We start from the raw sequence: 144,179 nt of genomic DNA, 5'->3' as shown, positions 1-144,179 counted from the left end.
CACATGGTCTTTGTTCTTACTTGGCATGATTTACTTAATTACATATATATATTACAAGATTTTATGTTCATGTGAATCTTTTTGAGCGTATACTGCTGTGGTTTTCCTTTTATTATATTGCAGCTGTACACTGGTTCACTGGATAACGTCGCGGTGAAAAAAACCATATGGCGTATTTCGACCGCACCTCAACACAAATGGAAGAGTCGACACATATTCTACGCTCATGACGTCATATTGGACAGTTGATCCTATGCACATGTGAAAATTTGTGTCCATTTACTTGTCATTCAAGGTTGCTTATATCATGTATATGGCTTAAGTAAGGTTAAAATATTTAGTAGAACGTTAATGCACTTGCGTTTACCCAGTGCATGATTACGTCATATTTGCTTATTGATAATTGATAACGTCATATTTGCTTGTTGATGACGTCATTATTACGTCATAGTTGCCTATTGATTACATCATGTTTGCTTAATGCTTGTTGCTTTGCTTTTTGGTTGCTTGCTTGCTTTTGTTGGGGGCGGCCCTGCGGTAGCCCCCATAATTTCACCGCGGCCAGAAGCGCCAAATAAACTATTCTCAGAAAACTTAATTTTCATGTTATTCATTAGGTATCTGGGATAATTGGTATCAAAACAATTTCATAATAGATATGTATACACTGTATTTTGATAGAATACGCAAAGACATGCGCAAGGGAAAAAAAAGTCGGTTTCCTTAAGGGTTAATAATTGGTACCAGGGTAGACAAAGCTGCTGATCTTTTCTCTTTGGAAGGGGTTACATCGACTTAATTTTCTGCAAGTATCCTTTAACTTAAGCATATTCTCCGCATCCGAATAGCTCACAAGTTCCCCACAAGAAGATCAAGTGGTTTGGTATTCGGTGTGTAAAGTATTGATAAATGTAGGTTTTAAAGGGACTTTGACACGATCTGAGCTCAAAATTTTCAACATTTATTTCAATTTTGTTTAAAATTGTTAATATAGATGTTTTAAATGCTTAGACAAAATTTAAATATCGAGTTACAAGCGAGTTACAGAGGTCATAATTTTTTGTTTTGTAAACAAAGCTCGAGTCCTTTTAATGTTTACATATTTGTTATATTGATATAAGCTTCAATCTAATGTTGCTCTTTGTTTTGATGAAATTATTTATGAACCCATTGAATTAGTCTATCTTGTTTCCACAAGTTATTTTTATAAAGAAATGGCATTTCTTTACTTTACAGTATTTGTAAACAAATATAAGACTCGAGCTTTGTTCACATAACAACGACTTCTTTCCTCTCTATCTCGCTTGTAACATGACTTTTAACATTCAAATTTTGGTAAATTAATCATTCAAAATACAAAAGTAAACTATTTTTTCTACATAGAATTCAAAACTAAAATGTTTATTTGAAATCGTGTCCAGGTCCCTTTAAATGTGTTTTTAGTTTTCATTCGCTCAGTCGTTGTGGAATATCTAGGGAGGGAATGATGGTGGCATGATGGTTAGAGGTCGTCGAGTATTAAAATTATTAATGTTTTCTGTTTCAGACATTAGCAAAACTCCATCTTGATCCGAAGTCATCGAATTTTCTTATGCAGAACAAATACATTTGGACTTGGATCACAATTCCACTGACAAAGTCACAGGAGCCTGGTGGCCGACGTTTGTTGTTTATTTTTTTTTTCCACAGGTATATCTGCCATGTTGCAAAGGTGAATATACTCTGTCATAAGTTTCGGCTTCCACAACTTTTTAATTAAAAGTCATCAAAAAGTGATTGAAGCAATAACCTGGGACAGAGTATAGGCGATTCGTCCGTGTATGTTTTGACCCAAGATGTTTCAACACTCATCTTCGCTAGCCAAGGGTTTTCGGTCCACTCTGCTCCCCATAGACCCTTGGCGGATTTCATTGCGAAAACTCGGTGATGTGGTGGCGCTATCTAGCGAGCAACTAGAGTTGCGCCCCTTGCATATTTACATTTTAATCGAATTAAACAACGGGTTACATACTACGGCATTAATACAACTTGAAAACATGTTGACTACCGAATATCGGAACATAATTAACGATGCTATGAAATACAAATTAAGTTATAAACTAAGGAAAGCATTGAATGTTTTATTCATAGTGTTTTGTAAGAACCTGTACCAGGAGTGAAAAAGTCGCCGATTTATATCAAAGCTTTCATGTCATAAAACCATGTATCGTTGTCGTAAATATTGTGAACCAAATAAATTAAATAAAATAAATATCATTGAACCTTTAAAAGCAATAAACATAAGCAGGAACGTATATACTAACGGGATAAGCAGCTTCTACATTCGCCATGTTTACTTCCCATGCTATCATGCGAGCCTTAACAAGTTTGTAGAACTATGTTCAATCCTAGTAAAATATATAGGTTTTTAAAACGATTTGGTTAGACCATCGTTTGGGAGGCACTGTACTCGAAAACTTGTGTCTCAACTCGTTAAAAGCACCGAATGGTTTACCAAAGATCACACATGTGTTTTCTTTTAAAGTATATATTTACAAGCACTGCGATTGGATCAGCTCCTCGTAGCTGCAGCCAATCATAAAACGGAGCTCGTCACCGACTTTTCGCTATGAAATCCGCCAAGGGTTTATGGGGAGCAAAGTGGACCGAAAACCCCAATCGCAACTTCTCGGGCCTTTCCAGCAAGCTCGGAAAAACACCTCGAATGTATTAACATCACCGGATGTTAGAATTTTTTACAAAATGGAGTCGCTTCCCATTAAAATAAATATCGGCTAGACAGTCTTGTATGTCGCTTCTGTGTTATATTTTAGTGTCCATCGTTTACTTTAATGAAGTATAGCTCACATCTCAACAGATCGTAAAATGTGTTCTATTTATACTGGTATATATCAAGTTTTACAAAAAGGGGGGTTGTCATGGACGCCTAGGTAATACATTCGAGGTGTTTTTCCGAGCTTGCCGGAAAGGCCCGAGAAGTTGCGATTGCCGAAAACCCTTGGCTAGCGAAGATGTTCGATACTGTACTTGATTCGTGATGCATTCGTATCGCGATGCATAGTTTCACTCCTAGCCATGAATGATGGAAGTTCATTCATTCTTTGATAGATTTATGAATACAAGACTTGTCCTAGCGGAAAATCTTAAAATAAAGATAGGCACAATTGATATTTTAAAACGTGCGGTATATGCGTATAAATAGGTGAAACTATACAACATTAAACTGAACAAGATGCTTTACTCATTGGCAAAAGTGCGCAAGTTAAAAGAATACACAACAAGAATACAGGTTTACCATTTATTGATTCATATAGCCAAAAACATATTTATTGACATATCAAATGAAATATTCAGGCGAATGGGACTTAAAGGCCCCAATGAAAGATGTACATAATACAATAGAGTCCAAGGAGGACCTGGTATACCAACTTCAAGAGTATCCGGGCAAAACCAGTGGTTCAGCGTTATGCGCAGGTGTAGACGGCCCCAAATTTGTGTATGAGACATTTTGGAACTCAGGGAGGTAGGAGGTGCACCTGTTTACCCTGTTTCCTGATTGCCTGCTGGTTAGTGGCACTACCATGTACCCCAGCCCAGGGCCTCCCCTCCTTTTGTAAGAGGTGGAGGGGGTCCCAAACTCATCCGTCTTGACTATGGCCCTATTAAGAATGATATTTGAATTACATGTTTAATTTTGTTTATTATTTCGTCCTTATAGATTTGTAGACATTGCGTCTAACTAAAACACATTCCCACCGCTTTGTGTGACGGCTGGACAGGGAACACCGATGCCACCCCCTCCCCCCCCCCCCTGTCTCCTTGGACCCATCCTCTTTAATCAATGCGACATGATCAAAATTATTGGACTTTCAGTGTTTTACAGTCCTCCAAAACAAAAATTATGTTCAAGTCATTGATTTTTGTTGGTTTGATTTTTTTTTGGTCGGGTGTCTGCACTCTTGTGTTATATCCTTCAGCTTCGTATTGGTCGTGATTGTTTTTACACCTCACTATTGCCTGTTCAACGATGTTTATCTGGAAAATTAAACTTCAGCAGCAGATAACTAGAACCAGAAATGGTTAAACAATGCGATTGGTTTCCCGGTTTCCGTGGCCTACCAATAATGCTCCGCTACTGTTGAGGAGCATTATGGGTAGGCCAGGGAACAGGCGTTGCGATTGTTGAACATTTAGGGGTCATTGACCTTAAAGGAGTGGCTGAGGTAGTCTAAGATGCCCCCTAATGTTAATCTTGGGAGGGCGGGAGGGGAAATCTTTGGGCTGATTACTGTATGGCGGTCTGGATAGATGCTTTTTCTTACCGAAGTAGTTTGTTCGTGGGTGTTACTAAATAACTTAGACCATATATATTCCTATATTACCGCAATATACAACACCGTTACAAGGCTTCCGTCAATTTAATGGGAATAACACTACAGGAAGTTAATTAATCCGTCTTATTATAAATGAACTGATTCTGTTGATAATCAAACTTTTCTTTTCAACTAAATTACACGTATCTTTATCTTCTTTTACGATACTAGTATATTTCATTAATTAAGTTAATTTTACTAATTTTTACCGAAATTTCACACTTTCATTTGCTTAACATCTTGCATTTGCCTCTTGAGAAAAAAAATGATTAATTTATATTCCTCGTGAAAACAAAACACTAAACATTTAGGTTTGTTAGTGACTGACTACGGAATTTTTTCGGGTTGAATTTAGACAAGAAATTAGATGAAAATACTTTATTTTTACCCTTTATGTAAATGTATAAATCATTCCACTAAAAACATAAGAAACATGTTCTAAACTTAAACATTAAGAACACATATTACGTATTGCAAGTAAAGTCTTTTAAACAAGCAGGGAATATGTTTGGAGGGCAATCGTGTTAAAAAATCCAGAAATGTAAACTTGTAAATCCGAATATGCAATCGTGTTGGTGTGTAAGCTTGAGTATGAATTTGAGTAATTTTGATCGTGTAACATATAAAACTCGGATATATGTGGCGTATTTTTAGTGAATAACAGTAATAAGATCTGATTGTTTGCTTCATTTCTTTCCTAAAAGATAGGACTCGCACACAAATTACGCTTTATAAGGCAGTCGCATAACAAAGATACAAGAAATCAATTTTTTACCGGCACGGTAAACAAGAGGCCCAGGGGCCACATCGCTCACCTGAGCCTTAGCTCTGATCCAATTAGCATTACAGTATCAAAATCAAAATATCTTTACAACTAAATACAGTAGATCTTGCTAAAAAAAATGAAAATTTGCCAATTTTTATGCACATCTTTTTTTGGGTAAATACCAAGCCCCTTTTGCTGTTGTACCTCTAAGAAGATTTTTCTCTAATCCTATATACCCCCCCCCCCCATTCTCTTATTTTGTGGCCCCACTTTTCTCTAGCGAATCATGGTTTCATCAAACTTAAATCTACATAACCTGAGCTTTCACACAAAGTACTGAGTTTTGGACTGAAATCTTTCCAAGAATACTTTGAAGATTTTCTCTATATATTCATATGTAAAAATTCAACCCGCCATTTGGGCCCCGCCCTACCCCCAGGGACTATAATTTTGCAAACTTGAATTTACACAACCCGATGATGCATCTACACAAGTTTAAGCTTTTCTGGCCAAATAGTTTTTAAAAAGAAGATTTTTAAAGATTTTCTTTATATATTCCTATGTAAAAATTAATCCCCCATTGTGGCCTCACCGTACCCCGGGACTATGATTTAAACAAACTTGAATCCATACGATCTGGGGATGCTTCCACTTAAATTTGGGCTTTCCTGGCCTAATGGTTTTCAGAAGAAGATTTTTAACGATTTTCTCTCTATATAAAAAATAATCCACCATTGTGTCCCCGCCCTACCCCCAGGGACCATGATTTGAACAAACTTCAATTTTTATTATCTGAGGATGCTTCCACTCATATTTGAGCTTTCCTGGCCTAATAGTTTTTGAGAGGAGATTTTTAAAGATATTCTCTATATTTTCCTATGTAAAACTTGATCCCCCAATTGTGGCCCCGCCCTACCCCCAGGGACCATGATTTGAACAAACTTGAATCTTACTTATCTAAGGATGCTTACATGCCAATTTAAGCTTTCCTGGCCTAATAGTTAATTTTTTTTTTTTTTTAAAGATTTTCCCTATATATTCCTGTTTAAAAATTCATACCCCAATTGTGGCCCCACCCTACCTCCGGGGACCATGATTTGAACAAACTTGAATATACACTTTCTGAAGATGATTCAAATCAAATTTGAGCTTTTTTGGCCTAATAGTTTTTGAGAAAAGATTTTTGAAGATTTTCTCTATATATTCCTATGTAAAAATTCATTCCCCCATTGTGGCCCCACCATACCCCCGGGGACCATGATTTGAACAAACTTGAATTTTTATTATCTGAGGATGCTTCCACTCATATTTGAGCTTTTCTGGCCTAATAGTTTTTGAGAAGAAGATTTTTAAAGATATTCTCTATATATTCCTATGTAAAAATCCATTCCCCCATTGTGGCCCCGCCATACCCTCAGGGACTATGATTTGAACAAACTTGAATCTACACTACCTCAGGATGCTTTCATTTGAATTTGAGCTTTTCTGGCCAAATAGTTTTTGAGAAGAAGATTTTTGAAAAATACCATTAAATTTTCAATAATTCTCAATTATCTCCCCTTTAAAGAGGGCGTGGCCCTTCATTTGAACAAACTTTAATCCCCTTCACCCAGAGATGCCTTGTGCCAAATTTTGTTGAAATCTGCCCTGTGGTTCTGGAGAAGAAGAAGAAAATGTGAAAAGTTTACAACGACAACGCCGCCAACGCCAACACCAAATTTTGATCAGAAAAGATCACTTGAGCTTTCAGCTCAGGTAAGCTAAAAATACAAAAGATTTTGAAAAACCTCGCCTAAAATGGATCACGTGACATTCATCTCAGTCTATCAACAAAAATGGCTACGACGAGAAAGATAGGTATACCGTTGAGTTGGACAGATTTGACGATGAAAGCAAAAAGATACAGACTGACAAGAACACTAACAAAGTGAAGATTGTCATCGGAGACCATGTAGATTGATGGAATACGAATTAAAGTCAAATTAATCTTAAGTTTCCATCATGAAGTCGTTGGGGTTTTGCTTGTCAGGTTCATCTTCCATGTAATCCATGTCTTTACTTTTTAAGTTATAAACCACAATCATGGATTTTCGTTTAGAGGAAGTTTTTAATAAAGAATAAATAAATAAACACTTTCAGTATATGCATCCCTCAAGGAGATGTGGTATTTAGTACTCAGTTTACAGTGTCGATGATACTAAACTCGTGTTTCATTTTTATTACATGTAATTAACAATTTATATATCAAAATTTGGGTTTGATTTTCAACATTGCAAAAATGAGATATATATACCTTTAATTGACCTGCCGCCCAATTCCGTGTAAATTTTCTTTTTCGACTTTTTCGAAAGGGGGGAGGGGGTTCTTGGAACATATTTTATTGTACTAGATTTTGACCCGTGCACGGGTTGACATTGTATATGATATCGGACATTTACGAAATAGATACATCGTATTGTTTCCATTTACATAATAAAGCTTTAAGCCTACAATAATGATATTAATTTTACTACACTCTGCTTAGTTAGAATAATCTATTTAAAACTGTGCTTCGGGGCAGGCCTATACCACAGTTAAAATGCCTCCCATATACCCGTGATGTAGCAAAAAAATGCAGAAACACACCGAAACGACTTTGGAGAAAATTAATAAAGCTGCATTGAAAATAACAGTCAAATTATTCATAATAAACCATTTTGATACTGTATACGTATATATTTCATTTAAAAATTTAATTCATATTAATGAAGAATTCAACACCTTCTCCAGCAACGTTTTCACTCGTTTCGAGTTGACATTCGAAACTATCGGGATTTTTCAAATTTTAATAATGCACAGAGTTAGAGTTATCTCCCATTTCCTTTGATGAAAACTATATATATATATATATATATATATATATATATATATATATATATATATATATATATATATATATATATATATATATATATATATATATATGAGACAAATTTTCAATGAAAATTTGCACGTATTTGTAATATCGTTTCTGGGTTTATACATGCAAATGTGAAATTGTGGAAACAAAAACTAAAGAGCCTCCCATGATTTAGCGTGAATGTAATGCGCATGCGCAAGATTGTAAAATCCGAAAAATCCATATGATTTCCGAATTTTTAAAAAGAAATTTTCTTTGATTATTATGATTTTGATTTTATTAGTGAAACTTGATTGAGAAAAAATAAAAACAAATTGTTAATCTTCAAGTGCCAATAATGTTTAAAATATATAAAACAAATGACAGTACTCTTCCGATTTCTCGGTATTAAAGCCCAAAAAAAAAGTCCATTATTTTAATATACATGTTTAGTAGTATAGATATATCGTAAACAAAAGGATTAAAAACAAGTTCAAACAACTTACGAGTCCGTCTCATTGAAGCTGTTTTTGTTTAAGTATTGAGCTCGGCTAAAGAAAGAACATATTTTCTTTATTTAGCCGATCTTCAGGCTTAAACAATTTATTGCATGTACATTAGGATAATAAACATTCTCAGGCCTTTCCGGCAGAGTAAAATTCAAACACCTTGAATGTATCACATACTTATTTTAATGGGAGGCCGATCGCAACTTCTCGGGCATTTCCATAAGAGCTCGGAAATACACATCGAATGTATAAACATTCAGATGTTAGAATTTTAATCAAAATGGAGTCGCTTCCCATAATTGGTATAAGCTAGACAGCCTTGTACAGTATGTCGCTTCCGTGGTATGTTTAAAGGTATCATAGACTTTAATAAAGTCTATATGTAGCTCACATTGCATCAGGTCGTACAATGTTTTGTACATGTTTTTATATCAAGTTTATAAAAAGGGGACATATTGACATTCAAGGTAATTTTCCGAAATCTGTCGGAGAGGCCCAACAAGCTGCGATTGATGGGAAGCGGCTCCAATTTGTATAAAATTCTGACATCCTGTAAGTTGTTTCTACATTAAAGGTGTTTTCCGAGCTCTACCGGAAAGGTCCGAGAAGTTGCGATCTTTTTGTATCGATTTTCTTGATACATGTACAGATACTGCACACCGAGCTCATAACTTTTCCCCCCGAAAAAATCACACTTCCTAAGAAATGTTGTTATCCTGAGATAGTATGATGATATCTTATATTTTTTTTATTACGTCCCCGTTCCGGCGATTACGGCATTCCTTTTCCTGCAGCTAGCCTTTTCTGTCGGTGACATCACTGTTTCCATATATGGTCATGTCAAAATTCGACAAAATCTTTAACTTTACATTTGTCGATTGGTAACATGCCAGCTGTGATATTTCAGAAAACGGACAAACAAATGCAGAGAATACAGATGGAAAATGCGTATTATAGTCGTAGCTAGGTTACATGTAAATAACAAACAGCATATTAAAGCTGCAAACGTGCATCTGTATAGAAAATTAGATTGAACGTTGCGAAGTCAACTCTAGAGTGTTTATACCCGAGTTTTATAGGTCACACGATCAGAACTACAATCATACTTAGACACACCCCAACACGATAGCGTATTCGGATTTACAAGACTTAGTTTACATGACTTGATTTTAAACACAATTACCCTCCATAATTTTATGGTGTCTTCCGAAGATGACTAAGTCAGATAAAACAAGCCGAAAGATTTTACTTCCTTCCTAATGATATCCTAAAAATGGCTGACCATATCGGGAACATTTATTTTGTGACGTTTTTTGTGATTCAGTTTTGTTCAGGAAAGCTGTCACTAATTAAGAATATTTCAAAAAGTAATATTAAAATTATATATCGGAGGAATTTTTTGGTTTACAAAATTTATTGCCTAATTATCGTTTAATAAATAGAAAATTGAATTAGGTTTCATTATGTATATACATGTAAGAATTTCAAAAACGTAGTACTCGAAAATAAATGGAAACTCTGAAGAACATGTTTCCGAATTGCTTCGGTCTATTTTATATACAGTGTATATAGGAAGAAGATTGTCAACATACTATTTTTTTTATTGTTTTGTGTAAACAAAATGATACCAACCCAAACTTGAATGCTTGTTCATAATTATCCATCCATGATTTAATTTGTCTTTACTGTTTATTGAAAGTACTTAATATGCTCTATAGGCATAGTATTCTAATACATGTATCATGCGAGTAAATAAACAAGAGCCTAAACGAAACACGAGTATGATAAAAACGTTAAACATTAACATCAAGAAAATGCAAAATAAAATCCTTTGCCAAAATTCGAAACTTCGTACTATCCACCCTTCGCGCCGTCGCATCTTTGCCCTAAAGGCGAAAGTACAAAGGTGCCCCAACGGAACACTATATACTGTGGTTTCATTAATATTCAAGGGTATCAATTTTTGTGGATAAAGTGAAAATCCTAGTTTCAAGGATACGTAAATTCGTGGCCAATGGCCATATCAATACAAAATGTTAATAAAAATTGCACTTCAATGAACATTTTATTTCGTGGATCAACTAAACAACGAAATCCACGAAAATTGGTATTCAACGAATATTGATGAAACCACAGTACATGTAGTTGCGATGGTAAAGGAGCGAGCGTGCGAAGACGCGATGACGAAGCGCAAAGATGCGAAAGTAAGAAAGTACAAAGGTGCGAAGGGGAAGGCGCGATACTACTTTCGCTCCTTCGCCTTAGCAGCTTCGCATTCTCAAGATCTTATTAACGCCTTTGGTCGTTTTATAAAATGGCATCTGCTGAAGAAGACGTACAAAAATATATTTGACAGTTAAGAAATAATGCAATTGAAATGCTGCTGTGCCTAAACAATGGTATTGAATTAAGGTAAGTAGACTGGTGAGTGAAAAAAGCCTGGGAGTGAACTCACATAATTGCAAGTATTATATTTTATACACAGTACATGATAAATAGGCTTAGCCAGCTATGATAAAATGATACCGGTATGTATGATATTAATGAACTTTCATACTTAGCGCGATGACGCCGTCACTTTGTATAGCGCATGCGTACTAATAACTATCGAAAGCATTCGGCAAACCTCAGGCAAGTGCAATACACGGATCAAATTATAAGCAAAGTGACCGACCGAGAGAGATGGCGAAACTAAAAACTTCGCCCTTTGCCTTCGCATCTTCACCCCTCTCCGTTGCTTCCACGCACTCTTTTGGTTTCGCAACATCTTGCTTTCGCATCTTTGCCCTAAAGGTGAAAGTGCGAAGGTGCGAGTGGCCCTAACGGAACACCATACCTCAGATGATATTGAATTAGGCGAGATGTTTCCTTAGCTATTAGCGAGTTAATTTTGTGGTCTTACCTTTTACGTACGTACTTTACAACTAACATGCATATGAATTATTGAAATCCATGATATCGAAAAAATAAATCACATATATTCTAAGTAAAAATTTGAAATTTAGATGATAAATAATTTTATATCACCCCGACGCGATAAAGTGGGACTGTTTGACATGCGCACCTCTGCGTAAATTAAATGGTGCAATTATATATACTGTTAATAATCTTAATGCAAATAGAAAACTTCAAAGTAAACATCAACAAATAAATTAAATCTAAGAAGATTTAATGGTAATAATTCATCAAATGCAAGATTAGGCAGCTTACATGTGTATATAACTTTGCTCTAGTCTCCTCTAGGTCATCACTGGTATTTGAACATTCGTTATCTGTGTTTATGTTTCGCCATGACAAATATGTTACCGTTAGCTTGGGTTAGAATTTAACTTCCCTCTTCAAAAGACCCTTAAAATGGCATGGGTTGGAAGCATTCAACTTAAAACGACTACCCTCATATTGTTGTTGATTCATGTTCACCATTGTTATGGTAAGTTAATAGTTATAATTTATCATGATGAGAAAACGATAGAATTTAGAATTTACTTTGTTCAACCTGTTAATATACAGTACAGGCAACGCGGATCCCGTATTGGCCCGCGTTACCGTCACGGTATTTTTATCGTTCCCGCGATACACCATCGCGGGTTTTGATCGCGGTATGGTTTGCGACCGTGATGACACCGCGACGGTGTGATTAACCGTTATTCCTGCTACTGCTTGTTGTTGTTACTTTACCTGTACTGTACATTACAGGCAATGCGGGTCGCGTAAATCCACGTCAAATATGCGACTTCAGATTTAAGCATTAACAGCTGCATTGTAAAACAATTCTGGTCCATATTATTATAAAATTAATAAATTATAATTATGAAATAGAATTTCATGAAATCGGAAACTACATTCGAATTACAACATAACATGATTATTACGCTGTTTAATTTTGTGATGTGTAAGTAAGAACACATATCTTTGTATTTGACGTGCTTATTTCAGTTATTGTTTCTATTAGTTGAAAATCCTGTTTTTATAACAATCTTAAAATTGAATATTTTCATTAGATGAATTCGTATCAATGCAGAGCATTTTCATCTTCTCATTTTATAAGTTGACACGCATAGCGCCGTAAACTGTCAATACATGTGTATGCTTTAAATTGAGAAAGAAATGGGCAAATGTCAGGAATCAACTAACAAATCTATTTTTTCATTCAATAATAAAATCATCATTCATATATAAAGTTGGTGCTGCGTTAAAGCACATGGAATCATAACGTGTTATGTCAGCATGCGTTTCCTGTGTATACATATAAAGTTTAAGTCACGATCATTTTCTGTGTATACATGTAGTGATTAACAAACTCAGGGTAGAAAACGACATGCCTTGAGGGTTTTCACACCTATTCACGACAAAAGAAAAAGTCTATATCGCGTACGGCTTTGTCTAATCGCACAACACCTTACAGGAGAGAGAGAGAGAGAGAGAGAGAGAGAGAGAGAGAGAGAGAGAGAGAGAGAGAGAGAGAGGGGGGGGGGCGTTTAGGCATAATTTAACGTACACTTATGTGAAATATACTAATATCCAATACTAAATATTCATAAAATTAGTATTCATAAAAGAATATGGTACACTGTGATTGAATCCATCATGCAATTTTAGATTTGAGTCCACGTGCTGCACCTGTCAATCAAATCAGCCCGCTAGCTCTACCACGTGTTCCCTCCATGATAAAGTTTCGTTCTATTAGTTTTATTTTTAATAAAGAAAATAAGAAGTATGTCTATCAGTTAAGTTTTTTTTACAATGTTCGTGATGCATGATATACTGTGTTTGGAAAGTTTAATTCGTTGTGTTTTTTCTCTATCTCTCCTTTAGTTTATAATGGAGGTTTTTTGCGGGAAGGAACATCTTAAACACGTTTAGCGGTTGAAGAACGCAGTAAAATGAATCAATTATTTGATATAACTATTAGTAAAATTGATATGCATGTAGAATTCTTCTTGGTCAATCGTTACACAACTTATCTACCTGCCTCATTCCTGTGTATTCTGTGCGTTCTAGCGTAGAGTGATTTCCTGTCAGTGCGATAGTTTCACACCTTTGTGTAAAACAATTGGGATTAAAGTCAAATAAAGTTAACTTCGACAGTCATAAAGCTTTGTGGAGGGGGGGGGGGGGAGGGGGGGGTTAGGTTACGGAAACGGGTTTACATATTTGTAGTAGCTTTATATTCAATAAGATTACATGTACATGCACACATAAAATGATATCAATACATTTACTGAAATGTTCAAATGTTTTTTTATCGGCATGAAATACTTTCAAAACATGTTCTTAATTTCTTTGAAATGTGTAAGAACATAAGAACGGTTTAACAACATTTCCTCTTAAAAAAAAATTATCGTTATTCTGTTAAGAGAGAGAGAGGGGGGGGGGGGGGGCTCGGTCGCAAGCGAACGCTAACCTCCGTCACGGCGGGTAGCTGGTACACCATCACAACATGACAAGGGATACCCACAGTATCTTTCGATTACATAATTTTATGCAACTCGGGGTATCTCTAAGGCTCCTTACTCTCTATTTGTTATAATTCAGTTCAGAGAGATCCACGTTAATTTGATTTTTCGCATCAAGATGGGGCGTATTCGAAGGTGGCAAAAAAGTTGATGTGGAATGGAGAGGCTGGTAGACACTCGGTATCTTCCATCTCTCGCAGCTTGGCCCTCATGTCCTGCTCACATCCAGCATGCAAGACCACAGCTCGATCGACTTCCTCAGGCCGGCCCCACTGAACGTCATACTCATTTCCACACTGAATATTCAAGTCAGACTGAGTCTTGAAGAACACACGGCTTCGCACTTAAAGATTGTCGTCGCAAACGTAACGCACTAGATAGTGGGAATCCTCGCGCAATGACACTTATAGGAACGCAACACAAATTCACTAAAACGTGAATTCACAAAAAAATGTTCTTTACACTAGAAGACCTTGTAAGAAATGAACGGAACTTGCTAAAAATACCGGGCTGGTAATTTTATAGGAAGCCCTAATTTTTAAACACTTGCTCATCATTAGTTGACACGCATGGACTTCAACAACAAACTTTACAAATGTAGGCGGACAAATTAATTGTTAAGAAAAACACAATCACACTGCGTACACATTTATAATTTTATTGGCAATTAAAATCAGTTCATGATAATTTTTAATTTAACGACCTTCTTAAAATATGATAATGGATTCGAAAATATTTTATTTGCAATTGCTGGACAAGTATTAAATTAAATACTTTAATAATTTATTTAATAGCTATAAAATAAAAAAAAAAGACCACAAGTATTTCGATTATAATCTCTGTCAAAATCTGGTTAAATATCGTCATTAAATATAAAGAAACATGCAATTTATTTTTCATTCGGGGAGATAACTCCCGCTTGTATACGATACTTTTCCAGCGATAATTTTACCGTGGCGGGGACAGGTAGATGATGAGTTTACCGTGATGGGAACGCGGTATACCTGTCTCACCTGGCCGATCACCTCGATGTGTTTATACCGTGACGGGGCGCGGGAAACACGGGATCCGCGTTGCCTGTACTGTACACTTGCTGGGTATCGCGCATTTTGTTATCTTTATACAAATGCAAAGTTATTGTAAATAGAGAATGAATGACTGTGCATTTACAAGGAAATATGTTATTTGTAAACCGGTATATAAGGTTAAAGCAGAAATTTGATTTAAATGTGCAGTATCACTGATTTCTAATGACGCATGGCCGTTCAATTTAGTTTTTTGACATATTTAATAATTGTTTAAAGAAATTTCATTAAATTTCATAACATAACAATCTGGAAATTATATTTAAAAAAGAAGAACTTAATTAATAGAGCATAATTTCCTGAACCATAAGGAATATTTTAAGAGATTTTAGCTTATCACAATGCTTGTGATAAGATAATGGATTTTACTTCCTTGATGTCCGGATAATTGTAGCCAGCCCTGTTACAACGCACTTTGAAAAAATATGGACTTTGAAAAAAAAATTCAAAGTGCGATAATTTTTGGACTAAGTCAACGCACTTTGAGAGGTTTAGCAGACCAACGTGTACGTGTACTTGTACGTGTAGGTTACAAGTTAGAACTACCCGTACCAGCTCAATTACTTTTCTTGTTTAGCAGTTGTAACGTGTACTTGTACGTTTAAATGTTTTAATGTAATTATGGACATCCTCTCCTACTAAGCTGAGAATGTTGCTTATAAATGAAAAGTAGGAATTCTGCATGTGTTAATTTTATTAAACATCATTCATTATATATGCACATTTTTATTTATCGCAAATTAAAAAGATAACGGAGCCGTTGCATGTTTTGGAGGAAGAGATGCGTGAAATAAAACTCCAATAACATATTAAACACTAATGAAGATTTATGTTGGTAGATATCAGTATTCACATTGAATATTCAGGCTTAAGAAAAGTTAACATATTTTTTAAAATTAATAGACAACAGGGAAACAGAGGCTACAAGTTCGACCTAACGGGTACTTTGCAATTTACACGTATGTTCATTCGGGTACATACGTGTAGAAATTCGTCATTACACAAACTGATGACGTAATGCACATATTTTCCGTTCTACACGTACACGTACGCGTACACGTTGGTTTGCTAAACCTCTCTATTAACACACTTTGAAAAAACATTCAGGATTTAGTGAAAATAGTTGATAGTTGATAGTTTTATATACAATAAATGATTGTTTTAACCTTGTTTAGCTTAATGTGATATATTCAAACAGAACTCATTGCATACTCAGCTAACTTGATAAACAGTTACTAGATGAGAATTTACACAGACAATTTACACATTAAAAAAACCAAGAGGCCAATAGGTATTAACGGTTATCTGAGTAGCATATTGTCGAAGCGTCTCATATATTCATTTAGTTGGGTTTCATTCTGGAGTAGAAAACTTTTGAATTTGTAATGACGACCACCTCCCTGCCTGAAATCTTTCAAAAACCTATAATTTTGGCGAAAAACTTAAAGATCTGGTCTACAAAATCATGAATTCAGTTTTACTTTCAGATGTGTGGGAGTAAAGAAGAAAATTTTCAAACATTATATGCATTAACACCTATACATCCATTTTGGCCCTGACCTAGAGTCAAAACCCATACTTCTGGGGACATGAAATTAAAAATTTTAGTAGAGGACATCCTGGTAAACATAATTATGAAGTCAGTTTTTCATACAAATGTGTGAGAATAGACTTGAGAAGAAGATTTTAAAGAATTATATGCATTAACACTATATTGCCATATTGCCCCCCTCCCCACCCCCATGTCCTGAACCCCTGACCCAGGGGCCATGAATTTCACAATTTAGGTAGAGGAGTTAGTGGACATCATAGCCATGTATTCAGTTTTTTGCCCACATGTTTGTGAGTAAAGAAGATGATTTTTTAAAAGAATTAATACTTTTTACTATATGGCCATATTGGTCCCACCCTAGAGCCTAAACCCCTGGCACAGGGGTCATGAATTTCACATGCATTTAGTTTTTAACAAATATATATGGGAGAAGAGAAGAAGATTTTCTACGATTTAATACATTTTTACTATATGGTCATATTGGCCCAACCCTAGAGCCAGAATCCCTGACCCAGGGGCCATGAATTTCACAATTTTTGTAGAGCCTCATGGACATCATAACAATGCAACCAGTTTTTTCCTCACATGTGTGGGAGTAGAGAAATTTGGCTTTTTGCATATTTGGCCTCACCCGTGGTGCCCCGGGGGTGCTAGAGCCACGAATTTCACAATTTAGATTCCTCTTACCATAGAGATGCCTCACACCAAAAATGGTAACAATTAGTCTTGTAGTTTTTAAGAAGAAGTTAAAATGTAAAATTGTTGACGCACGTCGCAGGATGCACGACAACGGACGAAAACGGATAGCAATAGGTCACCCGAGTTTACTCAGGTGACCTTACAATTCCGGAGGTTTGAATTATCCAAATATGACATAAACTTTACCGCTTAGCAACTGCATTTTCCTTTTTTAAGTATGCAGCAAATTTACTTCTTATCTAGCATATTGGGCAATGATGTGAAAAAGGATACCTTAGTTTTGTTTATCAAAAACAATATAATCTTTTAGAAGATCAGTGCGAGAAAATTAACTCACATCCTAATGCTTATTCTTAAGTTGATAATAATTTAGTGTTCGTTGATGTTAATATCATTTTATTGAAGTGATTTGTTTAATTAGAATACGAAAAGACCGTTACTTTTGAAACACATATATTTTTTAACATACCAATGGAGAAATTATTGATCGGCCAGCTCATTTCTTCAACAATACTGCATGTACATGTACGTATACATAGCATATTTCTTTTTCCGATCTTAAATGTTTACCCAAAGTTGCTGAATATCATATGTTTTGGAAGAAAAAATGAGTGACAATGGACATTCATCTTGTAATCAATTAAATGATGCACTGGTATTTGACCTGTATCTTTGGTTAACCCCCCCCCCCCTTCCCCTACTAAATACGGTAAATTAGATTCACGAATGCTAACTAACCATCATACTATCAACAAATTAGAAATTTAGTTCCAGAATTTGTGATATAAAAATATTTTTTCAAAATGCTATAAGAGTGTCGATACTAAAAAATGTTGATGTACCTCAATAACGCACTTTGAAATCTTTTTTCAAAGTGGTATAACTTGGTCCAAAATTTAACGCATTTGAAAAATGTTTTCAAAGTGCGTTGATTTTGCCAAAATTTAACGCACTTTGAAAAAAAAATTCAAAGTGCGTAATTTTTTCAAAGTGCGTTGCCACACAGCCCCCCCCCCCCCCTCCATCAGCGTAAAAAATAACTTCTAATTTTTTTTCAAATGAATAAGAAAACAGAGGTTCAGAGAAACAGATAAAAGATAAAATAATCTCGATATAGTAATTCAACAACTATACCTTATAACCTTACCGCAAACAATAACACAATTACTCTGTATATTGACATTCATTGTATATTTCCAATAGGTTTGCATTGGAAATATGCGACGTTCGTTCAATTTTCTATATTTATATTCTTATATGAATATAAAGATTGGCGAAAAACGTTCAATTCTGTATATTTACATTTGCAAATATGTTTCCTTAATTTGAACCTATAGAATAGCGAAAACTTCAATTCTGTATGAACTTTCTCATGACTTCACAATGATCATAGCACGCACTAACCGTTTGTCGCTTGGATTATTAAGGTCTTCCGTTTCCAACGGAAGACCTTTCTATTATTGTGCGGGAAAGATTATTTTTCTTTTTTTTTTTTTCTTCCTAGACGCGAACTTTGAGGCTTCATATCTTGCTTATTTCTGAACGGTTTTTGCTCAAATTTTCAGGGCTAATGTACTTTACAAAACACTATCTGAAGCAATTCATAAAAGTTAGAATTCCCTTTCCGTTAAAGAGTTATTCCCCTTTTAAAAATTTTTAGGGCCTTTTGTTTCCAGACAAAGGCTCCGAGACTATGATAGCAGGGAATGGGAATCCAACAAATTTGAATAACAGATACATTGTAGTTGTGCACATCTGTTTTTGTTTTTAGATTACGTTTTTTATTTAGGAAAAGGTAGGGGATCAAAAAACAGGATTCAAAAAAGTGCGAAAATTTAGACATATTTTCCTTTATATCTTTTAAACGAAAAATATTTTGTTAAGACATGTAGAATAAAAGTTGTGCAAAATATAGAGGGCTTTCATTTGACACCAATAAAAAAGTACTGGCCCCTTAAATTAAGGGCCAATGGCCCCTAAAAAAATTTGCTTAATAACTCAAAAACGGTTAGGATTTTGATATGGCTGTCGCTGGAAAAGTTGTTTGTTGGGATCTCATAAAGGTCGTTACAATGTTATTTTGTATGTGATTTGTGTTGTATGAGTGTAAAAAGCTTTACATGTTAACATGTACCTGTTTTCATTTGACAAGTTAACGAAAGTCTTTGCGCGTACAACACGCATAAAGTCACCGCAGAAAGTATGCTGGTTTATACAAACGGCATTAATTCATAAGAATTTTTTTTTTTAGAATACGTGCTTTTTTTAGGAGTTTAAGTCATTGTTGTTAACTGGTTAAGTTCTTATAATGCTCAACCCTTAAAAACGGGATTTGGAAAACAATTCATTGTTTTTCTTTTCTAGTAAACCACAAAATATGGAATTAAAAAAAATCTATGCATTACATTTTAGTTATTAATCCATACATTTAAAATCTACCTTGAATCAGAGCTGGTGTGTACCATTACGTAAGCTCTCCCTCGCCCGCGGCCGAGAAAATCGGTCACCATGGTCGCGGCTGGACTACCTAGCGGTCAGGGGTTATCTAATACACGAGAGTTGCGTCTCTCATATATGAGTTTATTTATCCGCAAACCCAAGAATTTTTTTCGTTTTGATTACACATGTTTTTATATGGATTAAACGATTGGGTGTCAATTAAGAAATCGTTCAGTTAATTAATAACAGCAATGTCATTCTCAATCTAAAGCAATAATAGATATAGATAAATTGTGGGTTTTAAGTTTAAAATAAATAACTTCTATTTGATAGAGTAAGGTCATTATACTGCAATTTTCAAGGCTTACTGGGTTCTGAGCTGTGTGGGTCTGTGCGTTGTACCTTTACGTAATCTATCGTTCGCCCACGGCCGAGAATCTCAGCCACGGCTGAGACGCACACTTCCATACATATGAACGTGTTTGAGTTAATATAGTCGTAAATACAAGAACTGTTTTAATTTTATGTTATAAAAGTTTGTCCATTTTGTATTTATTTAATTAAATTTGAGTGTAAATGAATATTAATGAACGATATTACTCCAAATCGGAAACATCGTCAGACATAAATTAATGGTTGGTTTGTTTATATAAAATATTTCATAAACTGTACAAATAATGTTTTAAATCAACAACAACCCCCCCCCCCTAAATATTAAACATTTAAATGATGATCATCCATCGCCCATGGCTGAGGAGATCCGGCACGATTGGACAAGTGATCCGCGGTCGGTTCGTGATCTTGTACCTTATCACGCGTTCATGTTTCATATTTTGGCATTTTGCACGGAACCAACTATATTTTATTTTGTTATATTCAGTAGTATATTCTCACTATATAACTCTATATAGACAAATAGTCAATAACTGTAATATTAGCTAGTCCGAAAAATATTGACCGGTCAATATTTTTTTTATATTGACCGGCTAGGAATAATATCTAGAGATCATTCCCTCTATTTCAAATAATCGCCTCTGATTTGTTGATTCGTAAACGATGACGTAAATAACTCTTCGCGACTCCAAAACAAGGTGACGTCATAATAGACAGTCAGTCAAGGCAAGTAAACAACGGACGCGCAATGCGACGGTTTGCTATCATAACGCGTACGGATATAAGGATTTGCGAATAACTGTGAAGTAAAATCAGGTAGAACATCTGTATTTTAATTCTTACGGTCGGCGGAATATCACCAGTGACCGTTTGATGCTGGGAATATTTTGGAAATGAACTTTGCACAAAATTGAATTCGTGATTTCTTTGATGAGCTGAGAAAATTACGGCGATCTGTTTTCAATTACTTTCTTAAATTTTGGTTTGTTTCTTCATATAACAAAACAAATGTTGACTGTGTTTTCGGGCAACATTGATTATATTAGCCCCCTTGGGACGAAAATATTGCCCTCCGCTTCGCGTCGGGCAATATTTCGTCCCTTAGGGGGCTAATATAATCAATGTTGCCCTCAACCCCAGTCAATATTTGTATAATGTTTTCAACTATTATTTTGGTTTAAGATGAAAAGATAAATTTATTTTACTTGTACAGTTGATTAAGCATTGGTGTATACGATAGCGTACAAGGTAGTTTAAAATCAAATCAAATTATAATCAAAGTTCCATGTTACGTGTTTGCGGTAGGTGCTAGCACGATAAAAGAATGTCCTGAGTTGAGGCATTCGATGATTATTTAAAAGAATATTCACTTAAGAAATGAAGATAATAATTTTTCTATTGATCGACGTATCAAAGAAAAAATTGACCGGAAAACTTCATCAATGCGCGTAGCGCATTGATGAAAAAGTTTTCCGGTCAATTTTTTCTTTGATACGTCGATCAATAGAAAAATTATTATCTTCATTTCTTATCATTTAATAAAACATTTTCAAATAAAAAAATGTGAAGTGTCATTGATCAAAAATGTAAATAATGTAAATGAAGCGGCGCGTATGAATACAAAACAACAACAGCAACGGTATTCAAAATGGATGCGCCTTCAGCTGATGCAGAGCTATTGAGCTGAATTTAATGGATTAAACACAAATAGTGAGTTAAAATCTGAACCGGATGAATTGAAAACGAAAGGAAAATACATGCGATAGCTTGTGATATTATTCACTGTGCAGAAAAACTCGTATTAAAACTAGTTTTCATGTGAGATCGCTGGAATATGCAACTGGACATAACCATCCAAGGAAAGGCGATCGTGGACGAAAATAGCTGATATGTCGACAAAGAATAGTATGTATAAGCGACTTTTGTAAACGTTGTGGTAACTAGATAGCCAGTGATGTACTTAAATGGTATATCTGCCGCTTGGAATGCGCCGAAGGAGTTGATGCATTACTCATAGCTTTTCTTTACGACGCTTATTCTGATGACAGATGGTGTACGTGTGTAAATTCAAAAATCATCGTTACCAAATTTGAACAGAAGTGTTACCGTGAAAGTTTATAGGCCTATATGTTCGTTATAATATTCCTGGAAAAGGAACAGCCAGCCTCGCTGTAAATGTTGATTGATCTCAAGCAGACGAAATCGTGAGAAGACGCTTAATTCTCTATTTCGTGAATCAAATAATGTGTTTTGTTTATTTTTGAAGGTTAAACTTTCATTTTTTTATATTCTCAAGGTTGCATTTTGTTTGCTGACATTAAAACAGACACAACTTTACATTTTGTTGACAGTGTTTATCTTGGAAATTCCCGTTCTATAAATAGTGTTAGATCAGAACAGTTGAGAAAAGTAGATCCGGCTAAAATTTTATTGATGCAGGTATCAAAGAAATTTTTCGACCAATCAGAAGCGCCGATATCTCATCAAACGAATAAATATTAAATGATATGAGTTTTAAACAACTTTAGATTAGATTCTATCGGTCACATAATAATCACTTCTGTAGTTTTTCTACATGTTCGTTTCATTATGGAAGCGAACTCATTGCTGCCCCCCGCCCCGCTGACAGGAGCTCAGAACATATATATCCCCGGGTCATCAATTGTTATGTAATTGAGTAACAGTTGGAATGGTGCTTTTACTACATAAAATATAAATAAAAAATCATCCAGAAAAAATGTTACCGTAACTCAATAGTCAATACTAAAAATAAACATAGGTAATCACAGATTACAAAGCTCACCGAGACGAGACATCACCCTTATGAGACTTCACCTTTATGAGACCACCTTTATCATATTAAATGAAAATCATACTTTATGATCTTGGATATTCATGGATTCTGTTTTGACACAATATCATATATCATCTGTTAAAAAATTGTATGATAATCATATGTTCATATGTTAATCAATACAATAATATAAAATGAAATATTGCATCCTATCATATTTACAACATATATCATACAATACAATAAAATACCATAATAAACAATGATGAGATATGATATTGTAACGTATGATATGACATTGTATTGTGTTATACATTATTGTATTTGATCACATAATACAATATCATAATATATAAAACAATATAGTATTATATTATAATATCATATTACATAATACATCATAACATTGAAACATATGATATTATATTGTATAATATAGTATGATATTGTATGATACTGTATCATTTTTGAAACATAATATGATATTGTATCATATGATACAATATAATTTGGTACAACATTGTATCATATCAAATGATACAATATTATGTGATAAAGTAAAATATATAATACAACATTATATTATACATATTGTATCATGATACAATAATATATTTTACAATATCATACAATACAATTTCATGTGATGTGATAATATATCATATAATTAACCAATATCATATTATACAATATATTGTATGATACGATATTATATAATATTACAGTATCATATTATACAATTTCATGTGATATAATTCTACATTACAGAAACTTATATCATATCATACAATATCATATGATACAATATTATAGAATATACAATATTGTAACATAGGATACAATATTATATTTTGCAATATCTTATGCAATAGTATCATGTGATAAAATAATAAATTAATAATACAATATAATATTATACAATATTGTATCATAATATACAATACTTTACATAATGATATCATGTTACAATATCATAACATTAAATATCAAAAAATTGATACAATATTATATTGTATCATATAACTTTTTATCATATTACATATGATATTATATTGTATCATATTAAACAATATTGTTTCATACCATACAATACTATATCATAGGAATCATGTTATATCATTTAACAACAAACACATCTATCTATCGAGCAGGTTTGAGTGAGGTAGGAGATTTCTTTGGCATCCTTGATAATGGAGATCAGGCTCTGCATCTGAAGTAACCTCTGCGTTTCATTTATAATATAGTAAAATCAACTATGCAAGCTATCATCTATAAAACATGTGACCTGTTCCAAAAAAACTAAACCTCATCCAGCATCCGAAACCTATGGCTCAGATTCAGCATTCAAGCCTGTCAGGTGCATCAGTATACATAAGACGCATCTCCATGCAAGTTTGGTGAAGTTCAGACCAGTAATAACTAAGATATTATCATCAGAGGGCACTAGCAATTAAAACCTTAACCTGCTCCAGCATCCGCAACATATGGCTCAGATTCAACATCCATGCCTGTCAGATGCATCTGTATCATAAGACACACCATCCATTCAAGTTTGGTGAAGTTAGGACCTGTAATAACTAAGATATATTTTTTAGCATCCTTGATAATGGAGATCAAGCTCTGCATCTTAAGCTTCCTCTGTGATTCATTCATATTACAGTTAAATCAACTATGCAAGTTTGAAATAGTACTATTATCTATTAAACATGTGACCTGTTCCAAAAAACTTAACCATATCCAGCATCTGAAACCTATGGCTCAGACTCAGCATTCAAGCCCGTCAGGTGCATCAGTATCATAAGACGCACCATCCATAGAAGTCTGGTGTAGTTAGGACAAATAATAACTAAGATATAATCATCAGAGGGCACCTGTTTCAAAAACTATAACCAGCTCTAAAAACCTTAACCTCCTCCAGCATCCGAAACCTATGGCTCAGATTCATCATTCAAGCCTGTATGGTGCATCAGTATCATAAGACGCACCATTCATGGAAGTCTGGTGAAGTTAGGACAAGTAGTAACTAAGATATAATCATCAGAGGGCACCTGCAACAAAAACTTTAACCAGCTCTAAAAACCTTGACCTCCTTCAGCATCTGTAACCTATAGCTCAGATTCAGCATCCAAGCCTGCCTGGTGCATCAGTATCATAAGACACACCAACAATGCAAGTTTGATGAAGTATGGACCAGCAGTAACTTAGATATTGCTATCAAAGGGCACCTGCAACAAAAACTTTAACCTGCTCCAAAAACCTTAACCTCCTCCAGCATCCGAAACCTATAGCTCAGATTCAGCACTCAAGCCTGTCTGGTGCATCAGTATCATAAGGCACACCATCCATGCAAGTTTGGTGAAGTACGGACAAGCAGTAACTTAGATATTGCTATCAAAGGGCACCTGCAACAAAAACTTTAACCTGGTCTAACAACCTTAACCTCCTCCAGCATCTGAAATGTAGGACTCAGATTCAGCATCCAAGTCTTTCAAGTCCATAAGTAGGTCCAGATGCATCATCCATGCAAGTTTGGTGAAGATAGGACAAGTAATAGCTTAGATACAGGACCTGCAACAAAAACTTTAACCAGGTCCGGACGCCGACGCCGACGCCGACACCGACGCCGACGCCGACGCCGAGGGTATAGCATAAGCTCCCCCTGACTTCGTCTCGGTGAGCTAAAAATCCGTATGATTACAAACTGAAATCGGTTTTTCAGTATTCGTCGGGATTTGATTTTTCTTTTAACATTAGTATTTTTATTGGTTTCAGAGAATACGATGTAAAAATACAAACAGGAAATTAATCTAATATTATTTACATTGATAATGTTGAAAAATATTTAAAATTAAATTAGTCACATTCGTTAGAAAACAATGTTATACAAACATCCGATAATTTTTTTTCCTATGTCGTATCATTCGCGTAAATAAATATGTTCTGTACATATCCATGTACCTCAGAAAAAATTCAAATGATTAAACAAAAAAGAAAGTTGTAATTACTATTTCGGATTTTTTTCAAAGTAATTTAACATTGTATTGAAAGAACAAGAAATAAAAATGATTTAAATTTTTGACTCAATCTTCGTATATATTACCGGCGCTCCTTAAATGTATAACGGCGTACAGTGTATATAGATTATCATGATCTATTTGAATTAAGTTCCATTCGTAAAGATTCCCATAATAATTAATTGCATGAATGTGTACATTGTAGGCAAATCCCTGTGCGTTAATTACGTCTTGTTTTCCGTTAACAGTGGTTTAAGTAATTAAAATAATTACTTGTAAAAATATCTATAATCGGGATTCCAAAGAACTTACTTACCGCAATTCATAGAAATGATCAGTATGTTTTCTTTCTATGTTTACATTTAATTTTGTTCAAATAATTAATAAATTTTCTATCATTTAAATTGTGTGCTTCATCAAATACTGATTCCAATTACCTTGAAGTCATTAATTTTTCCATTGGCTATTGACAAAAAAAGAGACACTTGACCATCCAATGAAAACAAATACACAGAGTTTGATTGACAGGTTCAGCCAGGTGCAGGTCTCACCCGATGTCCGAGGTTATGTGTGCCGCGAGTGGTCTCAATAAGAGTTATCGATGTAAATAAATTAAAAAAGATACATGCTTATCAAAACATGCTCGTGTAAGTTAAAGTTGATTAAGGCTTGTTCCAACAGAAATCATGTTTTGCTAACTGTATTTAATATTTTTTATGTATAGCGAATTTTAATATTGTACAGTCATTTTACCGGTAACGAATCAGTATGCGGTGTCTCGTGTATGCAACTATTATTATCGGAATTCCAAATGTTTTTATTTTTTGTTTAAATCGCGTTTCTTTGTCCTTCTAAACTGTATCAAACTTCCGAAAATATAAAGGATGAATTACGGAGACAGTAATTTCAACACCCCCTCCAGTTTCCTAGTTTTGAATTCGTTTCCCAGTATCGAATTAAGCGCCCTTTATCTCTTCTGACCGAATATTTTGAGGCAAATTAATTTCAAAAATATACTAGAGGTACATGTTAATGGACTTATAAATGAACAAGGAAAAACAATTGTGGGAATATGTCATTTAAACAAATTATATGATCGTTATTTTTATCATACCGTTTTCCGGTCAAATTGAAACTGGACTTGAACATTTTTCATTTCCGTTACTTTATAATATTGAATTTTCATAAAAACACTTTATAGTAGTAATTGATGATAAGTAGTTGCCATTTTCCTTTGTTTTTCCCGTATATCTATCAATTTTTGCAGCCAAATAATACTTCTGTCGCAATGAACCGTAACTAGGAAAACTACTCGTGGTTCTATTTGAAGTCGTAATTTCATTCAAAGCTCCATTATTATTTGATATGATGTATTATCTTTTTAAATGAATTATATTTACTAATTATTAACTAAATAGGGATCAATAACAAACTTATTTTCATAGTTAGGCTTTCGTTTTTTCTGCTTTGAACATCCGGCAGCTCATATCTGGGGCACATTTTTAATTTGTAAACAATTCGGTAAATAATCGTGTAAATGGCAAACAACTTCACGCACTGATATAATATTTATTTCTGTGTTATAATCACCTAGCTAGAATTTTTTTAAACCTCAACTTTGTCTTCCACCAATAATTTTTCTAAAAATTATTCGATACTGGCAAATATTCGTTACCGGTAAAACTGTACCAGTACTGAAACATCGTATAAAAACGTTATATATACATGTACTCTGTAACTAGTCGTCTTTTAATACATATACCTTTCTTTTGTTTGTTAAAAATAAATTCAGTTTTGTAAAAAGATAAGTATATCATTTCTTCTAGATTTTTTTTCTTCATGAAAATACCTACAAGAGAGTTTTGCCAATCACAAACAGTTTAAAGTACATGTAATGTAAAACACGGGCTCCATTTTGAAACAAATTGTCAGAGAGTTCCGAATGAAATCTGATAAACGTTTCACATGGTTCACGCACGCTTTGCTCGAAACGATTCAAACGCATTGTCCGAAATTCTGCACGCTTTGTCCGAAACGCTAAACGGTTTACACGAAACGCTTCACGATTCACACGAAACGCTAAACGGTTAATACGAAACGTTTTTCGCACGTAAGTCGCACGCTTTTTTTGTTGTAGTAGTACGTTTCAGGGTCTGTAAATTTTGTCAGCACGTAACAATTCTAAATTGCACATTGTCTTAAAAAATTTACAAATATTTAAATAAAGAAGTTATCTTAGAGAAAAGGTTACGTGTTTTGTAAACGGGTTCGGTTTAAAAAAAACAACACCACAATTCCTGACATGACACATGAGTACATACTGTTTATTACAATGCTTGCTACCCTCTGAAAATTTAACTCGCCATTAAATATCTCATTTTTTTAAATAATGTTTGTTACGATTACATAAACTGTGTGCGACAAATAGTTTTCCTAAAACATTTTCTTATTATACCCCCCCCCCCCCCAAACAAAGTTTGGGGGGGGGGTATATAGGAATCACCTTGTCCGTCCGTCTGTCTGTCTGTCTGTCTGTCCGTCTTGTCTGTGCAATTGTGTCCGGTCTATATCTTTATTATGGAGATACATTGGAAGTTCTTACTTCACACAAAGATTGCTTATGACATAAGGGTGTGTCATGACCTTGACCCAAGGTCATTCGGGCAAGGTCAAGGTCACTGGCAGAAAAAGTGCAAAATTCGTGTCCGGTCCATATCTTTCTTATGGGGAAACATTGGAAGTTCTTACTTCACACAAAGATTGCTTTTGACCTAAGGGTGTGTCATGACCTTGACACAAGGTCATTCGGGCAAGGTCAAGGTCACTGGCAGAAAAAGTGCAAAATTCGTGTCCGGTCCATATCTTTCTTATAGGGAAACATTGGAAGTTCTTACTTCACACAAAGATTGCTTATGACCTTAGGGTGTGTCATGGCCTTGACCCAAGGTCATTCGGGCAAGGTCAAGGTCACTGGCAGAAAAAATGCAAAATTCGTGTCTGGTCCATATCTTTCTTATGGGGAAACATTGGAAGTTCTTACTTCACACAAAGATTGCTTATGATTAAAGGGTGTGTCATGACCTTGACCCAAGGTCAATTGAGAAAGTTCAAGGTCATTGTTTCAAAAAAGCTAAATTCTGTCTGTGTCATGTCTTATTAATGGAAATATTAGAAGCTAAAAATTAACAGTTTCCAAAAATAAAGCAGTTGTTATTTCTAAAAAATGGACAGTGAAATAGATTCATCCAATATTTTCTATAATAGCAAAAATACACGCGTAATGATTTTTTTCTTAGCGGGGGGTATCAATTGTGAGCTTGCTCACAGTACCTCTAGTTTTCTTTTTCAAAACACGTTTTATATGCAGGCTTTCAATCACAACACGTTTTTATAACAAAAGCAGAACTAAAAGTTAATAATTATAATCGTTTGACACCATATCACATATATTTTCAACTCGCAGCAACAACGGAAGACCTACTCGTGGCTTTGCCACGAGCTCTGCTCTAGTTGTAAACATAATATCTCGGTAATTTTAACAAATTTGAACAATTTACCCTTTTCAAATGTAAATATAGTAATACACAGCAATGTTAAAAAGTACATATATGTACGTATTCAAATCTTCTGGGAAGCCCCTTGGGCTTCATATGATTTGATCACGTGACCAACTTAGTTCATATCCAGGTGAACTTTTTAACTTGATTTTTTTCTTAAGAGCATGTCTACGAGAAAACCATGCAAAAGGTGGTGGGAGCAAGGTTCTCTGATCAACTTCATATGTTGTGTGTAACAGTGTGCATCTATATGAATTAATTTGTCACAATTTTTTTTTTGATGTGGTCAGTCTAAACTTGGTTCTGCAGCACTGTTACTAAAAATAGCATTTTGACCCTTTTAAGAATAACATTTTGCATAATTAACCAAATTATTGTTAAGAATTCTGAGTTTAGTTTAAATATAAATTCAAAAAGTCATTTAGAGTTAACACTAACAAGATACACTTGTGTAAATCATTTTGTGAGAATTCCCAAATATTCTTTCTGTTAAGTGCAGATAGGTCACGAATCTGGCATGTTTCCAACTTTTTGTAAAATTGTAAAAATATACATTTCTTAAATGCTTAAAAGTCAGAAAGTGGCACTTTAAATTCACTAAATCTGTTTCTAATTAAAAAAAAAAGGACATATATCTTTACAATATAAAAAAATTCTGTCTTTGGACTCTAAATAATATTGCAAATATATTGTCCTAAAGTTGCACATTTTTCTACTTTTAAAACTCTCCAGAATCTGTAGTTTAGCCATTTGAATTTGAATATACATGTAAGCTTAAGTGGACTTAACTATTTTTTAAAAATCTTATATATCTCACTATTAATGAAAGAAAAAGTAAGCAAGCTTACACACCCCCAAATATTTGCCAGTGCTACACATTAAGACAGGCAGAGTACCCATTAGATACACGAATGAACAATTACAGGGGCAAAACTACAAAATTTTAAGTACTGAAGTACTTAAAACCGGGCTCTTTTGATGTTTAGTATTGCATATTGTTTACTACAGATTAACGATCTCTCTCTCTCTCTCTCTCTCTCTCTCTCTCTCTCTCTCTCTCTCTCTCTCTGTCTCTCTCTCTCTCTCTCTCTGTGTCTCTCTCTTTCTCTCTCTCTCTCTCTCTCTGCTAATTCGATAGACATAGTGATACATGTATTGATCTTTTCATTTTTTTTATACTTGAACTAGTGACCCCCACCTAAAAAAACAACAAAACAAAACCAAACAAAGTTTCCATGAATATAAATATTATAACTTAGAAAAAAGTCTGATTCATAAAAAAAATATGTTAAAAGAGGGATCGAAGAAATTAACTATAGCTTACATTATGAATTCTTCCATCGGGTGGATCAAAACTTGTATTGATACTGCGTAAAGGTATAGTTATATTTGATAAAAGTGATTTAATTATTATTTTAAAATTTAAAAGCGAATCACATTGAAATGGTGTACAATTACTCACTTTTACAATTATTTGTTTGCTTAAGAAATTAAAACAGTCAAAATTAATGCTTATAGGAGTTAACATCTGCAGGATGGTTTATAGATGGTCAGTGAAATATATACGTACAGGAATGTGATGTCTATTGCAACAGACTCCGATCATAACGATGGAAAATTGCACGAGGCATTCCTAGTGAAATCAGAATTATTTCAACATAGAAAGAATAATCTTACCGTGACCAGGCTACGCTCAGGTCAAACCGGGTCCGTAGGACATCTGTCATATTCAACATACGCAATTATAAATTAAATCTTTGTAAGAAATCAGTTCTCGTTTTGTGGATTTTTTCGAGTAAAATATGATAATCTGTGAATGAGATTATCTTGGAAAATTTCCCCTTCATCTATTTTAATTGCACTTCTATCACAGATTTGTATATTTTGATTAAAAATCCAATAAAAATTCAATATGTGATAAAGTGAATAACACTAACAAGATGGGGCAATTTTTGTGCAATTAAAATTATTTAATATCATAATATATATTAACAACACTCACAGCATTTCTCAATACTTTGCCTGGACTTAAGTCCAATCCACACTTTGTAAAAGTTGTTCCCCTTTGCGAGGTCAGCCCAAAGGTCAAAAGAAAAAAAACAACTTTTCCCTTCTTTATGCAACAAAATATTTGGGCACCCTGTGAAGAAATATCTCAGAATTTAATTTATTCCTTCGATGTGTGGGTTGCCCCAACTTGGGGCAATCCAAATTCACAGCGGAAACGGATTTCTAATGTCCAATGACGAAGTTACAACCCTCTAAAGTACAGAGGCTACAGTGAGAAATATATAGGTTTTTCCCCAAAGATGGCGGCCAAGGAACATAACTTTTGTAAAGTGTGGATTGGTCTATAGCTTTGTCAACATTCTGACTAGTTTACCTTTTCTATAGAAGAGCGCAACAGGGGAGACAATTCTAACAGTAATGAAAAAGAATTATTTGGGAAACAATGATAACAACTAATTTTTTTTTAATTAAAAGCAAAATAAGGTGTTTTTTCATGTTAATTTACAAATATTGACTTGAGTGGATAAAAATCGCTTGTAAAATAAAATTTTAAAAACCAACAAATTTTTATTTTATTTGAAAATGGGATGTTTTTGTTAATTTATTACTTTTGAGTCCTCGAGAGTCCATAATGGAATTTTTATATTTGTAACAATACATCAGACAGTTTCTTATTAACACAAAATTTCAAAAAATAAAGCGCCACTTTCTGAGAAACTTTTCTGAAAAATTGACAAAAAAGTATAATTATCATTTCTTGGCATCCTGCCAACATTTACACCCTTGGGACTTCATGGTGTAAATAGAAATATGAAGAAGAAAAAAATGCAACGATTAAAGGTTTGAACTTCCTCTTAAAGAATATAGTCTTATTTTTTTTCAAACATTGTTTATACTTTTTGTAATTAAATACTGAATTTGACAATTTTTCTCTTAACTTTTCTGGATTTTAGAGGCTAATTAACCAGAATGCAATACTGGCTGTTACTATAAATAGAAACATCCAGTGCAGAAACAAACATCATATATTTGACTCTAGATGGGTATCCTTTAAATCTATGATAACATGATGTTCATTCTTGAAACTTGCTGCCACAGCGCTAGCTTTTTTCCATATTTGCATGGTTTTCTCGTAGACATGCTCTCAAGGGAACACACTGAGCATTTTCGAGGCACTTGAACACAAATTATATGAACATCATAATGCACAACGAATATACATGTATTTAGTATTGGAAGAGTAAATGAAACGTCCATACTTACATAACCAATTTGATATGTACTTATGAAAAATAATCGTTAAATCATATCCTATGCTTAATAAAAAAAAATCGCAAAAGCGAACTAAACAACGTTAATATGACTGTTCTATCCACTATTCATATCCCTGACTAAGAGCATATATTTTGGCTTTAGAGCGACAATACACGATTGTTTCTTACAAATAAACACCAATTGATACTAATATAAACATAAACATTCAATGCTTAAATATCAAACCGTTCTTAACTTACACTTTCCATAATAACACTATTTTTTTTTCTTTGGACGCTTTTGTTTTGGTTTTTTGTTCAAAGTGTAATGAAATATTCAATATTTACTTTTATATGATTGGAGAGTTAATTCTACATGAGCCATTTTACTTTGTACAAGCACCACAAAACAATTATTTCTGCGCTTCAATAAAAGTCACGAGAGAGAGAGAGAGAGAGAGAGAGATGTTGTCATGGTAAAACTTGTTTTTATTTGTTATTGTTTCGAAAAGTGAAATGTTTCGATGAGGGCATATCAGGTTTGTTTTTAATACACGTATCTATTTAAACTTTAACCAATCCACACTTTGTAAAAATTGGAGTTGTTTCCCTTTGCAGAGTTATTCAAATAAATTAACAGTAAAATGTCCAACACTCTTCCCTTCTTTGTGCTACCAAACATTTATTTAGGTGTACTGTAATGAAATTTGTTTGGATTAAAAAAAAGTCCTCCAATGTACGAGTTGCCCCATCGTAGAAGATATATTGTCAAATGACAAAGGCACGAACACCTTACTGTGAGAAATTTAGGGAATGGCGTCAAGGGCCATAACTTTTTAAAGTGTGGATTACTGCACTTACCTATAAACTACCTTTAATTTCGAGACATTTATTTTATGCAACAGAGAGAGAGAGAGAGAGAGAGAGAGAGAGAGAGATATTTATTTTGTTATAGCACATCCATTAATCTCAACTTTTATATTGTGTATACAGGTAAATATTGTTCCTATTTGAATGGCAGGACATCTGATAATAAGGACCCCTGTACAGAATTGGAACACTGTTTCTTTAACATTGACCAGACAGGACAGTGTCCAGGGAATCGGTGTGAACCAGGATGGATGGGACCAGGATGTCAGTACGGTAGGTGAAACATCAAACTTTGTAATACTTATTATTTAGCCAATCTCAACTTCTCAGGCAATTGTGGCAGAACTCGGAAAACACTTCGAATGTATTTGACATAGGCGTACATGACACACCCCCTCCCTCTTTTTCATAAGACAATATAAATACAACACATTTTACGATCTATTGAGATGTGAGCTAGACTTTATTAAATTCAATGATGTACCTTAAAACATAACACAGATGCGACAAATAAGGCTGTGTTGCCGATACTCAAATTAATGTGAAGCATTCTACTACGAAAACGTACTAATATATTACGGATGTAGTTTATAAATGTATTGTATACATAACAAGTAAACAATATTAAATACCTTTTCTTATTTAAATAACATAATTTTTATTTCATAGACATAAACAACATTTGCGATATTTAAAAAAAATTACAAGACACTTACTTTGGTTAAATATGCAATGAACAACTTATTTGATACATTCATTTATGAACAACTGCAACTAATCTTATGTAATACAAATTTTTTTTTGGTATTTATTGCAGTCAATCTGGCATTAAATCCCCTTAACATGGATACTGTGTTTGATGGAGACATGGCGACGCACCGATCAATATCAGCAGCGACAGTTAACTTAAACGGAAAGTTTATTGTCAGCGCTTTCATTATACACACAAGTATGAAAAAAAAATTAAATCACAACTTAAAAAAAAGCATTGTACTCCTGCTTTAATTATCTATAATTATGTTATTTCAGGGTGGTTTAATGGCTTGCTGATAGTAAGAGATGGACATCAAAACGTTCTTTTACGAAAGAGTGTCCAGGAGGTCAGTCCGACCATCGTGCTGCCACACCCTGTTTTGACAGATATATTGAATATGCAGTTTAGAAATTCCATAGATATAAAAGAAATTGAGGTATTTGGAGGTAAGCCTCAATATATTTTGAATATTTGTGTTAATATCTTGTTATAAAACAGAGAGTTTTATACAATAAACCTAGCAATTCAATTTGTTACCTGGAGAAAAAAACATGATAATGACCAAATACATGTACTAGTATAGAAACAGCTTAAAGAACAATCTTTCCAGTCAGAATCAGATCAAGAACTTCATGCTGAACTTCAATCTATCTAGCACGTGGGAATATTTCCACATCCGGGTCAACAACAAATGTATGAATCAATTCAATTATGCATTTATTCAAAATAAAATAGGTACACACAGATTTTACATTTAAGTATCCCAACAACAGCTATGTTTTGACTCGTCCGTCAGTAAGTAAGTGTTTCAATGTGCCAGTCCTGTTTTGTTTTTGTTTGGTTTGTTTTTCGGAGTTTTTGAGGTATTACTTTTTGGCTAGACATGGTTTTATTCGTTTGTGTATATCTAATTAAAGTCTCTTTTGTCCAACGTGAGAGAACCCCTTGAACTAACACAGAATATACAATATATACACAAGAGGTTTGAATTGGCCTAGGTGCACGTCAGAGTTTCTAAAGATGTTGAAATCTTAGTATGTACGTGTATACGATAGGTTCAGTGAATGAAAGTATATTAACATTTGTAATTCATTCTCAAAATATTATCTCCGCACCCTGGGTTTAAAAGATATTAAATCTACAAATTAAAAATACATGTATGTAATAGTAAAATTTAGAGGCTTATTAATTACATTACCGGTAATCATAAATAAATTGGGGTTAATTATTTAAATATATTAATAAGCTTTAGGGTAAATATGTCACATACCTGGCGGATACATCATACAATTGTATGTACATGTGTATGTATTAATACATCACTTACAATTGCTACATGCAGTATATTATGAATATATCAACAGCAATTGGTAGTATTGTTTGTTATAGAATTGATAGTTTAAAAATCATGACATTGTATACAATTAAATATATAACATATATCATTATTATTTGTTATTATATGTATAGCATCAATATTTTATATATGCAAGAGCTTTCAACTGACACCAAACAAATGAGGCTGGCCCCTCAAATAAGGGGCCATGAGGGGTCTAAAGTTTTTTTTAATATTCAAATTTCTTTATCAAGAAATATTTTGTAATGCATTATACCTAGCATTGCTAAGGCTTCCTATGAACATATCAGTTGATTTAAACGTTCATAAAACGATGCATCTATTATAACAAAATATTTATGTAAAGTTATTTTATCATGATATAAATGTGATATAAAATGAAACAGTATAGTGAATGCTACCTTTATGAAACTTAGTGTGGTCCCTTTATTTCATAGTCACGTGACATGTGTTGATAATTCTCCAGAATGGAGGTCATTAACAAATTTCAATATTACAAGGGCATAGTTTTATTTTAATGAAAAATTTAAATGATAATTAACTTTTACTTTTCTGGTAGATTCTTAAAATTGCTGCTGCTTTATATAGAGTTCATCTTTCATTAAAATAAATATGAAAGAAATGAGCTCCGGTTGGAACTTGTATGACCTTCACTTAATATTTTACGTATTTATTATTTCACTCTACAGATTCCATCGAAGCAGCAGCACTTTTTAATAAATAAACGTTTCCTTTATTTATATCCAAAAGATCGTAATGATCTGTTTAGTGGATGCTCTTGTAAAAAGCGGATTTAGATAGGCTTACCGATGTCAAACACATCGAACTTAAACATTTAACACTCTAGAAAAGAAATAATTCAGACTTTAAAAAAAATAACATGCCGAATCAAAACAAGAATAATAGATAGAATTTAATGGTATAATAATTGTTTAAAGATTATGCTCAGTTCATTAATAAAATGCATTTTTCCATGTTAAAAAATTGATAGATCCGCCTCTCTCTACACAAAATATGCGTCAAAATTTACAGTATGGCATCACATCGACAAATGCACCGCGATCAGTCAGTTTAAAAAATGATTTTGTATCCATAACAATCAGAAATTACTTTATTTATAAGCATTTTTGACGAATTGTTGTTTTGTATGATGTCATAGTTAACATTTTCCGTACTTTCTGGTCGGCGCGACCACAAAGTGCTGTGTAGCAACCTCTAATGATACAACGTCCACTAATGATATAATGTTGCATTAGTGGTCAGGATGTTGACCACTAATGATATAATTTTATCATTAACGAACAACCTAACCGTCCGCTAATGATATAATTTTAGATTTATATCATTAGCGGTCAAAAACCGTAACCTCTAATGATATGGAAAAAAAATGAGAAATAAGGACTACCTTGACCACTAATGATACACATTTGCACACATTTTTAATTGCATTAGTGGATGGATTTGCAACCTTTAATGATATAATATGATATAATTTAATTTAAAATTATATATATATATATATATATATATATATATATATATATATATATATATATATATATATTTGATTTGATTTTCATACGATACTGCATAAGAATTGGTTAATTGTTTTTTTTTTTGGTGGGGGGGGGGGGCGTTATTTGATCATATACATGTATTTTGTCCTTTATTGTAAAATACACCATTCTGACATTACCCTGATATTTTGCCTTTTTACTTGAACTGAAATAGTAGCATACAGACAAAATACATACCATTTATGACTTCGTCTGTTTACTTGAAGATCCAAATTGATTATCATTAATCAAAAAGGAGTTGTGCTAAATATTTTTAGTTGAAGAAAGTTTGAAGAAAAGCAATTTTACGATATTAAAACATTATTGATAAACTTTTAGCGGGATTTTATTAACATGAAAAAGGTCCAATTCATAAGACTTATTCTGCCTGGTGCAGGCAGATAGCTAACCTTGCACAACGCAAACAAAAGTCACACGGGTTTCATATTTTATTTTGTGTGGAAACGTTGCCGTCATGAATAATATTGGTAAAAAACTACAACAAATAGAAATAACAAATTACTAAATAGGAAAATATAGAATTTAACTTTATACCTTTAACTGTAAATTACTTTAAAGACCATAATGGTGTGCCATACTTTTAAGAATGTTTTATCTGTGAAATAAATTTCCATCTGTAACTATACTTCAAAAATACAATTTAATACTAACAAATTTGAGCAATTACTTCGATAAAAAAGACTTACTTAGTGGTTCGAGGCACGCATCTAACAAGATTGAAGACGATTGACAATGTGAGACCGGACTGGTCAGTAAGGCTGACAGGAAGTGAGTGATTGACCAGATATAGTTAACTTGTACCAAAAATGATTACCGGGTATATTAAACTCAAAGTGGTTAGCTTGTAAAAAAAAATATTTCTGAAGAATTTTAAAATTAAACCATAAACAACACAAGACTATTTGCTATTATGGTCTGTAGCACAATTGAATCACTAATTTATTGTTAAGTTGAATATGTGGGTTTGTTAATTATACCTTAGAACAACAAAGAATATGAAATAATGTTGGTTGAATTAAAACTACTTCAACAATGGTGATTATGTCGGTGTAACAAAAAATGTTAACCCGGGTTGAAAATTGACCCGGGTTTGATAAAATTATATCATTAGTGGTCAACATTCTGTCCACTAATGCAACATTATATCGTTAGTGGACAGTGTATCATTATATAAATAGTGCCTGTTTGAGAGGGTAACAGTTGAAATTGACACCCCGAGAGAACCATTGTCAACCGACGCGAAGCGGAGGTTGACAATGGTTTTCGAGGGGTGTCAATTTCAATTGTTATCCTCCCAAATAGGCACTATTTATTTTATTATACTGAATGTCTTAATTTTAAAGAAATTTTTCTGCTTTTGTATAGAAATGACGTGAATTCTACGGCGAACTGTACGCGCATAATTTACGCGCATGTAACAATTCGTTGTGTTACCCGTTGCCAAGTGTGTTGCTAACGCTGAGGGTAATAGAACAAATTATCAACTGCGTCTAAACCAATCAGATTTCAGTATTTAACATGAAAGTATAATAAAAGAGGTTGCTACATACCACGTTTTCAGTCAAATGAAATATTAAATGATTGAAGTCAGAAAAATCAACCTTTGAAATGTCAAATTACCCAAGACGGCAAATATAGCGGATAGTATGAAAGAGTTAAAGTTTTGAAACCGAAACTTTTAAGTACACACATGTACAATTAAACTGTGAAGAGCAAGTTACTCTTCTGTTCAAAGACAGTTCAAAACTCTGAAGTCGGAGTCAATTTTCAACAGGGTCAGTTTTCAACGTGTCGATGTCCTTAGAAGTTTGAAAAATATTTTTCAAGCTGTTGAAAACTGACCCCAGGTATAATTTCACGACTTTTGGTATCAATTTTTCAACGTTGAAAAATGATATCCGGGTCAAATCTCAACCCGGGTCAAGATTCCTCGTTACGCCGGCGAATGCGTCATAAATGTCCAATACTCCCTAAACACACCCATCATAATTTTGTTAATCTTGCAAGTTTAAGAAAAGTTATTGTTAAGTTGAATTAATTAAATAATCACTGATCGCGACTTGTCTGATAAAAATATGAAAACTGCTCATTATTGTGCTGTCAGTTAATTATCATGACTTCTCAAAATAAATTAAAGTTGAAGCGATTTACCGGAAATATAACATAAACGGCCGGTATTGGTTTGACAATCTTAGCAAACCACGGTCAACATGAACGATCATGGTGGAGAGAGATATATATATAAACGGACACCGGACCATGGCTTGAGACGATGTTGTTTGACATATATTCCTTTTAGCTCTATCTACACAGTTTAACAACAAGAGACAGAGTTCTTAGTCTTAATAACAAACTGTTGCTATCGGGGAAAAAACCCCAAACAAAAACAAACAAAAACAAAAATCCATATCGGCATGAATATCGGACAATATTAGGAATTAAAACATGGAGCTGAAATTTTTTATCAGATTCAAAATAATTAGGTAGAGCAAGTTCCATATCAGAGACAGTTCAAAAACCTGTAGTTGGTCAATTTTCAACGTGTGAGGTCATCAGAGATTAGAAAAAAAACCTTTTTTGAGCTGTTGAAAAATGACGTTTGGTCGCAGTTTTAACGTTAGAAAAGCCCCCGCCCCTCCCCCCCCCCGCCCCCCATTATCCCAAATCAATAATCAATGTTGAAAAATGAAATCCGGGTATACATTTCACGACTTTTGGTCTCAGTTTTCAACGTTAAAAAAGCCCCCCACCCCCACCCCCACCCCCTCCCCGAATCAATAATCAATGTTGAAAAATGAAACGCGGGCCAATTTTTAACTTGGGCTAATATTCTTTGTTACAACGACATGATCCCTATTGTTTAAGTAGTTTTAATTCAACCAACTTTAATTGATATTCCTTGTTGTTCTAATCTATAATTAACAAACCCATATATATATATATATATATATATATATATATATATATATATATATATATATATATATATATATATAATCTTTTATCATGTTATATCATTAAAGGTTGCAAATCCATCCACTGATGCAATTGAAAATGTGTGCAAATGTATATCATTAGTGGTCAAGGTAGTACTTATTTCTCAGTTTTTTTCCATATCATTAGAGGTTACGGTTTTTGACCGCTAATGATACAAATCTGAAATTATATCATTAGCGGACGGTTAGGTTGTTCGTTAATGATAAAATTATATCATTAGTGGTCAACATCCTGACCACTAATGAAACATTATATCATTAGTGGACGTTGTATCATTAGAGGTTGCTACAGTGCTGCGTAGAGGCAAAAGTGTTAACCTTCCAGTTATTTATCTATAGATAATAAAAGTTTACTGTTGTGGTACATAAAAAAGGATTGTAAGGGGCTTAAAGTCCAATGTTTTGATCATTTATATCTTAAAAAGGAAAACTATTTTGAAAAGCATTATAGAAGAGAAGATGCTCAGAATAAAGTTCGTAATAATATTAAATCCCAAAATTTTCGTTAAATGGACCCTAAAAGAATCAAGGTGCTTATAGTTTAAGAACCTTGGTGTACATGTATTTCAAACAAAACAAGGACAAGTCCCATAAATTTATATTTTTTTAAAAGATGAAAAAGGATATAGAAAAAAAAGTAAAGAGTCAATTTAAAATCAACGGGTCTTTTCTTCTATTTCCATATCTGTTTAGCTGGTAAATAGCAAAATAAAGGTCATACATATATCTCAAATTCTTAAATTGGACGGAAGACCTCCTCGTTGCGCGCAATGAGATCGTATTTAGTTACTTTTTTCTCTTCGGATTTTTCAGAAATGGTTCAGACGATCTCCATTAAATTTTAGATGTGATTCATATTGGTTACCTGATAGCAAATGTCTTGCATTGATGACGTCACATCTCTTTTCGAAATTATGTTTTTTGCTTTTTATATGGTTTTTTTTTTTGGTCAGCAAACGTTCTCCAAAAATATAAGAGATATTGAGCTCAAATGTCTTTGTAGAGAAAATATTGAAGTTTTGCATGGTTGGTGTTTGTTATGTCTAGCACTAAATGCGCCAAAGCTCGGTAGGTCTCGAAATTGAGATATCAAGAGTGTCGTGTTATTTCTTTGTTTATCTCTTTTCTGGAAACCATTTTGTTAACCGGGTTTTCCAACGGAAAAATCCGGTTATTAAAATGGTGAAAATGGCGGGCGGGCGGGCGGGCGGGCGGGCGGCTGCCAAAAGGGTACCCTCATTGTACGGATAACTCCTCCTACAGTTTTCAAGATAGGAAGTTGTTCTTTTGCAGATCAATTGTACATATATCAGAGGTGTGCATATTACTAGGATTTTGATTTCCGATAATTTATCGAAAAAATACCAGCTTTTGAACTTAGTCATTTTTTGGCAAAATGTTGCATATAGGGCACCCTCATTGTACGGATAACTCCTCCTACAGTTCTCAAGATAGGAAGTTGTTCTTTTGCAGATCAATTGTACATATATCAGAGGTGTGCATATTGCTAGGATTTTGATTTCCGATAATTTATCGAAAAAATACCAGCTTTTGAACTTAGTCATTTTTTGGCAAAATGTTGCATATAGGGCACCCTCATTGTACGGATAACTCCTCTTACAGTTCTCAAGATAGGAAGTTGTTCTTTTGCAGATCAATTGTACATATATCAGAGGTGTGCATATTACTAGGATTTTGATTTCTGATAATTTATCGAAAAAATACCAGCTTTTGAACTTAGTCATTTTTTGGCAAAATATTGCATATAGGGTACCCTCATTGTACGGATAACTCCTCCTACAGTTCTCAAGATAGGAAGTTGTTCTTTTGCAGATCAATTGTACATATATCAGAGGTGTGCATATTGCTAGGATTTTGATATCCGATAATTTATGAAAAAAATACCAGCTTTTGAACTTAGTCATTTTTTGGCAAAATGTTGCATATAGGGTACCCTCATTGTACGGATAACTCCTCCTACAGTTCTCAAGATAGGAAGTTGTTCTTTTGCAGATCAATTGTACATATATCAGAGGTGTGCATATTGCTAGGATTTTGATTTCTGATAATTTATAAAAAAAATACTAGCTTTTGAACTTAGTCATTTTTTGGCAAAATGTTGCATATACATGTAAGGTACTCCATTTCACTGGATAAGGGTTGACATGGATTATGGATACAGTTTACATAAAAGAAAACCCGGTTTGCTGTCACATTGACAGCTTTTCACTTGTTAAAACATGTAATGCAAAAAAGTTTAAAATTTACGAAAACGTCTATTTAATACCAAGAAAAAGAGATGGCCCCTCAAAAAAGGGGACCTAGAGGTCCTTAAAGTTTTTTATCCACAACCCTTAAACGAGGGATATTTTGTAATAGATTATAGAAGCAAGTATATTTATATTAAATTTCACATATGTAGCCCAACAGAATAATGCTTTTCTTGTCCAAAACGTTAATCACCTATATCTCAAAAAGGAATAATATTCTAAAAAGCAGTATAGAAGAAAAATATGCACCCTTCAAAATTTTGTTAAGTAACCCCAAAAAGAAGCTGAGGGACTGGCCCCTAAAACGTTCTTCCTCAGATATCTTAAGAACGGTAACGAATTTCTAAACACTTGTTGAACAAAATGTCTTAACAATTAAAAGACCTTTATATTTAATGTAAAAAAGGGGGGCTGGCCCCTTAAATTAAAAACCCAAAGGACTCTAAAGTCTTTTATCTATAACCCTATACAGATGAATATTTTGTAATAGATTATAGAAGCAAATATGTTTATCTTACATGTAGCCTAACAATATAATGATTCTCTCACGTCTTAGGTAATCCGGGGTTTTTAAGGATCAAAAGTCCAACCGTTTGATTACGTTTAACACTAGAAGGAAACATATTTTAATTGCACTATAGAAAAAAAGTTACTCATTATGATTTTTAAACAATCAAATTTTGTTAAACAGATTAGGAGATAAGGTATCTGCCCCTAAACTTTCTTTTCCAGATAGTTCAAGAACAGTTCCGAATTTCTAAACTGTCTTTTAAAGTAAATTAACTTTTATTTGATGTTAAGAAAATCCGGATGGTCCGTCAAATTAGAGATCAATAGGGTTTAAAAGTTTTCAACCAACGCTCTTACACTTGAAACAAAATAGTATCTGGCCCTTAGAATGTAGACCCTTTTCTTCTATTTTAGATAATGTTTAGCTGTCAAATAGCAAAATCAAGATCGCACATGTATCTCCAATTCTAAAATCAGACGGAAGACATCCTTGTTGCTCGCAACGAGATCGTGACTAGTTTTGTTTACATAATTATATTATTTCGGGTGTACTTTTAGAAACTAGCTAACACGCAGTGATTTTTTTTAAATACACAAAATCACAAAATTAATTCGATATCTAGATAGAATTTAAAATTTTTATTATTGACCTTTTACAAATTTAAGGCCTACAAAAAAAGAATTTCTGTAGATTAAGACAATTAATGATTTGGAGCTCTGTGAATATCTTTTTTAGTAATTATTTATAGTCAACTAAAAATTGAAAGACAATGTTTGATAGAGGTATTTTTTGTAAGTTCTAACTATAAGAACAGTTGATTTTTTTTTCTTCAAAAATTAACTACAGGTAAAGATGTAGCTCTCTGGAAACCTACAAATCAGTCTTCTACATATTCTGAACGAATCTTAAACAAATTGGTAGCCTTTACATCTGACAAAGCTGTTGATGGTAGCGGAGATGGAAACTTTGGCAATCTTAGCTGTACACATACAGCAATTGGTCAGAGTAAGAGCCCCTCATGGAATGTGAATCTCGGGGAGGCATATTCCATTATAGCTATTAAGATAGCAAGCCGAAAAGATAACCGTAAGTATGCAACGCAATTGTTTCATATCGTACACATAAAAGATTAAAAGTACAAAGGATTAGTCCATCATCATGGTATTAAAAGGAGTAACTTCTGAAATACATGTATTAATTTTACGCTTGAAACTCTCAGACTGAATGATAAAATACAGGGGATATTTTTATTTTATTTTTCATGTTATGCATATGATTTTAAAGTTAAATACTCTATATTCGAGGTTAGTTAGTATTAGTTTTCTTTTGTTTTACAAATTTACATAAATTTCTGTCCAATTTTGTCTCAATAGAAACATATGTATTTTGTAGAGTATCGTATAAATGGATTTAACTTATTTGGAACGGCAGAAAATGGATCAAAACTCTTGATATACAGTGATCAACCTCCTTATTGGAACCGCGGGGAAATAGTTCTTGATTCTAATCGCATGCTGGATATACCTGTTAGTGTCATAACTATAGAGGGACCGCACGATAACGAAAAGATCCTGACGCTATGTGAAGTTTTCGTATATGGTAAATATCATATTCCTTATTTTTAAACTGTTATTTTTTTAATCTTTAACTTCTACGCTGATAACTTCTCAATTTACAAAGAAATGTTTTTCCTTAATTTGCTTATTTCAATGTTTCTTAATTAGTGTTTCCTTTTTGTAAAGTTTGAAAGCCAACGATGTAGCTTATTTATGCATTCTGTAGCCTCTTTCTTTACATCTGAGCAAAGTAGTGCGTATAGAAAAAATAAACTTTAAAGCATTATAGATGAAGCTTTTTTTCTCATTACCTTGAGCGTTCCACCATATTTGAAAAAAAGGAATTTTACGCCGGTATATTCAAACCGGCAAGATTGACTAACGCCAACGAACCTTTATCGGTCAAGTGAACCAACAAACACCGCATTCGGTGTACGCCTGTTAGGCTAATTAGGTCCTATATATGAGACGTGTTCAGCTAAATCTTAACAGTTCTCATTAAATGCTTTATCTTCCATATTTCTCTTTCATTGCCGCGATCCCTGCAGTCCCAAAACACATGTACTAGTTACCCACAGAACGTTAATGTGGCATTTACAGATATCAAAGTACTGAGAGTACTCAACTACGGGGTCTTGAAAGTTTGAATTTGTAATTGTCCACGTTTTCCTCGAAAATACTTCCAAAATTATGAGTTTGAATTAGTTGTTTGAATAAGTTGTTTCAATCAATGTTAAAAATGGCATTTTGCAATTACTTGATTCTTTGTCTAAATTTTAATAAATCCCAACCGTGAGTGTCCTTCATAATTGTAGAAAATAGATCAACGGTAATTTATGCAAAATAAAACCCCAAAGAAAAATGTTGAAAACTACAACTAACCAGGAAAATCAAATCATTAGATTTATTTTATTTTTTGATCCATGGGAAATTCCACAATTAGGATGGTATCAGTTACACAAGGTTTATGAAAAAATCCGAAAACTCTCAAACTGCTGAATAATTGAACAAAGTTAACATTTGTATACCGATAACAAACACGGGCAACTGACGTTAGAAATATTTCTTTTTATAATAAGATTATTCCAAGTACTATAACAATAAAAAGGTTCGTCACGGTCGCAATTTGATTTTTTAGACCGACTTATCTGACACGATTTTCTTGCAGTGATCTTGCATTGATTCGCCACTCACTACTCTTTTGAGTAAAATCTTGCATCATCTACGCGAATACAACCGTTCCTTGCTCAAAGAATCATCCTCCAAATTAAGTCAAGTGCTTTCCAAATCAGTAAAACTAGAAAATGGAGCGAAAAATAAATGATTCATATTTTTGGGTAGACCTTTCCTAATTGGCTGTTATATTTGTCGTTAAAAATAAAGCAACAGAATGACAGAGGCATTAACTGATAAATCTACAAGATAGTCAATTAAGGAATGGTAAGAAATAAAATAAGTAAAACCACATGATACACCGCTCAAGCGTGGGAATGAACACTTCACACATTATTAGTATATAATGCTTAATATGTTGAACCATTTTTTTCTTTCATTTTTTTATACACTTTGTCCAATTTTATTTCTTATCTTAATCCTTTAAAATTGAAATAAAAAAACAACAACTGCAATGTTGGATATTTAAAAGAGCAGCAGGGATGAAAAATCTAACCTGAAATGGATAATATACACATGTACATGTACGTTGCTTAATCCAGTTTGTTGCAGCTGACTTGAAAAAAAAAACTATTATTCTACATATACATGTATTTACATATGTATTTCAAACCAGTGAATAGGAACTCAGTATATGTCTAAATTTGAGTCATTTGGGTCAATTTTCAATATAATTTAATAAGAATTTCAGATAAAAGAAAATTAATCTGGAAAGGGGGGGGGATGAGTCAATGAATGAGAAGGTACATAAAGACTTGGTTTTATTTTCTATGTACACAATTTCTAGAGAGATGGATAGCAGTCATACCGCAAGTACACTGAAAGCCAATGAAACACCTATTTGATATATAAGACATCTGTGTATATAATGTGGAAGACCAATTAAATTTTTGAATGTTTTTAATTTGAGCGCCTTGAGTTACAATTTTCTTCTTTCACACATGGGATTTGTTTTAATAGAATACAATAACTACATATAGCTATTACAATGTAGTTGAAGATGAATATGTACCTATATGCATATTCTTATATATAATTTGATCATTTTATAAAGTAAGGGGGCAGAACTAAATAAAGGGAATTGGAAGTTAACAGTGTTCCCTCACCAAAAATTAATTTTTATATTTTGCAAAGGATCTTATTTTTGGTAAAAATGGTATTTCATAAGGGTACAATGTCAAAGATTAAGTGTAGGTAAATAAGTGTACATTTTGGATACAGTTTTTTTATGGTATTCTTTTTTTTCTACCGAGGGGCTATATGGCACAATATCCTTTGAACACCCATAAAAAGCCATTATTGTTCAGGTGAGCGATGTGGCCCCATGGGCCTCTTGTTTGTCATGGCTTTACTTACCGTATAACGGGTATTTTTTACGTGCTGCTAATTTTTACGAGATTTATAAATCCGTAAAAATTAAACGCGTAAATTTTCACAGAAGTGAAAAAACACCGCACGTAAATTTTCTACATCGTACGTATGAGAGTAATGTTCATGACCTTCAGCTCAGTCCTTGTCGGCTGTACATGTAGGTTTATTTGAGCGTTTTTGGTCATGTGGTGATAACAGTTCAGATTTTTCTATTCAGTCTTGAGCATTTTTTAAAACCACGTTAGTTGCTAGCTTTCAATCACTCAGTCAATAAGTATGGCGGGGAAACGAAGCTATTTTAAACCAGTATATATAATGCCAAATCCAAATGGATCGCTTAGAAAGAAACAAAGTCACGGTGAACCCCCCCCCCCCCCCTTATACCCGAGATGATTACCACAGATGATTTTAATTTTTACGGACATGTCCAATTCGTAAAAAAATTACGTGTAAAAATTCAAATCGCCCTCTTTTAAGATAAATTCGTAAAAAATCACAGCAGTAAAAATTACCCGTTATACGGTATAATTTATCATCATTGAATATTGAACATTATACAAAATATACAATAGTTCAATGATACACAAAGATGACTAAAACAATGAGACAATGGTTGGTTTGAACATATTTTATTGTATAAACATATATTAATGGTTCGAACACAAGTTCTTACAACTTACGAGGTTCTTACCAAGTATAACAATTTACAACTGTAAAGTAGTTTAGAATGGAAAGTACATAGAAATGGATATTACTAATATAGTTAAGTTATTGAACAAACATACATGTATAAACAGTTCTGTTGAATTTGGTTTAGGCAGTAAAATTGAAATTACAAGAATCTGCCACAATCTCTTATAAATCTTTGAACAGTTAAAAAAATATGTTGGTTTAAATTGACACTCAGAGATTCATCTCCCCACAACATGACAATTAATAATATTAATTTGATTTAAGTTCAAAAGGTTTGCAAAAAACCAGCTTGATATTTATAAAATAGGTTATTTTTAATAAAAAAAAATTGTAGACATGTTTGAATATAATTCTTTCCATAATTTTGCTAACACAGCTCAAAAGTGAAAAGAACAGAAGGGTCGTCCTTTTTAAACAATGGTAAGACATGAGCAATTTTCCAATCATTTGGATACACATTTTCAGTCAAAGATTTGTTGAATAACAAACATAGTGGTTTGGCGACAGATTGTAAAGTAGATTTTAACATTTTGTGACTTATTGCATCTGGACCTATGGCTTTGTTAACAGGGAGTATTTTTATTATATCAATAACTTCTTGCTCCTCAATAGTCACATTGTTTAATTTGTCATGACATATGTGATATAATTGAGGTAGTTGACTGAAAGAGTCATCAACGTTTGAAACAGATGAAAAATATTTGTTTGATACATCAACTTTTTCTGTATCGGTAAAAGCAATATTAAATCCACCCGTATCAGACGTATACTGTATCGGTGGAATGTATTTCGTTGGTTTTGCATGAAAAGCGTCTTTAATTAACTTCCAGTATAATTTGTTATTATTATTCGAGCTCGCGTCCGCCAATTGTAAGTCAATACTATCATAATAATTACAAAGTGCATGTTTTTTCATGTTGTTAACTTTGTTTCTGTGTTTACGATAATTTATCCAATCAGATTCATTCTTTGTTTTTAATGCTTTGTTTCGAAGCCGGTTGCGTATTCTAATGGTTTTCCTAAGCGTTGAGTCAAACCATGGTTTGTCCTTGGGCCGGATAGTGACCGATTTTTCAGGTATACATTCACGTACAAGCTTTAAATATTGTGAAGTAAAGTGTTCAGTTGCAGTATTGACATTTTCTGCGTTGCTTATTATGTTGCGCCAGTCGCAGTCATTAATTAGTTTGTTAATTTTGTCAAAATCCGCATCGTTGTATCGCCAGACATTACGTTTGTACCAACGATAAATTTTATAATTCATAGTAACGCACACATAGGTTGCCTTGTGATCGCTAAGCCGCGCCTCTACGTTATAAGTTCCGGATTCAGTTACGTCAATGTGTTCTGTTGTAAAAATTGGGTCAATAAGTGTTCGTGAGGAATTTGTGATTCTTGTAGGTTCATGGATTTTGTTGACTAAGTGAGTGTTGGATATTACATCGTACAAAATATGTGTGTTAGGAATAGTAAGAAGGTCGACGTTTATATCACCAACTACTATGAGTTTGTCGGAAATTTCACTGGCTTTGTCTAAAGACCACGAGAAGACAATGGTTGAATTTTACTCAAAATAATTAATAGATGTTAACACTGAAAATTATCAATAAAATGGATACAAAGTATTGAGTTATGTTACCTAATAAATGTGTAATGTATGTAAATGATAAAAGCTTCAATGTCAAGCAATGGATCATTGCACACGATGGTCTACGTCGACTTTTTAAACAGTATATGACGTAGAGAACAATGACAAAGACAAAATGACGGAAGCCCATATCATTGGCATGAGACACTGGAAAGTAACAGAATCTGCGGCGGGGCCTCATGCAAAATTCTGTCATATGTCTGAATGCAACAGGTTAAACTACCTGTTGTCAAAAGACATCCGCCAAAAGGGGGCAAATTTTGCCCGAGCCATGAATGTAACAGAACTGCACAATAAAGATATAGGGGGAAACAACTGCACTAACTAGAAAACGGGGAAAAGTCTTGAGATTTGCACGTGAAATTTTGAACAAACAACCTGAATGTCATTAAGGATAATTGATGCATTCGGTGATTATTTTAGAGAATATTCACATGAGTTTTTAAACAAGTTTTGTTAAGATTTTATTGGTCACATATTAATCCTTTCTGTAGTGTTTCTATATGGTCGTTCGTTTTATTGTAAAACTGTAAAAACGTACTCAATGCTGTATTGCCCCCTCCCCCCGCTCCGCTGCCAAGTGCTCGCGCTGGATTTTTTTTTAAATTGGCGAAAAGATATCCAGATCTGTCGAAAATCATTTTTTGGCGACTTCTCCTAATGTGTATCATTCGGTCAGTCTGTGTTAATTCAATCGCCACGTGCGGCCGAAAATCTTGTGTCGCTTCAGCGCACACAGCTGAGAACATTATTTATGGCTGCAGATGATCAAATGTTATGTAATTGTGTAACAATGTATCGAAGGTTATCGAAGGTTAACTGATGTCGAAGGGTGCTTTCACTACAGTGGTCAATTGTAAAACAATACGGCTATTAAGCCAATCATCTTCACACTAAAGGTGAGAGATCGTAATCTGAGAATGTGGCTAATTAATTAACCTGTTGAACACGCTTAACTTCTATAGTTATGAGCAGAGTAATATATATTATAATTAAAAGTTTTTAGTCAAATGAAATTTGTGTCTGGGATTTAGAATTATGAAATACGACTACATAATGCAATGCAGTCTGTCGCCATAGAAATCATCAAAGTACTGCAAGTGTCGACAGATTTCTTCCATGATAGTTCACTTGACTTACAGACTATAATATAGCGACAGATCTGCCTCCCAAAAATGTACGCGCTTCTCAAAGTTACACTTAAATGAGATATATATGTGTTCTTGGGGATTTTTAATTAGTTATTGCTAATTATATGAAAATTGATAAAAAAAAAAACCCTTTTATTGAAGTTGTGTAGTATAAGGTTGTAATGCAACTTAATATACTAACAAGATTAGCTACAGCCAGTGCAATACTAATTTCAGGTCAACAATATATGAATACCCAATCTATTAAAATACAAGATGAATAGTTTCCAGAACTAAAATAATATGCATGTATACATGGAGGTTGCACCCTCATTTGTATGGCTGTAGGTGAGAAGGTAAACGTGTAGCGATGAACATACAATGCATGTCTGCATATACGGATTCCGAACCGTGGCTACAGACGATATCCATTGACAGTCTTTCAATACATCTATGTGCAGTTTGACCTAAAAACTGACCAGTTTCATAACTTCTTCGAATTTCTCTAACACGGACTGTCTAATTCTTCCACAGAATTCCAATTTATGAAAACGCAATTGGAGTTTTATTCAATTTAATAAGTCAGCCCACGGGCTGACTGAAAACTCAGCAGAATATTTTTTTTTGAAATCTTAAATAGTCTAAAACAGAAGCAATAATACATTTATGGCTTTCCCTACATCTTCCTATTTATTTGTATTTTTAACCTCAAATTTAGAACTGTAGGAATTCAGTTTCAAAACTTTTCAAAAGCTTTGAAAACTATACCAATTAGAAATCATTTAGATTCAAATTGACACATGTCATTGAGGAGACATCGTCGGAACCCGCGGGTCTCTTATCTGTTACATTGCTTTCAATGCAGTGTAATGGATAGAAAACATGTGGGCTCCGACGATTAGAGGAGAGTGCAAATGTGCATACAAAACAGTGGTCACTACATGCATATTCAAAAAGTACAAAATATTAACTAAACAAAAAATTGCTTTTGACCTGAGGGTGTCTCCAAAAATTATTTGGGCAAGATCAAGGTCACTGGCAGGAAAAGTGCAAAAATCGTGTCCGATCCATATCATTTCTTATGAAAAAAAAACATTTTTTTTCTCACACAAAGATTGCTTATGACCTTAGTGTGTGTAATGATTTTGTTCCAGGGTTATTTTGTCAAGTTCATAATTTGTGTCTGCTTTATACTGTTTTTAAAGGAGAAACATTGGAAGTTGCTTTTTCATTTAAAGATTGCTGATGACCCGGGGATGTGTCATGAACTTAACCCAGTGTCAGTAGTGCAAGTTCAAGGTCATTTGAAAAAAAATATGCTTTTTTCCTGTCTGTCATATCTTGCATACATGGAAATGATTAGAAGCTAAAATTTGACACAAATATTGCTTGTGACATACACTTTAATATGTCCTGACTTGAACTTTTATCATTTGTGCAAGTTCAGTGTCACTATAAGAAAAAGAAGCATCCATTTTTTTCTAATAGAAAAATACTTTAGTAATGATATTTTTTTCTTAGTGGGGAGGGGAGGAATTATTTGTGAGGTTGCTCACAGAACCGCCAGTTGGTCCACAGAGAGCACTCTACCCCTTTCTCGCAACCAAAATTTCCCTTAAATTAACATAAAGGAAATTGAATTTTGGGGCATTGTTCCCCCCTTCCCGAACCCACAATTTAGTAGAAGGCAATATAAATTTTTATGGCAAATTGAAAACAAATTATAGTAAACAAAATAAGTTATAGCTGCCTCACAACTCCCCCTCTCCCCTACCACTATCATGGATTAGATTTTGAAGATTTTAGTAATTCTTTCTTTTATTTCCTTGTTTAACTTAATACATTTCGGATAAATTTGTTCCCCGAAGCAAAAACGATGCTGAGTGCTTGCATGGCCAAACATTATACAAAGAGTTGTTCCTGCCGCTGAGCACCTCTCGTACAGCGCACCCTCAGGTCATATTGACAATCGAGTCTGATTAAAATCACCACCCTTCTGCTTACACTTATCAGGGTATGATAGGTATCGATAACAGGTCATCTTCACATGACCTCCATATTTGCACACAACCTAAATATACTCTCAGTTACCAAATATATGCCTTTATCTGTTAATGAGAGGTGCAACTCTTCAATACTCAGTTACATAGAAAGCACGCATGAATTAATTTGCCTGTCTCAATTTAAAAAGTTCCAATATATTGTATAAAGCCCTGATTGGTCAGAGGTTTAGGTCGTGTGAATATGACCCCCTATAAATACCTGTCAGACCCTGTAGGAAATAGAAGGGTGCTTTTTATCAGACTGATTGACAATCCTTTTCCGACAGGAAGCTGTAACGGAAGACCTATTCGTTGCTTTGCAACGAGCTCGGCTCTAGTTTAAATTAACTGTTTGGGCACAGTCAGTAAAATGAGTACCATCAGGGTATATATATACTTTTGCAAGTCCGGATAATTAATGTAACCCCTATTTCTTGAAATAACACAAAGTTTGACATAGAACTATTGATCCTTACCTGAGTGTTTCCCGCTGCTACATGTGAAAACATATGCCTGTAATATGACCTGGGTAAAATTTATGACCAAATTATTCTACAATTGAGTCGGATAGCAAGATTATTGGAAACTGTAAGTTTTAAAAATTTTGAAGATTAAGCAAGGATATTATACCAGTGCTGTTACAACCTGCTGTAAGACCAGTTCATGAAAACAAGGCTCGACGTCTTCCCATACTATGCCTCTCTTTCTAAGCCATCTCAGCTTGATTTTATTGGGTTCTAATTGGAGATGATTGTTTTTAGTTTAAAAACGTATGTTCATAGGCGTGGAATATCAATGAAGAGCCCATTATCCATTATGATACTGTATTGTTGGTATCTTTAAACTATCCATACTATGAGAACAAGTATTTGTGTTGCAAGCACTCCTAAGTCATAAAAGTACTGACATTCCCATTTTTTACTGATAATCTTCGACATTTACTGACAATGTACTGATATTACTGATAAACAGAAAAGTACTGACGTTTTTACTGACGGTACTGAAAAACTTAGAGAAGTACTGACAAGTACTGATAAGTACTGACCCCATTGTTTTTACTCCCGCTAGAGCCCAAAAGGTGTGCAACTGTATTAAATAATGTATCTTTTAATTATGATAAAGAATTAAACGATTATTAAACTTATTAAATAACATTTTCCTTGAATGAAAATGTCAAATTTATATGCAATTTTATGTGAAGGAGAAATTAAGCCATGGTTTTTTTTTAAAAAGAAACTGGCGGATTTTTTAATATTTATGTTGTTAGTTGAGTTTTGATAATTATTTAGAAAAGAAAAGTCAGTAAAATAATTGACACTCTTGAGCTGAAGATCACTAAACTTGATCACCCAGAACAACACCTTATTAATAGCATTCAGTCTACCCGTATTACCCATGCACGGATTTACGGGGTATCTGGACCCCCCCCCCCCCTCTTGCACCCCTAATGGAAAAATCTACTTTCTAAATTTACATAAATAATAAATGTGGCTCAGACCCCCCCCCCCACCCCCCACCCTCCGGGAAACATAAACATTTCTACTATTTTGAAATGATTTTTGGGTCCGCGCATTTTACATAGTAAATTAATGCGCTGTGTTTCCGTATACTTATGATCGCGGAAAGATTAGAGCGCTTGGGACAGAGCCCGAACGTGTTTATCAGTAATTTTGTCTTTGTGAAGTAATATAAATCTAGAAATGAACCCTATCCATCAATTGAAGATACAGAAACATCTAAACATATGACTCAACATTGACACAAATCTAGTTAGACTTGTATACCGATAAACCCTTTATATTATTATCTTATTACATGTATTTAAACAAATGACCTTGTTTTGTAATCTGTAAAATAAAAGTGGAGGACCCATGTAACCTGCTTAAGTTAAAAGGCATAATTACAAAACATGATTAGCACGTGCAAATAATCACACCGATCAAAATGATCACCTATATTTTGACTGTTTTGCCTGATGTGTTGCAACCACTATTGAAATAAAACCACTATTGAACAAATTATTTCAATAGTGGTTGGGAATGCATTTCATTAGAAAAATCACTTTGCAACCAGTATTGAAATAAACCCACTATTGAAATAATTATTTAAATAGTGGTTAGGTATGCATTTCATTACAACCCCTATTGAAGTGAAGTAAATAAAATATTTCAATAGTGGTAGGGATGCATGTCAATCCGACTGTGCATAACACTTTCGGTTCCAGATGACAGGTGATATGGGAAACAGTAGAGGTAAATCAAAGAACATCATAATCAAAAAGGAATTTATCATCTCATAACTACGGAAGCGTATGATATACACTTCATATTTTTTTTATTTTCTACACTTTAAAGTGTAAATTTTACACTTTATTTTGTAACAATCACACTTTAAAGTGTAAAATTAACACTTTAATCTGTTAATCTTACACTTTAATCTTAAATTTTACACTTTAATCTGTAAATTTTACACTTTAATCTGTAAAATTCACACTTAAATCTGTAAAATTTACACTTCAAAGTGTAAAATTCACACTTTAATCTGTAAAATTCACACTTTAATATGTAAAATTCACACTTTAATCTGTAAATTTTACACTTTAATCTGTATATTTCACACTTTAATCTGTAAAATTCACACTTAAATATGTAAATTTTACACTTCAATCTGTAAAATTTACACTTTAAAGTGTAAAATTCACACGTTAATCTGTAAATTTTACACTTTAAGCTGTAAATTTCCCCCTTTAATCTGTGAAATTTACACTCTAATCTGTAAATTGTACACTTTAATCTGTAAATTTTACACTTAAATCTGTAAAAATTCACACTTTAATCTGTCAAACTTACACTTTAATCTGTCAAACTTACACTTTAATCTGTAAAATTAACACTTTTATCTGTAAAATTCACACTTTAATCTATAAATTTTACACTTTATTCTCCAAAATTCACACTTTAATCTGTACATTTTACACTTTAACCTGTAAATTTTACACTTTAATCTGTAAATTTTACTGTAAATTTTACACTTAATTCTGTAAATTTTACACTTCAATTTGTAAGTTTTACACTTTAATCTGTAAAATTCACACTTTAAAGTTTAAAATATACACTTTAATCTGTAAAATTCACACTCTAATCTGTAAAATTCACACTTTAATCTATAAATTTTACACTTTAATCTCTAAAATTCACACTTTAATCTGTAAATTTTGCACTTTAATCTGTAAATTTTACACTTTAATCTGTAAGTTTTACTATAAATGTTACACTTTAATCTGTAAATTTTACACTTTAATTTGTAAGTTTTACACTTTAATCTGTAAAATTCACACTTTAAAGTGTAAAATTCACACTTTAATTTGTAAATTTTACACTTTAATCTGTAAAATTCACACTCAAATCTTTAAAATTCACACTTAAATCTGTAAATTTTACACTTAATTGTGTAAAATTCGCACTTAAATCTGTAAATGGTACACTTTAATCTGTAAAATTCACACTTTAATCTGTTAATTTTACACTGTAATCGGTAAATTTTACACTTTAATCTTTAAATTTTACACTTTAAAATGTAAAGATCACACTTTAATCTGTAAAATTCACACTTTAAAGTGTAAAATATACACTTTAATCTGTAAATTTTACACTTTAAAGTGTTAAATTTACACACTATCCAGTAAAAATTGGCTCATATACATTTGAGAGCTTTTATCATTTCCGATGGCTGATCGAAGCATTATGGACTGAAATATATTAATTCGTAAATATTTCAAACTTTGTATTAAATACAGTGACATCATTACACAGTGATATTTATAAAAAAAAACGTGGATTTTTCAAATAGATATAAGCGGTTTTATGCCTCGGCTTTTTTTCCACACTTTTTTAATGATGATTTTACAATAAAAATAACAAATAGTGTTGAATTACTGATCATTCAAAGAATATACATTATGTATCATTCTGTCAAAACCTCGATTTAGCATAAGTACGTTCAGTACTTCGAGTTGTGTACGTACTACAGAAACTTGATTAAATAAAATTGTACTGTATACAAATGAATGAAATTGATGCTTTAAACTAGTAAAAGTCTTGTTTACATTTAGTAGGCTTGAAGACTGTGTATTTGCATAAAAGTGAACAAAAAGTCAAAACCCCAAAACATTGTTACAGATAATTCTACATTTTATGTTGCGGCCACCATATAATTATGTGGTGGCCGGTGTAATGAAGTATACTGACCCCCGTAGAATAATGACCGGGGGTCATTTTTCTACGTAGAATAATGACCCCCCTAGCTGAAGAATAATTAGATTTTTCTGAAGAAAAATGACCCCCATAAAAAAATTACCCCCCCCCCCCCCCTCGTAAACATGAATGGAAATTGGTTACCCCGTATCCAAGATATGACTTTGAAATTACTTTTTTTTCACAATGTTCAACTGATTTTGAAGTTATAAACACCGATCTTGTAAATAAATCGCTGTATATAGTTTTTCCTATCCGTAGCAAGCACAGGCAAAACACTCTTACATGCCACAAATTGATTGTTAACAGTTACATCACTTCAAGACGGGAAAAGACGCATATAAAGAAAAATTCATACACAATGAGGATATTGTGATAATTAACGAACAATAATCATGAAAGAATAATTGTTGTAATAATATAAGCAATATTCATTGGTGAATGAATTGTCAATCGAAGAATGATACATGTATATATCTTTATGGAAAAAGACTAAGGGGGCAGGTAACGTAGGAATATGAATACTTCTTATTTACATTTCTTGGAGAAAGTGATTTTTAAAAAAAGCGTTCTGCGTTAGTTTTAAAACAAAACTAACGGAGAATGCTTTTTTTAAAAATCACTTTCTCCAAGAAATGAACATGAACATCAATATTCTAAACATTTGTTGTAATGTTGTATTTGTGATCATGGATAGACTTTATTCTTTTAGAGCAAATTTGTGAAGAGTACCTGACTATAGTAAATCTTAATAGATAATAAACACTGATCGATTATAATAAGAAAAGATTGTTTCTAAAAGCGTTGATAAGAGGTTAAGACCCATGTTAGGGGTTTATATCCCGCTTGAATTTGCCCACACGATCTTTATTGTATCCAACGTTACGAAAGCTCATACAAACTATCGAAGCATTAATGATCTTGATAATAACTAAACTTACTAAAGTATGCCGAGGATAAAGTAAGATATATTTTCTGTACGAGTACTCTCAGTACTTTGACGATTTTCCTTATTGGCCGTTAACCTCTACTGGCGTAATGGCTCTAACTTCAGCTTGGTTATAAACGTATCAGTGGAGTAAACTTTTCATAATTTTGGTTTAATCATTAATTCTGGGTGATGCACTTGTATACCCAGCAGTTTGTATTGCGGAAATCCTCAATGCAAGTATAATTCATGAACAATATGAAGAATATAGAAGATGCGACGGCGAAGCGCGAAGATGCGAAGACGAAAGTGATAAGTTGCGAAGGCGAAGAAGTGATACTACTGCCGCTTCTTCGCCTTTGCAACTTCGCACTCTCGCCTTCGAATCTTTGCGCTTTCGCCTTTTTAGCTCACCGAAACGAAGTCAATGGGAGCATATGCTATACCCACGGCGTCGGCGTCCGGAGCTGGTTAAAGTTTTAGATGCAGCTCCTGTATCTAAGCTATTACTTGTCCTCTCTTCACCAAAGTTACATGGAGGATGCATCTGGACCTACTGAATCTGGTTCCTAACTTTCAGATGCTGGAGGAGGTTAGGGTTTTTGGAGCAGGTTAAAGTTTTGTTGCAGGTGCCTTAAATAGCAATATCTAAGTTACTGCTGGTCCGTACTTCACCAAACTTGCATGTATGATGTGTCTTATGATACTGATACACCAGACAGACGTGAGCGCTGAATCTGAGCTATAGTTTTGGGATGCAGGAGGAGGAGGTAAAGGTTTTTGGAGCTGGTTAAAGTTTCTGTTGCAGGTGCCCTCTAATGATAATATCTTAGTTACTACTGGTCCTAACTTCATTAAACTTGTATGGATGATGCGTCTTATTATAGTGATGCACCTGACAGGCTTAAATGCTGAATCTGAGCCACAGGTTTCGGATGCCTGAGGTTAAGCTTTTAAGAGCTGCTTAAAGTTTTTGAAACAGGTGTCCTCTGATGACAATCTTGCATTAATATAGTCTATGATACTGATGCACCTGACAGGCTTGAATGCTGAATCAGATCAGAGCCATAGGTTTATGATTCTTGATGAGGTTTAGTTTTTTGGAACAGGTCATATGTTTTATAGCTAGATAGAAAGCTTGCATAGTTGATTTAACTATATTATAAATGAAACGCAGAGGTTGCTTCAGATACAGAGCCTGATCTCCATTATCAAGGATGCTAACGAAATCTCCTACCTCACTCAAACCTGCTTGATAGATAGATGTAGTTGTTGTTAAATGACGTAACATGATCCCTATGATATTGTAATATTATAAAATATCGTATTATACGATATTGTATAATATGATATTGGTTTATATGATATATTATCATATCACATGAAATTGTATTTTATGAGATTTTACTTTATATATTATTGTATCATATGATACAATGTGTATAGTATGATTGTATTATATTATATTTTAATTTATCACATGATATTGTTTCATTTGATATGATACAATGTTTATCAAATTATATTGTATTATATAATACAATATTATATCATGTATCAAATATGATACAGTATCATACAATACAATATCATACTAAAATGTTTACATTCACTTTCTTTCCCTCTATTAAATTGCATTGGTTAATTTTAGTGATATTTACAAACAACACCGAAGACTTACTCACCAGATCTGGTGCGTATGAATACATTAAGTGTTTCTTCAGTATTTCTCGAAGAACAAGAACTGACTCTTCTCGCGGCTTCAAACCGGATAACGACCTGATATTATACTCACGCTGATTAATATTTCATTGATGTAAATATATTTTGACAGTTAAATGAATTCAATTGATTAATTTTTAAGTATACCAAGAGTAAATTCATTAAATTAAAGAAAGAAAAATAAAATTGTGTTATTAGAATTTAAAACGCTGCGTACTATTTTTGTCAGCATATTGTGGCTGTTCCATTGGCCATTCTGTTAATTTCGCATTACTTGTTGAAAAAGACAGAGCCTTTTTAAAAAAAATTATATTTGCCGGAAGGAAATACATGTTTAAAAAATGTAAATATAAGCATTAAATCATTATTTTTTGAAAAGTGTGGTCTCATAACTGCAACAATGAGTGCAAACAAATTTTCATAACGCGCTAGTGCGCGTTATACAATTTGTATGCACACACCGTTGCAGTTGTGAGACCACATCTTTCAAACAATAATGATTCAATGCTTAATTATACAATATAATATCATATGTTTCAATGTTATGATGTATTTTTGCAGTTTGATATTGTTTCATATAAAACTATATTGTATTATGTTTAATGATATTGTATTGTTTGATCAAATACAATAATGTATTACACAATAATTTAATTCTGTTTGTAACGCGCTTTCTAATTGGCTAAAAAATTATTTTATATTGTATAAAGAATGTTGCCTACGTCATAGTAAGACTAACGTCAAAAAAAGTATCAATACGCCTAACGTTACGTTTGAATGTTGTACAATTTTACGTCATTTTAAAGGTCAAATGACCGTTTTTATCTACAATGAAGAGTAAAAAATTAAATTATAAGCAATGAATTAAATATTTATTAATTTTATACGATATAAAATGGTTTGAAACAGTTTACGCTTTTTTATAAACCGCTTCGCGGTTTATAAAGCGTAAACTGCCCAAAACTATTTTATATCGTATAAAACAAATAAATATTGAATTCATTCCTTAAATACAATGTCATATCATACGTTACAATATCATATCTCACAATATTTTACGGTATTTTATGGTATTATATGATATGTATTGTAATTATGATAGGATGCAATTTTAATTTTATATTATTGTATTGATTAACATATGAACATATGATTAACATACAATTTTTTAACAGATGGTATACGATGTTGTTTCAAAACAGAATCCATGAATATCCAAGATAATAAAGGATGGTTTTCATATAATCAGGGATGGGGTTGATTACTTTCAAAAGTAATCGATTAAATTACAATTACTTTGGGTTTTAAAAGTAATCGATTACAGGCTAGTTACGTCCATTTTTAAAAGTAATTGATTACATTAGATTATTTTTCCTCATTGTAATCATGATTACTTGTCATTACTTTAGATTACAATACTTGTTTTTCAGTTTTTTCATAGTTTAAATGTTTCATTTAAAAAAAACAGTGCATTTTTTGACAGGAATCTTTATTCTGGTATCAACGTAATTTGTTGCATTATTTACTATTTCAAGTAGTTTTTGCATTCCCCGATATATGTATGCAGAACAGTATCTACATTTGGCTTTCACAATACCCGATGATGGTTGATCATCAGAAAACTCAAAATGTTGTACAGCAGACCTCTTTCTCTCAACAAAGTCCAAATAAAAGTGGCCCTTTCAATAATTTTCCCAATTAAATAAGCACAGTATGTGAACTGTTTTCTAATGCACCTACAAGCAAGGACTGTTGAATAGCAAACTTAGTGTATCGTGACTGGACATGAATTTAAACATGCCCAAGGACAATACAGGAATACTGGCCAACTTTAAGACTGAACCTTATTCACTAAATATAAGATCCAATGAATAATGATTTCAACCTATTGAATTTTGCATTTGTAATCATAAAAGTAATCAAAAATTAATCATGATTACAGGACTTTTTCACAGAGTAATCGATTAAATTACGATTACTTGTAATCAGAAAAATGGATGATTACTGATTACTCTTTTAATTTTATTTTTATAAAATTAATAAAATAAAATTTTCCAGGGGGATGGGGTCTGGACTCCCTCTCCCCTTTTACTGCGTGAAATTATTAATATTGAATTTTCCCGGCGGGGGGGGGGGGGGGATATCCCCCTCTAGATCCATGCATGAGCAAGGAGCAAGGAGTGTCGCATAATGAAATTACATTGTTACTGTGTTTGGTCTACGGTAAAGAGACGGCTGGAAAGTGACATTATTCTGGAAGTGCATATGTACACATAATGGCGGATATTAAATTTTGTGTGGAGTAGATAATTATTAGGCATAGCAAGCACTGGTAAACATATATGTTACATGTACACATTAAAATATTTATAAACATTCATAGTAAGCGCGATGGCCTAGCGCATGCGTACCAATAATAGCATGGATTAATCGAAAAACCTGGCGAGTACGGTGCCTGTATTAAATTCTATGTAATCGACCGAGACTTGCTGAATGCAATCAAAAAAGGCGAAGGCGAAGGTGCGAAGGCCAGAGTGCAAAGTTGGGAAGGAGCGATAGAAGTATCGCTCCTTCGCCTTCGCACCTTCGCACTTTAGGCATCACATCTCCGCGCTTCGTCGTCGCATCTTCGCACTTTTGCTCTTTCGCCTTCGCACTATCGCCTTTGCAACTTCGCATTTTCGCCCTAAGGTCGAAGTGGCCCTATCGGAACACCATAGATATATGTAAATGTAATTGTTAAGATGACAACCATACCCCGATGCAATACGTCAATATCTTGTGATAACGGAAAGATTTTTATTTTCTAAGATATACCCCTTCTTTCACTTTAAGTTTATTGGAATATGAATTATAATTTCTGTTACTTTTTGTAAACTTAAGCAGTAAAAATTACAATAATGTAAAGACTATTTCACAAATAATAAAAAAAAAACCCTGAAAAACATTAATCTACAAGGGGGTCATTATTCTACAGGGGTCACTTTTCTTCATGTGGAGTGTACTCATTTTTATGAAAATGACACTTATTCTTCAGGCACAGGGGTCATTTTTCTACGTAGAATAATGACCGGGGGGTCATTTTCTACGTAGAAAAATGACCGGGGGTCATTATTCTACGGGAGTCATTATGCTTCATTACACCGGCTTGCCGTCAGATAAATTAGTGGTTATCGCTAGTTTTTAGTCCATTAAATTATCATTTTTTCAGTTTTTGTGAAAATTTTAATCTGATTGAAAGAGACGAGGGAAACAGCTTAGCGTTGAACATTTCTTGGCCATGTGACACTGATACATTTTGTCTAAGAGAATTTAATTATAACTGTTTCAGTTTTTGAAAAATTGAATACTGTTAATGAGAACTCATTTCTCGATTTTAAAGATTAAAGTGTGAAATTTACAGATTATAAAGTGTAAAATGTACACGATTAAAGTGTGAATTTCACACTTTAAAGTGTGAATTTTACAGATTAAAGTGTAAAATTTACATATTAAACTGTGAATTTTACAGATTAAAGTGTGAAATTTACAGATTAAAGTGTAAAATTTACAGATAAAAGTGTGAATTTTACACTTTAAAGTGTGAATTTTACAGATTTAAGTGTGAATTTGACACTTCTTAGTGTGATATTGACAATTCAAAGTGTAAATTTGACACTTCAAAGTGTGAATTCTACACTTTGAAGTGTAAATTTTACAGATTAAAGTGTGAAATTTACAGATTAAAGTGTAAATTTTACAGATTTAATTAAATGTATGATTTCCCGATTAAAGTGTGAATTTTACACTTTTAAGTGTGAATTTTACAGATTAAAGTGTGAATTTTACAGATTAAAGTGTAAATTTTACAGATTAATGTGTGAATTTTAAAGATTAAAGTGTAAAATTTACAGATTTAAATTTAAAATTTACAGATTTAAATTTAAAATTTACAGATTAAAATGTGAATTTTACACTTTAAAGTGCGAATTTTACAGATTAAAGTGTGAATTTTACAGATTAAAGTGTGAGTTTTACAGATTAAAGTGTACAATTTACAGATTAAAGTGTGAATTTTACACTTTAAAGGGTGAATTGTCCATATTAAGGTGTGAAATTTACAGATTAAAATGTGAATTTTACAGATTAAAGTGTAAAATTTACAGATTAAAGTGTAAAATGTACAGATTAAAGTGTGAATTTTAGACTTTAAAGAGTGAATTTTACAAATTAAAGTATGCAAATTACAGATTAAAGTGTGAAATTTACAGATTTAAGTGTAAAATTGACACATTAAAGTGTAAAATTTACATGAATATTATACACTTTAAAGTGTGAATTTTACAGATTTAAGTTTGAATTTTACAGATTTAAGTTTGAATTTTACCAATTAAAGTGTGAATTTTACACTTTAAGGTGTGAATTTTACAGATAAAAGAGTGTATTTTACAGATTAAAGTGTGAATTTTACAGATTAATGTGTGAATTTTACAGATTAAAGTGTGAATTTTACAGATTAAAGTGTGAATTTTACACTTTAAAGTGTGAATTTTACAGATTAAAGAGTTTTAAACTTTTCGACCTATGAATTTTACAGATTAACAGTTTTTTTTAAGTTTAAATTTTACACTTTAATCTGTAAATTTTACACTTTAATCTGTAAATTTTACACTTTAATCTGTAAAATTCACACTTTTAAGTGTAAAATTCACAGTTTAATCTGTAAATTTTACACTTTAATCTGTAAAATTCATAGGTCGAAAAACAATCTTTAAGCAAGTCCTTAAAGGCGGCTTAAAGGTGGCGTAAAGGTGGCTTAAAGGTTATACAATCTTTAAGCCACCTTTAAGTCACCTTTAAGCTGAGCTTATAGGTCCTTAATGTCCAAACGTCTTTAAGTCACCTTTAAGCCATCTTTAAGCCACCTTTAAGCATCTTTAAGTGGCATTTACGCTCCCTTTAAGTTGTTTTTAAACCATCTTTAAGTTCCCTTTAAGTCAAGTTTGATCAAGCTGAAAAATAAAAGATATATATTATATGCAAAAGCTCTTTTATAGGGATGGGAGGGGGGTCATCCGAGTGATAATATAATTTCCAAAAAAGGGGGGGATGTTCCAGGCGGTTTTAATTGTCGCTCCATTAAACACATCATCAACGCCGCTCCGATGGACACAGATTGCCGTTATAAAATTCTTTATAATTTTTTTTTTTTTTGGGGGGGGGTTTCAAAATTATTGTAGGGGTGAGTGCAGTCTCTGTATCTTAATCTGTGCATAAAACTAATTAAAGTATATGTTTGTTTCCTATTATAAATGTAAAAACAATCGGTTAAATCTCTCTCTCTCTCTCTCTCTCTCTCTCTCTCTCTCTCTCTCTCTCTCTCTCTCTCTCTCTCTCTCTCTCTCTCTCAGTTCATCCGGTTATTAAACAAAATAAAGATAATGAACCAAAAATGCATGATTTAATTTGATAATCGGTTTAAGGTTTGTATTTTTTTTTTCAATTTTCATTATTTCTAGGTCTAACTCTAGATCTGCTAGATACATGTACATGTTAAAGATGAAAAGACTCTCAACTGCCTTTGTTATATCGGGCAGGATATTACTGCTTTAATTGTCTATACATAGTTTTTTTCGTTTGTGTATATCTAATTAGAGTCCATTGTTTGTCCAACTTAAAAAAAACCTGGAACTAACACAGAATATACAAGATATACACAACAGTTGTGTCGTGTGCCCAGGTTCACGTTTGTGTATATCTAATTAAAGTCTATTGTTTGTCCAACTCAAGAAAACCGCTGGAACTAACACAGAATATTCAAGATATACACAACAGGTGTGTCGTGTGCTCAGGTGCACGTCGGGGTTTCTAAAGGCGTTGAATCTTAGTATGTACGAGTATACGATAAGTCTAGTGAATAAAAGTTAATTTACATGCATTTGAAAATCATTTTCAAAGTATTATTTCCTAATTCTGGGTTTCAAAACTGTTACCTCTTCAAATTAACGACACATGTATGTAAGAGTAAATTATTGAGGCTAATTAATTAATGTACCGGTGATCATAAATAGGGGTTAATTATTTAAATATATGTATAAGGGTGAATATGTTACATACCCGGCCTGGTACATCATACAATTGTATGTACAAGTATATGTATACATCATTTGCAATTGCCACATGCAGTAAATACGTCACCGGTAATTGGTAATATTGTTTGTTATAGAATTGATAGTTTAAAAAGCATGTATACAATTAAATATTTAAACAGACTGGAACGGCGCCGCGATCATGAAAACAGGGAAATTGCGGGAAATTGAACAAATACTCTAAAAGTTTCAATGCATTTAATAAAAGAAATGATTTCATTTCTTTCTTACATTTTCATAGCTATAAATTAGATGAACGTATATCTACTCGGTTTAAATTTATTAACTAAGAAAGCCTACTAGTAAGCCTAACGGTTTCCATTTAGGTATAATATATTTTTGTTCACTGAAGACCAAGTTCCGTATTTCCTTCTAAATACATGCATGCATGTAATTTATAAATTAGATATAATTGATTGTTACAAACTGAATGGTTTGTCAATGGTTTGTCAAAATCTTTTCAAGGCAACACATTCAATACATTGATTCAATATCCACCCATATATAGGATATAAAACATTCATAAATATGTAAGTTGCCGTGGCGCAGAGGAAGTGTGGTGATGCAAACAAAGGGTCCCGGGTTCAATTCTCGCCGTGGGCGTATTTTTTGTTTGTTTTTTTTCATTTTATATCTAGAACAAAAATCGTTTTTAATACCTTTCCTTTCATAAAGTTAATACATTTTGTTGGTAAATTAAGCACAATATTGAATTAAATTTTGTTTAATGGCTTAAAGGTGGCTTAAAGGTGGCCTAAAGAAGTTTGGACATTAAGGACCTATAAGTTGTCCTTAAAGGTGGCTTAAAGGTGGCTTAAAGACAGTCTTAAAGCTGCCTTTAAGCCATCTTTACGCTTTCTTTAAGGCACCTTTAAGCAACACATTTAGCTTAAATGTGGCTTAAAGATCGTCTTTAAGATACCTTTAAATACCTTTAAGCTATCTTTAAGGAGAACCTAGAGATGGTCATTCATCCTGTGATTCAAACTTTAATCTGTAAAATTCACATTTTAATCTGTAAATTTCACACTTTAATCTGTAAAATTCACACTTTAAAGTGTAAAATTCATACTTTAAAGTGTAAAATTCACACTTTAGAGTGTTAAATTCACACTTGAATCTGTAAATTTTACACTTTAATCTGTAAACTTTACACTTTAATCTGTAAAATTAACACTTAAAAGTGTAAAATTCACACTTTAACGTGTAAATGTCACCTTTTAATCTGTAAATTTTACACTTTAATCTGTAAATTTTACACTTTAATCTGTAAATTTTACACTATAATCTGTAAATTTTACACTTTAATCTGTAAAATTTACACTTTAATCTGTAAAATTCACACTTTAATCTGTAAATTTTACAATTTAATCTGTAAATTTTACACTTTAATCTGTAAATTTTGCACTTTAATCTGTAAATTTTACACTTTAATCTGTAAAGTTCACACTTTAATCTGTAAAATTCACACTTTAAAGTGTAAAATTCACAGTTTAATCTGTTAAATTCACACTTTAAAGTGTAAAATACACACTTTAAAGTGTAAAATTTACATTTAAATCTGTAAATTTTACACTTTAATCTGTAAAATTCACACTTTAAAATGTAAAATTCACACTAAAGTCTGTAAAGTTCACACTTTAATCTGTAAAATTCAGACTTTAAAGTGTAAAATTCACACTATAAAGTGTAAAATTCACACTTTAAAGTGTAAATTTTACACTTTAATCTGTAAATTTCACACTTTAATCTGTAAAAATTACACTTATATCTGTAAAAATCGCACATTAATCTGTAAAATACTATGTCAACATCACATGGCTGTTTTAATTAAATATCCGACATTTCTCTGATCTTGCTTTAATTATAAACATTGCAATCGAGAAATGAGTTCTCATTAACAGTATTCAATTTTTAAAAAAACTGAAACAGTTATAATTAAATTCTCTTAGACAAAAAGTATCAATGTCACATGGCCAAAAAATGTTCATAATGCAAGCCGTTTTTCTCGTCATTTTCAATCAGATTAAAATTTTCACAAAAACTGAAAAAACTGATAATTTAATGGACTAAATACTAGCGATTACCACTAATTTATCTGACAGCCATCCAGCCACCACATAATTATATGGTGGCCGCAACATAAAATGTAGAATTATCTGTAACAATGTTTTGGGGTTTTGACTTTTTGTTCACTTTTATGCAAATACACAGTCTTCAAGCCTACTAATTGTATACAATACTTTTTTACTAGTTTAAAGCATCAATTTTATTCATTTGTATACAGTACAATTTAATTTAATCAGGTTTTTGTAGTACGTACACAACTCAAAGTACTGAACGTACTTATGCTAAATCGAGGTTTAGACAGAATGATACATAATGTATATTCTTTGAATGATCAGTAATTCAACACTATTTGTTATTTATATTGTAAAATTATCATGAAAAGTGTAGAAAAAAGCCGAGGCATAAAACCACTTATATCTATTTGTAAAATGCACGGTCTTTTTTAAATATCACTGTGTAATGATGTCGCTGTATTTAAGACAAAGTTTGAAATATTTACTAATTTAAATATTTCAATCCATAATGCTCCAATGTATGTGTATAAATGAGCCAATTTTACAGGATAGTGTGTAAATAAAACACTTTTAAGTGTAAAATCTACATATGAAAGTGTATATTTTACACTTTATAGTGTAAAATTGACAGAATAAGGTGCAAAATTTACAGATTAAGGTGTGTATTTTACACTTTAAAGTGTAAATTTTATAGATTAAAGTGTGAATTTTACATATTAAAGTGTGAATTTTACAGATTAAAGTGTAAGTTTTACAGATTAAAGTGTAAAATTTACAGATTAAAGTGTAAATTTTACACTTTTAAGTGTTCATTTTACAGATTAAAATGTGAATTTTACACTTTAAAGTGTTAATTTTACACTTTAAATTGTGAATTTTACACTTTTAAATGTGAATTTTACAGATTAAAGTGTAAAATTTACACTTTAAAATGTGAATTTTACAGATTAAAGTGTTAATTTTAAATTTACAGATTAAAGTGTGAATTTTACAGATTAAAGTGGAAATTTTACAGATTAAAGTGTGAATTTTACAGATTAAAGTGTGAAATTCACAGATTAAAGTTTAAAATTTACAGATTAAAGAGTAAATTTTACACTTTAAAGTTTAAAATTTACAAATTAAAGTGTGAATTTTACACTTTAAAGTGTTAATTTTACACTTTAAAGTGTGAATTTTACACTTTTAAGTGTGAATTTTACAGATTAAAGTGTAAAATTTACACTTTAAAGTGTGAATTTTACAGATTAAAGTGTAAAATTTACAGATTAAAGTTTAAAATTTATAGATTAAAGAGTAAATTTTACACTTTAAAGTGTATAATTTACAGATTTAAGTGTAAAATTTACTGATTAAAGTGTACATTTTACACTTTAAAGTGTAGAAAATAAACAAATGTGAAGTGTATATGTGGCACTAATACGCTTTCGTAATTTATAATAATATTTATGAATAATATTCAATATACAGCTGCAGGGGGTTTGAATAGAAGTTCTGGCAATTTACAAGATGTTCACTATTATGCAAATATTATACAATATTAATAGGACATGGTATCATGTTGTAGAAAGAGAAATGTAAAGAAAAATATATAAATTTTCAAAGTAATATTTATAAAAAAAAAATCCATTCTAAGCTAGGATTAAAATTTTTTTTAATAGTAGTTGTACTTCAACAGTGTCTATAAATTGATTTTCAAAATAGAATACATCCCGGAACACTATTTAAATAATTTATTTCAATAGTGGTTCTATTTCAATAGTGGTTGCAACACTGGTGTAATGATGCATAGAATAACATAGTCTCCATTAAATGTATGTTGAATCTATTTAGCACTAAGTATATTAGTTAATATCTAAATCATGTTAATCCCAATCGATGATAGCAATTGATTTTTTCCTGATAAATCGAGAGAGAGAGAGAGAGAGAGAGAGAGAGAGAGAGAGAGAGAGAGAGGGATGATTTTTTCGGAATGGTGGATTAGTCCTGTTCTTTACACATTTAACTGTTCACAGTGTGCATTGTCCAGTTCAGTAATTCATATGCATTATTGTATAGAATACAATGTACAAATAATGCAATGATACAGTTAATAAATGATTTAATGCATGTATACAAATGCCGGTAACGGTTAACGTAAATACACACAAATGATGTTCCGAATTTCAAACTTTTTCTTTTCATGTTTAAAGTTCTGAGAACTGATAAATCAAAATTTTCAAATTCTGTTTTCTTTACTTGACAAACTAGGGAAAAAGTATTAAGGGGTGTTAAAACAACATATTGCATGATTGTGTAGCAGTACCGAGCATTCAGATCTTAGGACATGCGTGTATTTACAAAACACGTGTGTCTGTCACCTCATTGTTCCCAATTTCGCTACTGTGCTCTGCAAATTGTCAAGAAGGGTTGTGTACAGTAGCTATTATATTAATCAGTTACTGGCCGTTCAGATCTTAGGAAGTGTGTATATATATATAGATGTACATGTGTGTCTGTCACCTCATTGTTCCAAATTTAGCTACCCTGCACTGCAAATTGTCAAGAATTGCTGTGTACAGTAGCTATTATATAACCACTGACCAAGTTAAAAAAATGTCAACATCCTCATCTTTGAAAAATTTAACTTCATTGATGGATAAAAGACTAAATTGACCGTTCAAAGTTAATCTAAATAATTATACATTGTAAGTAATGAAAATAAATTAGGATTGCATGTTAACGTATAGAGACCTGGGGCCCGTTTCTCAGAAAGGCCTACGTCCAGGCGGAAGCTTAGTCCGGACTAAATCAGGGACTAAACCTCAAAACCAGACTAAGTTGCGTTTCACAAAAAGGCAGAAACTTAGTCGGGACTAAATTTGGGTTTAAATCTACGCCTGCGAATGGGTAGGCGTAAGTCCTTAGTCTGTGCACAAAAATGGCGAGTGTTTTGTTTCTAAGGCAAAATATACAGAGCATTTTATTTTTGGTTTGTTTTATGTATTATTAAAGAAAACATTCACATTTATTTGAATATTTGTACATGTACGTATAACTTTAAAAAATACCTATTGTTCGATAACAGTTTCTATTTCTAAATAAATTAAGATTAAATCAATTTGATAAATAATGGGCTCACCTTATTGAACGTATGTAATATACATTACTACTCGTAATGAAATTTACCTAAAGAATGAAGAATGGGTATGCCCCGATAAATGATATAAACACAATAATTAAAAAGATGCTTTATTTCTGAATTAAACATGTATTCCCCAACAAGAATGATGTATATAAGTACGAATAGATTATTGATTTTTTTAATCAATACTCAGTAAGCATGAACTAGAATTTAATGTTTCTAATCAAATTTGAACCTGTGAATTGATTTCAAAATTATGAATAGGAGCAACTTAAAACGTAATTTGTCCTTGTGTGTGGTTGTTTGTTCTTTACCTATACTTGTATTACTGAAAACTTTACAACACGTATGCATTCTCATTTTTTTACTCCTAGTATCTTTACAAAACCGTATGAAAGCTTCATGTATTTTGGAATGTTTATGAACTCGCATTTAGATACAATCAATTTTTGTTTGTTAAAATATTATTTAAAATATGTTTTAGAAGCGTGCAGAGTGTGCATCAATTTTAGATCTATTGACAAGCGTTTGTCAAGGTTATCGAATATTATAAAATTTCACATGCACACCTTGAATTTTTGGAAATCAAATTCATTAATCTTATTCATTTTAGGATGAAGTGATCAAATGCGTTCATATTTAACATGGATCGTAATTCTTTTAAAATAGGTATTGGGCACATGTACATGTACTATCAATGATCTTCATGCATATCCATATGAATTGTTTATTTGTACTCATTTAACTGATTTGATTTTTAATTACTTGAATTCAGGATAGTTTTGTTTCATCATATTTAAAATGTACATATATCAAGGGATTTTTTTTAATTTCGAAGTTGTCGCGTTGTTTTAGCAGTTTTACAACAGTGTGCATTATTTACAAATTTAACTAGCTTGCATTTGTCATATTTATCATATAAACAATTGTATACACCCCCACCCGAATAACCCAAAGCAGATAGGGAAAAATTTTAAAGTAAAACTCACATGCACTTGTTAAAACCGCAAAGATGCAAAATGTCTTATCCGGAAAGGGATAGGGGATTTTTTAGATGCCTTTTCCATTAAACTTGTAAAAACCTTTTATTTATAAAACTTTCTTTAAATAGGAAGGGTGTTCTTAGATACTAGTAACTGCTTTTATATCTTTATTTTAATCAATATACTGTATACAGGGTTATCTTAGTCCCGTGTAATTTCCGTCCTTCTACACTTGCAAACAGTTTCACTCTGTCGTGACTTCGCCCAGTCACAGCTGTTACTTAAGTTACTTAATAGTAGATATTGAAAATCAACATAAATTCGCCCGCTGACAACGAGGGTGAAATGATTGAAATTTAAACAGGGCGAACTATTCCCTGTTTATGGTGTATATTACTTTCAACCCCCCCCCCTTCCCCGAAAAAAAAACCAAAACCAAACGATCGATTAAACCAAAAACAGGAAAGGGAGTTGGGGAGACCCCGGCCTCAAATGTTGATAATTCCTGTCTTGTTAATTGTTGACTATTAATATCTTTCAATACTATTATCAATTGAATTGCAGGCAATCAAGAATCGTTTCCATGTCATTGTCTACATTCTTTCAATATTGGAACAGAGGATGGACAAGGTTCATGTAATATTATTTATACAGTAGATATTTTCGATTTCAGTTGGTTGCTGTTATACTCATGGTCATATTATTTCTATAAATAATATAGTGAATTGATAAAAATGATTCAAGCCTGATCTACAGTGTCTATGAAGCATACTTCTTATTCTGCAGACGTATTGGGGCATATCCACTGTACCTTGTCCCTGTATTCTATAAATATTTGAAGTTTACACGAACATTGAAGTTAATTTCTATGTATTGTTTCGTTCAATAAATATGTAAAATTGTGCCTCAATATCATCTACAATGCATTTAATTGTCACATATTTGGTTTCTGAAACCTCTTATATATGCCGCTTTCATATCAACTGTTTTTCTCTAAAATTTCATTATGTTAAGAAGTGTATAGGCATTTGTTTGAACAGCTTGAACTATGCACATTCAGTGGTAAAGTATAACATGCGTACTTTCGGGTACTACATGTACTATGAATTGGAAAATTGATCCACCACATATAATCATAGCCTCAAAGCAAAACAAAATACGATATGCGCATGCTTAGTACTCAGCGGAGATGTCTAAGTTTTTTGACATTTAAACCCTAAGTTACGCCTCTTTCAGAAACGCAACTTAGACCCGACTAAATATTGGCGTAACTTTGTTAGTCGGACTAACTTAGGCCCAGATTTACGCCTTTTTGAGAAACGGGCCCCTGGGGCCCGTTTCTCAAAAAGGCCTACGTCCAGGCGTAAACCTCAAAACCAGACTAAGTTGCGTTTCACAGAAAGGCGGAAACTTGGTCGGGACTAAATTTGGGTTTAAGTCTACGCCTGCTAATGGGTAGGCATAAGTCCTTAGTCTTTACACAAAAATGGCGAGTGTTTTTGTTTCTAAGCCAAAATAAACACATAATTTTAATTTTTGGTTTGTTTTACGTGTTATTAAGGAAAACGTTAACATTTTTTGAAATTTTTGTACATGTACTTTTAACTTAAAAATACATATTATTCGATAGCTGTTCCTATTTCTAAATAAATTAAGATTAAATCTATTTGATAAATGATGGGCTTACATGTACCTTATGAAACGTTTTTAATATACATTACAACTCGTTAATAAATTTTACCTAGAGTATGAAGAATTAAGATAGGTATATCCCGATAAATGATATAAACACAATACTAGTAATTAAAAAGATGCTATAATTCTAAATTAAACATGTAATCTAAACAAGATAGATGTATATTAGTACGAATAGATTATTGATTTAAAATCAATACTAAGTAAACATAGACTAGAATTTAATGTTTCTAATCAAAATTGAACCGATTTCAAAATATTGAGAATACTCCTTTAAATAGGAGCAACTCAAAACGTTTACAGTGTAATTTGTCCTTGTGTGTGGTTGTATGTTCCTTACCTATATTACTTACATTGTACAATTTTACAACACGTATGCATTCTTATTTTTATTTTTTTACTCCTAGTATCTTTACAAAACCGTATGAAAGCTACACGTTACATGTATTTTTAATTTATGAACTCGCATTTAATATTACTTAAAAATATGTTTTAGAAGTGTACAGAGTGTGTATCAATTTTAGATTTATTGACAAGCGTTTGTCAAGGTTCTTGTTAACATCGATTGCAATTCTTTTAAATTAGGTATGGTTTACATGTTTTATCAATGATCTTCGTGCATATACATGTGTTGTTTATTTGTACTCATTTAATTGAATTGATCTTTAATTACTTGAATTCATGATAGTTTTAATTCATCATATTTAAGATGTATGTATATCAAAAGATGTTTTTTTTTTAATTTCGAAGTTGTCGACCTGCCATACAAAAGACGTTGTTTTAGCAGTTTTACAACAGTGTGCATTTTTTTTTACAAATTTAACTACATGTAGCTTGCATTGGTCATACTTATTATATAAAATACTGTATTAACCCCCACCCCAATAACCCAAAGCAGATAGGGGGAAAAGTAAGACTCAAATGTACTTGTTAAAACTGCAATTAAAGATGCAAAATATCTTAGCCGGAAGGGGATGGGGGATTTTTTAGAGGCCTTTTCCATTAAACATTTAGAAACCCTTTATTTTTAAAACTCTTTTCAAATAGGTAGGGTGTTCTTAATTAGACGACTGCTTTTATTTCTATATTTTAATCAAGATACTGTATACAGGGTTATTTTCGTCCCGTGTAATTCCCGTCCTTCTACACTGCAAACAGTTTCGCTCTGTCGAGAATTCGCCCAGTCACAGTTGTTACTTAGGTTTCTTAATATTAGATATTGAAAATCAACAGGTCTTAAATTCGCCCGCTGACAACGAGGGTGAAATGATTGAAAATTAAACAGGGGCGAATAATTCCCTATATACAGTATATATAACTTTCAATCCCCCCGCCCTCCGAAAAAAACAAACGATCATTCGATTAAACCAAAAACAGGAAAGGGAGTTGGGGAGACCCCGGCCTCAAATGTTGACAATTCATGTCTTGTTACAATATCTTTCAAAACTATTTTCATTTGAATCGCGGAAAAATGAAGAATCGTTTCCATGTCATTGTCTACATTGTACATTTTTTCAATATTGGAACAGAGGATGGAACTTTTCTTTCTTCTGTAGACATGGACAATGTTCATGTAGATGTTATTTATACAGTAGATACGAGTATTTTCGATTTCAGTTGGTTGCTGTTTAACTCATGGTCATATTATTTTTTAAAGATAATATAGTGATATGATATTAAAGAATCAAGCCTTATCCAACCATCTGAAAGTGTCTAAATATCTATATGAAGCGTACTTATCATTCTGCAGACGTATGCGGGCATATAGATCTACTGTACCCTAGCTGTCCCTGCATTCTATGAATATTTGAATTTTACACGAACATTGGAGTTAGTTTCTATGCATTGAAAATGTACGATTGTGCCTCAATATCGTCCACAATGCATTTACATGTAATTGTCTTATTTGGTTTCTGAAACGTCTTATATCTGCCTCTTTCATATCAAGTGTTTTTCTCTAAATTTTCATTATGTTAAGAAGTGTATTGCCATTTGTTCTACTTTCATTAATATAAACTGTTATGAACAACTTGAACTATACACATTTGTATTAAATGGTATAATATAACATGCGTACTCTCGAGTACATGTGCTATGAATTTGAAAATTGATCATCCACCACATATAATCATAGCCTCAAAGCAAAACAAAATACATGTACGATATGCACATGCTTAGTACTCAGCGGAGATGTCTAAGTTATTCGACATTTAAACCCTAATTTGCGCCTCTTTCAGAAACGCAACTTAGACCCGACTAAAAATTGGCTTAACTTCGTTAGTCGGACTAACTTAGGCCCAAATTTACGCCTTTTTGAGAAACGGGCCCCAGCTGAACTTTATTTATTTTACAACGATTGATAAGCAAGTTCTACAACTTATATTAATATCTCTCGTTGGCACGGATGTTAGCGTGAGGGGGTCATTGGTGTAGGAAGAAGCCGGAGTACCCGGAGAGAACCCACATATCCAAGCGGGCGACCGCCATACCCTATCACATACAGCCACTGTCGATCACGAGGATCGAACTCGGGTCGCAGCGGTGACAAGCGAGTGCATTTTCCACTACGATAGTTGGACACCTCGACTTTACCATGTCACCATGCACCTTGTAATAGTTGATCAAATTTTATAAACAATTTTTTTTTTAACATGTGATTAGCTGCAAATGGCAAAACATATAGAAATTAAACATTAAGATGTTTTACGTGTACAAATTGAACATTAAAAAACGTTGCATTCCAAGTCATTCGCAAACACCCTACTCCAATTTCATCCCTCTCCTATTTTTAAAACACAATTTTATGTGTAACAAATAAAACCCCATATTACTTTTTTTTTTTTAGATTATGACAATGTTTTACTGGTAATCATAATATTTGGTGAACATTCAACAAAATAAATATAACAGACCCAGTTAATATTTCAAAATTAATATCAGTCTATATAAACTTTACACTGTATCTAGATAGCTTAATTAATAGTGAAAAATGACATAGAAGACAAAAAGAGCAGATAAAATTGCATTCAGTAGGAGTAAGAACAGTGGGGTCAGTACTTATCACTACTTGTCAGTACTTCTCTAATTTTTTCAGTACCGTCCGTAAAAAGTGTCAATCAGTACTTCTCTAAGTTTATCAGTACTGTCTAAGTTTCTCAGTACCGCAGTAAAAAAGTTTATCAGTAATGTCAGTACATTGTCAGTACATGTAAATGTTAAGTTTATCAGCAAAAAATGGGAATGTCAGAACTTTTATGACTTAGTAGTGAAGGCACTTAATTAAATTCGAATATATGTTTGGACTGCATTAGATGTCCAACGACCTTTGACCTTAATTTCTTCCTCAGTGAAACCTTGTAAAAACATACGCATTGCCCCGACTATTCAAAATAGATGAGATTTAAAAGTTGTGATGTTCAAGACGATGAAGTTTATAGAATTGTGGAGAACCGAAGTAAATTGATTATATGTTAATGACGTTGAGTTAAAATGACAGAAAATGGACCTGGTGAGTCAAGTCTGTATGTTAAATATTGATTTAAATGGACAAAAAATGTAGATATTTTTGAATTTACAGTAATTAGTATTGTTGAACCCTTCTAAGTTGGTCAGTTTTTAATCACTTGATAATAATTAGGAGATTTGTGGCCGATAATTGAACATCTAACTATGCAGCACCAGTTTTTTGTTTTGTTTAAGGAAACCTACGAAAGCCGAGAATGATCATTCGAGATTCGAGATTCAAAATACGAGATTCGAAATACGAGATTCGAGATTCGAAATTCGAGATTCAATATCTAAATTAACCAATCAAATCATGGATCTGAAACCTGTATCCTAGCAACATCAAACTGTTCTAAATAAAGATCATTCGTACATGCTCTTTCCTACAAATAAATGTCTTAATAGCTCTTTTATTGTGGTTATAAAATTGTTAAATTAACATTGATAAATTGACCCCACACAGGATAAACAATTAAATTAGTGATAACACTGTGGGCTTTGTAAATATATGTGATATTGTTTGTCCTGTATGTATCCCCCCCCCCCCCCCGAACCATTTTAACCCGTAGTGTATTCGCCCCAACTGTGTAAAAATCGGCTCGCGAAGAAAGATGTTTAATCTAAAAAATAAAAACTGAGTGTGGTTTTAGCTATGAAACGAAATTCAATGAAATAATCGACATGTCAAAATATAGGTTATCATAAAGTTTTAAACCATAGAAGATATAATGATTTACAACCTCACCGACAACAATCCAGATAGGAATAGTGTATTGTAGGGTATCAGTGCCATTGTCGATGAGAGAGAGAGAGAGAGAGAGAGAGAGAGAGAGAGAGAGAGAGAGAGAGAGAGAGAGAGAGAGAGAGAGATAGTCAGACACAGACAGACGGACAGACAGACAGACAGAGAGTTTTGTAGTGTCAAATTCAATTTTGATTTAGAATTTGAAATTAATTTGATTTGTTACAAGCATACATAGACAATAATTAAGCCTCTAAAAGGAGAAAAGAGAGGAGGTAGCTAGGTTAGGGCAGACCAACTAGCAAGCTTTAATTTTACATCGACTCTCTCTCTCTCTCTCTCTCTCTCTATCTCTCTCTCTCTCTCCCTCTCTCTCTCTCTCTCATCACCTAGCATTTCCTTTTCCGTGAGGGGGTTTGGGGTATTTGTAATGTCTTGATAAAATGATAACAAAACAACATGAAATGTTCTTTAAATTGTGTGCGGATGTTGTACTCCAATAATCTGTTTTCAGTATATACATTTCAAGAGGGGGGGGGGGGGGCTATATAGTCCTAATTAGTCTGCCAGTTATTCTGTCCCCACTTTGTTTTCTCTTCGTTTTCCAGGTTTTTTTTATTTGGCTCGGCAAATTAATATAAAACTTTCTGTGTAGCTCCATAACGATGCACTGTAGATAAATTATGAGTAGTTTTACTTTTGATAAACAGGTACATGTCCGTACTTGATTTTTAATTTGACTCTTATAATCGGATTTAATATTCCAATAAGTATAGGGTAAGAAAGCGTAGACGGGAATTTTTTGCGCATATCCTACTGTACCATTCATTCAAAACAGGTATTAGCACTCATCGAGTTCGACTTGCTTTCCTTTTTTTCATCCACTGGATTTAAAGCTATTAATTTTTGAAAATATTTTGAATTTATGGCCTGATTATATATAAATTAGAGCTGCGCTGGTGCATCTATTTACCCAAATGGACCAAAATATAACCAACTGAATCTAAAAATTTTGACAAAATTAGTTTTAAATGTACGACTCTTTTTCAATTCTAATCGGGTATGTCCTTTAGAAAAATCTTGAACCACACACATTTTAGCATAAAAAAACAACAATTGTTTCATTTTTTTATGGGGAGGGGGGTGGTGCCGGTAAAGGACATGTATTGCTTGTGGCAGTTGTGCTATACTCTCATTTGTTATAATAGATAATACTACATATTGATATGAAATGAAAGTTTCCAATTACACTGTACATAGCTTTTATCATGCATTTTGACCCGTGCGATAGTTTAAAACAATTTTCAAAGCATTTAATGTAATTCAACCGATCATTTTTGAAATTTAATTTTCTTGATCCCCGCCTGATAGGTCCGCCTTCTTGTATATTAGAATTACATGTACGTTGACCATATGTACACATTAACTTAATCGGCTATGTTATGGGACGATAACATTTTTTATCAATGTTTTTGCAGGATATGTAACAAATAACAGCCTATTTGTGGGTTTTTGCACTGATTATTTGAGATAATTTGCCGCCATCTTTTATGCATTCCACACACCACTCGCAGTTTCTTTATTTGGTGTTCTGTGTGTATGGCGACAAATTGGTAAATTTGCACCACTCACCCCTTGTAGCTTCATCCTGACTACATTTTATCTGGGTATATAAGTGTAATGTAGTAGTATATTAAATACACACATCTTTGTTTGCAGTGCGTATTGACATCTTTAGATCTTTACTTACAAAAAAGTAAACATTTGTATGACTTATATATGTAATTATTGTCAATTTTGGTGCGGGGGGGGGGGGGGGTGGGGTTAGGAAACTACAGAGAAACTTAACTTGGCTGTGAAACATATGCTTTTATTCTTTCTTGTTGATATATCAATGAATGAATTATAACAAAAACATGAATTGAAATATTCATGCACAATCAAATTTTTAAAAAGATTTACTGTTCTCTGCACAAGAAATCGGCAATGTGAACAAATTGGCACCCTATCATCCCTACCTTTAATTGTAGAGAGTAGGTATCCTTCTATATTGAAAACAATTCCAAAAGTAAGACTCATAATAAGTTGTTTACTGAGGAAAAGGGAAAAAAAATTGTATTTATTAATAATTCCGTATGATGTGATAATATCTCAATGATTTGTTTATAATCATAGTACTAGTGTATCACTGTATCATACATAAAAACGATAAGTAATGCTTATATTTATTAGTGAAACAGGACAGATTATTTATATTTAGATTATTTAGATACATGTACTAATCTTCATGCGGGGATCTAAAAAGGAGGGCGTCAGGGGATCTGGACCCCCTCCTCGGGAAAATTGGAGCTTATTAAATTTACATAGTAACATTTTTTAAAATTGGCATAGGACCCCCTACAGAAAAAATTAGCTACGCTTATGAAGTTCTCTACCATAACCGCATTTTTACACAAAAGAGGTGAATAAACCCGGGTTTTAAACTATTACTGGTGGTGAAATACCCCAGGGTTCAAACGTATCAGGTGGAAATGCACCAGGGCAAACAAAATCACTGCATTATTACTAGTCTACTTAGATATTCTGTGTAAAAGTAAATACAAATAATCATTTAGTTAGGTAGGGAGAAGTGAACATAGCATTTATTTGTAGGAAAGAGCATGAACGAATTATCTTTATTTAGAACAATTTGATGTTGCTATGATACAGGTTTCAGATCCATGATTTGATTGGTTAATTTAGATATTGAATCTCGAATTTCGAATCTCGAATCTCGTATTTCGAATCTCGTATTTTGAATCTCGAATCTCGAATGATCCTTCTCGGCTTTCGTAGAAACCTTCTTAAATTCAAGGAGAAGTAGATGTAAGCTCAAGGCGTTTATCTTCTGGAATAAAAAGAAGTCTGTGAAACAGTGTCAATACCTTATCCTAGGAAGTTTAGATTAGTAATGGGACCCCGAGTTGTATCCTGGATTAATAGATTTGCCAAACTGATTACACTGATAAGTGTCTGAAATAACTCTGCACAATGAAATGTGTCGCTACTAACGACAAAATGAAAGTCATGTAAATAATGAATTATGTTTGGATTGTTACGTTTTTTGGCTAATGCTCAGCATAGAAAGAAATAGAACTTTTCAAATTTTGAGCAAGCTATGGAGCACCCAATCAGGATACACTTGTCAATATAGAATTTACTCTGTGTATACATATCCAGTAGACAGAAATCTGAAGGATGAATAGGCAGTAGACAAAAAGCGCTTGACAAGTCCATTTTACATAACAATTTCCCTTTACCTAGAGAACTCATCATTGTTATTGTATCATCAAAGGACTTATGTTTGGATTGTTGAAAGGTCCTTCCATGCGGATCGTGTGATTGTGCAAGTTGGGACGAAAGAAAGCGTTATTGCCTGACGTCATGACGTCAGGCATATCTAAGGTTTAAAATTTGCCTTCTCCGAAACAGCGCAGACAATTGGAGCAAGTAATATCAAGATTTTTCACAAAGAAAGATTAACAGATGCATGTTTAATGTGTCAGCATTTACATTCACAATTGATAAGAATGTTATATAAGATGTAATAACATCAGTGAGCAAGAGTTTTCAAGTAAAACGGCTGTTCACCATGCACGTGTGTAATCCTGATTAAAAAAAAAGATTAGCCATACATGTAGTTGAACGGTGGAAAGGGGGGGGGGTGATCGCAGCAAGTTGTTACAAATTGTTTATTACGGTACAATGTAAGTAATGATTGGTGTTGGATTGTCATCATTACCAAAGAATCGTCAGTTTGGATTAAAACAAATATATATTCATATAGCTTGAATGTTTACTGGAGGAACTAAATCGCCGAAGCGGGGTGTGACCCGATTTTCGATCGATTGGGCGATTTTATTCATCTTGAAAGGGGCACAAAACTCGTGTGTCTTACTAAATGTAGATCAATACTACATTAAACAATCGCTTGTCAAGTGTGTGTGTTAATTCGATAGATTTCTTCCAAAACATTCGATCCAAACTAAAATATATGTAGTTGGTACAAAACAAATGTCAAAAAATTCATTTGTCCCCCCTCCCCATGAATCAATGCCAATAGATGAGTTCATTCAAACCATCGGATCGAGATCTCAGCCGTTGCGTGAATGGTAAAGCAGGACTTCGCGCCAAAATGTCTCATTTATAGTTTTTGCCCGTCGATTAGTGGCCGAGTTTAAATGGGACCACAGAAGAATACTCCAGCACACCGTGTGTACACATCGCAGGCACGTAAAAACGGGGGTGGGGAGTGGGGGCTGCTTCTCCCTTTTTTTGCAGCAGACACATTTCTTAACTTTTCATATATATTTAATAAATGAAAATTGTCGGAGCATGTAATAAATGAAACTGAAAATAAGGAATCTAATTGAATTGAAGTTACAATTAGGATTTTTTCATGATTTTGAGAATTCGCCCTTTTATTAATTGCTTGTCAAGATGTTTTGGATAAAGCTGCCCCACACACTTTCTAAAACAATACGTGCTTGAATATCCTTTCCTATTTCCTATGGTTGGACATTTAATAAAATAATTTAATTTCAAGCGATTATGTGCACACTTTTTTTTCATATGACCAGTCGGGCTAGTACACAGACATTTAACCCAACCGGACCTATCGTCTACTAGACAATGTCGGTCGGACGTGCCTTAGTGTCAAACCCTGATACATGTACATGTACATGCACTAGAATTTATGATCAGCAGCAAAAAATTAAAATTTATTTCTTAAAAGATAGCCTAAGTAAAATATGCATGCCTCCATTGAATAAATTTGTTTAGTCAGGCAAGCTTTATGAAAAGCTATTACTTGTATGATTGGTTTGGTTGAGAGGGGTACTGTCTGGTAATGTTTGATTGTGGTGATTGGGATGACCAGCATTGTATTTGTTGACAAGAACCCTTAAATTTGTAGACATAACATTTGAAATTTGACTGAGTTTGTCGCGTTAAGGAATGATCTGACATGTGTATTAATCACAGCTCTTCATCTTCCGTGGCCCATGATACGGTGAATCAGCCGACATTTTCAAACGAAACTGCTTGTCATAATCGATCCAACTTGTATTGTTACTTCTAGCTGCCCTAATCTAATGGTTTGCATATATTTCAGAATGCCTTTGTTCGCTGCTAGATGTCTTATTAAATAGATGCTAGCAAAGACAATAAAATCATCCGCCCATGTCTCATGAGATGTGAATTTCTTTGGGTTAATTTTATACTCTGTCCCATGATATTCTGGATTTACATTTGGCTTAATTGCTTGATATTCATAAATACCTCAGGGTTCAAACGATGTTCATTCAAAAGTATGAAACATTTCCAAGATTTCTTAGTCAAAACGCCCCTGTTAGCTTATCAGGTTTTAATACAATGCTAAAAAATGTGATGTCTACGGAGATTTTGTATTGCATCAAGCCTGGATGATAACGTTGAAAAATTGCGCGATGCACTCCGAGTGTATTCCGAATGGAGAAAAGATGTAAACATTCCCCATTATAAATCTTCGTAAGGAATCTGTTTTCGTTCCTGTGAATTTTTCCGAGTGAAAGATGATAATGTGTCAAAGAGGGTACAAATCGTTGTAGCCCCAATATATTGAATCCCTTCTGATTTTATTCTTCTATTGCATCGATACCCCTAACTCCTTTCTTTAATAATAAATAACCCCCCCCCCCACCCCCTTCATTTACTTAGTATACATGTCTGACTTTTTCTCTTATAAATTCAAATGAACGTTAATTGGAATTACATGTAACTTCAATTCATTGATTTGATAGAATTCGTGTCTAAAAAATCAGTTTTATTGCAATCTCTTGAAAACAATTTCGTAATAAACTTTTCGCAAAAGCAGAGAAAAAGATGTCTTTGATACATAGGTCTAAAATGATAGAATTCCTTTGAACTTCACACAAAATTTCTATATATTCTATGAACCGATTCCTTATTGGAAGTTGTTATATATTACTTTTGATGCGTTTAATCATAAGCCATGTATAACATCATTTGCATAGTTGGTGAATATATATTTCTAAAACCAGAAATGATTCACCACGAAAGAAAATAAAACTCTCCTCAATATGTTCCGTACTTTGATTTTTAGTTTGATTTAAAAATGTCTAACAAAGCGTTTTATATACCAATATATAAATTAATTTCAGCTTGCATCCCAACATCAGCAGAAGGAACTGATCAGTGTAGAAGTTTTTGTCCTAAAAATTGCCAGGCCGAGTATTCGTGTAAAAATGGGTGTCCTGTTTGCCAGGACGGATGGATGGGTGTATATTGTGAAAATCGTAAGTATATCAATTTTATTCTTCTGTTACTGTTACCCATCATTTGGTTTCTGCCAAAGGTACACTTCTTTCCAGTATGTTACATTGGTAATATTTTACCCTATAGTCTCTCAAAATCATTCAGAGCTATTGAATTGTATTCATATAAGATCTGCATCATTGTTCAGGGTAACAATGAAAAGAAATGTCGTTATGTAACTAAAATGGGAAATAAGATAAAATGTAAAATGAAATCAAACATACGCAACATTCATTCAGGAAAATATAATATACTTTACAGGCAATTGAGTAAAATAAATATTAAATAAATATTTATTAAGACTTGTGTTTGCATACCATTGCTTAAAAGTATGTCATTCCAAAAACTTTAAAAAAATTTTTAGAAAGTAAGGTTAAGTTTGCCTGAAGCCCAAACCACGTTTTGATAGACCAGGAATATAAAAAAAAATAAACAGATGATAACCTTTACAAAAAATATTAAACGGATATTGTGAATGGCAAAAAAATAACAAGGGTATATACTCGCATATCATATGTCTGGATGTAAGGCCATTTTAACAAGAGCTTGAGCTTTTTAGTGGGATGTTACTATCCAATTGTCTCATCAAAACAGGGTGTCAAAAATTGACATACTTTCTTCTAATTCGCAAAGATAGGCTAATTAATTTTTCACAGAGTGTCAAATCAGAATTTTTATTTTCTCCAGATTGCTCTAATTTTGTTTGAAATTGACATTGTTTCAACTGAAATGTACAGCCTTGAATGAAGTCCGGTGTAAAGTAGAATAATGACTTCCATAGAATAATAACCGGGGGTCATTTATCGACGTAGAATAAAGACCCCGGTCATTATTCTACGTAGAAAAACGACCCGTTTGCCTGAAGAATAAGTGTCTTTTTCATAAAAATGAGCACACTCTACATAGAGAAAATTGACCCCTGTTGAAGAACGACCCCTTATAGATTAATGTTTTCTAGCACATTTTTTTGGGTGAAATACAACAATATTTGTAATTTTTACTGCAGTTTACAGAAAAGACCATAAATATTAATTCATATTCAAATAAACTTAAAGTTAGAGAAGGAATATATCTTAGAAAATAAAATTCCTTCCGTTATAACAAGATACTGACGTATTGTATTGGGGTATGATTTTCATCTGAACGAGTATCTCATTATTACGAGTGACAGCATATTTAAATTATTTTAAGATACAAGACACTATAAAAGAAAGTTCTTTTATTGGCGATGAAAGAGAAGATTCGATAGTGTTCATGAATTATACTTGCATTGAAAATTGTCCCCTACTACAAACTACTGGGTATGCAAGTGCATCACCCAGAATTGATGATGAAACCAAAATTATAAAAAGTTTACTCTAATGTTAGGCATTATAACCATACCGAAGTTAGCAACCACTAACAGCAGTCATTAAGCCAGTAGAAGCTAACGGACAGTAAGGAAAATCGTCAAAGTACTGAGAGTACTCGAACAGAAAATAAATCTTACTTAATCATCGGCATACTTTAATTAATATCAAGATGATTAATGCATCAATAGTTTGAAGGAGCATTGACAGCTTCGGAAGCAGTGAAGATCGTGTGATCAACATCTAGGGAAATGTAAACCCTTCAGAACCACTTGGTGTTACCCGCACAGTCCAGATTTTAGACCTGGAAATAATAGCCCTATAGGTCTCCTGCACTGCCCTGTAATTTGTTTGCTGTACAATTTAAAGAAAAAAGGAGATAACGGCCCATCATTCACCACAATATCGTTGTGAGGACATTTTTTTAAATGACAAAGTTCTAGAGAGCTAAATTGACACATTTAGATATGATAGAAGCCCTCGGAATCTTGTTTAAATATTACGAAACTTCGTCCGAATAACGCGTGTGTTTCTAAGTTCGTGTGATCAAAGCCAAGGGGGATATAAACCTATAAAAATGAGCCCGAACTCCTTATCAACGCTTTTAGAAATAATCTCCTCTTATTATATTCTATTAGTGTTTATTATCCATTTAATATTTACTACAGTCAGGTACTCTTCACACATTTGCGCTAAAAATTCTATTCTATTCTATTCATGATCACAATTACAACATTACAACAAATGTTAGAATATCGATGTATATGTATTACGTAGAAGAAAACAAAACTTACGTATTAAAATTATTTTTTTCAATCACTTTCCCCCGGAAATGTAAATAACTATTTATATTCCTACGTTATCTGCCTCTTAAGTTTTTTAACAAAATTATATATTATTCTTAGATTGACAATTCATTCACAAATGACTATTTCTTATATCATTGCTACAATTATTCTTTCGTGATTATTGTTCGTAAATTATCACACAATTTCCTCATTATGTATGAATTTGTTTGCTTTTGTTCATTTTTTTAAATTACGAAATAGCTTTGCAACAGTAGCTACACCGGCACAGATTGCTGGACACACACATGTAGACCTGGCAAAGTATTTGTTGCCGATGCAATTGCAAAATCGTGATGAAATAAAGTTTAGCAAGCTGTGCATGAATTTGGTAAATCAAGCATCGTTTTTAAATAATAGAGCTATATCAAATGTTGGTAAGAATTATTCATGGAAAAGTATCAGGTATGATACATTAAATAGTTCAGCAGATTTCTACACAAGTGCAGCGTCATTTCCCGCCATATGTCGACGAGAGAAGAGACGTAACTGTTAATAATCAATTTGTGGCAATGTTTGTGTGTTAGTGTGTGTTTGCTACGAATATAAAACTATATACAGCGATTTCAACAGATTCAGTGTTAATAACTTCAAAATCAGCCGAATAGTTGGAAAATCAAAGTAATTTCAAAGTCAGATAGTTTAAATATGGGCTAATTAATTTCTATTCCTGTTAACAGCGGGGTTCACTTCTCTACGGGGGTCATTTCTCTTCATGTTTAACATGAAGAAAAATAACCCTTGGGTCTTTTTTTTTCCAGAAAAAGCCAATTATTCTACAGCAAGGGAGTCATTATTCTACGTCGAAAAATTACCCAAGGTCGTAATTGTACGGGTGTCATTATTCTTCTTTACACGATGTAAAGTGTCAAAGTGACTGGGGTTTTACATGTATACATGTAGTTACTCTACGACATTTCTATTCTTCTGACTATTTCCAATTATGGTGTATATACGACAGATGAAACGCATGGTTTGGGTGTTTGTTAAACATAAAAAAATGTGAACGTTTTATCTAATCGCCGTTGCTCAACGTTATATCTAATCGCCGTTGCTCAGCAGCCTGCGTTGCTGCCCTAATTATTGCTCATACTTAAACTCATGTTTTTTCCCTGATAGTTCCTTATTCAGTACAAACTATCAATCTACTTCAAAATAATCATAATTATATGGTTGCTTCATTTTAGCCATAACATGTCAACCTCCAGTTTCTACGGAAGCCCCTCACATCTTAACAGACAAACAGAAATACAACTACAATGAGACAATAATATTTTCGTGTCATGAGGGGTTTGATTTGCTAGGTACAGCAGAGAGAATATGCACAGAAAATGGCGCGCTTCAACCTCCTCTCCCTAGATGTACAGGTATGGAAGTTTGCTTCTTCAAGTTATGAAAGTTGTTTAGATGTGGACTTTAAATTACCGAATGGTTGGAATGAAAGCAAAATAAAGTTGAGTGAACGTATTATAATGTGTGTATTAAACCATAAAAATAAGATATTATCGTCATGTCGTACCAACATGCAAGCCCAGTAGTTTGCTAATAGTTTGTCAAATTTAGTTGAAAACTGCTCTATTAAACCGGGTTAAAGTTCTGATCACTCCATTCTTTTGCTTGAGTTAAAATTTAATCCTTTCACCAAAGGACGTGGGCTTTGGAAGTTAAATAATACTCTCTTGTCAGACAAAGAATATGTGGTAAAAGTTAAAGAAATTATTCAGTCAGTCAGTAGCCAATATCTAGACAATGTAGAGAGTTGTAATTTTCAATGGAAAAGTAATATTGACGAAAGTTTTTTAGGTGTTAATGATGGAAATAAGGAGGGCAACTATTTCTTATTCAACATATAGAAAAAAGGTCAGAAACAACACCGAAGAAAAGCTTTTTCAGGAGATAGAGTATATTGAATCAAATTCTACTGTTGATATTAAAGGGACATGGTCACGATTTCGGTCAAATTTCATTTTTCTGCTTTTATTATTTACAATGCTTTATGAATGCATTTCTAATGATAAAATGAAATTTGGGTGCCAGTCAATGAGTTTTAAGCAAGATACAGGGCTCACAATTCTTCGTCATGTAAACAAGGCTCGTGCCCTGTTTTTGTTTTCAATATACCAGTAATAATTCTTTTTCAAGCTGATTTGTCTATTTTCTTATTCATATTAAGCATAAATAAACAGGTCCTAACGATTAACACATTTATTTGAGGTCTAAAACTGGAATTTTCACTTCAACATTCAAAATGTAAACAAACGCTTTGTTTACATAGCGAAGAATTGTAAGCACTGTAACTCGCTTATATCTCTACAAATGACACTCAAATTTTGGTTGCCTATTAAAAATGCCTTACTGAAGCATTGTAAACATTAAAATCGAAAAAAAAAAATTTTGTCCAAAATCGTGACCATGCCCCTTTAATACTTTGGATGAAAAATGTGCTTTGGAAAAACTACGCAAGGAAAAGTTACTTGGGCATATGGTTAGATCTCATGCCCAATGGTTGGAGGAATGCGAAAAACCTTCAAAATATTTTTGCAATTTGGAATCTAGGAATTATTTAAACAAAACAATAAAAAAAAAATGAAGCTGAGGATATTGGAATGCTATGTGGACAAGGAGAAATACTAGATTATGTAAAGAAGTACTATGAAAAATTATATGCAAGTATGGATACAAATTTGGTAAAGATTGATTTAGATTATATTATTTCTAATTACAATTCACCTAAGTTAGAAAAGGAGTTGTCAAATGGTTTAGAAGAGGCTTTCTTAGAAAAAGAGGTATTGAATGTCATAAAACATATGAAGAACAACAAATCTCCTGGAAGTGATGGGTACACTGCTGAATTTTAAAAAAAAATTTGGACAGATATTAAAACTTTTGTTGTACGAGTCATTAACTGTATATTTCTGAAGAAGGAACTACCCATCTCACAGAGGCTTGGAATTATTTCATGCTTGCCTAAAGGTGATAAACCTAGACAGTTTTAAAAAAAACTGGCGACCAATCATTCTTTTGAATGTTTTGTATAAGATTATTTCAGGGTGTGTTAGTTTCAGAATCAGGAAAGTTTTAGATTATTGAATATCTGATACACAGTCTGGATTTATCAAGGGAAGGTACATTGGAGAGAATACTAGATTTGTATATGACCTGTTATCATATACTAAGTTCAAAAACATACCTGGTCTTTTAGTACTTATAGATTTTGAAAAGGCGTTTGATTCTATGTCGTGGTCATTCATATACCAAGTCCTTAAATAATTTGGCTTCGGAGAGAATATTATTCAGTGGATTAAGATTTTCAATACAAACTTCCATGCTGCTATTTTACAGTGCGGCCATTTATCACAACAGTTTGTTGTACAAAGGGGATGTAGGCAAGGATACCCTGTTGCTCCATATTTATCTATCATGTGTGCAGAAATCCTAGCAATAATGATTAAACAAAACAAAGACATTAACATAATTTTATTAACGATAATGAACATAAGATATCACATTATGCAGAGGACACTTCACTAGCCCTTGATGGTTCACCCAAATCTCTTTTTGCAGCTCTAGAAACCAAAGAATTTTTTTCTACAATATATACACAATATATCTTTTCTAACTTTAGTCAGTTCAGATAGTGAAGATTAAAATTTGTCAGCATCATAATCTACAGGGGGAGAGTTAGGTCACATGAGGAAACGTTTAAATTATTCACAATAACTCAAATATTATTACACATGGTTTTACTTATATGGAAGCATTTTGACGTATTGTTGATTCTGCTTTAAAACATTGTTTTGTCTCTGGCCCCTGGACAATTCTTGGGCCTCATAAGGGGTTCAACGTTTGATGTAGGTTTATAATACATATATAAACAGTTGTTTAAGTCTGATCATCTTCAACACTCAATATGTGATGTGATTGAAACAACAATTTTTTACAAAGGGGCTCAATGATAAACAAACTAATATGCAGGGGTATATTTTTATTACAGGATCTATCATACAACATTGTTAAGATATTTTGTATATGACCCCATGAAGCTGATTGTATTATGTCTATTGTTGCTCAGACGAGCTCTGTGGCCCACGGGCCTCTTGTTTGGATACTGTAATGCTGATTGGATCATAGTTATAGCAATTGTTGCTCATGTGAGCGATAAGGTCCCTATCCTCTTGTTTCTTTCTCTAACGTAATCACAATAAGTAGAAATGACAAGTATCTATCTCTCTCTCTCTCTCTCTCTCTATCTATCTATCTATCTATCTATCTATCTATCTATCTAACTTTCTATCTATCTATCTATCTATCTATCTATCTATCTATCTATCTATCTATCTATCTATCTATCTATCTATCTATCTATCTACCATTTAAATGTGCATAGGCTTGTTGTCAAAGACGTAAATCTGGCCTTCATTTAATCATATCAAAGTTATTCAAACAAGTTGCTTTATTTTAGCCATAACATGTCAACCTCCAGTTTCTTCGGATGCCCCTCACATCATAACAGACAAACAGAAATATAACTACAATGAGACAATAATATTTTCGTGTCCTGAGGGGTTTGATCTGCAAGGTAAAGCAGATAGAATATGCACAGAAAATGGCGCGCTTCAACCTCCTCTGCCGAGATGTACAGGTATTGAAATTTGCTTATTTAAGTTATGAAAGTACATTCATTGTTGTTTAGATGGGAATTTAAATTACTGAAATGGTGTAATGAAAACTGAAATGAAAATCAATGAACGGATTTATATTTATGTGTAAACTATTAACATCAAATATGATCATCATTTTGTAACAACATGCCAAGTCAGACCCACTAGTTTGCTCAAAGACAGACGAGACGTTCCTCAATTTTATATAATTTTCCTTGATATTTTATTCCTTATTAATTAACATTTAAATCTGTCAATTCCCAACATTCAGAGTTCATTACCAGGCTCGTTTCGGAGCTAGAATATTTCGAATTTTCCTTGAAATAGCACGCGAAATGCATTTGAGTGCTTATAAGTGAAGTCATACTATTATATTTTCAATTGAACACTTTATATCCAAATTAAAAAAAGAATCATATTACATAAAAATATAATAATGAAATTACGAGGTGGGAATCTTCACATTGTGGAGATAGGAAAAAATAGAAAAAATGAAAGATATGTCGCATGTGACCTTAATCTGTAATGTATTTTTCTAATGCTTAAAACTGTTTGTTTCTTGGTAGTTGTTAAAGTGATTTTTTCTCCATCTACTTTTAATACATCTAACAAGTTGCTTTATATTAGTCATAACATGTCAACCACCTTTTGCTACGGATGCCCCTCACATCATAACAGACAAACAGAAGTATAACTACAATGAGACAATAAAATTTTCGTGTCCTGTGGGGTTTGATCTGCAAGGTAAAGCAGATAGAATATGCACAGAAAATGGCGCGCTTCAACCTCCTCTTCCTAGATGTGCAGGTATGGGAGTTTGCTTATCTCTGTTAAATCATATATTGATAAAAAATAATGGTAAAATAAAGATAATATCGTTTAAAATAATTTGAACGCCATGGTTAAATATCCTGTCATGTCTGTCTAAATGTTACAAATGTATTTACATCATGTTTTAACATGGGTTTTTTTCAGAATTTCTATATTTTATTCTTTTTGTGAAGCTTCTCCAAAATCAATTAATCTTCATTTAAGCCATAAAATGCAAGGCACCAGCTTTTACGAGTTCAGACCACATCTCTACGGACAAAGTCATGTACAGCTACAATGAGATAATTAGGTTTAAATGTCCCGATGGATTTAATATTCAAGGTGATCAAAACAGAAAATGCACAGGGAAAGAAACGTTTCATCCCCCATTTCCAAATTGTACAGGTATGGAAGTTTATTTCGTGAAAAAATGGTAACGTTTTAATTTACTCACTTTTTAAATTTAATAAGAAGTAATTGAAACAGATTTACACAAAAAATCAACGTCTATCGCTATTCACGCAGTAGTATGTCTTGATTGAGTAAAGATAAAGAATCTTTTGCAAATGTTCACATTGAAATAATTATTAAATAATTAGATTTTTTTATTTAAAAAAAAGAGTGTTTATACATAAGTTTATATATAATATTTTTAAACTCAATAATCATTCAATAAAATATTTTCCATATTAAATGCACGTTTTTCAAAGACCGAGTTCTTTGCAGAAACTTTAAAGATAGATACATAAAACTCTATAATTATGTAAAAACAGTATGAGAATATGTGAGAAATATTTTTAAAAAAATAGAACACAATGCTACATGTAAATATAGTAATCAATTAACGCATTTTTATGTAATGTTGAAATGGTCAATTTAACAAAAAAATAAGTTCAAGGTTTAACATAAGAATATATGGCGATATTTTTAAAAGATTTATGTTTAATTGCCCAGTAATTTGGATATGACATCCTCTAGCTGCTTTGATCAGAATGTTATAATAATAAATGTTGCTAAGATGAACCTTAGGTCCTTTTGTTAAACTATTGTTGAACTATCTTTAAAGCATTCGAGAGATGCGGTGTAACCCTGCTGCTCTTTTAATTCATCTGCCTATATTTGCTTTCAATGTTGGCAAAAACAGTTCTGCATGAAAAAATATCGGAACTAAATGTGTGGCCCGTTAGGGCTGGCAGCTTTGTGTTCATTTTTTTAAAACACATATATCATACTAATATCGTGCTATTAAATTTAGTTTGTTGATTTTTTTGAGACTGTTAGATTTTGTTTGAAGGATATCACTAAATAAAACACTATGACATTACATAGATTGTTAGATTCATCATATATCAATCTAAGCACACTGAAGGACTCTAGCAATCATTATGCAAGTTTTAAACCCTAAAAGCAGAGTTCTAAAGAGAGCTTAAAATTAAAGGCTTGAGATGGTAACAATAAAGTAAAAAAGGACATAAATGCAAAAACATCAAATGATCTCTTAATGATTTTAAAAAATTGGTGTTTTTCCTACTTGTTCGTCTGTTTGTTACTAGGAGTCGAAGAATACATGTTTGCAAAAAAAACCCTTTAATTACTATAATGCTCGTACATTAAGATATTTGAACAAAAACATGTCCCTCAGTGACCCACATTAATTAAGAGATATTTATGTTTTTTTTAATGTTTCTATGCTTTAAACTTAAAATGTTTTCTTACATACTTTACATTTTGCTTCCTAGGGGTCAGGTGTAAAACGCCAATGCTTCAACAAAAGCAAGTTATGATTATACCAAACGACACCGATTATGAATACAATTCAACAATATTGTTTAAATGCAAAATGGGTTTTAGCTTGAAAGGATCACAAAATGCCACATGTCATCAAAATGCATCATTTTGGTTCATTGAAGGCACACCAAAATGTGAAGGTAATGTTATTGTTTTTTGTTAAAACTCCTATAAAAAGACATTTTTTCTTGCATTGATTCTAGAAATCAATCCGCAATTAAGACTTTTTTTTAAAAATTGTATATAATTCTAAAGCATAAGACCCTTCTCATTCATATATTTATCATACTTTTTACCTACTGTGAACATTTAAATGATTAATAAATGTTTCTCAAGTTGCTATTATCTATGTATTTTCTGTGCTAGAAGATATTTCACTTCTATGAATAAGACCCTTCTCATTCATATATTTATCATACTTTTTACCTACTGTGAACATTTAAATGATTAATAAATGTTTCTCAAGTTGCTATTATCTATGTATTTTCTGTGCTAGAAGATATTTCACTTCTGGAAACAAGCACCAAATTTTGCATTACTTAACATTACTTAAATATGAAATATCGTCGGCCGTTCAAGTTTTGATCATTTTTAAGTTGACTGCCTCTTATTTCAAAATGACGTCTTTTTCATTATTTTTTCATGTTTTCCCTGATATTTTAATTATGTCTGGGTAAAAGTTTAATTTTCTGTGAAATTATGAAAACGAATTTGTCGTGTGATACAATTTGAGGTACATTCCATATGTGAACAAACTACACATGCGTTTAATGACAGACTGCAGTTCTCTTTTAACTTACATGATCTAATCACCTGAGTAGTTGCAGCAGCAAAGAGCAGTGCAATGTAATCCGGACTTGAAACATTTGCAATTCCCAGAACAACTTTAAAATATCAGTACAATAATGATGAAAAAAGACGCCATTTTGAACATTTGACCAAAACTTGAATGACCAACGATATTCTTTTTTAAATAATGTTCAAGGTACCTTTGTGCAGAATATGGTGATTGTATCACCAAGCGAAATATTTTCCCCACTATTTGTTACACTATTAAGATGGGTTCGTATGAGATAATCTTATGGTTTTTTTTTTTTAAAGAAATGAATTTCTCATAAATTTACAGTAAGACATCTTGTGTAACTTAAAAACAGGTAGAACTAGTTATTTTGCTGACAAGAATCTCCACAATATGTTTAAACCCCCTTTGTATGTAACCCGAATAACTCAAGTGACCTATTGCAATTGTTTTTCGCCCATTGTAGTGCGGTATGCGTCGCACGTTGTGCCTTAACGATTTTACATTTTAACTTCTTAAAAACTACAAAGCCTATTGTTACCATTTTTTGTGGGAAGCATCTTTATTGTAAGAGAAATCAAAATTGTGAAATTCATGACTAAACCTCCCCAAGTGTGCCATAGTCGGGGCCAAATGGATATGCATTTGACATAAACTACATGCATGATAATGATGTTCATGACGCCCTTTCCTGAAATTCTGATATCTTAGTCTAAGGGCTATGATACTCAGATGACTGTCTCTTGTTAAAATTTCAGGTCACCTATGTCACTGATGGCCTATTGCTATCTGTTTTGACTGTCGTCGTCCTTCGTTCATAAACCTTTGAAGTTTTCTAGTTTCTTCTCTGGAAACACTTAACAAATTTCGACCATAAATCGCGTATATTATATATGGGTACATTTGTAGATGAGAATACATGACCTCTTCCTTCCTGGGGCCTAATAGATGGGGCTAAAACCATCGAATTATTTTTTATTTACATTTTTTCATTTTATAATACATATAAGACATTCATGTACACATACATACAATGCATGATCTTATGAATGCAGAAAATTATTCAACTTAATACAATTCTGCATTAATTAAAATGAATAAAGCTCTTGAGGTTAAATATTAAGAAAAATATTTTTCCATTCAAACCATCTATCATTTTGTTTATCATAAGAAGAGTTTCTGATAGCAACACATTTTTCAATTTCATATCTAAGGTTTAAGTGACATAGGAGACCTGAAAACATTGGAACTTCTTTGTTGTACAGCCATTGAAAAATATATTGTTTTGTATACAGGATTAAGAAGTTGATGACTAAGTTAGAATAAGAAGGAGGAATTTCTCCAAATAATATGTTATACTCATTAAAGCCAATTCTTTTTGAAACAGCATGATATATATGTATACTTAAACTACTGCATAAATCTAAAGCAAAGAAACAGGATATGAAAACATGTTCAATAGTTTCAACTTCAATATTACAAAAAGAACATGTATCATTATCAACTATTTTTATCTTTTTTAAATATGATTTTACAGGAAGAATTCTATGTAGAGTTCATTACTGGAGCCACTGTACAGTAGTATCTGTTGAATGAGATTGGAATAATACATTGGACATTTGTATTGATTAAATTATAAATAGGTTTGGAGCATTTCTTGTACAAAAGAAATTCGACACAGTAAAAGGGTAGAAAAGGACCAACAATATTTATATAGTTCTCCTTTGAAAAATTTGAGACTTTAAGAAAAACTTTTGAACAGCACTAATTATGCTGTTATATTGCATAAAACATACTTTGTTCAAATGAAATCTTTTTTCAAATTCAGATTTTGATAAAAATGACCCATCATCATACAAAAGGTCTTTAACAATTTTCACACCTTTTTTGTACCATTCTTTATAAAGCATAAACTTCTTCCCTACTTTAATGTTTGAGTTATGCCATATTGGAGAAAATATTATATTATTGTTAGAATCAGAAATTTGGTTAGAGTGTATGTTTAAAACATTAAGCCAAGCATCAAAAACATCTCTCCAAAATATACTATTGCATTGTTCTATAAGTTTTTTAATAAAATTATCACGAAACTCTAAAAAAAAACCTCTATGTCACCAAACACAGCTTTAAAAATGCTCAACCATGATTATTCCCCTTGCACCACTCTTTTGATCCAAGAACATTTTACCGAAATTATATTTTTTTTAAATTTAACATTTTCAAACCTCTAGTGCAAAAGTTTTGGGTCACAATTAAAAGTTTGACTTTGTCACACTTAGATTTCCAAACAAATCTGAAAAACAACCTCATTATTCATAAAAAGTATTTGTATCTTTCTTAGGATTTGGTAGGGAAATAATGAGTAAATGGTTTAATTTAGGAACAATAAGACTCTTAAGTACTGTAGTTCTTCGTATGGGAGTAAGAATTCTTCTTTCCCATTGTTGAATCAATGCAATAATTTTGGAATTTGAATGTCATAATTTAAATCTGGAAATTTTTGTAAGTCCACTGAAAAATGAATACCTAATAGTAAAATTTCAGTAGCCCCCCAATCTAGTTTCCATTTAGAATGATGGAAAACTTCAGAAGAGAATTGTTTTGATCCAAACCAGAAAATTTAAGTTTAAGAGCAATTAACTTGCAGACCAGAAATTTTTGAGAATAATTCTAAAGTTTCAAGAGCATTGAGCAAGGATGAAGGTGAACCATCAAGGATAAGTGACGTGTCGTCAGCGTATTGGGAAATTTTGTGTTCCCTATCGTACACAAAATACCTCTTATATCATTATTTTGTTTAATTACATAGCTAAGATTTCTGCACAGAGAATAAAAAGATATGGGGCTACGGGATCACCCTGGCGACAACCTCTCTGTGTTTCAAACTGCTGTGATAGAAAGCCGCTTTTAAGGATTGAAGCTTTAAAATTTGTATTTAAAATTTTAACCCATTTAATAATATTGTTTCCAAATCAGAGTTTTAAGCAATATATATGGCTCACAATTCTATGTCATGTACACAAGACTTGTGACCTGCCTTAGTTTACATAAATTCAATATATCAGTAAAAAATTCTTTTCAAGCTGATTTGTGTATTTTCTTTTTTATTGTAAGCATAAATTACCAGTTCCATAGTAAGAACTGTAGACTATATAACTTACTTACAACTCAGTGAATGTCATTCAAATTTTGGTTGCCTATCAAAGTTGCCTTTCTAAAGCACTGTAAATTTTAAAATCAGAAGGACAAAATATCACCAAAATCGTGACCATGCCCCTTAAAGTATATGAACTATAAGAAAATAGTAAGGATGAGGAGGAGTGCCTCATTTCAAATTTATTTTAAAGCCCTTTGCCCCTGGTTCAGGGGTTCTGGTGCTAAGATTTGGCTCTAAATAAATGCAGTATTTCTCTGAAAATATTCACTTCTGCTCCATGGTATTGATCGGATGAAGTAAGAACATAGCTATGATCAGGAAGAATGCCTCTTCCAAATATGAATTTCATAGCCTCTGGGGCAAGAGAGGGGTCTAATGATTATATAGGGTTAGATCGGGTAATTTCGACCGATAATTTTTTTTGCATTTAAGATTTCTTCAATTGTGTCACAATACGCTTTGCTACAATTTTTAAATTTTTTTTTAGAAAGTTTATTGAATTAAGCAATCCCGAAAAATGAAAATAAAATGATTTCATTAGCCTTGTAATTATAATGCACAGAAGTATACATTGCGAAAGCCACACTGCAGTGACCAAGGTGACCGATAAGCCCCATGGGCCGCTTGTTAAATGAATTAGTTTCTATGGTTTTAACGTATTAGAAGGCTGAATTCTAAATAGATAATTCTGATATAAAATTGGAATATTTAAGCATAAATAAACTAAAATTTAAAACCTTTTAAACATCAAAACAACCACAAAGTGGTCCGCTGCTAATCCAGTATGTTTCAAACAATGTCTTTATCATGATTCTGCGATAGATTAACATGAATAATAACAGACTTTTAATTAATAATTTTCAAAACTATATCAATTGTGACGTTTCTTTCTTTCATGTTTCCTTACATACTTTACAAACATTTTGCTTACTAGAGGTTAGATGTAAAACACAAATGCTTCAACAAAAGAACGTAATGATAATACCGAACAAAACAGATCATGAATACAATTCAACAATACTGTTTAAATGCAAAATGGGTTTTAGCTTGAAAGGAACACAAAATGCCACGTGTCATCAAAACGCATCATTTTGGTTTATTGGCGGCACACCAAGATGTGAAGGTAATGTTAAAAGTTTTGTTTTAACTCCTATGAAAAGATTTTTTTATTCATTGCCTCCAAAACCCTATCTGCAATTAAATTTTTTCTAACATTGTATATAAATCTAAGACATCGTACCTTTCTCATTCTTATATTACATTTAAGTGAATGAACAATTTTGCTTAAGTTACAAGGATCTATGTATTGCCTATGCTATATTAATTCAACTATTGAATATTCTAACTCTAGTTGAAAACGAATAACTATCAAAGTATAAGTAGTGATCATTATTTAGTTAAGGTGGGTCGGTATGGAGCAATTAACAGTATACTGAAAGATATGTTTTTTGGGGGGTTTTTTCTTCAAACTTTCAGTGTGACATCTTGTGTAACTACAAAACAGATCGATAGTCAAATAATAATCATTTCACTCTTTTGGTGCAGTATGTACAGAACTATATCAATGATGACGTCTCCCATATAGGGACCCACCTGAATTTAGTGATTGTAGTGCTGCTTTCATTTTTGCTAACATAGTTTTTTTAACATTTTGCTTACTAGAGGTCAGATTTAAAACACCACTGCTTCAACAAAAGGACGTAATGATAATACCGAACAAAACAGATCATGAATACAATTCAACGATAATGTTTGAATGCACAGAACGTTTAAGTTTGAAAGGATCACAAAAGGCCACGTGTCAACAAAATGCATCATTTCGGTTTATTGACGTTATACAACCAGATTGTGAAGGTAATGCTGATTAGTTTCAATTCACACTCCTATCAAAGTAGTACTTTATTTCTTTACTCAGTTCACTTCCAGACACGTATATGTAAATTATTAATCGTCTACATTATAGATAACTTGATATATATCAAAATAGCTACATCAAGATTATTTTTCTCGAAAATGTACCAGAATTTATGTATATGTGCTTAGAAATATATGGTTACTTTCATTAAAGTCGCTTTATTCATACTCGTCATAAGATTTATATAATTTTTAAAGAAAATACTTTTATTTTGATCTTGAAATTTTAGACCTGTGTTTTTGTAAGTTTTAATTTCAATGATAGAATATTTGGGATAAATAACTTATCAGCTTGTCAAATCAAACTTTGTCCAAACATCGAAAAATAAAATTAAGTTGCAAAGAAAAATGGAATGAAATTATATTATTCATACATAAAATAGTGTTGCCTCGAAAATCAAAATGTTATCAATGAAATAAAAGTGACGTCACGTTGTTTTTGATTGGACTGAACATACTTAAAAAGCAGATTTGTATTGAGTCAGTGCAAATAGTTTGAACAAAAGACTGACATTTTGTTTTGATATTTAAGTACAAAAGATGTAGTTATATTCAATATTTCACAAAAGCATGTATGCAATGCATTAACAACAGCTTATTCAGTTTTTGGGTGTTGATTTTAATCAACCCTCCTATGCAGTTACTCTGGCAAACCGAAAGTGAAACAGTGTTTGGACCTAAGCACAAATCATCACCGCTGACAAGACTAAGTTCTTGAAAATAATAGAAAAAAAATCGATGTAATGTATGCTGAAGCATTGTTTTTAAGGAAACTTATCTATAAATACTTTGAAAATAGTCAAATTTTATATACTATGAACAAATTAGATATTTTTGTAGTCTCATATATTCCTACGCCAGAGTTAAAACAGTCTCGTTCAACCAGACGCTCGGCTGTCTCCGTTTGTCGGATATTAACGGAGACAGCCGAGCGTCTAGTTAAACGAGACTAGAATTCGATATCAATAGTGCTTGGATCCATACAATTTTTAGAATTGTTTCGATAACTGATACATATGAGTAGTTTAAATCTATCTTTAAATATTACACATCATGATTCATATGGGGTTTCTCGAAATTCTTGTCGGAAAAGTCTTAAAATTCATAATTCAAATACAAACTAGAAACTAATCAGTGCCATGCAAGATAAATTGATTTTAAAATAAATGATAATCGATAAAATCAACTCCCGTCAGTACTTCAGTACTTGAATTTGTTATGTATGGATTTTACATTTCACGTGGCTTTCAAGTGTTTTGTGTCCACGTGAGCTTGTCAATGTTGATTTTAAATTTTTGGAGGCCTCTTTTAGCAATTAGGTAAAAGGGCCTTTAAATATCTCATGAAATACATGATTGGAGTTCATTCTCAACGAAAGGCAGCAAACTATAATTTCAAATAGTACCTGGTAATTATAACATTTCCTTTTGTAGCGTACAAAGGTAACTTACATGTAACTCACGTATTATAGTAAATATATTTTTGTTTTGTTTCTTTCACCCGCCAATATATGATATAATAATCAGTTTCAGAAATAGACCATTCTCTCTCCGGAGCATTTGTCGCGGGGGCTTCCGTAGGGAGCTTGGCTGTGATTGGAGTAGTTGTTGCTGTTATAATAATTGTGTTGAGGTAATATTTTACTTTCACATGCGTTTGTTATTAAGTTGTTAATTTGGTCTTCTAGGAGATTTAACATAATGTTTTTAATGTTTCTATTTTTCCATCAATTACATGTATCGGATACCAATATAAAATCTTGCAATGATGAACATTTCAATAAGTCTTTGGTTTACCTGAAAAAGGAAAAAAACAACAAAGAAACCAGAATCAAAATATTATAAAAACGACGCTTTATCTCTTGACGAAATCGACCATCAATATGCAGAAGTTAACCCAAACAGAGCAAAGAAAATTAAAGATGCATCGAAACAAGGTGAGAAAAAATATATCAAAAGTTCGTATTTCGAGGTTTTATAAAAGCTTTCTGCATTTCTGTTAAAATTTCCATAGAGCAAACATCAAACGAGCAGACAATCACTTATTACAATATGAACAGTCCTAATGCAGAAAAGGCTAAACAAGCTAGACAAGAAGTCTACTACGAATTCTCGCCTATGTTTCGGCCATCCGGAACAGCTATTCCTGTTTCCGAGTTCAAAAATTACGTGGAGAGTAAAAAAGGAAATCCGGAATTTTTTGCGGAACAGTTTAGGGTTCAGTACCAAGTAAATCATTAAGCCTTTGTAAATCTATTTAAAACCATTGAAGTATAAAAATTTGAAGTATACAAATTTCTTCTGATAGAAGTTTTATACTGGTCTACAATTCCCCGCAACTGCTGCTGTGGCGCCAGGAAATAAGTCAAAAAATAAGTAAAAGAATATATATCCTTGTAAGTATGCTTTATATCTATCTAATTACAGTAATTGACACATATTCGATTTTTGATATCAATCATTAGGAATATATTTGTCTGTTAACGTCTGTTTAAATGTTTTGTAGATGATGAAACACGAGCACTCTTGAATATTGAAAAGAGCAGTTTGGATTCAGACTTCATCAATGCATCTTTTATACATGTAATTTTTTTTTCTTAATTGTAAATATCATATAATTGTAGAATACAAGTAGTTGAGAACATTACCATTTTTCCAAACGTTATCTTATCTTATTTTAGGGATTTGGTGATGTTAAATCGTACATTGCAGCGCAAGGTAAATACTGTCTTTATTAAAAATGTTCATCAATAAAGGAGGAAACTTACTTGATATTTGAGATGAATAAAGGAACACATGTACAAATAACTCAGTTTTGACATCGTTCTAGGTCCGTTGATCAACACTTTAGATGACTTCTGGTTGATGATGTGGACTAAGAAATGTGACAAAATTGTTATGCTTACCAATCTCTTAGAGGATGACAAAGTAAAATATCTAAGCAATTGCTTAATTTTCTGTTTCTGAGATAAATTTTTTTTCTATTTCGTTTGTCGAATCTAACGTGTTTCTCAATTAATTTCAAAATGTAGTTGTGTAATTTAACACATTTGGTTTTTTGTTTGCTATTTGGAACATGTACGGTTGTAGGTCAAGTGTATTCAGTAATGGCCAGACTCTGATACGATGGATACTAGAAACATGAAGCTTGAAGTGGTGGTTAGCGAGCCTTTCGCAGACTTCACGATTCGCACGTTTAATCTCATTAATGTAAGTCTTGATCAAACAAATCTGTATATATCTGGGTCTTTGATTATACGATCCTAAGAATATTTGGGACATTGTTTTGTGCGAATACTCTAGTTTTTCTTATATTTTATCAGGGAAAGGAGCGCAGAACAATACGACAATTTCACTTCACTGCCTGGCCGGATAAAGGAGTACCGGCATATGCTTCGTCGCTTGTTCACTTCCATTCTAAAGTCATTCATACACCGGAAACCCTGAAGGGGCCTATGGTTGTTCACAGCAGGTATGCTTATAACTTGATAGATTACCTATCAACTTTCCTGGTATCTGGGTCTTTGATTATACGATCCTAAGAATATTTGGGACATTGTTTTGTGCGAATACTCTAGTTTTTCTTATATTTTATCAGGGAAAGGAGCGCAGAACAATACGACAATTTCACTTCACTGCCTGGCCGGATAAAGGAGTACCGGCATATGCTTCGTCGCTTGTTCACTTCCATTCTAAAGTCATTCATACACCGGAAACCCTGAAGGGGCCTATGGTTGTTCACAGCAGGTATGCTTATAACTTGATAGATTACCTATCAACTTTCCTGGTATCTGGGTCTTTGATTATACGATCCTAAGAATATTTGGGACATTGTTTTGTGCGAATACTCTAGTTTTTCTTATATTTTATCAGGGAAAGGAGCGCAGAACAATACGACAATTTCACTTCACTGCCTGGCCGGATAAAGGAGTACCGGCATATGCTTCGTCGCTTGTTCACTTCCATTCTAAAGTCATTCATACACCGGAAACCCTGAAGGGGCCTATGGTTGTTCACAGCAGGTATGCTTATAACTTGATAGATTACCTATCAACTTTCCTGGTATCTGGGTCTTTGATTATACGATCCTAAGAATATTTGGGACATTGTTTTGTGCGAATACTCTAGTTTTTCTTATATTTTATCAGGGAAAGGAGCGCAGAACAATACGACAATTTCACTTCACTGCCTGGCCGGATAAAGGAGTACCGGCATATGCTTCGTCGCTTGTTCACTTCCATTCTAAAGTCATTCATACACCGGAAACCCTGAAGGGGCCTATGGTTGTTCACAGCAGGTATGCTTATAACTTGATAGATTACCTATCAACTTTCCTGGTATCTGGGTCTTTGATTATACGATCCTAAGAATATTTGGGACATTGTTTTGTGCGAATACTCTAGTTTTTCTTATATTTTATCAGGGAAAGGAGCGCAGAACAATACGACAATTTCACTTCACTGCCTGGCCGGATAAAGGAGTACCGGCATATGCTTCGTCGCTTGTTCACTTCCATTCTAAAGTCATTCATACACCGGAAACCCTGAAGGGGCCTATGGTTGTTCACAGCAGGTATGCTTATAACTTGATAGATTACCTATCAACTTTCCTGGTGGTGCCTTTTGTCGTTGTCGTTACCGTCCTTTGATTTTTATAGAGTTGCTGACCAATATCAGTGCAGTGTGTTTGTCTTGAAAATCATCAATAGAGTTACTGAACCAAAATTAACAAAAAACCTCTTCTAAAGAAAAGGTCCATTTACGTTTAAACCATGCGATTCGAACAAATATAAGGTCCTAGAAATTTTGTATTTGAATAAGTAGAGAAATTTTAGAATATCTTTAAAAACAACCACAAGGCCTAGCGCTAAACTTTATAAAAATATATCAAACAAACTTCATCCTCATATACAATATTTGTTCAAATAAAGAACATCATGCCACTATTCAACATTGAATTATATAGAAAGAATCTTAAAATACTAGTACTTATAAATTGACGATTTTTTTAATATCACTTCGCATCCTGTTATAATATAGATTATATAGTTTAAATGTTCAGACATAATTTGCACCATTGATGGGCAATCCGAAGTTCTTAACAAGAGTAAGTCGAAAAAAAATATCACAGAAAACTTTTTCCAACTTATCAGATCACAAATAAGCCTCCAAATTCATTAAATTCAAAGCTGTCCCTACAATTATTGAGCCCACGAATTTTCAAACTTTGAAAAACGGATTAGGTAAGAAAGTTTAAAATGTGTTATTTTTAGGGGAAAAATACATTGCTTTTTTGGTAATGTTACAATGCAATTATATTTATATAGTATATATTTTAGATTGTTTACACTGAAACATTTTTTCAACAAAATATCAAGAAACACTTGGAGAAAACTTTAAAAAGCGTAGACGTGTTTTCTCTACAATAAGAATTTATTTTTTAAAGCCATGTGATGTAGAAAATAAGATTACAAAGATATTCGAATGAGTACATATTGTTAAATGCATGTATCAAGAGCATATGTAAGGTATGCAAAGTAATGAATTTTTCAAACACGAATAATTGTTGGTTTACAAAAATCATAGTAGGTCACGAATTGTGATGAAAATGATTTAATAGAAATGTCGATTTGTAGCTAAGCATACTGTTAATGAATTACAAATATAGTTTTGGTTGCTTATATTAATTTTATCTTAAGGATATATTCTAAAATAAATCATCAAAAATATTTTTTTTTCATTCTTTATTTCGGAATACCTATAATTAGTATTCAATTCTTACATATTGTATTTAAGCTTTATGGATTAGATAAGAAATCCGTTGATTTTTTTCTTTTAATTCTTATTTTTATGTTCCGTACATAGCGCTGGGATAGGTAGGACCGGTACATTCATAGCATTGAACTACCTCGTCCAACAAGCCAAAGAATCAGGATACGTCGACGTGTTTGAATGTGTAGAGACTTTGAGGCGTCAAAGACTAAACATGGTTCAAACTCTGGTATAGTATTACGATATGTTATATAATTATTATTATTATTATTATTATTATTATTATTATTATTATTATTATACATTTGATATTAAGAGTTGGATTTAAACCGTAATTTTTATTATCTATAACTTCCTTGTTCATTGTTTAAACTTTATTTATTTGAAACAGGAACAATATAAGTTTTTACACAACACAACTCTGCAGGCTCTCATGTGTACTTCATCAGACCCTTCAGCTTCAAATTTTCCTCAAATATACGAAGATTTGTTGAAAGTAGATGCCGAAACCGGAAAACGAAATATTGATTTGAATTTAGAGGTAAGTAGATGTATTTCATTATGATTATTTCCAAAGCATTATTTTGAAACAATACAAAATACTAAACTATACAGTGGGATCGTCTGAGGTAAAAAGATAAAAATACTTAGGCTAGATCAAATTTAGCGTTAACTTGTCAAAAAACGAGTTACATCTTTGATATGCTGTTTATAGTTTTTTTATTGTCTTGATTATAGAACCTTAATGTAGCTTTATCGACATTACCGGGGTCCGCCTACAGCATGGCCAAAAAACTCTACAAACAGAAAGAAAAACCGATACAGTAATATCTTACCAGGTAAATCATCCTATAATTACATGTAATACGAAAGTTAATCATCCTATAATTTCATGTAATACGAAGGTAAATCATCCTATAATTACATGTAATACGAAGGTAAATCATCCTTTAATTACATGTAATACGAAGGTAAATCACCCTATAATTACATGTAATACGAAGGTAAATCATCCTATAATTACATGTAATACGAAGGTAAATCCTCCTATAATCACAGGTAATACGAAGGTAAATCCTCCTATAATTACAGGTCATTCGAATGAAATAATGATTTCAAATATCTTATACTTCTCATAAATTTGTTATTTATTTTTAGTTAATTCTGAGATGCCTGAGATTCGGGATGAAGAAAGCAACCCTATTTACATCAATGCAGTTTTCTTACCGGTAATGTTTACTACAATGCTAACTGTTCGTGTGGAAGTAAAATTGATATAACGTAATACTTACGATGTATATTTAAATGCTTAATACATTTGCGGAAGATCGTGGCATCGTGTGTTTGATCGCCGATCACAATTTATTATACTGTCGTTAAAATGTGAACATTTAAAATGTATCAACCAACCCGACCACTTGGCATTAAATTGATTTGCTTTCTTTCTGATCTGATCTGATCTGATCTGATCTTATCTTATCTCGTGGGTTACTGACAATAACAAAGAAACCCTCATTTCTATTTGATATTAATTTGAAGTCCCTTTCCTGCCCCTCATTATAACTAAAGGAATATTGACTGAGCATGGAATATAATACTGGCCCATTTATCATCAATGTAAATCTTACAGAAAAATACGAACCTACTCGAGCACTTGGCATTAAACTGATGAGTTCTCTTTCTGATATTGTCCGAAAGTCTCGGCATGACACAGAAACCATCAGTTCTACATGTATGTGCGAATAATTTGAAGCCCCTTGTCCGCCCGTCCTTATAACTTAATGTGTTTTGACTGAACATGAAATATGATACTAGTTCATTTATCATGTTTACAAATCTAATAGACAAATATTCTTGTGTTCAGTTTTTATTCCAAGACACAGATAACATGTAATTATCATTAAAACATTTACTTAGTACTTATCACTAAGCGAAACTGTTTATTTTTTACTCGCACGTTATGCAAGCTGAAATTTTAGAATCGAACTACTCTTGTGTGTCATATCTAGTACAGCAATCATGTGGATAGACTTACTTCATATAGGAGAATTCGAACATCTTTAAATGACACATTATTTTGACTATGTATGTATACAGGTAAAACACATATAAGTAACATGAAAAATATATCAGTTATATTATTTTCACAGGCGTACAAGAGTAAGCGCTCTTTCATAGCTACACAGATGCCTCTCAAAGACACAGTTGTAGACTTTTGGCGGCTTCTGTATGACGGCAGGTATCAACCATCGTCATGTTAAATCAACTCGGCTCAGAAAACCTAAAGAGGTACAACATGTGAACATAAAAATATATATGTTCATGATGTATACTATAGATTTATTATTATGTGTTTGATTTTCAATCACGTACTTTATGATATTGATTGCTAATTCACGTTACGTTCGATTGTGGTGTTTTTTTTAGTTTAATATCCAATTATTATGAATAACATTTTTCAGAAAAAAATTCGCGCATAAATGTATGCAATTATATATTTCGTAATTACTACTTACAATAAAAAGGATACTGAGCTACTATATGCATTCATAATTAACCTATATTTTTATTCTATAAATCTCAACTTTATACTTTTCCCTACACTACACAATTGAAAATGAAAATATTGAAGAAAACATTATGGGTAATAAAGCTGCATGGTTAATATCAATTTATAAATAATTTGCAACTTTCTACAATCTCATTTTGGTATAATTTCTTTCTTTTTGAAGAACATCGGGAAGTATTGGCCCAAAGATTTGAATGCTGTTTCTGAGTTTGGCCCTTTTCGGATCACTAAAAAAGGCCCTACAGAAGGGAACGATTTTACCATAGTTGACCTTTGTTGCCACAAAAAGGGACAAAACGAGGTGTTTTGAAGATTATATATACTTGTCAAGAAATAAACTTCTTAGCAATAACATGACATATGTTAATACATTCTTAGACCGACTAGGGCTTCATTATAGCGTGATTGTTTCCACAATGTAATAATTTCTGTTGATCAGACTGATTGAGATTCAAAATGGCGTCTTTATTGAAAAATTAGAAAAACTTGGTAATGGATACAGTCAAATTTGGCTAGAAGACCCACAAACTGTTTGACTAGGAAACAAAATATTTGAATATAAAACAAAAGGGGGCTCATAGGCACAAAAAATGTTAAAACTACTATACATAAAAAATACTAACTCAAACGAATACTATACCAACGATAATGACTAGATATAAATTATTTGTCGACTATTTCAATGTCATTTCTGGCCAAATTTTTCGACTGTTCCGACTTCAGTTTTGGCGTTTTTAAAGTTGATCAATGATGTAGAATTGCATCATGACCGGAACAACTCTGGTCCCCTCGTTGTCCACTGTATGTAAGTTTGTATCATGCTTTATCCGAAACAACAGTTTTATTAATGTCCAAGTAGAAGGGTTCAAAAGCACTTTTTAACACAGAGAGCCGATTGGTAATTTCAATATAAGGACTTTGAAATCAACAGATATTAAGATTTTGTTTATTGTTGGTTAAAATAAACATACAAACATTGCAATATGCTTTATCTATAATATGTTCTTTTTTTATATTAAAGTTCTAATTATGTACATTTTTGTTCAGATATATTCAACAATTGTATAAGGAATGGGCCGAAAAGAGTGGGTTTTTTGTGTCATGCAAGTTGTGTTGGAGAGGATGAAAATTGAGCAAGATGTAGGCATACATCACGTGATTCAACAGATGCGCAGTATTCGTCCAAGCATAATTCCAAATGTGGTAATTAAGATTTTTAAAAGATAACTTTCACGGAATATTTTTGAATATTGTGGAAAAAAGTTTTTGAAATCATTAACTTAGCTAAAGCCCTTAAACAAGACGAAAGAATAGACCTTTATTTCTCAAACCATAAGGTATTATTTCATTCTGTATTGCTGATCTAATACGTGTAGACCTAATATGCAAGTGAAGATGCGTGGACAATATAGATCTCTGTTAAGTTATTTTAATGAAATTAAAGAACATACTATTTTCATATAAACATTCATTTATTTAATATCATTTGATATACCTGCTTTAATTAACATTCACCTACATGAACGTCTGTATCAAGGAATCAACACATAAACTTAATATTCATTTAATATTAACTAATAACACATTGTAAAAACGACAAATTGCATGTACTTTAGATGTTTTTAATTAAATGAATAAAAATGGTCGTGATTTATGTATTCTATTGTGTTAACAATTTGTTTTTACCCTTATCTATGGTTTTTTTTTCAGGAACAGTTCAAGTTCTGTCACGATGTGGTTTTGGAATTTTTGAAACAGTTTGATGATTATTCCAACTTTCAGTAGTCATTTATGGAGAAACCTGTTTATATTCCTGGAATAACGTTTATCAAAGTTATAGTATTGAAATTGAGTCATTTACATACTTTTTTTTTATTTTTAAATGTGTATAAATAAAATGAATATCGCAAAACTATTGTTAGATACGCTTAAATGCTTAACTTTAAAATGTTTGAAATGCGCATGCTATTGTAAATAAAGCTGAAAAGGTGAATACGTTTTAGAATATTTTTTATTGAAATGATTTGTGGTTTTAAAGTATTGCAATTGGCGATTTTTCGATACCTTTAATCTTTCGCCTAAGTTAAAGTAAATATTAATAATATGTATATAAAATAAGATCTTTTGAAACATATTTTTTTTTCATTTTTCTTAGAGTTGATATTTACTCAACTTCTCTCTGCAATTACTCGCACTGAAAGTGGTGTGAATCTGTGCACACGGTATTCATTAAATGCATAACTATATGTTAAAACACTACAGCTAAATATACTTAAAAATGCAAGAAATATTTACATCTTTTAAAAACAAAAATGTCCCCTTAGTATTCAAAAGTAATTAAAAATAAAACTTGCATAACAGGAGTAATGCCACAAAGTAATTATAAATGTTATAAATGGCCCAGTAAGCCATTGTTAAACGAAAGATTTTCTTTAATTCTGTGGGAAGGGTGTCCTTAATAAGGTTTACATTTTCAGGTGATCGACAATAACCTTTTTTGGAAATTCTTTATCATTAGTGAAAACTTTTCCTTCGGTTTTCTTTAAATTTTCTATTAAATTTCCTTTATTTGCTTGAAGATCAACATGGTAATATCTTATGAGGCCTTTCCCAGCTCTCTTCTTCAGATAAACTGTAACGACTGGCACTGAATCAGGAATGTGTTTGCATTGGTCAAACATTAATCCTACAAAAAATTCAACCCCTTTAATAATTTACCACTTTGATTATGTTTTGTATTCATTTGAATTTTTTTTATCATAGCTATATATTTGTTGCACATTGATCTTAACGGTTTTTTTAATAAAAAAAAAATAATATCTAAGTACTAAGAACATGTATGAATGAAAATTAATTTGTTTTTGGTTTTGTTTTTTTTGTTTTTTTTTTTTGGGGGGGGGGGTCAAAAACTAATCAATGTTTTCTAATAATGTTTAATATAGAATCATGTTTATTCAGTAAATGTCAATATATTGAATATTAGTGTGTAGTGAAGCTTTTATATCCGTTACGCAATATTCTGACACAATTGTCCATTTTTTGTTACTACAAGTATCTCTTTCTTGTTGTCTTGACGTAGGAGAAATATACATATATCATCTAAATCTTGACTTGTAATTAATGATATCTTTCAATTTTAATACATTGTACTTCATACCAAAATATTATGTTAATAACCCTTAACGAGAAAAACTATGTTACTCGATGATAATTTGATACTTTTGTACGATATTTTAAAAACATTTTTTTCAGTTTTGTAAATGTTTTGCATTTGAATAAATCTCAGTATTATTGAAAACGTTTTAATACATGTAACTGCGTATTCTCCATTTATATACAATATGAGTAATTAAGCATTACAATATAGGAATAAATGTTGCTTATGTGATCGTGACTCTCTTTTATGTCCTCTTTGTGTTCTTACAACTATCACATACATAAAGAGAAAAATACTTTTCTGCTTTAACAAGCAATTTTATCTTAATCAGTTGTCTTTTAGAATTAGTATTTTAGATTTACATTATAATTTCAAACAGATGTTTCAAGTTAAAAAAAAAATGAAACTTTACACATGTTTGAATTTTTTTAATGTCCCTAATATAACAGCTGCAATTAAAGTTACAAATAGCTTCAATTTTTTCTTCAGTTTCACAGATAACATGTCGAGCACCATTCTTTGCTGATGATCTTCACATATCTACGAACAAACAGATATACAACTACAGTGAAACTATACGGTTTTCATGTTCCGAGGGATTCTTCCTGCAAGGTACTTCGGTGAGAACATGTAAAAGGATTGGTACGCTTCAGCCTCCGTTTCCATATTGTACAGGTATGAAAGTAATATTATTAGAATTTGAATAATATTTGTTATCAATATTTATATTGTCTAGTTAATGTTATAGTTCTCCAAGAGGTACTTATTTAAGCATATACCAAATCCGAAAAAAAAATTCTAGTATTTTGATTGATTTTTTAATTGCATCAATTCATATATATTTCATAATTCTATGATATTGATTGTCAAGAATCCAGAAGTTAATTTTTACACGATCGAATTTAAAACCCATTTTGCCAACAATTGTTTTTCTTTAAAAAAAAAAAAAATACTGTGCATTTTATCCGATTCATCGTTGTCCATAACAACAACCCGTTCATTTTGCTCAACGATATTTTTAGTTCATTATGAACATTTATTTTTTTAAAATATTACAGAAAAAACCATTTAAATCTTAATTAATGAATTACACCCTATTAAATTCACCGCACATTTTTAAACGTTTGTCATTTTTCTAAGGCGGTATTAGATCGTACAATACATTTAAGGGATTAGAATGAATGTAGTTAATCACAGTAAAAAAAAGGGGTGGTTGCTCATCAATTTTAGTGCGATTAAATATTTTACTATTTACAATTACAAATACACTATTACATGTACAATACAGTAAACAGCACGACATAACAACAATTAAGGGGTTGCCTAAAAATAACTACTACAGCATAACGTCAAGACCCGTACAATATTGTTAACATGTACTGAATCGTTTCGATACTGTTAAAACAGACATACCAATGGACAATAGAAATTAGCAATGATTCTTTTCAGAATAGCTAATCTCTGAAAATTTTTGCTCACCAATTATCAGGTTCCCTCACCTTTTGGCTGCAAATCACTTATTATATAAGAAGCAGAACATCATGGAATTAATTTGTTCTACCTCACTATTTAGAGAAAACAATCTGCTTTAATTTTAAGCTGTAAGCTTATATTGTATTAAAAGTATTGCTATCGTGAATTATACAGGATAACATTCTTGTGGTCTCCAAATGATGTTTGAAACATTAAATTTTTAAATTTTATGATCAATATTCATACTCAATCAAGACAATTTAAATTTTAAATCCGATTCACTGTGTTTCTATTGTGTGTTTTTTCTCCAATAGATATCACATGTCAGAGGCCTATCTTATCCATTAGAGGTTCACTTCAATTATCAACGAATCCACTCCAACGGACATTTTCTTACAATGAATCAATTTCATTTTTCTGCACTCCTGGATACATTCTACATGGACCAACAGTGAAATACTGTCGACAAAATGGAGATTTTGAGCAAGGCCTTCCTTTCTGTACAGGTACAACACGAAACATCAATATCAAATTTTGTAGACAAATCTTAAACTTATTTTAATTACAGAACTGTTCATATTTTGAATATGTATGATGATTTTTTTCAGTTACATTTATGTAACTATCTTGAAAAAAGTATTTGTTGTTAAGTTAAGTTTTGGATTTGGTGATGTGACATTTAAATAAGCCTGAATTGTTATTTTATCTTTGCCTTTTTTGTTATTTCACTTTATCAACAGTAGCCATTTACAGATGCCAAACATCCTGGACTCTTATGAATATACAAGCAGTTTTAATTGTTGGGTCAACAAGTATCATTCAATTATCTCAACATCAACACTATATATTTTAAGATGTTCATAACAACTTTGGGAAGCAAGCTATATATCGATGTCTCACTTTTGTCTTATCTAAGATCGCTTCTTTTTTATCTAAATTAAGCTCTGGGTAAACAGGAGAGCCCATCATTTACTGTCGGATTTTTCTCTGGAGGTGCCGTTGGTATTGTCGTCATTTCTTCCGTTATATTCGTCATCTTCTTTCTAAGGTACGTGTAAATAAAATATAAGATTTAAACCGTAAAAAAATTGTAATTTTTAAATTAATGATGATGTCTGCTATGTTATAAGCTTTACATTTTCATTTTTACATCTAGTATGTATTTTCTCTTACATTGTAAATCATTTCAACAACTTATTTAATTAATTTTAAACGCGAATGTAATAGATTTTTTTTTCAATGTTAATTTTGTTCCTTTTTATAAGAATTTTTAATGTATGTGAAATGATAAGTTTGTTAAACCGATTTTTTCACCGATTGGTTTAAATAGCAAGTTTCTAAAACACAAAATTTCACGTAAAGATGAGAAAACTTACATTTCAAAATACGGAGAGTATTTACTAGTATATAGTGTAATGAATCTGTTATTTTTTAAAGATTGAAGTCTTGTTTGGCTCCTTTATATTTAGAAAATGCTGCTAGATAAAACGATTATTAATTTAGATGACTCATTCTTGTATGCCAACAAAATACTTTTTAAAAATGTAAATATGTAAGGCAAAATGTTTTCATTGTTTCCCATACAGGATAACGAAGGTTCGATCTCTATATTTAAAAATCACATATTTGTAGCCGGTGTCGGTAGAAATAACTCAGACAACGTAATTTGGTCAAATGTTCACTTCATTCAGTAGAATTATAAGTTATACAAAAGCCTGTAATAATTCATTATAATATTTAACATAAAGCAATTACACAATTACATTTATTCAAACGCCTTACCAGGACAGCTTCTCCCAAGACAGACAATATATATATATATATATATATATATATATATATATATATATATATATATATATATATATATATATATATATATATATATATCATCAGAATTTTCAAACGATGTGTCTGTCTGGATATCGAAGTGGAAAGTGTCCAGGTATTTCACATATAGCATTTAATGCAGAATATTGGCGGGAACAGTTAGAACATGTTTTTGATATCATGTGACATTTATTTCGAGATGAAGTCTGTCGTCAGTGGGCTAAAAATAAACACTCACACACACGAACACTCTCAAAACAAATGCTTAAGCGCAAGTACATGTTTAATTATATAACCCTGGTTACATACTCCCACTCTTGGCTGAAATGGCTCCTGACATTTCCAGAAGAGTATTCAATTATAAATATACATCCAAAATACACAAATCATAATTCAAATAAAATCAAAACACATCACACAAAACTCATATTAGTATACCACATAATGAAATTCACTATGAAAAACAACCACTCCAACTCCCAACATTATCAGAATGTAGGTCTTGACACACCAACCAATGAAACGCATGTAAATAATACATTATACAACTTGAAATCTCATTGGTCAGCTCAATACAAAGTACTTGTTTTGCAACAGACAAAGTGAACTGAAATACTGAAACAACAACTGATCAAAACCATTGGACTAAACAATGCAGTAATGAGGTATGACCCCCTGGATATGGGTATGGGGAATACTGGCATAAAAACTATTTTTGTTTTTAATTTTTAATAATTTAAAGGAAATGTTTAAACTGAGTCATAAAAATCAATCAACATAAAAGCAGTTATTCGGCTTAAAAAAAGGTTCTCAGCATAAAACATATTGCGGCCTAAAAAAACCAATTACGACACCTATTCACCGAACCGATCGGGTGGTTTTCGAGATCTTGTAGACCTTCGCAGCATAACCGGTGAAACTGACTGATTCGGTAGATTATCTGCAAGTATAGTTATTCTCTGAATTGTTGTTGCTATCTGCTTCCTCGGTGCTGTCACCGACGTTTTCACTGGACTGGAATTCATTCTGAAACAAAGCTAAATCACGTTCATTAGTATCACTAGAACTATAACTATCATCTGGATAGTTTTGATTTGCTCTAATTGTCTTAGTCTTAATCTGTATAATTTCTGGATCTGAACTATCAGATTCCTGTAAATCAGATTTCTGTTTCTCAATGATTTTCCTCCTTGATACTTGTGTCCTGGAAACAATAGGCAAATCAGAGTCGCATGGTGGTACATGGTTAAATGGTAGGAGCATATTTCTATGTAATGTTCTAGTTTTTCGACTAGTGATACTCTGTAGCATAAAAACTGGAATGTCTGAATTAGGAATGTCTTTGATAACATAAACATCTGAATCCCATTTGTCAGCTAGTTCGTTCTTTCCTTTTAACCCAACATTCCTAACTAAAACTCTATCTCCTATTTCAAACCTACTAGACCTTACTCCCTGGTCATAATTGCTCTTATTTTCATCAGAAATTCTCCAAGCTTCCTTGAAGGCTAATATGTATGCTACTTTCATCCTATCCCTAAGTTTTTGTACGTAAGTATGATGGTCACCTTCCTCCAAGTCTGAGTCGACTCCGAAGAAGACATCAATGGATAATTTAGGATGCCATCCAAACATCAAGTAATGGGGTGTGTATCCCGTAGCATCACTCTTAGTGGCATTATATACCAAAGGTGTCACATGAGATTTCCAGTCGGATTTCTGTTTCTCACTTAAAGTTGAGAGCATTTTAATCAGTGTTTGATTAAACCTTTCAGCGGAACCAATTCTCATGGGATGATATGGCGTAGTTCTGGTTTTTTTTTATACTTATGAGCTTACAGAGTTCTTTAATAACCTTTGATTCAAAGTTTTTCCCTTGGTCACTGTGTAGTTTTTCAGGAAAGCTATAGTGGAGAAAGAAATTATCATACAAAACTTTAGCAGTAGTGTGAGCTGTTTGATTTTTGCAAGGTATAGCTTGAGCAGACCTGGTAAAATGATCAGTTATCACTAGAATATTTTCAAATCCACCTTACGATTGCTCTAAACTCATACATTCTATGTAAACTAATTCCATGGGTCTAGTCGAGACAATTGGAATAAGCTTAGCTGCAAGCCTAACTGGGGTCTTACTGCATATGCATCTGCTACAAGTTTCTATATGATTGCTGATATCCCTTTCCATTCCTGGCCAATAGAAACGCTGCCTGGCTAATCATAATGTCTTATCCTTTCCGGGATGTCCTACATCATTGTGGATTCCTTGCAATGCTTTCACTCTATAACTCTGTGGGACAACTAACTGTAGAAATTTCCTATTTCCATGAAATGCGGTTTTACACAATATTCCATTGACTACCTTGAGCTTCTAAAAAATCCGTAGATACTTCTGCACCTCTATGGATTCCCTCTTCACATTTCCTCCCTTGGGGCGGAAACCGCTTTTCAGGATTTGGACAACCCGATGTACATCCTCATCTTTTGACTGCTCATCTATCCAGTCAGTGGTGTTGAGTGTGTTAGTAGGGAAGCTCTCCTCATCGGCTGTTTGAGTTAAACCCTCCTCCGAGATCACCTGACAATATGGTAACTGGACACTTGCAGCTTGGCACAAGGCTTTTACTGTATCTGAGTAAATAATAGGTTTCCGGGAGAGACCATCTGTATCACCATTCAAATGTCCACTTCCGTAAGATATCTGGAAGGTACAGTTTGCAAGGGAAGCAACATACCTTTGACCTGTGGCATCCCACTTGGCTTTGGATAAGATGTAAGTCAAGGGGTTGTTATCTGTGACTACCTGAAACTGACTGCCATATAATTAATCGTGAAGTTTGTCGCTAACCGCCCACTTCAAAGCCAAAAATTCCATATGCAATTACCTTTAATTTCCTTTCCTGTCCTTGATATAAGACAGCGCCAAGCTCTTTTGCACTGGCGTCTGTATGTAACACAAAAGGTTTGGAATAGTCTGCATACACAAGCACTGGTGGACTTGTCAACTTTTCCTTAATTGTCTCAAATGCTTCCATCTTCTTCTCGTACCATTTCCAAGGAACTTCTTTAATCGGTTTGTCTCCTCTTCTTGGTGTCTTTCTTCTTTTAGTAATGAGTTCAAGGGTGCTATTATCTTGGAAAAGTCCTTCACAAATCGACGATAATAACTCATGAAACCAAGAAATTGTCGTAATTCTTTGACATTTGTCGGAGCTGGGCAGTCTTTGACTGCTGATATCTTTTCCGGATCTGTAGAAATCCCCTGATCTGAAACGATATGACCCAACTATGAAATAGACTGTTTAAACAATTCGCATTTTGATGGTTTCAGTTTCAATCCATGGTGTGCTAGCTGTTTCAAAACTTTTCCCAATCATTGACAATGCTCTTCAAATGTTTTAGAAAATATCAAAATATCATCAAGAAAAATCCAGCATTCTTTAAGATGAATTTCCCCCATACATTTTCCCATTAAGCGTTGAAAAGTAGCAGGAGCATTTGTAAGCCCAAAACACATCCTATTGCATTCGGAAAATCCTATGATACCTACCGAAAAAGCTGTTTTGTGTTTATCCTTCTCTGCTATCTCCACCTGCCAATATCCAGATCTGAGGTCTAATTTGCTGAAATACTTTGCTCCACTTCAAGTATCGACAATGGTATCAAAACGCGGTAGCATAAAGCAATCTTCTTTCGTTTTCGAGTTTAACATTCTCATGTCAATGCAAAAGCGAAGAGATCCATCGGATTTACGGAGTAACACAACATTTGAAGAATAGTTACTATTAGATTCTCTGATTACCCCTGAATCTAACATTTCTTTAACATGCTCTCTAACATCTTCTAACATATTAGGAGGTATTCTCCTGTATGGTTGTTTGAATGGAGTTTCATCCTTGAATTCAGTTTTATGTTGCACTAAGTCTGTTTTACCCAAATCTAAAAGACCTTATAAAAAAACATGACTTTTTTCCTTGAGAAGAGATATGACTCTTTCAGGTTGCTCTGTATTTAATACATTTGAGTCAATCTTAACTCCAAGACTGAATGGATCACTTGTTTCCAACTCATCACTCTGCTGAAAATGAACAGAATTATTGACAATCTTAACTTCTTCTAAGTTACAAAGTATCATACCACGCTTAATTGTAATCGGTTTAGCAGTGATATTACAAACTGTAACCTGTACTGTTGGTTCCATAGAACCTGACAATTAAACCACTCTTGGACACACTGTAAACTTTAAATCGTTGTCACATTTTTCTGTAATCAAAGTCCAACTTTCTTTTCTATGTACACCATTTGTTCTCCCTTTTACAACAATGGATTTGTTTGGTTCAATCATGACACTTTTCTTACACATCGATATACTAGTAACCTGGTAAGATTGACACTTTAAAGTATCTAATGCCCTTTGCCATTGTTAAGAAATGCTAGTACCTGAAATGTTGTTACTCACTACATATTCTAAGTACATTAGTACCAATGATAATTGGACACTTTTTGTTGAATTCTGTATCTTGTACTACCAACATAGGCACAGAGAACTCAATATCAAGGAATGGAATCTTTAAAGTACATTCAATATACCCCTTGTATTGTAACAGTGAACCGTCTGCTACTGATACTTCCAAACCTAGATTTGCAAAAGTTTTCAACTCTGGTTGATTTTCTAATAATTTGTACCCTGTTAGTGATATAGTTGATACCATAGAACCACTATCAATAAGTGCATTCATCTTTCACTCTGTATTTCAATCATAATTTCATTTGACTCACCAATTAACTCACACATAATCTGTTGGCCTTGAGTGGAACTGGTCCCTGATCGGCCATCCACAGAGACCTTTACATGTTTGGGGGTTTACCTGAATTATTTGAGTAGTAACCTCCCCTGTTCTGTCTTCTGTCTTGGTATCTGCGATCATAACTATGTCCTCTTACTTGGCTAAATTTACCTTTATAGTTGCCTCGACCTCGTCCATTGCTGCCTCTACTCCATCCTCCCTGATAATTGTTATTCGACCCAGTCTCTTTTCTAGTATATAACTTGGCTAATATCTGATTGAACTTTTCATCTAACTTACCATCAAGTGTCTTCTCCATATCTTCCATTTTCTTTTTCATCTTCTGTTCAAGTACCTGTAAATCTGTTACTGTTGACATACCATGTTGATGTACAACTCCTTTCTTCTCATCAGCTCTGGTACTAATAGACAAATCTTTTTCAACCCTTCTAATTTCTAACAACAACTTATCATATTTGATAATGGAGTCATATTTATGTCGGGTCTGACCTTTAAGTTTTTCTGATCTTCAAGAGGTCCAAAACTTATGTCTAAGTAAGTCATTCTTAGAAATTTTGTCAAGATACCCATTGTCTATTGCATTCTGCAACATTGTCTCTAATCTACACCCAAAGGAAGAAGCACATCTGATGAATTGATAAGCACCAAAAAATTCCTGCATAATCATTCCATTATCGGAAACTTCCCCAAATAGTATGTCAAGTTTTTCTAGTATATCTCTTAATCTAGCTTTCTTTCCCAATGGAATCAACATTTGCTTGGCTGTACCCCTTAAGGACCTTCTTACACTCTGAATGGTGCGGGATAATTTTCTTAAACATTGTACCTCGTAACGCCACTCTTTATACGACACGTCTCCCTTCTACGGTGGATCATCCCCAGAGAACTGTGGGATTCTTAGAAACTGTGCTTGATTGACTTCATACACATGAGTAACACTACTTTCATCTCTTTCACTGTAACCCTTTTTTCTTTCATCTTGAGATGAAACTTTGGTATTAACTTAAATTTCACACCATTAAGCTCATCATCGTTTTCAAATTGTTTAATTAGAGGTGGAATTTTGGTATTAATTTTAAATTTTACACCATTAAGTTCATCATCCTTTTCAAATTCAAATTGTTCTGAAAGTTGGTCAGTAGGAGAGACATTCTCTTCAGTCATAACTGACTTGGATCCCTATCCCCCATTTTAGGTGTACTAGCATCAGCACCAGCAAAATCTATCTTATAATCCTCCTCTGAAAACATCTCTCGACCTTTCTTATCAACTAACATCTTAATTCTATCAGCAATAGAATGATCAGACATGACAGATACCAACTGAACTTAGACCTTCACAAGCACAATTGAACATATGGAAACACAATTAATCAATACAACTGGAATATAGCACTGAATCACTGAAACCAATCCAAAAAAATCACACAACCACACACAGACTGGCTCGGTAAACACACAGGTTGTTTTGTCACTACGTCTAACTACTGATTAGTACTTCAGAAATGAGTGCACATAGTGTTAGATACATGCAGGGTATTAGCTATGATTGGTACTGACTTAACTAACATTTCGAAAAATTAACATAACAGCAAGATTTGAACAGAAACATTAGGCCAAACACAACCCTGAAATCAAATGATGAAATAACATTCAAAATAAACAAAATCTTTAAACAGAATTTGAAAAATAAAACAAGAACTGCAGTAGGCCTTTGATAAACAAATGAAATAAATGAAAATCATAAACACAGCGAATCTAAATAAACAAAATATAAATCAGGAAAATTGAAATCGAAAGAAACAGGAAATCAAAAACAGCTGATTGAAGTTTCTGTAAGTAAACAATTAAGTCGGGTTCGGATTCAGGAGTTTCAAAACACAACCACGTGGATATGGAATATGCACTCTACACAGACAGACACGTCACACAGAGTAATAAATTAGTATGCATACTGGGTAAAATTACAATGCATTATTTACGGTACATCTTTTCTTTCGCTTCCGTCGCTTTCAAAGCTGTAACTTTGGCCTTTCCAATGATATGGTTGAATGCTCACACCTCGCAGTTACTCGATCATGTGATAACGCACCTTTGGATCCGCGCGTTTTCCCGCCAAATTCCTTGTGGTCCGTGAATAACGGTACTGGCCAGGTTTCACAAATATTCACAATTTAACACAATAAAACACATTTTCCGCTTCCATTTCGAACTGATTACTAACATATCAATTTTACATATTTAACTATATAGACACAGACGAAACTCTCTTCCTAGGAGGCACATAGAGAATCTTTACCTTTAAGAATTCTATTCAAGACAGACAATATATATATATATATATATATATATATATATATATATATATATATATATATATATATATATATATATATATATATATATCATCAGAATTTTCAAACGATGTGTCTGTCTGGACATCGAGGTGGAAAGTGTCCAGGTATTTCACATATATAGCATTTAATGCAGAATATTGGCGGGAACAGGTAGAACAGGTTTTAGATATCATGTGACATTTATTTCGAGATGAAGTCTGTCGTCACTGGGCTAAAAATAAACACTCACACGTACACGAACACTCTCAAAACAAATGCTTAAGCGCAAGTACATATTCAATTTTATAACCCTGGTTACATATTCACCAATATTTTGTTGAAATTTTTATACTCTTATGAACCACGAAAAATAATGTTCAGTCAAACTTCGGTATCTTGAACTTGACGGGACTGTTTAAAAACTGTCGAAAACAATTATTCGAAATATCGAGGATAAAATACTAAAAATTAAGTGGTTGAGACCAACAAATCACTTCATCATACCCATTGTATTGGAGTTAACAGTGTTCAACTGTACTTAGTAAATGGCTATATTCAGAAATATATTCATGTTTCTAGACGGCGACTCTGTCAACAAAAGAAGAAAGAAAATGCATGGTATAATGGAGGAAACCATCAAATAGATGATAATGGCCACGAGTATTCCGGAATAGAATACCAATCCAGTGACAGGGAGAACCAAAATCCCAACGTTACAGAACCCCCGGTCTCGGTCAGTGAGGGACACTATACAGAAACAAAATTTGATTCTGACGACAAAGACCATCACTACACCAAACTGAATGAAATAAAGATGAGTCAATTAACGGAAGAAACTGCTGATAGACCGGTTCAACTTTAGAATTTTTCAGTGATCAAAGTAGTATGGAATGCTTTTCTCAAGATTTCCATTTTTCTAATACAAACACAATTTTTCGTCTAATACTTATTTGTAATTATAAGTGTGTGATTTGTATAATGATTTAACGCGAACCCCTTTTGATTACCAAATTTGTAAATCAAAATTATGAATTAAGTTTAGTTTTGGTAAGATAAAATGATCTATCATATTTTTATCAATTTATGTTTTGAAGAATGACTCCCTTACGAACCAGTTTCAAATATTTAATGTGTAGCTTTATGGTCCATGTGGTCCACATCTGTGTCCTTTTGATCAAATTGTACATAAATCATCAAAATTAAATCCATAACTGTTATACAGTTCTTAGAACTAGTTTAAAGCTTTGTTTTATTTGAAGGTACAAAACATGTTATAAAATGGCCACAATCGTTTAGCGTTATATTACTACAGTCGAACTTCTTTCTCTCAAACTATGGAACTGTTTAAAAACTTCGAGATATCCGAGTATTCGAGAAACCGAGAGTAAAATACTTTAAAAATAAGTACTAGTAGTTGGGACTTACAAATCTCTTAGACATATCCATTGTATTCGAGATATCAGTGTTCGAGATTTCAAAGTTAAACTGTAATTTATATTTAGTACACAACTATGAACTGTTTAGATTCCGGCGATTTTCATGTATGAATAGACTTAGATATGATGTTAACGTAAATATTTATAACGGATCCTCTACACTTCGTGACTTCTACTTTTTATGACAGTACGTGACAATATGGCGATTTTAGTGCATTGTGAAACAGTTTATATCGTCAAATGTTGTGGTTTTTAATCTATGTGGCGCTATGGTTTACCAACCCGCAGGTTCTAAGTTCGAATACTGCGGGACTTTTATTTTCATTTACAGCGGTAAAAAAAGGTTAATCCCCCCAATAGATTTTTTGGGGTCAAATTCAAGTCGAACACATGCTAAATATCCATACCTTTAAGTAACTTAGAAGAATGAGCTGAATTTTTCCCATGTGGGTGGAGGACCCTTAAAGCGAAGAACTCCATATTTGGAAATATTTTTTTCTACGTTTTTTTTACAAAGCTTATCTTCTTTAAAAAAAATAATGTATAGTTGTAAAACGACAACGACGCCATTGGGTCATCTAAACGGGTGCAAATGTTTTTCAAGTTCAATCACAAAGGTAATTGTTTTATTTTTTATCAAACGGATAGGAGTACCAATAATGACATTGCAATTTTTCTTATTTGTCACATATCAAAATGACCAATATAACAATGCATCATGTGATTTGATTTGATTTGATTTGTTTTGAACATTATTTTGCTAAATAAATCAAGAAAATTTGATTTTTTATATCTTTTCTTGCCCAAAGACTATGCTTGTAATAATATTTTTTTAGAAATCGTGCAAAAATTTTTTACATTTTCATTAAATACTAACGCATAATAAACAATTAGCTTCTTATTGTATTCAACGCTTGTGCCATATAATGTTTATACTTTTAAAATATATATTTATATATAACATACATTTATTAGCTTTTTAATATTACTCCTGTTTAACATAATGGTTGTATCATAGCATATTGTAATGAATATTTAATTAATTACACTTTGTAATGAGAGATTATTGTTGCACATATCTTAACGTTTATTGATTAAACAATTGCAATATTTATGTATTTATTTATCTAAAACGAATTCGTTTAAACACTGATAATAAATATACATGTATATTGATACTGTTATTGTCTATCTAATTTTTTAACTAATCACATTTCAAAATAAATACCCTTTTTATAAAATAATGAGTTTATGTGCATGAGATTTGTTTAAAGTTTAGTTCGTATAGCTCAAGGATTTTTTTTATTTAAAAACTACCATCTGATAATGAATCTCAAAAAAGTATGCAAGATAAAGTTCCAATGATACTGATTTTTAACCGGGGGGTCCAACGGAACAATTCGGTTATTGAAATGGTGAAAATGGCAGGCGGCCGGGCGGGGTTGGCGGCTGCCAAAAGGGTACCCTCATTGTACGGATGACTCCTACAGTTTTCAAGTTAGGACGTTGTTCTTATGCAGATCAATTGTTCATACATTAGAGGTGTGCATATTGCTAGGATTTTGATTTCAGATAATTTATGGAAAAAAATACCAGCTTTTTAACTTAGTCATTTTTTGGCAAAATATTGCACATAGGGTACCGTCAGTGTACGGATAACTCCTCCTACAGTTTTTCTTTTGCAGATCAGTTGTACATACATGTATATCAGAGGTGTGCATATTGCTAGGATTTTGATTTTTTATAATTTATGAAAAAAAATACCAGCTTTTGAACTTAATAGTCATTTTTTGGCAAACTGTTGCATATAGGGTAATCCTTTTCAGTGGATACGGTAAGTAGTGTTTATCAATTCAGGGTTGACATATTACATTTTTGAAGTTTGTATGGAAACTGTATAAAAATCAGGGTAAAGTCGAAAGTCAAATTCAAAAAAAGAATAGTTGAGATGAGGCAAGGCAGTGTAAGAAAGGATTTTTTATATGAAAACTTTCATCATTTAATACCGCGGTATTATGTTCATACACATTAAACATTAAACAAACGATTGCATGCACTTAGACTTTAGTAAGAGAGATAACTCTCATAAAATCATACAACATTAAACTATTTAGGTTTATCTGCAAAATATCTTTCATGTCTTACATCAAAATATGTCTTACATTGACCTTTTTTATCACAAATTTTATATGTACATTCATGAATGATATTATTTTTATATTCAAATTATAATCCTACATAGGCGCATAAGGAACAATTTAATATTTAATGATTATTTGCCAAAGTTTTGATATATTTTTATTTGTAGTTGATATTTCTTATTAGATATACTGTGGAATCATTAGATTTCGTGGTGGCTCAACTTTCATGGAATTCGTGGGTACCTCTCAACCACGAATAAACGTCCTCCACGAATTGATAAAGTAGAGTTATAAAGTCATACTCCCTTTTGTGTATAAGAAAATACACAAAATTTCATCCCCATAAACCTATAAAATTTCAGCAATTTACTAAAATCGGCCCCCACGAATTTTGATGATTCCACTGTATATAGCTCATATAACTACAACTTATAACTAATTAGATTGTGGTGTGGTAAACTAGGAAAACTTGAACAATAATTGTACAAATATATACCAGAAAAATACATATTATTTCATGGATTTTTTTCTCTCTCTATAATAAATAATTAATCCTTTGATACTGTAGAAAAAAACTCTCCAACAGACTCGAAAGAATCGTCTTGCCAGTGCAATGATCTCTCAGGAAGTGGCAACTGTTTATTACGTAAGTAATAGACACTGTTAACCCACCTTACCCCCCCCCCCCATAAAAAAAAGAAAAAAAAAAGAAAAAGAGACGCTTTCAAAAATGAAAAAAAAGGACAAAAACCATTTTTTTAATATATAAAATGGTTCGTTATTTCAACATAAATGCATGGCAGTAATATTATTTTCCATTATATCCTTAACTTGACTATGTAGGCACGGTGCGTCTTTTTAGCCCAATGAACCCCAATGATATCCCAATGATACCCAAATACACCTAATGACACCAAATGATATCCCAATGAACCCCAATGATACCCTAATGAACTTTGAAATATCAATACCCCAATGAAACTAAATGTGTGCATAGTTAAAAAATCTTCCGCGCAAACGTGTGAATAAACACCGTATATGTATATAATTAATCCCAGATACACCGAATATTAGAATTAACAACAAGCAAATATGCATTAGAAATAATTTCCGATAATAAGACTGTAATAACAATTAGTGGCGAGTTTTGTCACAATCTACTTATACAAAGTAAGCCCATACCGGCGGAACTCAAGGAACACTACCCACCTACAGGGGTGACCTCCCCTGGCCACTGGCGCGACTGTGGTGGGAACAGTCCTCTGGGTGCCCACCAGAGTGACTGCCACAACCCAAGGAGGAAATCAAGTTCTGACTCGGGCCCTAACTCTTACCTGCCTTCCCTGGTATAACCCACCTGGCGATAACACACCCCACAGGGGTAGGCCCCCCAAACTTGCCCCTGGCACCAAGGGTCAAGCCGGTCCTTCATGTACCAATGAAGTGACCCCTGAATCCTCCCCAGCACTGAGGATGGATACCCCCCCCCCGAGTTTTGAGACAGACATAAGAGAAATCCTTCTTCGTGGTAATCCCCGGATTCCGCCAAATGAACTTGTCTGTACGAGTTCACCCGCCACTAAATCGCGATGCACGTGTATGCTTAAACTGTAAATTATTTCACCCACCAAGCCTTACCATATGCATAATTAATGTTAAAGTGGACTTAATAAAGGAACAAAATTTAACATACTAATAATTATTGATCATCTGGGAATACAGTGGTGTTTGATGATGAACACACCATGGTTTCAAGCCCCCCCCCCCACCCCTGAAGGCCATTGAGGAATGCTGCATTGCCCAACTCATTAAGATGTGTTCCGTCATAACGGAACAGCTGCTTTTAAGCAAAAGTGATTGTTTGGTGCCTTATGATCAGACCCCCCTCTCGTCTAAGAAATTGCTTTACAGCACGATTTACAGCTTTGCGTGTGGCATCAATCTTACTAGCTGATTTTGCATTGTGCCAGTACAATCGTGGCAGCATATCTGACCAAATAATAGTCATACCTGGGACCAATACTTTACAACGTAATAAGGAGCATTTAATAGTATGAATTAGTTCAACTCCGCACGAAATGCCAAGGTCATTTGAACCAAGGTCAAGTGTACTACCAGGTAATCTGGTGGCGGATTAGACTTTAATTTATTGTCGAAAAGAAGGTCAAAGTCCTTCCATCTCATTCCCCTTACTCCAAACCACAAAATGTTGATGTTGTTGTCTTGTAGGGTGAGATGTTTTCCTCCCGGCCGAATACAGGCACTTCGTGCAGCCCAGTACACGATGGACGATCCCATGACCCATATAACTTTCTTACATCCTGTAAATCTTAGTATTTGTTAATGTAGGAACAATAGAAAAAGTGAACAGTAACAATAAGCTAAAAGCAGTATTAAAACCTAATATATGAAGCATAAGACTCTGACTTCCAGCGCCCCCATTGTTTAATAACTTGATCAGGGATGCCCCTCATTGCTGCCTCTGTTGCAGCCCCAATACGAAACGAATGAGACTTAAATCGTCCAATCTTACCCTCACAGAATTGCAATGATTTGGCAAGTATAGCTGAAAACTGATAACGTGTCAGGGGTTTGCCATCAAAATGAACTAAGAATTGACCTTGACCTAAACCCTGAGCTCGAACCTTTAAATAATCTACCATTGCCCTATCAGGGCATGCCTGACATCTAGTGTCTGACAAAAATAGGGTAGAGGAATGGCATAGTTGATCAGTGTTTGATTGTCTAATTGTGACTTTCACATGTTTACACCCATTAGCCTCAACAATGGCAATGTCACCAAACTGCAAAGGTCTCAAGTCCCGACTTTTAAGTGATTTGCTGGTTAATTCCCCTACTCTCAAGAATCCAAAAAATGCCAAACAGAATGCTGCCTTAAATAAACAAATTTCATAACTAGTTTTCTGCTCTTTCTAAAGCCTGGAGCAGTGTAATCAGGATATTAGAGGTTATCGGGGCTGGGGTATCGTGTGTTGGGTTTTGTCGGGCTGCCCCTTCTAACAATTTAGTGACTATAAATGACTTGGTAATGTCCATGAGACCATGCATTTTGTACATATATGACAAGCCGGATATATAAGTTCTAATAGATCCAGAGGCTTTCCCTTCTGCAGACATAGAAGCTATAAATTGAATGATATGTTCGAGAGGAGCTGGCCATGAAAGAGGTAACCCATACAAGTACCTGAAACGATTGAAACTATCAGAAGCTGTTTTATATGTTTGCCATGTACTCTCTGCCATAGAAGCCCTTTAAAGTATATTGGTTTCCTCGGTCAAAACTGCCAAATCTCTGGGGGTAGTTGTGTTGGTGTTGGGTCTGCATATGGAGCCAAAGCCCGAAAACGTGGCCACTGACAACGAGAAATAGAGTCTGCAATTGCATTGTATTTAGTGTATAATTACGTACTCAGCCTTAAATGTAATGTTAAACTTGAGGGTATACAGCACCAATTTCCTGACCAATGACATAACCCCAATAGATTTAGATGTTTGTTTGTTTATTATGTACACCACTGCCTGGTTGTCAATATGAAATAAGATCTTCTTGTTGGCCAACAAAGGACCCCAAACATGTAATGCAACTACAACTGGAAAGAGCTCTAAATAAGTCATGTCCTGTAGCCTACCTAATTTTTCCCATTGATGCGGCCACCTTCCAAAAGCCCATTTATTATGAAAAAAAATACCACAGCCCCCCGACCTACCAATTGCACTATCTGTAAAAATCTGAATCGTATCATTTGAAAGCCAGAGCCTAATAGGAAAGAGAGTAATACCATTGTACTGATTCAGAAAGTCTAGCCACATTTCTAGTTCTAACTTCATCCAGGAAGAAACTGTTATCTTGGATTTAGCATGTTTTACACCCATTGTAGCATCAATCAGTCTACGTATGAAGGCCCTTATCCTGGTGCAACAACCTGGCATGCAAAATTCAAAAGCCCTATGATAGACTGCAAATCTTGTAAGGTAATTGTTGGTGTAAGGTGATTTGAACTTTGGTCCTCAGTTCGTCTAGTTTGCTTGCAGGTAAGCGCATTTGCATAGCTAAGGGTGAAGTTCAATCCCTAAAAAAGTTAAACAGGTAGTAGGCTCAACTGTCTTGTCGTCAGCAATCGGAACATCAAGTCTAGCACAAATGAGGTGAACAAGGTGTAAATTATGTTTACATATAGAGTCATCTGACCTCCCTGCAAATAAAAAATCATCCAAGTAATGAATGATGTTCTGACTACCAGATTTCTTGGATGTTAGCCAATGTGAAAATGTACTAAACTTGTTAAATAACGCACACGAAAGCTTCGAACCAAACGGGAGGCATTTGTCGAAATAATATTTGTCACCTAACTTAATACCTAAAAGATCAAAGTCGCCTGGATAGATAGGTAATAAACGGAATGCACTCTTGAGGTCAGTTTTGGCCAACAAAATACCCTGCCCCAGTAACTGAATCATCAGTACAGCTTCATCTATGTTACTATATTTAACCTTGCAAATATCTGGGTCAATAAAATAATTAACCGAGTTAAAATCTTGGTAGGATAGGTGTTGAATTAGACGAAAATCCCCGTCCTTCTTAGGTACGAGGCCAACAGGTGAAACTCGAAATGTGGGGAAAGGAATTTCATCAAAAGGACCAGCCATCCTACCCAAGCTAACCTCCTTATCTAACTTTTGCTGCACTATTTGATGAGGAGCATCCCTAGCTGATTTAAGGTTTTTAGCTTCAAAATAAATTCTTGGTCCGGTGTAACGAAGAATTTTGACCCGGGTTGAAAATTGACCCGGGGGTCATTTTTCCACGTTGAATATTGAGACCAAAGGTGTTGAATAAAGACCCTAATCCGTTGAAAATTGACCTGCATCGTGGAATTTTGATCATGAAACCGGTTCAAAATTCAACAGCAAAGAAGCACAAATTAACGAATCAATATCATAACTTGAGTTTATTTAATTAAAAATTATCAGTTTTTATATATTTATTCTTTAGATTTACATGTTTCAATGGGTGGGTGGGGGGATTAAAATGAGACTTGAATAATTATTTTTTGAATTTACATAGTATCCCTTAAAATATGTACATGTAATAACTATTTTATTCATAATAAACTTATCGCGTATAATTGATGTTTTGTGTGATATCTATATATTTTTATAGAAATATATGTTTTTTTAACATTACAATACGTCATATTATTTAATTTTGGTTTTACGTTCACCCAGTAAATTGAAACTTTGTTCATTGTAAATTTTCTGAGTGGGTGTAAATAAAAAAAATTACAGTATGTCATATTGAGATTTTTGTGTTTGCACCCACTCAGTTTGTTAAAACTGTGACTATCTGAATTTTGTATTCACACCCATCCAGCAAATAACAGTTTACAAAATGATGATATGCTAACATGATTGTACTCTTTCATGAACAATGCTGTAGTAACTATATCTTGAAGCCGATTTTTTTGGTGTTTTATTTGTTCGGTTAGAATAACTTCTGATGTAACTAAATATCATCAAATCGTTAATTTTTCTAGGCATTAACAATTCTGCTTCATGGAATCTGTAGCAAGTTAGCAACCTAATTTTTGTACAGGGTGACAATAGAATTTTGCTTTAAAGTTTCTAAATTGCTTTGTCAATTGATCACAAAAATTTATCATAAATTTACTAACAGTAATTTTTTTTCGACATAAATTGGTAAATTGCATTTTTTGAATAGAAATAAGTAGTAGAAGATAATACAGCAGCGTTGGAGTAGATGATTGACCTTCCTATCACAGCCACCTACATTATTAATTTAATTTAAACGTGTTAAATGTGTATATAATGTGTATATAAGACATGAGGTACTTGAATATTAAATAATTATCTGAATATTTATCATATATGATTGTATGACATATTGTTGGTAGACATGTTCACTCACACCTATATTAACAAACATATCACCTTCATTTATACCTGCAGAGATACAAACATAAGAATGAGATTTTCATGATCCAGCCCATTTGAAAAGAAGAGTAAATAAAAGGGAACTGTATATTAAGTAAATATACAGGTATAATACTCAAATAGGTTTAAACAGTGTACCTTAAGAGAATCAAAAACGCTTTGGAGATCTAAAATAAATATAAACATAGGAAACAATTTTACAATTTTATCTATATGAAAAATCAGAACTACCATAAAGTATATAGTTCATATAAAATGGTACACTAATGTCAATAAGTTGTTTAAAAAGTTCGTCTCTTTGTTGAGTGTATCTTGGATATCCAGGGGAAAAATCACATTTCCTTCAGATTCAGACCCACAGTATAAACATCGACTCACATCAGATAAAAAAATCCTTAAATAAGTAAGCTTTACTAGCTTTATTCCGTAATTGACGTAAAATAATATTTCCTATTGTCTTAACTGAAAGGCTTGTAAGCTCTAGGTATATTGTGTTTTTTAAGTTTTGACTTAAAAGAAAGATAAAGTTGATGAAATTTTCTTTTCTGCATGAAGATTATTCCATAATTTACATGTAGACGAAGCAAAGCTATTGTAATAAGTATATAGTGGTAGATAGTAAAAAAAACTAATTTGATCTATGATTATATGCATGTTCAGTAAGAAAATATGATTGAATGCAATCTAACATATCTTGTGGTGCTAAACCATTTATATTCTTGTAGAATATAATTAGTTTATGGTTATCCCTTCGAGATTGCAAGGTTTCCAAATTAAGCTCACTATATAAAATTATTTTAGAAGAATTAACTCTGATCCCTGTCACTGTCCTGGTTGCTTCAATTTGTACATGTTTAAGCAATTCGGATTTTTCCTTGATACAGCTGCTCCAAACAACATATCTATCAGTTGTATACTTTTCGCATACCTTTTCATGTATATACCATTAATATAATTAGATCAACCATCCTCCGACTGTATATTTAGATGCAAACCTACTTTTTTTTAGATTGATAACATTTTTGCTGTAGAGGGTATATGTTGTTAATTTTGAGAGAATATATTACGTCAGTTGCCTGTGTTTCTAATTTACAGGTAAATATTAGAATTGAAAACTCAAAATAATAAAAATAAATTGCATTTTTAAGAAGAACTATGACTGTATATGCAGAAAATTGGATGGTGCTTCAATAAAGTTAATCAGACAAGTTTATGAAAAATTATTTTTAAGTCGTAAAAAATTAAAAACATGTGTAAATATGTATATGCTGTATATATACGTATAAAAAAAACCCAGTATATATGAAAAAGGATAAAAATATGACAACCATTCATTTATTATTTTGTCAGGGAAATATTCTGACTTCTTCAAATTAAGCATAGGTATCTGACATTATATCCTTTTGTCTTGATATAAATATATATACCCTTTACCCAATAAAGCAGTATAGAGGTTATATATTTTCAATTATTAGAAAAATATACAACGTCAGGTGCCTGTCGAATAGAGCTCTGTTGAATTGCCTTAAAAGTGACGAAAACGGGCAATATGTTTGTTAGATATATTTATCAGAGATTGTGACAAGTTTAAACTTAAAATTCTGTCACATGAGGGAATGAAAACCATGTCATCTATGTCAAAAAGTATTCTAGCCCTACTCGCCTGCTCCATTCCGAAGCAAACAGTCATCTTCTTAGCTTTATTTACATAGTATTGTAATAATAAATGGATATCATATTTTCAATCTAAAAACTAAATGATTAATTGGACATATCAGCCTAAAAGAAATTAGCCACGTCCGCATATGTATCGGACTGTATGTACATTTTCAAACTGAAACTTTCAAATATGTGCATGATTGTACATTTAAACCGTGTAGAGTAAGTTCAAGTTCAGATCAAAACTCTGAGGTTTGGGTCAATTCTCAACAGGATCAATTTTCAACGGGTCGAGGTTATCAGAGTTTAGAAAAATCTTTCTCATACCGTTGAAAAATGACCCCGGGTATAAATTTCACGATTTTGGTCTCAATTTTCAACGTTGAAAAATGACCCCCCTTGTCAATATTCAATGTTGAAAAATGACCCCCGGGTCAATTTTCAACCCGGGTCAATATTCTTCGTTACACCGGCATACTGTAATGGAAAACCAAGTTTGAAACCTTTTATAATTGGAGTTTGTCATTCTGAAAGGGGTATGAATCAAACACAATACATAGGTGGTTATAATCAATGGGTGTTGAACCCAGACTATACAGGGGGATATGCTTGACAGATTTAGTTTTGCCTCGGGCAATTGGTTTGAGGGTGGGGTCCTCCGCAGTGTTTACATCTGTGTCTAAACCTGCAGGGGTTGAATGAGCAGGACCCCCTATTAAAGGCATGGCAGTTGCCGATGGGCCTAGATAGCATACTGGTATTTTGACGAGGTTTTTGGGTTCGGATCCCTGTGGCATTGCGAAAGGGGTAACTAGGCCCATTATTACCTCCCAACATGTCTCTGTCAGATGAGTGTGTAAGTGACTGTTGTAATTGCCCAGGCGAGATAAACATGACCCACAACTCGACATCTACAACCCCCCATGATGATGTTTGATGGCGTTCCATTTTCAATCTAAATTGCTCGTCATATTTGTCCCATCCCAGATGGCCCTGCCTACCAGCTGCCAATCGGATGTTATGCATGTATTGAAGCATATCTTGGGCTTTACCTGGAAACTTTTCAAGATAAATGGACATGGAAATTGTGAAAGCAGTTGTCCAGGTGTTTATGTTGTTGATAGACTTAAGGTGTTGTTTTTCGATGACAAATTGACAATTTTTAATCACGAGTTCCCCTGTAATGTGAGGGTCCGTCCGTAAGTCACGGGCCTGTTTTAACAATAATGGTAAGTCAATGTTGGCCCCAGCCCATATCTTTTCGCGGATGGCTAAGGGCACGTGACTTCCTATTGGGTCATCAATGCTCATCTCTGCGGCGGGCCGACTAACCTGCACCTGTTCCCCAGTAATGAGACCCCCAATACACTGATTATCCACGACAGAGCCTACACTTGACTGAATAAATGCAGAACAGACAATACATCAGGACTAAAATTAATGGTTGTACCTGTGGCTGCGGTGGCCACACTGTGCTGCAGACTTTGGTCCGTTGGTAACTGACCCTGAGACTGTCTACTGGAGCCTTGGTGATCCGATGACGGCTGTGGAATGACATGTGGTGCTGAAGGTACATGATTCAGGCTGACGCTGAGCGTATCCCCTCCGCTGATAGATGCAGGAGCGCATGGTACATCACTGGTCTCGCTCGCAGCCGATGTAGCATCGATAATCCTTCGGCTCGGCCTTCGAATTTGTTTATCCGGGTTCCCCCGTACGTTTTGGTTGCCTTTCTTGTGCTTTTTAGGAGGCATTTCACTAGATGGCGACCGATTTAAATTTCCTAACGCTCTGACATTTTGTAAGCTGCTCGTCTGCCTTGTAACCGTCGTCTGATAAATCAGTATCTATAAGAGGCTTAGTCGTATGAAACAATGTGTAAATGCCAAGATCATAGTCTCAGGGATGTTTGAATTGAACAATGATGCAGAGTTGTCGCGCTTGCACAGGAATTAAAAGCATTTATCACAATATGGTGATAAATACAATTAATATCAAGGGTTTTTTTCCTTTTTATTTTTGTTCATTTTTGACCGAAAGTTTTCTTAATTCTTTTTTTTTAAATTATTCTTAAAAATTCAAATAAAAAATCCAAACCATGGCTGAATATTCAGAGGAGCTGGCAGGGCTTTAAAAAAATCCACACTGAAATAAATGGTATATACAATTTGTTCCAAGGTCAAATTTCTCTATAATTTTTTATTACTGTCCAAAATAAGAATTTAAAGCAATTCGGGAGCAAAATTAAGAAGCTATTGGGGAGAGAGGGGTTATCCCGACCCATTCAACATTCCCGTTTTCTGCAATCATCATTTATTCGTAAAGACGTAGAACACAATCCGTTCATTGTTCTTAAATAAAGTATAAGTATTAACTACCAATCTGCCGTGCATCTTCCCAATTCAAGGGTTTCTGATCCGCAACGCTTCTCAAAAATCGGTTTATATATAGCGGAGCGGATCAGAAACTCTTGAATTGGGAAGATGTCTGTCATGGTATAAAGATGACATTATAAAACGTTAGCGTATGCGTGTTTTTTTGCATCAGATCTGCTTGATCCAAAGTATCAGTCCAATTGTTAACTCGCCTTAAATATCCGCGTTCATGAAAATTTATACACACCCCACCGACAATCTTCAATTGTTTTTACGCACCCCTTTCCACTAAGCATTGGCTATTATGACGTACAGTTCGGTATGCGACGTTCAACTCCGATCTCCAACTGTATGTCGTCAAATTATTTTAAGGTCAAGATCTAGTAAATGAAAGGTGCCTACAGGTTTATGAAATTCAAGATATAAATTCTTTTAATGATGCTTCATAACAATATCTTTGTTTCATAGGGTGTTCCGGGGCTTAAAGTTTTGGTAAGCGCAATAAAAAATCTTGTTTTAAACAACCATTTTCTATGAAGTATGAAGGATAAAAGCAACATATCTCGAAGTTTTGTCCGTTTTTGACTAATGAAATATATCTAGAATGCCTACAGTCTCTCCAAAAACGGCATTAAACAAGCCCTTGACCTCCTCTTTAAAATGATGTCAAATTGAATATAGGTACCGGGATTACTTTTCCCGTGATTAAATATCGAATGTCAAAATATTATTTTCTACAAAATTACTTTAAAGCCGTAAAATACGGGAAAAGATTCATCAAACCAATTATGACGTCATAATGGTTCTAGCACCAAAAAGATACTCGGTAATCATTTACTAGATCTTGACCTTACAAGTCGACGTCAACTCCCATGGCCGGGCGGATCCAGGATTTGAAGTTGGGGGGGGGGGGGTGTCAGTTTTAGGTAGGGGGTTTGGGGCCGCCTTGAGGCTGGAAGCTCCTGGATTATAGAAATTTTGTACGGAAAAGTCTTCGAACTTTTGACTTTTTTGAAATTTCTTTGTGAAAAGGATTTAGAATTTTTAAAGATTTGTAGATTCGCTGTTGAAAGCTCCTGGATTCTAGAGATTTGTAGGGCGGAAATGAAGTTTTCAAATTTTGACATTTGTGTATGGTGGCATATCTCTGCCCCTTGTGTGCAAGTTATTTTTCTATCAAATATGTCGACATGCAAGATAAATATGTTGACCAAAACCCTCTGCCTTGCAGAAATATTAGAAATATTCTTACAAATGGCTGTAAATTAATCTGTTTTAAAGAATCAAGTTTAATGGTACGGTGTAAATAAAGTTTTTAAAAAGATAACCATAATAAACATGGAAGAGTCTTTAAAAACACAAGCTAGAATAACCAATTTCTTAAAGGTGCATGGGTGACTGTTCAGATTTAAAAGAGTGTAACTAAAATGGGCAGTTATGTCAGAGAATGCTTATGCGTGTATTCAAATATGGGCAAATTGAATTAACTTGTTTGTTCGTTAATGAGTTATATAATATATAAAACAAAATCGGATGTTCGATAAAAAGGTTATCATGAGAAAATATTGAATGAATGTAAATAAAAAAGCGTTATAGTAATTGATATCCAAATGTATCCCACTGTACATAATGAACCCTACTGATGCTACAATAAATCCCGATATGTACCCCAATCAACCCTATATTAGCAATGCACAGAATTATGTTAAAATGAAGTTAATCGCCCAATGAATATTGTGTTCTCGATTACTAATTGATTACTGTCGGTCAATTACTTTATCCAATGTGATCGTTGTTGTACATTTTTATGGTAAATATTAAATTTTCTTTGCATCTTGTGAAATTTTCCTAGTTCAACAACATTTTCTTTATAATTAAGACATTCAGTATAATAAAATAAATAGTACCTGTTTGGGAGGGTAACTGTTGAAATTGACACCCCTGTTTAACAGTTACCCTCCCAAACAGGCACTATTTATTTTATTATACTGAATGTCTTAGTTTTAAAGAAAATTTACTGATTTTGATAGAAATGACGTGAATTCTATAGCGAACCATACGCGCATGATTTGCGCGCATGTAACAGTTCGTTGTGTTACCCGTTGTCAAGTGTGTTGCTAACGCTGAGGGTATTAGAACGGATTACCAACTGCGTTTAAACCAATAAGATTTCAGTAATTAACATGAAAGTATAATAATACAAGATATGGCCCAATGGGTGAAAAAACGGCACGTAGTTGAAATTTCATTTGTGTAACATGTTGTTACATAAAATTCAGTAAGTGTTTCAATTATGAACATACTTAGTATCATTTGGGCATTTCAAAGTTCATTGGGGTATAACTGGGGTTCATTGGGGTTCATTAGGGCAAAAAGACGCACCCATGTATGCATGCCATTTGACAATTTTTGGTTTTACTTTAGATCGTGCATTTGTGTAGTTGTAGGAAAAGAATGAGAGAAGTGTTGGATCAGTATTATGAGGGGAATAGGTCTAAAATGGTGCATGTCCATCCTTTATGATGATTGTCCTCCTAATGATATTTAACCCTAATCCTGAGGTGTTGTGTTCTCACAGTCTAAGTAGAGCACCTATATATCAATCGTCCTCAGCCATATGTAATTTAGCCTGTTCCTATTTTTTCTGTATATATGGCCAAGTTAAAAATTTACTGACTGTACCAGACAATACCGTCTTTCTATCATAGATTATCTTTTCAAACCTATATGTCGCAATAAAGCAAGTTTCTGTTAGTTTTCGAGCTAAAGGCATGAAAGATCTTTTTAAATGTAGTTGGCAACTGCTGGTACAAAACGGTTTGATATAAGATTGCCATCCCTTGGCCAATAAAACTTAGACGAAGTCACTATTTTTATCTCAGTCTCCCTCTTTTACTAACATATAATACACTCCCTTTCAAAAATTATAAGCTCGTCAACGGGCGATGGAACCTCGCTATTTTTTTTATTAGTGATAGTCGTGACTCTATTAAAAAAGGCAACCTGTGATTACAATTGAAAGTCAGTCTATCAGGTTTGAAAGTTTAAGTTCTTGTTTCTATTGTATTTACATATATGTTTTCAGCCTATCAGGGTTTATCCCGATTACCACATTCCTGTACAGCAAAAGCTCAGATGATTGTTGTTAATAAAGCAATAACATTTTCTGAGTCATTTTTATCCATGTTTTTATTTTTTTTCACATCGTATACTCATCATAAGATTAATTTTATATGCTGTGTATATAGTCGAATTTTTGATAATTTGGGTCGTCATTCTATCCTGCAGTATTAATATACTATTGTATAATATGACGTTTTATACTTTTATAATTTAGAATTTACAATAACAGTTATTTTTCTTGTACATAATTTCAAAAAGTATATAATTACCTCCTGATTATCTTGTAATTTTCATATTTCATAACATTGTTTTAATGATTCTAAATTGAAAAAAGTTGCAATTTCATTATTGAAAGATTATTACATCAAGACGATGAACATGTTTAAAATTTATTAATTAGGTTTATTTTTGAATGAATTGCTCTGTTCATTGTCTAAAAGAATGTTTAATTATTGATACCCCCTCCCCTTAGCGGTTTACATTACCTGTAATAAAAAAAAGAGTAGCTTAATTTCTATTATTGATGTCATATGATAAATTATTAACTTACTTTTTTATCAGATGGTGCAAATTTATCAACAACAAGGACACACTCACTATTATACAAATTATCGTGTAGAAATAATGCTTATATATCTTTCCATGACATTAAACATTTTAAGTTGTTTTTTTATATTAGAAAATAAATCGACATAATTTGGGTCAAGTTTGTTCATTTGATAAAATAATTTTGGGCACTCTCTTTAAAGCCATTTGTAAAGGTTAAAAATCGTATATGTAGAAAACTTACTATAACATCTATTATTTTGGATGGTGCTTCTTTCGAGATTTTGGTGCTATTTCATAGATCGGTTTATGTATGTGAAATTCTCAGGATTTTTAATTTATCTCATGATCTGCTTCATTGTACGCCTTTGAATTATCTTTGATTTATAAAAGTCGAGTATGCATAATAAAATGTATTGAAAATCACTGAAGTGAATACTTTTGTGATGAATAAGGACACAAGCAGGATTATCCAACTATTCCATTCTTTGAAGTTCTATGTATCACTATTATTAATCTTTTTTGTCTTAACGTAATATTCATAACATGACTTTGTTGTACACATGTTTTATATAATGTATGCCATAAATAGTATTTGCACTGGGTTTAAAGTGTGATTTCTGTCAAAATTTTAATCATCTTTGTATCAGTATAATACTGTTATGTTATCCATTTGTACAATAAACCACAGAAAGTGATATGTATATTTTGTTCCGATTATTATGACATAATATGTCCATATCTACATGGACATACTGGGGGTATGTCTTACCCACAACTTGTTTAAAATATTGAAAATACATTTTGTGTTTAGATAATCACACATTATTGACAAGGTGTTAATGGTAAGAGTAAAAAACAAACCTGTCAACTATGAAGGCTACTTATCAAGGTCTCCATATTATAAGTGGGAAAATCATTGTCTTCAAATACAGAAAATACTGTTGGAGGTGGTATCATCAGATTGATACTGTAATTGTATATGGTAAGAGTATGGACCCCTTTATTTCCATTTTGCTGAATTTTATCAGATACTGTAGAAGCAGAAATATTCGTTGAGGATTAAATTTCGTTATTTTCGTTAGCAGAATAAATCAACGAAATTAAATCCATGACAAATTTTTTACCTTACTATTATTTAATACAGATTTCATACGTAACACACTTTAGGGATAAGGATATGAAGAAATTAAATGCCAACGAAATTGCATTTGGTTTATAAACAACGAAATTTTAAGCCAACGACAATATGTGCTTTTTCAGTATATCATGTTAATAAGAAATCTTGTAATTAATTTATTTTCAGGGTTTTCGTCTCCACTTGCTGGTTACATGGTTAAATATTTTTCAGTTTGTAATAAAATGTTTGCAAATATTTAATAGTAATTTACAAACTAAGATACTTCATACGAGATAATGTTTTAATATCAAATTTCGAACAGTAAATTCAGTTGAGAGTCATACATGTAATTACAAAAAATGTAGACTATAAACCCTCTGGGCCTTAAATTTGAATATCCAGTCATATCAAATATAAAAGGTATTGAGAATATAATCATAATTGTTTATTTAGAACACAAATTCACCAAAAATACTGAAAGCTGAATATTGAACTAACCTCAGCACATGATTATTCCATCATTCCTTTTAATATTTAAAAAGTTTCTGATCAGGGACATAGGATAAGTTATAATGATAGCTTCCCGCAATATTTAAACAAAATATGATAAATATTTAAGGAGCTTGCAACGTCATTAATAATACCAGCTAGAATATTAGGACTTAACTTGAATTGCAGAAAAAAATTGTGATTCCTTGAAATACTATACTTCGGTGGACGCATACTAGTAGTCACCGATTACCCTAAAATTTCTAAGTTACATAAATTTGAATTTTTTGAAATACTTAATTCGTTGGGAACGCATAGTCAGAGATTTTCTTAAATTTTTTTAAGTTGGTAGTTCCTATTAACTTTGATATAGTACCGTAAATAAAAATATAAACTGCTCACATGTAGATGCTCCCTATCATAGCAAATAAAAATATCTAAATATTATTGCAATTTTTTATACATTAATATTTAATTTGGTTCTCGACTTCACAAAACCGTCAATTTATTTTTTCAATTTATAATGAACAAGCGACTTCAAAAAACCTCAACCTGCAGGGAATATATCTTTATTATTTTGAGTGTTATTTCTTCTTCTTTTTTTGGACAGAAGTTACACTATAATTCCATGTTCATATTTAATGTGTTCGCCATATACATGTAAATGATTAGTAGATGCCGTGGGAAGATTGGTTTGCACTATTTCCTTGTTATCGCCACAGGAACTTGATATTTTATCAGTAACTAGCAAATAAATCCCCAAAGTGAATAACCGTGCCGTCCGTAAAACAAAACAAACAAAAAAGATTTTTAAAAAAATCAACAATATAAAAACAGCAAAAAATCAAAACCAAAATCAGACTTAGGTCTTAAACTTTAGGTGCCCAGTGATTCACTTGAATTGCCTGTCTGTTCTTTAATTTCAATGACTTTTCCGATTGTTTTTAAATGAGCTTGTCTTATCAGGTCGTATAATGGTTTATGAGCTTTTATGTCCATCCGTCAGTTCGTCCTTCTGTTTGCTTCCTTAAACTTGCATTGTCAACGGATACAGCTCTGAATAGATATGGTTTGTCTCGTCCAAGAATAGATCACATTTCATTTCTTTATGTAATTATTGTAACTTATGGTAGTACATACTTAAACATTATCCGAATACCTTGAGGACAATACATATCCTTTTTTAGATGGGAAGGGGGGGGGGGGCTGTTGCAATTCTTAACACAGTGGTTTTATTTCTTGTACAAATACCATGACGATATCACATCTACTTCGCACACTCAGAGGCTTTGATCCATAAAAACAAGTTTAGCTAAGGGATCTTGAACGGAAGTTTTATCAGAATCCTCAAGTAGGTCATTATGTCCCACTTATACTATGGCTATCAGTAGTCAAATTATTTCCGATTTATATAGTTCTCATTGACTCCTTTATCACCAAACAATAACTAATGTTGTTTAAACAAAACAATAACTAAAGGTATTTTAATTATTTACATGTAGAGAATGAACTTTGTCCGCACGTCATTTGTAATTTATACAAACCTAAGCCATCCCCTACTAGAACGTTGCCAAAGATATGTAACAGTTATATTTATTTTCCAGCTGTGGTTGTGGAGGGTATGTTATATAGATATGTTTATTCACCAATCAAGGGTTCTTGGCGGGCATATGCATTAAAACAATAAAACAACATGATTATAACAAATGAATTATTATTATCAAACAATGTGAGAACGATTAAAGAAAACATATAAAGCTACCATAGTTCTAGTTTATTTTAAGGCATCCTTCAGATGCTCCTTTGTTGATGTGCAGACTAGGTTATTGTGAACAAAGCACCACTTGCCCTTTTCTGTATACAGCAGCTGTCATTAAAATAAACACGAACAGACGTTTTTTCATTGATATCGCTCAGATAAAAAAACCACTGTGTCCTATAGTATGAAGCTTTTGTTTCCAATAGAAAAGAATGTAGTTTTTAACACATTAACATTCTAACAGAGGTTACATAAATTACATACTTTAAATACAGAAGTATTGTCTTAAAAAAAGAAGATGGGTGGGTGGTAAAAAGATACCACAAAAAAATTAATAAAGTATATCTTGATCATATCAGAAATGAAAGGTTTTTTTCACTTGAAGACTATCAATATTGTCATGTGATATTTATTATTAGATCAATACTTAGGTGTAATAAGCGTATCTGTATATCTAGCTATTTATTGCTAATCGATTTCATTACACAATATATCGATGTTGAACTGCTGCTAAAAAAGTTTTAACATTTATAGGGTTTTTTTCGAAAGAAAAGGTTATGAATTTTTTTTATTAGCAGGTTAATATATCTCGAGAGAGACCTAGAGACTCACTACCAGTTTTAAATCAGTAACGTTTTAGAACCAGATAGAACTGACAGCTGAATTACTTCATTTTAATTGGATTTTGATGTTATTAGAACATGGCGTTTAGCAAAATAACCACGAAACGACGATGTACATGTTTGATTTTGTCTTTTAAAACAATGAAATAACTTTGAGTTGTTTTTTATTAGGGGGGGGCAAAGGAAAAGAGAATTGCAGGGGGGGGATTTATTACCCGTTCACTCGGGATTTGTAATTATCGTCTGCGATGATTGCTACCTTTTGTGGCGTATATAACCCAAAATTGTATGGTTTATGATAATATAAATCGCTGAGCTAGGGTTTTCTTCTTCTTCTTCTTCTGAGAGAGAGAGAGAGAGAGAGAGAGAGAGAGAGAGAGAGAGAGAGAGAGAGAGAGAGAACAGTTACACAAGTCTTTTTTATCGCTAACTCAAAATTATACTGGGAATCTCAAATGTGTCTTTTGCGTAGGTTTATATGACATGTCATATTACAACTTATTTATCAACGTTTAAAGGCCTCCATTGAGAACTTAAACATGTCGGATAGACGTTTGATTTCGAACTGATAAATGTAGTATCACACAGTATCGATTTATTTCTTAGAAATAACCTCTATATTTCATTTTCTGTAACACGCCCGAAATTCATTTGAAGCGTCTCTTATCTGTTATGACGTTTATATCTGAACGGTTGTAAACATTTCGAAGGAAGAAGTATACGCAATAGAATACGGAGGGGCTGAAAGCTTATATTTTGATTATACATCACTTGACACACATTGCCGGGTAAGTCCTCTTTTTTTTAGAACAGCACCACCCGGTCGAATATTGATGTGGGTTCTTTCTGAGAGAGTTGACTGTGTTTTTGGAGCACTTTCTATTTGTTGTGTGTGATGAGTACTTTCCGGGAAATATAAATCGTCTAACTGGGTTTGGAGGATCTGTTAACCACGTTAATTTTAGTGCATCTGCAAGGCAATCTGCACACAGGTAAGGAAACTTAAGAAATAGTCCATCTGATTTCATTCACAAAAATGTTGCATGACAAAGATAGAAAAACAGTCTTGCAGATATATCAGTTTGCTTGTATTTTTTTTTATCCTCTGTATTGTCTAAATATGCCAGGTTTATTAATAGAATTTATACAGGAATTCAAGTCCAAAGTACATTTAAATATATAATCAAGAACCATCGCCTGGTAGCGATTTAAAGTTTCATTAAAACATTTTTGCACCGAATTTCTCGTTGAATGATATCTGTCTCGCGTTGCGCTGAAAATGCAGACAGAGCGGTGAACAGACACAAAGGGTGAATAAACTGATATTTTGTCTTACTTTGTTTTAAAATGGGATAGGTTGCACAGTAATAAAAAATACAGCTCTACCTTTTACAGGTCTAACTGAAACTGGGACTTATTTGAAAAAGTCT

General features: G+C 32.9%; 2 protein-coding genes and 5 long non-coding RNA genes across 7 annotated transcripts; all 7 read left to right on the top strand.

Annotated features, from left to right (window-relative positions):
* Positions 1 to 34,691: 34,691 nt before the first annotated feature.
* On the top strand, positions 34,692 to 44,016 carry LOC136270009 (uncharacterized). Its single transcript, XR_010707642.1, has 2 exons — positions 34,692 to 34,848; positions 43,960 to 44,016. It is a non-coding gene; the product is annotated as an uncharacterized lncRNA (long non-coding RNA).
* A 498-nt stretch (positions 44,017 to 44,514) lies between these two features.
* Positions 44,515 to 91,073, top strand: LOC136270333 (uncharacterized). Its single transcript, XR_010708088.1, has 4 exons — positions 44,515 to 44,712; positions 84,090 to 84,224; positions 87,625 to 87,804; positions 90,900 to 91,073. It is a non-coding gene; the product is annotated as an uncharacterized lncRNA (long non-coding RNA).
* A 657-nt stretch (positions 91,074 to 91,730) lies between these two features.
* Positions 91,731 to 101,821, top strand: LOC136270192 (complement component receptor 1-like protein). The gene is made up of 8 exons (XM_066067041.1): positions 91,731 to 91,905; positions 92,134 to 92,313; positions 93,648 to 93,836; positions 98,587 to 98,775; positions 99,315 to 99,506; positions 101,093 to 101,198; positions 101,372 to 101,502; positions 101,580 to 101,821. Exons 2-8 carry the CDS (start codon positions 92,193 to 92,195, stop codon positions 101,804 to 101,806), a joined length of 1,155 nt encoding a protein of 384 aa, XP_065923113.1. The 5' UTR covers positions 91,731 to 91,905; positions 92,134 to 92,192; the 3' UTR covers positions 101,807 to 101,821.
* Positions 101,822 to 102,393: 572 nt separating this feature from the next.
* LOC136269968 (uncharacterized) lies at positions 102,394 to 103,034 on the top strand. The gene is made up of 3 exons (XR_010707576.1): positions 102,394 to 102,493; positions 102,656 to 102,775; positions 102,889 to 103,034. It is a non-coding gene; the product is annotated as an uncharacterized lncRNA (long non-coding RNA).
* A 960-nt stretch (positions 103,035 to 103,994) lies between these two features.
* LOC136270329 (receptor-type tyrosine-protein phosphatase mu-like) lies at positions 103,995 to 108,203 on the top strand. Its single transcript, XM_066067703.1, has 6 exons — positions 103,995 to 104,137; positions 105,430 to 105,565; positions 105,728 to 105,877; positions 106,075 to 106,175; positions 106,495 to 106,565; positions 108,069 to 108,203. Exons 1-4 carry the CDS (start codon positions 104,121 to 104,123, stop codon positions 106,162 to 106,164), a joined length of 393 nt encoding a protein of 130 aa, XP_065923775.1. The 5' UTR covers positions 103,995 to 104,120; the 3' UTR covers positions 106,165 to 106,175; positions 106,495 to 106,565; positions 108,069 to 108,203.
* Positions 108,204 to 108,581: 378 nt separating this feature from the next.
* LOC117685822 (uncharacterized) lies at positions 108,582 to 110,675 on the top strand. Its single transcript, XR_010707327.1, has 3 exons — positions 108,582 to 108,710; positions 108,953 to 109,108; positions 109,616 to 110,675. It is a non-coding gene; the product is annotated as an uncharacterized lncRNA (long non-coding RNA).
* A 736-nt stretch (positions 110,676 to 111,411) lies between these two features.
* On the top strand, positions 111,412 to 123,901 carry LOC117685821 (uncharacterized). The gene is made up of 4 exons (XR_010707913.1): positions 111,412 to 111,737; positions 112,850 to 113,041; positions 113,478 to 113,583; positions 122,085 to 123,901. It is a non-coding gene; the product is annotated as an uncharacterized lncRNA (long non-coding RNA).
* Positions 123,902 to 144,179: the final 20,278 nt, after the last annotated feature.

This window comes from Magallana gigas, chromosome 7 (assembly GCF_963853765.1).
Source record: "Magallana gigas chromosome 7, xbMagGiga1.1, whole genome shotgun sequence".
In the NCBI taxonomy this organism is placed as follows: Eukaryota; Metazoa; Mollusca; class Bivalvia; order Ostreida; family Ostreidae; genus Magallana; species Magallana gigas.
Note: the sequence above shows the minus strand (reverse complement) of the source record. Positions and strands in the feature narration are given on the sequence as shown.

What these genes read in the sequence shown, in the direction of transcription:
- LOC136270192 (XM_066067041.1), top strand. Translation starts at nt 92,193, where the DNA reads ATGTACAGCTACAATGAGATAATTAGGTTTAAATGTCCCGATGGATTT. An exon ending in AGGCACACCAAAATGTGAAG is followed by an intron (nt 93,837 to 98,586) that starts GTAATGTTATTG and finishes TTTGCTTACTAG; the next exon opens with AGGTTAGATGTAAAACACAA. An exon ending in TAAAGATGCATCGAAACAAG is followed by an intron (nt 101,503 to 101,579) that starts GTGAGAAAAAAT and finishes AAATTTCCATAG; the next exon opens with AGCAAACATCAAACGAGCAG.
- LOC136270329 (XM_066067703.1), top strand. An exon ending in TAAACATGGTTCAAACTCTG is followed by an intron (nt 105,566 to 105,727) that starts GTATAGTATTAC and finishes TATTTGAAACAG; the next exon opens with GAACAATATAAGTTTTTACA. An exon ending in ATATTGATTTGAATTTAGAG is followed by an intron (nt 105,878 to 106,074) that starts GTAAGTAGATGT and finishes TCTTGATTATAG; the next exon opens with AACCTTAATGTAGCTTTATC.